This window comes from Sinohyriopsis cumingii, chromosome 7 (genome assembly GCF_028554795.1).
Source record: "Sinohyriopsis cumingii isolate HCF-2022 chromosome 7, ASM2855479v2, whole genome shotgun sequence".
NCBI classification, from domain to species: domain Eukaryota; kingdom Metazoa; phylum Mollusca; class Bivalvia; order Unionida; family Unionidae; genus Sinohyriopsis; species Sinohyriopsis cumingii.
Genome location: NC_142967.1, coordinates 112469730 through 112613908, shown reverse-complemented (window position 1 = coordinate 112613908; position 144179 = coordinate 112469730). Strand labels below are relative to the sequence as shown.

At 37.6% G+C, this 144179-nt stretch overlaps 2 protein-coding genes across 6 annotated transcripts; both read right to left on the bottom strand.

Annotated features, from left to right (window-relative positions):
* Positions 1–59302: 59302 nt before the first annotated feature.
* LOC149795943 (uncharacterized) lies at positions 59303–142252 on the bottom strand. Of its 5 annotated transcripts, none has more exons than XM_089965865.1 (20): positions 141988–142252; positions 139444–139504; positions 135964–136040; positions 133854–134144; positions 131390–131520; positions 128211–128442; positions 123101–123388; positions 119082–119336; positions 87350–87649; positions 84959–85006; positions 74643–74966; positions 69363–69509; positions 68854–68884; positions 67833–67945; positions 67363–67396; positions 66430–66542; positions 65915–65948; positions 65085–65136; positions 64485–64521; positions 59303–60337 (listed from the first exon to the last, which is right to left on the bottom strand). In XM_089965865.1, exons 2-18 carry the CDS (start codon positions 139461–139463, stop codon positions 65094–65096), a joined length of 2481 nt encoding a protein of 826 aa, XP_089821991.1. In that variant the 5' UTR covers positions 139464–139504; positions 141988–142252; the 3' UTR covers positions 59303–60337; positions 64485–64521; positions 65085–65093. The 5 variants fall into 5 exon arrangements, with proteins under 5 accessions (XP_089821991.1, XP_089821993.1, XP_089821989.1 ...); XM_089965863.1 differs by having other exon boundaries at positions 59305–60337; positions 65085–65197; XM_089965867.1 differs by lacking the exon at positions 65085–65136.
* LOC149795944 (uncharacterized) lies at positions 96258–97744 on the bottom strand. The gene is made up of 2 exons (XM_089964157.1): positions 97362–97744; positions 96258–96914 (listed from the first exon to the last, which is right to left on the bottom strand). Exons 1-2 carry the CDS (start codon positions 97630–97632, stop codon positions 96343–96345), a joined length of 843 nt encoding a protein of 280 aa, XP_089820283.1. The 5' UTR covers positions 97633–97744; the 3' UTR covers positions 96258–96342.
* Positions 142253–144179: the final 1927 nt, after the last annotated feature.

Below are 144179 nucleotides of genomic sequence, written 5' to 3'. Positions count from 1 at the left end.
ACCGTTACTGCGTGTCATTCCTTTCAAAGTGGATTCTGCCAAGAACGCTGACGAGGAAGGTGGAAACACTTACCACGTCCACCGCGAATTTGTCCATCCTAACTATTTGCCTGTCAGTAAGTCGTATTTGGACACGGTCAACATTGCTATAAAAGGAGATCTGGGACAAAATATTCCATTCACCAAAGGAAAAGTCACGGTGAAACTCCATTTTCGAAAACGGTTTTCTCACGACTCGTAAGTAAGTCATGTATCCAGTGTACCGAGGGGTTGCTCGACAGCGAGGACACGGTTTAGGAGACATGTTAAAATCGGCCTTTCGTTCGGTGGCCCCGGTGTTGAAACCGATGGTGACACGCGGATTGCACGCCTTGAAAGATGCGGCACTGACGCAAGGCAAAGAATTTCTCCAAAATGTCATCATCGACAAACAAAACCCTAAAGAAGCCTTCATGAGGGCAGGCAAAAATGTCTTGCTGCAAACGGGCAGAGACATTTTAGGCCAACGAGAAACACCTATAAATGCCCTGCACGCTACCGAGTCAGGCATTCAGCAAGGACAAGGCAGAAAGAGACGACGAAGAAAACACCCTTTCACCAGACTTCAAGCGAGAAAGGCCAAGAAAAGAAGAACCGTTCGAGACTTAGACGTTTTCGATTATTGAGAAAAGAGACAAAAAAATGATGCACCGAGAATCTTGCGCTTGTTCCAAGACGGAACTGGATCTGTTTGCCATGCCCCCCACCATGATGACCATGCAAGAATCCCAGTGGGTGGAATTTCACCCCGTCTCCTCACTGACCGATTCCGCTCCCATCGAGTTTGAAATCAAAGGACAGCCCGAAGATTACATCGATCTGAATATCAGTTACTTGTACCTGAAAGTCAAAATTCTAGATAAGACTGGAGGTGCTATAGACGATGAAGCAGTAGCTCCCGTCAACAATTTCATGCATTCCTTGTTCAGTGGAATGAACTTGTACTTGAATAACAAACTGGTCAGTAGCAGCATGGATACTTACCCTTATCGTGCCTACCTGGAAAATCTCTTGACGTAGGGAATAGATGCCAAGAACACTCATCTCAATGCCTGTGTGGTATGGGAAGCTGACGAACCTACCAAGTTTGAAATATTGGAAACTGATGAAAAGAAAGACAACAATGATGGATTTGTAGAACGAAGAAAGAGAATCACGGGAGCCGACACAAGTTTAGAACTGATGGATCGTTTGCATTTGGACATGTGGTTGCAAGAAAAGTATTTGCTGAACGGGGTGGATGTCCGCCTGAGACTGAATCGTAGCAGTGCCGCTTTCCATTTGATGGCTGATAGTGACGGTTACAAAACCAAAATCCTAGAAGCCAGACTCTACGTACGCCGTGTGGAAGTGTTACCTAAAGTGGGAAACGACATCAGTCAGACGTTGAGCAAAACGACAGCCAAGTATCCCATACGACGCGTGGAAGTGAAAACCTTCACCATTCCCAAGGGACAGCGATCCATGATCGAAGATCATCTGTTCCAAGGACAGTTACCCAAACGTTTGATCGTTGGTATCGTCGAGAATACAGCCTTCAACGGAGCTGCCGAAAAAAATCCTTTCTACTTTCAACACTTTGGCGTGTCCAAAATCGAAGTCAGTCGCGATGGCAAGACCTTGTGTACCCGACCTTTCGAACCTGACTTTACCAAGAAGAATTACTTGAGATCGTACTTGTCCCTGTACGAAGCCACCGGACAGTTAGGAACCAATACCAGTCACGGTATTACGTACGAGGATTATGCAGGAGGCTACGCTTTGTGGGCTTTCGATTTCACTCCAGACCAAGGCAGCGACGAGGGACATTTCCACCCTATAAAATCCGGTCAGATTCGTGTGGAAATTCAGTTTAAAGACCGAGACCCTGATGAAACGGTGAACGTCATCCTGTATGCAGAATTCGATAATACCATAGAAATCAACAGTTTGAGAGAAGTCATCCTAGATTACTAGAAACCATGGAAGACTGTTATCCCTCTTTATCTAGTGGAGAAACTTTTAGTATTGGATTATTGTTAAAAAAATGTTAGAGTTCTTGTTGTTTAGTGTTAAGTGATTTTTGAATAAAAAATGTTATGTTTTAAAAAAAATTGTTTGATGTTATATTGTTGGATTATTGTTAAAAATGTTAGAGTTGTTGTTTAGTGTTAAGTGATTTTTGAATAAAAAATGTTGTGTTTTGAAAAAAATTGTTTGATGTTATATTGTTGGATTTTGTTAAAAATGTTAGAGTTGTTGTTTAGTGTTAAGTGATTTTTGAATAAAAAATGTTGTGTTTTGAAAAAAAGTGTCTTTGTCTTTTGCTTAGCTATAAGCATGTTGGATTGATGCTCTTTCATTTCTTACTATCCCTCTCATGACACTCACTAAACGTTGCGACTCAAAAACCGTGTGGGGGATGTTTTCCTTCACGTCCGCGCTTTAACTTTAAGAACCGGGTTGTTTCCAGTCTAACCATCCATTGTCGACTCATCCTCCTAAGAAGATGTGCTCCAAACTAGCTAAACTCAACGAAGCCTACGTGAATTTGCATAGGGTCAGACACAGTCTGATACCGAAGCCAGAAGAAATAGAGAATGTGAGAATGTTAAAAATCACTGAAGACCTGATAGAAGAGCTCTTCAGAGAAGAAATGAACAGGGAAAAAGAAGAATGGACAGAGAAGTACAGACTTCAGAGACAGCAGCAACAACAACAACAAGAGCAGCAGCAGCAGCAGCAACCTGAACCTGACAGAGGCTTTGTCGATTGCCGTATCGACACCAAAGAGTTCTTGTTTTCTTTCCGAAGAAGCAGACCTATCGCCAGAAAGTCTATCCTCAGAGGACATCGCATTCTTAGAAACTAAAAAAAAATGCCATAGCAAACAAAAAAAACAGCCCTTTTCAGGGCTACCCCAATACTCTAGAAAAGAAATAATGATCGATTTGCCAATGTGTGTAGGTAGAGTAGTGTGAAAATAAACACTAACTCTTTTTTAAAAAATGTGAGGGTATGTGTTTGTGTGTTAGTAAGTGCTTAAGTAAGTTGGTATGAATAGTAGATTAAAATCATGTTTTTTTAGTGTTTGAGGTGTATATTTGGAGTTAGATTGGATTGCTTTGCGTATGTGGATAGTCTAATGAAGTGATTTATAAAAAAATTTAAAATAGTGATGGGTAGCATAAAAAAGTGCGTGAGTGTTTCTTTTAGGTCCGCGCGTTGTTGTTTTTGGTCATGATGTAGGTAACATCAATTTTATGTTTTTTAGGCGGATGTTTTCCTTCACGTCCGCGCTTTCACTATAAATTGAAAAACTCGCTGGGCAGTCTAGCTACCCTTGTTGATTGATCAACACCAAAAATGAACACGAGACTGTCTAAACTGTTGGAACTTCATGTGCATCTGGAATATGCCAGGCGCCTGTTGAATGAACTGGCCGCGGAAGCCATTGTGGAGGAGGGAAGGATAAGAGAGGAGGAGGAAAGAAGAAAAAAAGAAGAGGAGGAGAGAAGATATAAAGAAGAAGAAGAGGAGGAAAGAAGATACAAAGAGGAGGAGAGAAGAAACAAAGAAGAGGAGGAGGAGAAGGAAAAAAAGAGAAGAAGAATAAATTTCAGAATCCTAGAGAGCGAAAATTGGGATTCTGAAGCGACATATCCTGCCTCTGCTCTCTCCCCCAAAAAAGTAAAAAGTAACTGGGGGATAAGATGTGTATGTGGCGCCAGGCCTGGAAGGTGCCACCATTAACCAGGTGTCCATGAAGTTCCAAAAAAACAGCCCTTTTCAGGGCTACCCAATACTCTAGAAAAGAAATAACCATCAATTTGCCAATGTGTAGGTAGAGTAGTGTGAATATAAACACTAACTCTTTTCTAAGATAGTGTGAGGGTATGTGTTTGCGTGTTGGTGCTTGTAAGAGCTAAGGTATGTTTGTGTGAATAGTAGATTATGGGTTTCTTTATTGTTTCTTAGCGTATGTGGAGAGTATAGTTAGGGTTTTGTAACCGCTCACGTACGATTGTGTGGATAGTAGATTATGGATTTTGTTTATTGTTTCTTAGCGTATGTGGAGAGTATAGTTTGGGCTTTGTAACCGCTCACGTACGATTGTGTGGATAGTAGATTATGGATTTGTTTATTGTTTCTTAGCGTATGTGTTTGTGTGTTTGTGTTTGTGTGTTTGTGTTTGTACCCGCTCACGTGCGATTGTGTGGATAGTAGATTATGGATTTGTTTATTGTTTCTTAGCGCATGTGGAGAGTATAGTTTGGGTTTTGTAAGCGCTCACGTACGATTGTGAGGATAGTAGATTATGGATTTTGTTTATTGTTTCTTAGCGTATGTGTTTGTGTGTTTGTGTGTTTGTGTTTGTACCCGCTCACGTACGATTGTGTGGATAGTAGATTATGGATTTGTTTATTGTTTCTTAGCGTATGTGGAGAGTATAGTTTGGGTTTTGTAAGCGCTCACGTACGATTGTGAGGATAGTAGATTATGGATTTTGTTTATTGTTTCTTAGCGTATGTGTTTGTGTGTTTGTGTTTGTTTGTTTGTGTTTGTACCCGCTCATGTACGATTGTGTGGATAGTAGATTATGGATTTGTTTATTGTTTCTTAGCGTATGTGGAGAGTATAGTTTGGGTTTTATTATATGAAATGAAAAAGTAGGGGATGTTTTCCTTCACGTCCGCGCGTTGTTTGGTCATGATGTAGGTAAGATCAATTTTACGTTTTAGGGGGATGTTTTCCTTCACGTACGCGCTTTAAGTATAAGAACCCACAGTATTCGTCGTTCAAACCATTCTGCAAAGAATAAAAAAAGAAGATGGCTTCTAACCAAATGGACAAAATACAAACATTACAAGACGTTTTAGACAACTTAGGAATGATGGAGCAGATGTTGATAAGACTGGTTGAAGACCATTATTCCTATAGTCCCCATCGTGTAAAGATGGAAATTAATAACTTAAAAAAGGTAAAGGACAAGATTAGTGGTGTCATGAAAGAGATAAAGGAGGAGAAGGAGGATGAAGAGGAAAGAATAAGAATAAGCAAATGGAACGAAAAGATTGAAAAAGAAGAAGAAAATGAGAAGAGGAAGAAAAAAGAGGAGGAAGAGAAGAAGAAAGAAGAGCAGGAGAAAAAAAAGAAAGAAAAGAAGAGAAAGAGTGTTGGAGATAAAATAAGAACTTGGTGGAGAAAAAGAAGAAACTAGAAGCAGAAGAAAACCCAAAGGCCTTTTTCAGGGCCAGCCATATTTCTCGAAAAGAGATAGCCTTTCCATTGCCTACCCCTTTTTTTTAAATTTAAATTTAAATTGAAAAAAAAACTTTTAAAAAAAAAAAAAAAAAAATCCCAAAAGCCCAAACTCTATTCCCCATGTTAATTTCCCTTGTCCCTAGACAGACCCAAACTCTATGTTAAATTCCCATTGTCCCTAAAGTGGCCCAGCGTTTTTCTCCATGTTAAATTTCCATTGTACGTATATTGTCCCACGATTTTTCTCCATGTTAAATCCCCTTGTACGTATATTGACCCACGATTTTTCGCCATGTTAAATTTCCATTGTACGTATATTGTCCCAGGGGTCTCCGTAATGCTAATTCCCATTGTACGTATAGTATCCCACTTAACTACTGCCCCCGGTGTCAGCCATTTTGAAAATCATGTTATCACAACTTTTCCTAAACGGACGAGCCATATCAATGACTGGTATTCACTACATGGTGTATTACGATGTTTGGATGATGACAAGTTAAAACATATGCTGAACGGATGCTCATAGCAACATTGCCTTTCACCAAAAGGCTCCTGATGACGTCCAGTTGGTTCTAAATGAAACTGGTACCTGTCAGGCATACAACATATCAACAATGACGGCAATCTTAAAAATCATATCACTACCTTCCAGTTGATGGTCATATTAACGTAGTGTTTTCACTAAAAGAACTATTTTGATGTCGACTTTGTGCTAAACAAAAAATGTTGCCGATCTGACAATCCAGTGCACACCCAATCTTGAAAATCATGTTGGCAATATCTTCCTGAAAATATGGTATATTTCACTGAATGGCTTCAAATAATATCTAGTTAGTCCTAAATGAAAATAGGGCTGATCTGAGATTCATTATTGCCTCTGTGATTGCCATTTGGAAAATCTTGGCATTTATCCTGCTGAATGGATATTTATATCTTCATATAATTTTTACTAGATATGTCTGAAAAATACGTAAAGAAAATGGTGCAAAAAAATTATAACTTTTACAGGGCTTCCTAATCTTGTTATTTCTATTCTCGCTGTATGGATTGTCACATAAACATGGAGTTTCCGCTAAATGACTTGAGTCATGTCGATCTTTAAAAATAATGTTACTTTAACATCCAGTATGGCTACCATGGCGGCCATATTGAAAATCTTACTGTAGTTTACTAAATAACTTCCTATGCTGTCAAGCTGATCTTCAATGTAAATGGTACATATTTAATATCCAAGATGGCCTACATCCATCTTGAAAATCTCATTGCTTCTCCTTTTGAATAGCTGGTTGGATTGAAAGAGGGTTTTTGATGGAATACCCTGTATTAAGTCATTTGACCCCGATGAGCATATTGCCATCGGACACCTCGATTGTCCACCATGGTGACCATCTTTAAAATCTTGTCATCACCATTTCTACTTAATAGATGTTCTTATCTGCACAGTGTTTTCACTACATGGCTTCTTGTGATGTTGGTCTGAAATGAAGAAAATGCCAATCTAATATTCAGTATAACCACAATGTTACTCATCCATCCATGACTATGAACAATTATGGATGTGTGAAATGAATGACACAGTATAGCCACCATGCCAGTATCCATATGGAAGTTGTAAACACACGAAAATAAGATAGAATTTAATGACTCTGTTTGGAAAATGCATGCTCTGGAAATTACAAGACAAATACAATACTGTAAAATACAGACGCCTCTCTCTCTAGACCATATCTGAACAATACGCTTACTGAAAAAGAAAAGGCATATTTTCCATTGGAAAAGAAACACACTGGAAAATGAAAGAACAATATAAAATGAAAACTCTGTGCACACACTTGAAAATAACAAACACAGCTGTGGAGAAAGCAACATACATATAAACTACGAACAAATGCATGGAATGTAAAATGACATACAAAGGGAGATAGGAAATATGCATAACTGATTTAAGTTAAGGTAGATATTGTCATGTACGGAACCTTGTCTGATCTCTAGTTAACATCAGTATATTCTGAGAGTACACTTTTATTATTCCTTCTCCTGGCATAATCATATTAGTGGTGCTAGTTATAATTGCTATCTTTTGATGAAAAGGAAATATTTCTATGTATTTATCACGTTTCAGTGTATGCATTTTCCGGTTGTTGAAATATGTTATTTTCCCATGTGCATTTTCAGTGCTGTGTTTGTTTTTCTTTTTCCAGCTTGTGCATTGTCCAGTATAGTACTTGTTTGGAATTTTCCAGTTTGTGTGTTTTCCATTGCTGTTATGCAGAGATGTACATGTTAAACATCATTGTTTGTAATTTTTACTGTTGTATTTATGTCAATTTTCAGTGTACATAGTGTTTACTGAGGTCATTCATTTATGTTATATTCTAGTCCATGTATTTTCCATTGTCAGTGTCTGCCATCTTCCATGTTATCTATGGATGCTATTTTCCATGTTTGTCGTTTCCTATCTACCAAGCAGCAGAGAGGGCGATCAGACCACTATAGTGAATGGTCACCCTTTGCTTTAAGACAAAAAAAAAATAGTGACCCTTCATAGAGGTCAATACCACGTCTACGGTTATTGTTTGTCCCAAACAGAATTGTAGACGAGCCCTCTCTGCTGCTATGTTATTCAGAATAATCCTGGGAATCTTCATCTGAATCCTGGGAATCTTCATCTGAATCCTGGGAATATTTATGCTCATTTGATCTACGTTTCAAGTAATATTCAAGTTCTGATGGTGGTTTTTCTACTTTTGGATTTATGTTCTTTCTTTTTCTGTAATATATCATTAAACTTCTGTATCGATCTCCACCGCAATTTTTGCAAATCTGATATAATCCTCTAACGCCGTTGTTACAACCAACACAACTTCGTGGATCAGCATGAGGGTTTTTCTTTATAAGATAATTATGTTTTTTGCAATATTCTCCACGGCATTTTTTATCACATTTGTTAGTGGTTCCTTGACGCAGCCACGCACAATTTTTCATTATATTAATGATATATTTTTAATTCAATTTAATTTTATCATCACCCTTGTTATCCAAATATTTTATCAAGACCCACACGATATCTTGTTCTAGCATCATGTAAATTTATTGTTATAAATCCATGCGGAGTAGCTTGCGCTCGTGAAAAGAAATTTCTGAATTTAATTATATCCATGTCACCGCTGCACCAAGTTTGATGAATATTTCGCAGCTTGTGTGTGTCTACGCCATTAAACACAACTAAAATATTACAATTGTCCCTGATTACTTTTGTTATTTGTTATATCGTTGAGTAACATAGATCACATCTGTATTTTTATGTCTACCGCGAGAAAATATTCTGGCTGGATTTGATTGTTTATCTAGCATCACATCATCATATACAATTAAATTATTAATAAATCCGTCTAAAACATCAACGGACGGTGCTTCATCAATATCTGTTATAAACTCTATAACATCATTATCTTCGTCCAGTAATCTTGCGTTTTCATTGAAATCTTTAAGTGCATCATAACACCTCTGATCATCAACGGATGGTGCTACCAAATATAATTTATCCCATTTCAACCATCTCATTATCAGATTAAGTAATAATTGCGTCTTACCCGATCCAGATGGTCCTATGATAATCATTCTGTTGGAATTTGGTAACGCGGGGTGGTGTTTAACTGGCTCTCGCTGCCGAGTTGCTGAGAAATCAATTATATCCATATATTTTATAACATGAATTTATATTGCTTACGCTGTAGATCTAAAACTCCAACTACTGATTTAGCTACGGTTACAACAAAAAATAAAAAAAGTAGCGTATGGTGGAAAATGTACTGTGTGCGGTAGAAAGAAATTTTCGTTTTTACCTGATAAGCGCGGTGGTGATATTGCTAATTTGATGTCAATGTTTCCAGGTACTCCATGGGCTAAATACTCAGGAGAAAAACATCTACCAGGATATAATTATTGCGGTCCTGGTACTCGACTCGATATCAGACTTGATAATCAAGATCAACCAAAACCAGGCGAGGAACCAGTAAACGCTATTGATAAAGCTTGTCATGTTCATGATGTTGCGTATAAGAGTAAAAATCTACAAGACAGGCATATTGCAGATGTGAAATTAATTCACGCGCTAGATTCCATAAAAAATAAAAATATCAGAGAATCATTAACTAATTGGTTAGTAAGATCCGCGATGAAAGTAAATTAGCGTTTGGGTCTGGTAGTATATAATGGAATCGATTTATTATTCACCCTCCTGGATACTGGAAAGGTAAAGCAGCAATTAGTAAACTTGCTGATGCAGCAACGGCTAAACATTCTACTGCTGAAGCGTGGTTATCCAAACAAGCAATATGGCAAATTTAACTACCACCACCGAGACGAATTCAGTACGCGTATTTCGATGTTAGTGTTCCTAATGAAGTTCATCAAGCTGATATTCTGTTTTTACCATATAATACTGTACGTAGAAAAACGTACAAATACGCGCTAACCGTTGTTGATGTTGCAAGTAGATATAAAGATGCAGAACCGCTATCAACGAAAACATCATCTGAAGTAGCCGATGCGTTTAAACGAATTTATCAACGAGGACCATTACGATGGCCATAATTATTACAGGTTGATCCTGGTAAGGAATTTCTTGGTCCAGTATCATCGTTGATGAAACAACATAATACCAAAATACGTGATCAGGCAATTGTTGAGCGATTTAATCGAATACTTGCTGAGCGGTTATTTGGATATCAATATGCAAAGGAATTTATTCAAGATAAAAGATCTCGCGAATGGGTGGCAAGATTACCAAGCGTGATAGCTGCATTAAATAATGAGATTACACGAACAACCAACATGAAACCCATTAATGCAATTACAAAAAAAAATATACCATCACAACGAAAAGATATTGAAAAACAAAAAATATTGGGTTATGTTACAGTCAGATATTCATATGAACCGGGTGAACTTGAAGGTGGTAAAAAAAGAGCGACTGATCCTATTTGGAGTGTTACCACACTCAAAATATCCACCGTGACGAGATCCTCAGGTAGACCTGCAATCTATAGATTAGATTCGGCTGCTCCTCAACGTGGATTTGTACGTGAACAGCTACAAATAATTCCCGAGGATACACAACTATCACCGCGATCACTGAACTAGCGCCAAGGGTGCCAGCACCCCGACGTCGATTACACTCGAGACAGGTCAACATCACATTTTCTCGTGTATGACCGCGACTACTATCTTTTCTGTCTACGGTAAATTGTCTTGAATCATTACTCGAATACCTCCACAGCATTATACAATTACAACTTGCGCAATGATTATTCTGCTGCTGTTTTAACTCAATAATAAATTCAACATTTAGATCAAAGTCGCGTTTATTTTTTTTATCAGATTGTTTGTATCCGATTAATTTTTTCTCATTATATCATCTTCGATGATGTTAAATTTATTAACGATTTCAGGAATTATAATTATCCGTAATTGAGATATTTTTCTAACCCTTGATACCGCTAAATAGACTAAATTTGACCACTCGATGCGATCGTCTACAATCCAGACTCGTGTATCAGAAATAGTTAATCCCTGAGACGAGTGGATCGTCATAGCGTATCCCAACACCCATGGAGATTTGTCAGCGTGTATTGCATCTTCGACCACACTGATATCAACGGCGACAATATCATTTAATACGAGATTTTGCTTCTCATTCTGTCCTGGAATATCAACATTAATATTCTGTTTTCGTGTATCTGATGGTCTATAACACAACGGTACGGGTAATTCTGAATATTTCTCTTTATGCAGCTGAAATAACTGCTGTTGTAAAGCGTCTCTGATTATTTTTCTGCTTGCTACTATCAAATCGTTGGGTCTCCATAAATTTAAAAAATCGTTCAATGAGGTCTCTGAGATCACTCCACGTATTATTACACACTGAATTTTGTTTGATTGTAATCTGATTAATTTTTGAAACTCCTTTACATTTGCATCAAGAGCTCTATGATCATCATCTATTTCTTCGTAATAATCAACGAAATTTTTTAACCAATCATGTGAAGATGGTCCAACAAAATGCGGCGGCTGACCATGATCGCCACACATTATTATAGAGCTATTTTTCATCAACAACCAATCAAGAAACGTTTTTAATGTATCCAATAACACCGTGCATATCTCGTCCCAAATAATTATTTTAGGTATATACTTTTCTCCCATTCGTTCAGGAGTCCATGTGTCCCCGCGCCACCGAAAGAAACTATGATACGTGCACGATTGTACTTGCCGTTGTTTCATCTCCCGTGCAAGTCTATGTGTGGGTGTCAGCACGATCATATCTGAATCTCTAAAAACATTAATTGCTCGAGTCGTTTTGCCGCATGCACCAGGTCCATTGAGATATACTGTCTTATATCTGGTTATTGGATCAGGGAATCTATTAATCATCGATAATACATTTATAGAAACATAAGCCAACATAGAAGATCTTGGATGAGTATACTGTGGGGAGATATCATTTATGTAACTAACGATCGTACCCAATTTTGTTCCGTCGGATAAATAAACACTTTCTCGATTTACAAATATATTTCTCGCTGTTGTATCAGCGATTATAAAATCGTACTCGGCATCATCTAGAATTAATCGTGCGTGATGTCTTTTATGATTATATGCACCACCTTGAGTAAATTTATCTATAATTTTTCTACCGAGATCTTTTGCGGTTTTGTGTTTAATCTCGAGAATTTTAGGAGCTTCTTTGATAATATCATCTTCGGAAACACAAGGACATTTTTCCTTAAATTCCTTAATAACTTCATCGAGACTGATGGAATCTGGCATGGGCAACCAAACTTCGGTCTGCGCGTGATATGATATAATCGCCTCACTGACAACCAACGATGTCAGTACAGCACAATCTAGCATATATCGTAATAAACTACAGGTGCCCAACGTTTTTCACAAAAATGTCTGCCAAACCAATCATAACAAATTTGGTGAAGATTTTCGTTAAGCTCGAATGATTCAACACAAGCGAATCCAGTCAGATCAAAATCAGGTAATGGTCCATTAATTGGCACTCGCGTCATCTCGTTTGTAGGGTGACCAAATCTTTTAAAGTACACAGAACAATCTCCGTATCCTAGAAAACTTCCCGGATAACATGCAACCATATCAACCGAAATAACATCATTGTAATTATACTTGGTATTCCACAATCCGCCGTGTCCGTATTCGACTCAACTTGCGCGTACATCCTCAAGTAAATCAAATCGTGTTGGTTTCCATAATTTTTTTTCTCTGGCAATATGAGCCGCAACAGATGGAACGGTAAAGCAAATAGTAATTTGTCAGCATTTTCCGTGAAAAACTTCTCCGCGAGACTTTTCATCTCGTCATGGAGAGATTCTGTTCGATATATTTCACCGTTTGGTCTAACAAACTGATCAAATTAACCTTCCTCATTACTTTTAAATAACCATACCCATACAGGATCGTTTTTACTTATTTCGTTGATAAAATCAAACATGCCTCCCCCTATATCTGAGGGGTAAAATCTAATAGTTCGATCACGTGGAAATATTGTTACTGCGCTGGTCCATGCGTGCGCGTTATGATCAATGATATTTATTGAAGCTCCTTTCGATTTATATTTTGATTCGTACAGTACTTCTAATTTTAATATTTTTTCCTAACTCAGCAACATCTTTTATTGTAGCACCTGTATCCTTAACTGAATCAGCCCACGAGTTTATTTTTTCACGTCTTAAATCAGTTAATCCGTTTCCACGCATCGCGTTTGTAAAGTGTTCTATTACTCGTTCGGCTACACAATTTATTTTTGAAAATTTCATGGGTGTCAGTTTATCAACGTTGGGTTTTTTATTTATCTCATAGATTCCATAAATAACTGCTGTTACAGGATACGCTCGCTCATAATACGGTTTGTCAATACCCCTCAACAGACCCGGTCTGGAATTTTTACTTAATATGGCAATTTTATTATTACCAAGGACAGGATCATATTTGTCACGGATAATCCAACTACCTGTTTCTGTTAGTATAATAAATTTTACTCTGAAGAAATATTTTTGATTGCCCTCGTATTCATTGATATAGATAATGATAGTTGCCGCTCGTTTGTCATTCATTGTAGCGTCCTTGACAGTATTGCGTATAATCTTGAATGTTGACCATACATGAGATGCACCATTTGTGTAAAATTCTTTCTTGGCGTCGTGAATTTTATTGATCAAACTTTTATTTTTCGGATCAACCAAATCTCGTACTGGTAAGTTAGGAGATAGTCTGTCGAGATTAAATTTATATTTAGAAGGCCTAGTTTGGGATAATCTCTCAAATTCGTTCATATAATTAAAACAAATATTTAAATAAAGAATATTATATATACAATGTATCATGCATTTGGCTCATGAACGGTTCAGTAAATCGATGTAATAAATCCTGTAGAGGTGAATTTTGTTGGATGCACTTACAAAATATACGGCGAGGAAGTCTAGGACCAATACCATGTCTCCGATGTGGTGTTGGGGTGCGAGCAAAAACATAATTATGTGGAAAGTGCGGTGGAAAATGGTTCAGAGAACTTAAAAGATATTACGACAAAAAAATAATAATAGTGAAAACGCTATAAAATTCTTGGAGGACTATATATCAAGATTTCAGACAAACAATGATTTAAACAAATAATATTATTGTATAATGGAGCAAAATATATTTGTCCCACATCCTGTCATAATAAACTATGAATCAGATCGTATTGGTGTCATTAGACACTGTAGGTTAAAAAGACCGGTTCGTTATATTACTAATGCTGCTTATCTAATGTTTACTGTTGGGAAGAAACATTATCATTGTCATCGTTTCATCTACGAATGTTTCTTCGGAGTGATCAATGACGGTCTTGCTATTGATCATATTGACGGAGATCCTCAAAATAATAGTTTATCCAACCTTCGAGTTGTCACACAAAGCGTGAACTCTGCATGTGGTAATACTGGAAGATGTAAGACATTTTCTAGAAGGGTGATAAATTCTACAAACACAGAAACTGGCGAAGTAATTATATTTCGTTCGATATGTTCTGCTGCGAAATACTTTGATATTGACTCATATTCAGTACAAAAAGTAGCAGAAAATATATACAAAACCGATTTTTCAAAAATATAAACAGAGAATCACCTTTCAGTATTGTTAACTATCATCACCGCCTCGAATAATATTTATTTGTTTTGGACAGAAATTATCATTATTATACTACTTATTTTTTGGCTCGCGAAAGGGAGGTAATTTTATGATCCTCGGTATATGGTCATAATCATCTACATACCCGTTTATGGTTTCTAACTTACAAAAATATACAGTTCGTGTATTTTTCTGTTCTATTCGTGAAACATGTAGAACAGCGCACTACACATAGACAGCACATAAAATACATGTATATTTCATCTAAACTACAGAAAAACGAGCGCAGTATGACATGTATATTCCAGCTTACTGAGTGCAGAATCCAGCGTCTAGTCTGTGTCGATCACATCGGGTTAATTTTAGATCTACAGTACAGTACAGTACATGGATCATGCATGTATTTACTCGATTACAGAAATACGTGTATAATAATGTTTGGAATTAAAAATTAGTTTCATTTTTCTTTTTCAGTGCAGAAATATAATGCGAGATTGTGTACGTATGTGTGATTATTTTTTTTATTTTTATCGAGTAATATTAACAACTAAACACTCCCTTTGAATATATTCTTCACGGATACAGATTTTCGAATGGAAAATCTCGTAATATATATTTCTCCATTGAAAAGTTATAGAGAACATGGAAAAATCTAGCAGTTAGATGATCTGGACCGGATGTTCTATCATAGATGGCGTGGATCATAAGCGGTATAGTAAATAGGAAATTCCTTAATCCAGATTTATGAATCTAACTTGTTTGGTGAGAATATATTGTATAAACGTATTTCTTGAATTCAGAATTGTATTTGGAGCAAAAATATTTGAAATTAGTTCCTTTTCAATGATTATTAGCTATATATTAACTTCCGAAACATATAAGAAGTTTCGATAGCTCAATCGGTATCGTATTGGACTGTGACGGTCGCGGACCAGGATCGAATCTCCATGGCTGACAACTGGTCGGTGGTGCGCATAATTGCGATTTTTATAATAATTGGAGAGAACCACAAAAAGCCCCTCCGCTCAGCAAAACCTCAACCACATATCAACTGGTGATTGATACATATTTTCGTATCACCCACGGGTTTGATTATTGTGGGTGGAGTCTGCTGAGCGTATATGTTTGTAATGTCCTTTATTTATTATATATATATTCATTTCATTGTATATATCCATTTCATTGTGCTGTCCTTCATTAATTGTATATATTCATTCATTGTATATATTAATTCCATTGTATAGATTCATTCATTGTATATATCCATAATCTGAGCTCGCTAAGACACTCGATAGGGACTCGTCATTCATTGTATATATCCATTTCATTGTATATATTCATTGTATATGTTGTGCCGTCCTTGAAACATCCCGACGAACTCGCTAAACACTCGATAGGGGTTCTATAGGGATAATTTATTTTATTTTAAAGATTTATATATTATATAATGAACCATGAAAATATCAAAGACATTATTTCTGCTATTAAAAAACTAGAAGAAAACGGAATTAATATATCTGATGAACTAAATCCTGAAAAAATAATTTCTGATTTTGAAACGTTAGAAGAACTTAAAAATGAAAATAAGTATGTTCTATCATCTCAATATAAGTTCATAAAGCGGATTCAGGCAGCTATGTTTCAATCACTAGCTATGGTGAACGATGATCAAGTAAATAAATTTATTCCTCTTTCTGTCGCAGTAGAAATGGTCATATCGGGATTATCCAGCGAGTACGAAACGAAAAAAACAGTCAGTACCCGCATAAGATACTTAAGAAAAATTATGTCAGCGGGTAACGACCAAAGCAACCCTGAGTAGTAATATAAAATCTGATTAATTTCTCTCATTTTATATCACATCAGAATTAATAAACTGATTAATTTACATAAAAAATAAAATATTTCAGAATAATAATGAAATATTTTTTGAAAAACTGATTGATTTGTATACTTTTGAGTAGCAACCACCGCGTCAAAATTACAAATCTGATTGATTTGTATACTTTTGAGTAGCAACCATCCCATCAGAATTACAAATCTGATTGATTTGTATACTTTTAAGTAGCAATCACCCCATCAAAGTTAATAAATTAATTGATTTGTATACTTTTAAGTAGCAATCACCCCATCAGAATTAATAAATTAATTGATCTGTATAATTTTTAGCATCAACCACCCCATCAGAATTAATAAATTAATTAATTTACATAAATAATAAAAATATTTCAGAATAATAATAAAATATTTTTTTGTAGTATTTTTTGGAAAACGGATTGATTTACATAATTTTCAGTACCAACCACCCCATTCCCATCAGAATTAATAAACTGATTGATTTGTATACTTTTAAGTACCAACCACCCCATCAGAATTAATAAACTGATTGATTTGTATACTTTTGAGTAGCAACCACCCCATCAGAATTAACAAACTGATTGATTTGTATAATTTTAAGTACCAACCACCCCATCAGATTGATTCATAAAAAACTAAATATTTCAGAATAATAATAAATTATTTCAGATTGTACAAAATTGATTAATTTGTGTAATTTATCCCATCAGTGATTATATTTTTTTATTTATTCTGAAATATTATCTTTTTCAGTTGATCGAGTTTAATACAGGAATGTGTACAATTTAGAATCTGATCTCTGTTACAAATGATCTCGATAATATGTTCTCGCCGGAGCTAATCTAACTGTTCTTGTGTTAATAAGAAATCCTCGCTTCCGTATTCATCAATAACTAAATCAACGTTAAATTGCTCTGTGTTTTGTGAAAACGATGTGCTGATGGCGTTTTCAAGTGCTTCTTTGTCATGTATAAAAACCCCCACGAGCTGGTACATTATATAATATTTACTTGATTAATTAAGATTTCACATACAGATTTATTACAAGCTCTTCTCCACATAGGTCAATTAAGCGATTAAGGTGGTCTGTGAGCTTAAAATGTATTCGTGTTAACATATTATTGTGACACCGCAGATACACAGGATTAGTTGGTTCTTGCACGATTAAACTTCCAGGGACACTTGTGGTGTTAATGTATATAAAATATATCCTTGTTGAGCCTGATTTGATTTTCCGAGATCTATTTGATAGCTGCCATCGACTACGTCACAAACCAGATTGACCACGATTGTGCTGTTATATTAACGATTCCCGGGGATACGTGCCTGCCGCCGCCGTGTGGATCGTTATTGTATCTGAGAACAGTTGCTGGTGGTGCTAGTTTTCTCCACATAGCTAGTATTTCAGGAAAGTTTTTCGCGACAAGATCATTGAGTGATCCTATTAATTCGCCAGCTTCAAATCCTGGTAATGTAACTTTTAATAAATCTCCTTCAGCTATTTTATAATGATCAAGGTACATCCGCTTGATTTTTGTTATTTTATCTTTTTCAATTCCAACATCATAAGTTCTAGTATTTATTACCTCAGCAATAGATTGATTAACGTATTTAATGTCTGAAATAATCTGATTTAACTGTTGTATCGTTGCAATGATCTGATGTTTTAGATCGATATTGGGATACTCCAGGATATAATTTTTAAATAAACGTACGAATGTCGTTAATGTAATTGTGTACTCAGCTTTAATTTCGTTAGCTCTTGATCTGAAATCTCTTTCATAAATAATTCCAGTTGAAGTTTTATTATAAAAATCAATGATAGAAAACGGTACCATAGGATAATATTTTCCATCATGAATAATACGAGTATTATCCTCCCTTCTAACCCATGGATACAAATTTCGGTATTCTGGAGTTATTATAAACTTGGCATCGTCCGTGATAAAATCACTTAACTTCGGTTCAGGTGGTCCTTCATACACTGTGGGAACATCCGGCCAACCTAGTACGGATCTTATCGAGGATTGATAAATATCAACGGCTTAATCAGGAGAATGTATCTCAACCGTCGAGGACAGCGTCGGTTCATGAATGTTAATTGATATTTTTGCTTCTTTTCCGGTTATTGATTTTATTCTACGTTGAAATTCCTCATTGATTTGTTCGATCTCATAACTACCAGTGGGTATTCCAACATCTATCCAGTCAGGTGTTCCATCTGGTTTGTTGTTGTTAGCAAATACAAGCGAATTATTTGCTGGTTACCATTGAATGATTTTGATCGGATATTTGGCCAACTGTAATATACCCGTAATTGAGCTAGTGCTATTTCCTTTACTGGAATTGCAGTAGGAAAGTTAATACTAAATTCAGGATTAGTTGAACTTACCGAGATCATCGTTATCTTTGGCGGAGTTGTATTAGTCACGATCTGCTGGAGTAATTCTGTCATTATTAGTATTTATGTCTTTAATACCGATACCTTCGTCATATATTTTAGTCATCATTGAAAACTCGAAATCAGATATAATTCCATCACTGGGACTCGCTGATAACAACGAGGATAACTTATGCGACCGTCGCTGTATGTAATCTTATCTTGTAATCGGATAATTTTTCATTCGTGCAGGTGCATATTTATTCTGCAATGATATTGAGCACACCTGCAATCGTTGTTGCTGCTGAAATGCAAATAGTTACGGCTACTGGTGCCATCACTGTTACCGCTGACAATATAACACTTGTTCCAGTAACAACAGCGGATACTTTATAAACGACCACGTCCACGATAACTAATCGTCGTCGATATTTCTTTACTTTTGCTGTGTACTGTTCAACTCGATCTTTTAATGCTGCCTGCCATTCACGCGCTTGATTGTACCTGTATTGTGCATCATCCGTATATTTTTATGCAGTAAATAATTGAGGTGTTTCAGCTACATATTCCAAACACCACCAGTAAGATGTTGCGTTTAATATCTTATCAGCTGCTTCCTAATAAATATTTCTTCGGTTCCACTATTTAATATAACAGATACAACCCCGGAAAACTTATCGGTTGAATGACACCATGGATACGTTGTAAATATTTCAAATTTTGCAGCACTGAACACAGACAACCTGTACACGCCAGTAACTGTTGCGGTATATTTGATAGTTTTATTTTGCTGCGACCATGTTGCGAATCGCGATGATACTGTGTATACGATGGTTGTGATATGTCCGGGAGTTTTTCAACCTCATCTGGGCCAACTCCAGAAGATTCATGATATCAGCGAGATCATCTTTAGTCGCGTACTTTGACAGATCAACGTCGCCGGATTTTTTCTCAACGCGTGAAGATCTTCTTCCGTAAATATCAACCATTATAATCTAAAGATCTGTTTAAAACGCTTTACGCGCAATGAATCGCTTGCTTGTATAATCATGCACGACTTTATGTGGCAGTTTGGATGATTTTGATACAGCGTTAAGTACATTAATTACTTCACGGCCGCATATTGGCGGATCTGTCATTGTTTGTGTGGGTAGCGTTGAATATCAAACTTGCGCGTGAAGTGGTGCAACATACTTGATAAATTCAACAGGTGGAGCTAATCCGTATGAATTAAAATAAACGATTCCACGTGGATCAACCGCGTATGATACCCAATGAGTACCGGGTCCTGAATTCGAGTCGAGATTAATAATACCTGTTTCGAGTTTGTTTGGTTGTTTTGGTAATTGATCTCTCATAAAAACACCTCTAAAGTTTTTTTATTTTTAATCGTTTATCAGCATCAAGTAAATCAAAATTTGATGCTGGAACATCTAACGTGGAAGCTCAGACCTCTTCCCCAACGAGATCCCGGTAATCTTAGGCCGCGTCCCTTTTTTGTATCCATTTCCTGTTGCTTTCTTTAGAGCCATTCCGGCAGCTGTTCCAACAGCACCTAACGCGGCTGCTTTTGCTACAGCTGGAGCGGCAGTAGCTATTAATGCTGGAATAGCCGCAAGAAATGGAAATACACCACCCGTTTTAACCATGTCTTTGATGGCGCTCGGAGAAAGATGCAATTGATCTCCGGTTTTTCATTCTAGGGCTTTATTGAAATGTTTAATCTGATTATTTGTCAACGATAATTTGTTTGGACCACCACCCATCTGATATCGTTTTAGTGATATTTTAGTTCCGCATTTGCTGGTGGTTTTTGACTGAAGCTTTTTGACCTGACCGGGAGTCAGAGTAACATTAACATTACTATACGACATTTTTATATAAATACATTTTTCTAAATAACATGATCAAAGATTATCCAATGGTGCATCAACGACTCTCATTCGACCACTACCACCTGCAAGTAACATGGCCTTATCGCTGAATATGACCGCGATTGCACTTTAATTAGCACCACCTGTATCTAATGTTGCTTTAAGATGTATATCAACGACAGATTGTTTTGATAGATCAAGATGTTCCAGTGAAAAATAATAAATCGGATATAAAGTTTTAAAATCATGTTGTGATATTTGCAATCCAGTGTCCACGTTTTGATCACGTCCCATGAATGACATTAAACGATGATATGCACGTCCTATACGATTCTGTTCATAATTTAGTTGTATATTCTCTGCTGGTTCTTGTTGTCCGTTTATCCGTAAAGAAATATCTGTCATACCTAGTTTGTCAAATATCATATGAGAGTGGTTTTGTGAGCCTAATCGTTTGATGTTCTGAAACACAAAAAAAAAATATGCCGCGGTACAGAAACACCCTGTTGTGATGCTATATGCCATGTAAACTGATCGTTAACATTAGTTTGCATACTATCTGTACATGTTGTTAACCATGACATCAAGGATTTACCACCAGTGTCCATGAAAGAAATTAATTTTTGTTCTACTGCGATCGCTGGAGTCATTACCGGCATCCATAGTGAAAGTTTCGATAATACTACTTTACCAGGATCACCAACAGGTCTCCACAGAGCATCGTTATCATCACCCTTTCTTACAAGAACAACCGAGTGTCTAGCTCCAAAAATAACCTTTCTAAAATTTCTGCAAAATCCAAAAATATGCGATAGTGGAATTGCACATGAGAATCTTCTATTGTCTCCTAGCAACATATTTCTACGTGTTGCAAATCCCAAGTTGAAATTTTCATTAACACTTTTAACCACTGACTCCACATCAGCATCAGCGTTATTGGCGTTATTTCTTGGTCGTCCTGTATTATACAGAGTACTTTCAGGGTGATTAGAATTATTTTTCACAAACATCATTGTAGGACCTGCTGATCTTGTATAATCATCAGAATATCTTGCTAATCCTATTATTGCTGTAGCAACGTCGACATCTTTCTGAATCGATTCGATATTTTTTCCATCGATCATATAAATGGCGCTATGAAACAGTGCCATGATCCGTTGTTGACAAAACCAACTTTTACTGCATCTTCGTACTCAGTATTATCCGTCTTCACAATTGTACCTTCTACCTCAAGAAAAGCCTCAGCGGGTAAAAAGTATCTACTTGTGTCATGAACTTGTAGTTCAATTCTTCCACGTTGATCTGGTATTCGTGCTTCATAAGAATAAAACTGATAATCACGTACCGATTCATCTTTAAGGACAGGTGCCTCCATATCAAATGCTTCGTCTGTTTCGCGCTTGAACATTTTATTATAATTATTTCCGTTTAACATATTGATTACCGCGTTCGGGAAATTCCACTCCCTGATATCAAACTTGAAATATTAGTCCCTGGTTCACCGAGTCCTTGTTCTGTTAACGCCGCTAGTTTTTGATTTGCAGCCTGATTTATTATTCTGCTGACATCTGCTGGCATCACTTCAGTACTTGCCAGTTTCACTGATGGTTGTCGTTTTCGTCGCGTTAATCGTGCTAGTCTATCTTTGATCATCGAGAACGCCTTGCCAGCAACATTGACAATTGCTCCAGGAGCTTTATCACGAACAATATCAATAGCTTTCATCGATAATTGTTTTGCAATAGGTGCTGCTTTTTGAGCTATCCTTGTAAATAATCCCTGTACAACATCACCAATCCATCTCCGTAAGTAGCTCTGTAGATTAGTAATCGTGAGTTTACCGCTCTGACCTGCACGGGTTTACGATGATTATTATGTATGATCATCTTATGTTATTTGCTATTTATCTAACAACTAGTCACTGTAATCATCAGCAAGGTCATCGATAAGTTCTCGGTAAACTCCGATATCCATAATACCGCCTTGAAATAATCGCCGGCAAATATCAGATGCTTCATTAATTATTTCTGGTGAATTATTTCCGGCACGTTTTACTCCTATGAGAACTTCTAACCGTGACACATCATTAATGATATTATCAGGACATAAACCAGATCCTGTTTTAGGTTCATCTTGAGGTGTTTTAAATACTGGTGGTTGTATCACCGGATAAAGTACTTCAGTGGTGACCGGGGATATGTCAGGTGAGTCACTTCTTCGAAATCCATGTAGTGAATCTACCGGTGAATATGTCATTGCCGGCGCAGAAATTTCTTTACGTTGTAAAGATGGAGGAAGCTGATACTGGGAGAGTTGTTCTTGTTCTTGTTCTTGTTGTCTTAATCTCTCTCTATAAAGTATTTCTACTTCTTTATAAAGATCTTTGTATTTTGAATCATCACTTCTAACCTGTCTTTTGTTTGCATGTATGCGATATATCCATTTAATAAGATTATCATCATTTATTCTTTTATGAGGGTGGTTTAAAATATGTTTTTCGGGTAAATTTTCTCTTTCAGTATTTCTAAAATCTTCAACAACGCCTTCCTTAAATCTTGCAATTAATTTTATATTTTCTTTTACTGGCTTGGATTTAGGTGTATGTTCTTTTTGCACGTCGGCGACTTCAGCACGAAGTCTTCCAATATTTTCAAGTATTTCCTCACCAAAAGTTGGAGGTTGAACCGCAGCTATATTAGCTGAAAGATCTCGTAAAATCTTCTTTGTCTGTTTAGTTCTTCTTGCTATTTTGTCAGTTTGTTCTGCTGTTTGTTTTGATACCGGAAGATCTTCTTTGATGACAGCTGTAACTTTTTCAGTAGCTGCAGTGACGGGTTTAAACAGTTTTTTAGTGTCTTTTTCGTACTCAACTTGTGCTTCTTGCTGCGCTTGTAGATTTTTTCTAAATGAATCTCGCACGGGAAGAAATTTTTTAATTGCTTCCAATCGTTCTCGTGCTATTCTTGCAGTATGAGATTCTGGATGTACCATTATTTTTTATATAACAATTTTTTAATTAATAGCAGCAGCAGAGATGGCTCGTCTACAATTCTGTTTGGGACAAATAATAATCGTAGACGTGGTATTGACCTCTATGAAGGGTCACTATTTCTTTTGTCTAAAAACAAAGGGTGACCATTCCCTATAGTGGTCTGATCGCCCTCTCTGCTGCTTACCACTTTCCGTGTCATCTTTGGCTGCCATTTTCCGTGTGAGGAATTGTCTTGGTGTGCAATTTCAGATACACTTCAACTCATGGCCATATCGATATGTGGTGTTTATTAAAATACTCCATATGATGTCATTTAGTTGTAATCAAGAAGGTTATGATCTGACTGGCATTCACTGTGGTGTCTATCTTGATAATATAGTTTTGTCCTTCTCTTAAATTGGTAGTCAGAGTAACATGATGGTCTCAGTCAAAGAATTATAATTATACTGAGTAGGTCATAAATAAAAATGGTGATGATCAGACTGCCACCGTGTTGACCATCTTGCCAATATTGTTAAGACTAGTTCTTTTAAAGGGATTGTCACGTTGACATGGTGTTTTATTTGACCTTCGGACATTTATTTTAAGGTCAATAGATATGACTTAGGCTTTTATCTGTACTATCTTGTAAGGTGATAATACAAACGCATGATTGGATTTTTATACCTTAAGCTACTGGTAGTCTGTGGATACTGTTCAACAAATGTGACAGATTTGCCTCAAAGGAGTTCAGAAATGCTCATAAGAAAGTGAGTTCAAAGTTTTTAAATCTAAAACTCTATGTATTCAGTTTTAATGATTAATTGAAATTCCTGAGGATCTAGAAGTCAGTCTTAAATGTTCTGTTATCCCACGTAATACCGCTCCGGTGGTCTAGCGGTTAGAGCGTCCGCCTCGGATGCGGGAGGTCGTGGGTTCGATCCCCTGTAGAGTCATACCAAAGACTTACAAAAGTGGTACTAACAGCTGCCTCGCCTGGCGCTCAGCATTGAGGGGTTAGCGGTAGGACCTTTCAATCTAGTGTCAGGATAATGTGACTGTGTGGGACATCATGATACATGTATGCTGCATGACGCCCTAGTGCTAGATAGACATCATTATAACTGCAACATTGCAGACATCGTAGCGATATGAGTGAAATAATGTTGTAGCTACGTTAAAAATCCAAATCACACACACACATCCTCTTTCATTGAAGTATATCACATTTGTAGGCCTTATATTTACTGTAAATGACCTTTCCTTCTACATATTATATACCTCAGGGAAACGTATGACAAAACATGAGGAATTATCAAGTGTAGTGCAAACAATGATTGGGGAGCAAACAGGAAAGCCTTACTATGGCTATTCACGAAAGCTATACCCGAAAGCCTTATTACAATTATACATGACATGTATACCAGAAAGCCTTAATACGGTTATAAATGAAAGTATAAACCTTAAGCCTACTGGTAGCCAGTGGATACTGTTCAACAAATGAGACAAATTTGCCTCAAAGGAGTTCAGAAATGCTCAAAAGAAAGTGAGTTCACGGTTTCTAAATCTAAAATTGTATGTATTCAGTTTTATTGATTAACTGAATTTCCTGATGATCCAGAAGTCAATCTTAAATGTTTTATTATCCCTCATTATACGGCTCCGTTTACAAATGAAAACTATACAAGAAAGCCTTACTACGGTTATACATGACAGCTATACCAGCAAGCCTTACAACAGTTATACATGAAAGCTATACCAGAAAACCTTACTACAGTTATACGTGAAAACTATATCAGAAAGCCTTACTTCGGTTATAAATGAAAACTATGCCAGAAAACCTAACTACGGTTATACATTAAAGCTATACCCGAAAGCCTTACTACGGTTATACATGAAAGTTATGCCAGAACGCCTTACTACGGTTATACATGAAATTTATACACGAAAGTCTTACTACGGCTATACATGAAAACTATAATGAAAGCCTTACTAACGTTATACATGACAGCTATACCAGAAAGCCTTACTATGCTTATACATGAAAACTATACTAGAAAGCCTAACTACGGTTATACATGAAAGTTATGCCAGAACGCCTTACTACGGTTATACATGAAATTTATACACGAAAGTCTTACTACGGGTATACATGACAGCTATGCCAGGAAGCCTTGCTACGGTTATACAAGATTTTTATTTAGATTGAAATGTGACTTTAGCTCATTAATGTATACATCAACTGTACAATATTTCCTGCACATGTTGTGCCCAATACACACCATCAATGTTGTTGTATCCAATACATAATCAGGGACTTAGATATAGCCACGAGGCATGTATAACTTCAGTTTCAGAAAGCCTCTGTGTTCAAGAAAATGATGTATCATTTTCATGCAGATGAACAAAACTGAATCTTCAGTCCCAAGTTATTTTTAATCCCTCTAATCCTGTATACACAAGTAATCTTTAGATCCAAATGTCAAGCCTTCTATGCTAGGAAACCTAATTTAGCATATTAATCTACCATCATTTAGAAGAGTAAAAAATCAATTTTGTCACAACTGTAAAAGTTTCCATTCCAAGAAGTTCACCTTTGTTAATAAAAACCTGCAATATAATGTTGGATATTTGTAATTTCAAAAGATTTGCCTACCAATCATCTAATCTTCCATACATCCATGTATACAGATTGTTTGAAAGAGGCAGCTGGTGATGCAACATTCAGTGGGACCTAGCGGCACCATCTGTAACTGAATAATGGATGAAATCTCCGATTTTACTGCATAAATAACAGACATGCTCAAATCTTGGAACTAGATCAAAACTAAAAAATAAATAAACCGTAATTTCATAACCTTTGTAGATACATTTTCATGATCGAAATCCTTGCGAAGCCTTGAATGTGATAACTAAGTATCTAAAATCTTTCTGAAGCGCTATTTTTTCGTAAAATCTGAAAATAAATATCTAGCTTTGTTGGTTTCATGGTCACATTGAAATGAAAGGTAATGACAGGAAAGATAGAGCGGGTATAGTTGTCTTCTAGTTATCCATTCTGAATGTTGGATTCTCGATATTTATATCTCGATATTATTTAAATTAGCACATTTGACATGTTTGGCCAAATATTAGCAATGCTAACTCAACAAGCAATCTTTGGAATATGGAGTGACAACGCTTATTGAAAACAAATCAGATAGATGAGGTGGTTGTGTATTTGTCATGTCAGGGATTGACCTTAATGCTAATTAAATGCATTATATTGATATTAAGATAACAGTCAGGGTTTGACCTTAGTGCTAATTAAATGTCTTCTCTTGATATTAAGATATTAGTCAGGGTTTGACCTTAGTGCTAATTAAATGTCTTCTCTTGATATTAAGATAATAGTCAGGGTATGACCTTAGCGTTAATTAGATGCCTTATGATATTAAGATAATTGTATGTGGCTTTTCTTGCATTATCAGTAAAGAAACAAAGTGAATTTTTAAAGTTTACAAAAAAAGTATACCAATTCATAAACATTTAAGTATTGAGAAGTGCCTCATGGTTATATTTGTAATTAATGAAAACAGTTTGCTTTGATTTTAAGAAAAGTGAATAGTTTATAAGCCGTTTAGATTTCACCTTTGAGCTGCAACAATCAGAGTCCAGAAGAGCTTATGGGATTGTTCATCGTCTCTCGTTGTCATCCGTCTGTAGCACAAGGTTCCTATCGCTGCTCCTACTAATTGCCTTGGAGGATTGCCATGAAACATTGCACACACGCATGCATGCCACGGTCTATATGGTCATAGATTAAAAGGAGCTTCTTGCATATTCAATATGGCTACCACGGTCACTGTCTTGAAAATCACTGTATTGCTACTTTGCCAGAATGGGTGGGGTTATCATCATGGGATTTTCACTAAAAGACTTTTTATGATGTCTAGTTGGCCCTAAATGAAAATGGTGCCAGTTTGACATCCATCATGGCAGACATCTTAAAAATCATGATGTTGCTATTAATCCTGAATGACTGGTCACATCAACATGGGGTTCTCACTAAAAGACTTTTTATGATATCATTTGACCGAAATGGAAATGGTTCTGATCTAATGTCCAGTATGTCCTCCTTAGTGTCCATCTTGAAACATCTTGTTATTGCTACTCCTCCTACATGGAAGGTTTATCATGAGGTTTTCCGCCACAGGACTTCTTATGATGTCTATTTCATCCTAAATGTAAATGGTACGGACCTGACTTCCAAGATTATGGCCGTCAAGACAACCTTCCGAAACTACTCCCCCTGAATGAATGATTATTGCGATAGCCTAAAAGACTTCTAGTGATGTATACTTTGTCCTAAACAAACAGTGCCAGTCTGACATCCCTTGTGTTCACAACTTAATATAATAAGAAAATCTTGTTATTGCAGAAACATTTCCAAGATAGTTTTAACACTCATCAGTTAAAAGGAAAAAATGGTCTTCAATTGCTGATTTTTTTTTTCGTCGAGTAGAGCATCAGCCCCTGCAAGGGATTCTTGTTTACAGTTGATTCTCTGTGATTAATCCAGGCATGTCTCATTGCAAGGTGTAAGGGAGGCAGCTCTGCACTTTACTAAACGATGCAGTTTTACTGACATATTATAATGGTTTTTGTTTTCACCGTAGACACGTTTAATAATATGTAAATGAAGTTATGCTAATAATTAAAAGCAGTTCATATTGGTTGATGGTATTACTGCACTAATTGTGGTATGTATTGCAAAACATTAATTGATGTATTGTTGCACAAACGGAAGTATTACTTCACTACTTAAGATACTGCTTCACTACCTGATGTATTATTACACTAATTGATGTATTATTACACTAACTGATGTATTATTACACTAATTGATGTATTATTACACTAATTGATGTATTATTAAATTACTTGCGGTACCACTACACTGAGGTGCTACTACACTAAATGTGGTATTACTAAACAAACTGAGGTACTAGTACAACTGCACCAATCAGATGATATTACACATTGTTTTGATTTCCTTCAACATCCCACGAAATTATATTTTCTTTCTAAGCCATTGTAATCAGACCCATAGAAGAGTTATCTTCCTTAAGAATTTAGCATGCTGTTAATTTCTTCCATTTTTACAAGATTGTGCTTTGTTTGATATACACAGGATTGTGATGATGTACTGTTGAATTATACATGTACACGTTACTTTATATAATGTTTGGCACCTTTGCATCCATAATTCTGCATTTAAAACAAGAAGGCGGTTATATTGGTGTGCATGTCAGACGTTAGTTGTATGTAATTATGTTCCTTTTCCAAGTAAGGGTTCCTCATTCTGTCTATTTGTAATGCTTAAATGGGGAAACATTTACTGGCAACATGGTGAGATGGGGATATCTTGCCAAAGCAATATCAAATATAAATTGTTGTTACCTGTCATCTATATTGGTATTCTGTTTGGTTGGATGATTGTTATTCCCTTTAAATAGGTAATGTATTCCTATAATTGCATGGTCAAGTAAATTATAGAAACATCTTAAAGCAAAGTCTCCTTTATACAATTTTGTTCTAATTCAGTTTACTCAAATAATGGAAATGCTGATCAAAGCCATCTTCCAGTATTTCACGCAGTGATGACAGAAAAGACACTATGAAGGGTAAGAACAGTAACTGAACCGAGGCAGTTATGTGATGAAAGTTCACTCTGAATCCATCCATGAGGCCAACGTTTATCTTAGGTTCCATCAAGTGAAGCATCAAGACTTCAAGATCCCTCCTGCAAGGTATACTTTCGACAATGATAATAGAGACATCAGAATGAATAAATGACTGCTCTTCTATGACATTTTAAAAGTCTAGGTATACATATCAAATTATATTTTGTTCATCAGATATACTAAACAATCTGCTGGCACTCCAAATATGAAATTTCAGTATTTCTGAATGTTTATATGTTATCTAGATATCATTTCCTCCGTCAAATCCTTCACAATTGATTTTTATATTTCTCCATGTTATATCATCAGCAAAGTTTGATTTTGGCCAAACAGGATATGTTAGTGGTGTTATATATATATATATATATATATATATATATATATATATATATATATATATATATATATATATATCTGATTTAATTATATTTATTTTAATTTAATTGTTTGTCAGTTTTAAATTTTGTATTCTATTACATGCTATTATAATGTAAATTTATTCAATGAAGATATTTTTCCAGACAATTAATTCTGAATCATTCTTTCGTAAACAGCAGGTGTTGATCTAGATCTTGATCTTGTTTCAGAAATTGTAACAATGTTCGCAAGCAGGTTCTATTTTATTTTATAATGATGTTTTTGTCGTCAGGGTAATTTTTGGTGTGCGTGACTTAAACACGATCAGTGATCCCCTTTTCGATTTCGCAATTCCGTTTTTTTTCCATTACTACACATTTGCTAGTTTTAATAGAGATGCTTTGAGAGAGCTTTCTCAGTTTTGGGTTTTTTACACTGATGTCATGTTATTTTGTAGTAGCCAGATTTTGAGTTATAATTTTCTTCAGATCAGTTGGATTTCAAAAGGATTAATTCTTTTTTCTCTGGAAATATTTTGAAGAGTGCTCACACCGAAAATTTGGTAGACATTGCTTACAAATTTAATTTGGATTTCCAACACCAGAGTGCCATTATTTGCATTTCTAAGAGGAACTGTTTCTAAGCACAGTACTGACTACAGTTTACGTCATCGTCATTCATCTTGGATTTTCAATCAGGATTCGAGCTTGAAATTATTAGAACATTTATTACTAGAACTTTTGCAATTTAATTCGTTGATTATTTTTAGATTAGTTTTGGATTCTATATTTGAAACCGTAAGTTCTTCTCCTTTTGCTTTCATTTCTACAGAACTTTCCGGGAAAATAAATTATTTGTTAAGTTTTAAAAGCTTGATCTTTTCACCTTTTCTTTGTTACTGTTTTTTTCGAGCTTAAATACCTAACAGTGTATAATCACTTCGATCTGGATTTTTTGTATCATGTGAGTTAAAGTCGCTCCAAATTCCTTATATATCAATTTAATTTTCTCTGTGATACTTTTGGTTGTTAATTTCATCGACTGAATTCTTGTTTCGGGAAATATATTTAACCAATTTGTGATCAGATTCTCATATTTAGCCAACTGATCTTTATCGTCAATCATTACTTCTATACGATTTTTAAGATCCTCTCTGGAGATCGCAAATGAATTCTCGCTGAGATTATCCTAATTTATATCGGGAAGATTTAACATGCTCAGGAAATCTCGTATCATGTCAATATTTTCGAGCGAGCTTATTTTATCTGATCGAAATATTTTATTATCTATCACGTGGCCCTTATTGAATTTATCAACAATCACTTGCTGAACTCTTTTTAATTGGTTAAATGTCTTGTCTTCAATTTCATCTGCAGGAAACTTTCCAACGTTACACTGAACTAAAATATTCATGTATGATTGTTTTGCCATATATGACTTTAATTTCTCCTCTGAATCATATTCATAATATATTTGTCTCGCATTGTCAGCTTTATCAATATCGGGTTGTTCCTTTTTTATTCGATCGCCGATGCTGGTCTTTAAAATCTCATCGACATCGTTTTTGTCGAGACTCACTTTACCATGACTGTTTTTAGCAACCAGATATAATAATCATCTGTTGGTGTTTGCATAATTTTATATCTCGTATCTTTCATCGTCATTGCAAATAATATTGGTTATACAAACATTCTGGAATTAATTGATTCGGTAATATCCATCATATATGTAAATCCACATAGATTTGTTAATTCATCAGAATTAGGGGCTCTATACGCAACTTTTCTTCGTTAGTAATTAATCTTTCACGATCAATTAATAATTTTTCTAATATCTGCACAATTCATGGGAAGTTAACTATGAATGTTTTTTTTTGACATTGCTGAATAGTTCATTTCATTTACGAACCTAAATCTGTGTAATGCTTGTTTTGTTGGCTCTACAGATCCTAATTCTTTCTCTGATAAATTCCCCTGGATAATTGTGTTTTTCGCTTAGATTTCAGTAACAATTTTATATAATCAGATTTTCTTTGATATTCAGGTAATTTCTCAGTGATATTTGATACCTCTGAATTCTTTATTTCTACAAAGATTATTTTCTTAATTTCTTCGTCAAGTGATTCTTTGCCACGATTAATTATTTTGCGTCTATCATTCATGAAACTCGGACAAATTACAATATAACGATCTAAATCTACAATCACAATATAATTATTGCATTTACTAACATCTAAGCCATTAGGAGTAATTCCATGATTTCGTTATCAAATATTATAATAATGACCTGGTGGTAGTCGCACATTGTATGCACTATCGCTCCGAGAAGTTATACCAAGCAGTTGATCATGTATTCCGGTTAATTCACTTGAAATTATTTTCATATCTGGTTTATCGTTGAATAATAATATGAATTTTTCTTTTTCGTTGCATCTTACCTCTTTATGCTGAATGCAAGTTGGACATGCGAGTAATTGAGATGCTAAAACATTTTGATGCGAAATACATTTTTTACAATTTGTTATTTTACCCGGTTTATAAGATCTAGTATTTGTAAGTTTTATGCTATGAAATACAACTTGTAAATCTATGCGCCATTCTGGATTGTCATCTTTAGCTTTTATGGTGAGTGTTTTCTGATGTTTTAATGAAACACGTGTAGATTTGCATATAATATGATACCCACTATATGTCTCGCACAGATAAATATGTGACCATGAACAATCGCAGAGTCTCATAAAATAATCGATATTATCATCTGGCTTTATCTGTTCATCAGTACTTATCCATGTACCAATTTTATCCTCATAATTTATGTTATCATGTATCCATTTGAAATAGGAATCAATATAAAAAATGGATATGTAAGTCTAAACTCTGGTATTTCATTGACCAAATACTCATTATTGAATTTATCAGCAACTTATTCAAAACCATCATCCGACGCAAATATATAAAACCCATCTAAATATCAAAATGCTGGATTATTAATCCTTGAAGTACATATTCGTGTATAGACATACTTCTCAAAAGCATTTATCTTCTGTTTTATTTTTGACATAAGCAGATTTCTCTAGTCAATTTATGTTTATTAACGAATAATTATGAGAGTACAATAATTATTTTTGGCGATATCTGTTAATTCTTCCTCATTATTTTCTTCAAACAAATTTGTAGGATGAGTAAAATCCGGATTATTTTCCGCACAAATACGATATTACTTAACATTGTCAGGGTTGATGATATCGTTATCATCAATAGAAACTATCGTCGTGTGAATAAGACAGTCTGCAGGAATAATTAAGCACATAATATCACATATATGGTTATTCGCTGACATCATATAAATATAAATATATATATATATATATATATATATATATCTATATATATATATATATATATATATATATATATATATATGTAATTAAAATTCGAACATTTGTTTTGCATAATATAAATGTCATTTCCAATTGGAATGAATGAATATAAATGTCTCATATATGGATCAATACAATTCTGTGATAAGAGCTGTCATGGGAAATACTGCCTTATACATAACCAATGAATCAAGAAAGGTTTTACAGGATCTAGACCGTGTCTAGGTTGCATAAAGGGGTTACGAGGTTATTAAGATATTTGCACAAAATGCGTTGGAAATAAATACAGAACAATCTTGTTTTATTATGAAACAAATAAAAAAATTACAGAGCAAATAAAACCCTCTTAAACATGCCGGAAAAGAGCGATAGCAAATAAAATAGCAAAAAAACATACCTCATACTTTCCATGATTTTAAAAAGTATAAAATTGTATGCATATGATATACCATTAGACGTATACATTTTTCATTAAAATAAAACGAAGCTTGCCTGCCCCATTTCAGATTGTAATGTTCAGTCACTCCCCTCAAACCAAAATGCACAGAGTTGTTAACCCACAATGGGTGAACAATTGCTTCGGGTGTTTCCTTCCTCATTAGTCTTTTGCTATACAAAGCATTTATTTCTACGTCTGTGATCGGTTGACTCCGATTGGGTTTATTTCCTTTTCCTTTAGATTTTAAACCGGTTTGCTTAGCCCTAAGAGCTTCCCTTGTTAATCCAAAATGTGTGTCTCTACCTTTCATGATTGTATATGCACATTTCTTGCTGTTTAGGTGGCGATCAATGGAGCTGATGATGCTTCTTTAGATGTTCGGTTCAAACTCAGATCCATCTTTTCTCCTAACACTGAGAATAAAACAGGCCAGGTGCTGATCCAATTCAGATGGGTGTATCTTCTGTAAATTTCTGAATTCATTATTTGACGGCAAGAATTCTGTAACCAGACTTACATCACAAAAGTGTCTTTTTAAAAGTGTTTGCATTCTACTTACTTTGGATAAATTTTAGTATATCATGAGGATCATGGTATACAAATATGTCTTCCCTAACACGATCATCATGTTCATTTACAAATGTATCTGCCATGTCTCTAACAAACTAACCAATTACCTCACAGGTTTGCAAATTTAATGTTGCTTCATAATCTTGCTCCTCCTTATCTGATGTCATTGTTTTCTTTCTACGTCAGAGCTGCAGTGTTAGATTGTTGCCAGAGGGAGATACTGGGAACATCAGTGTTTACAGAGATGACATCAGACGACATAGGGTGGAGCTCAATAGTAATTATATCCTGGATTGAATATGGTTGTGTTGTTGTTTATAAAAATGTTAGTTTCTATAAAAAATATTTTACATGAAAATTATGTTCTCGTTTTTTATCCTTTATTAAATGTAATATTCCAAGAAATTCATATCCATGTTTAGAGAGCATAATAGCTATAGAAACAAGTCCATTATGCGTATTCATACGCAAATCACAAATATATATACCAATAATGGTATATCAAGTTGTTTTATACCAACACTTCCAAGGCCATGCTATTTTGAATGCATGTGGTATAAATATAGAACAGATGTATAGTGTGTACGCTGTATCGATGATATACCAAGAGACGCATAAATATTTCAGTAAAAGGAAACGAGGCTTGCCCAAGTTTGTATTTAATGAAATATTTATACAACGAGTGGTATATCATGTGTACAGCGTACTTACTATGCATGTATTGTATTTATACCACATACAAGTTTTCATTTTATATGGGAGATAAACCTGACGGCCATAAATGTGCCCTTTAGGGGAGTGAACTCTTCACAACTCCTCCTATGCATGTAGCTCAAAGTAGAAGTTCAGTACACTTCATTCATATTAATTCCTATATGTTTCATGTAGCAGTATTATATGAAATGAAAACACAAGACTGATAGTTAACATTCAATTTTATTTTAATAATGTGCATGCAAACATTGAATTTGTAGTGTTTGTTGTCATGAACAGTATAGTAACAGGACAGCCGTTTGCAATTAAATCAAAAGTACGATTCCAGCAAGAAACATTAAAATAATGAAGGATCAAGAGGTAATTAAGCATTTTAACCTTAACCACGTTTCATTGATCTCGTTTATGTCCACATTTCGCTATTTCTACTGACTGTCAAAGTCACTTTCAATAATTTTCCTACGTTTCCGCTGTGTGGGCCCTTGTTTGATAATTCGCCTGTTGAAAGAAGTTGGCGCAGTTAGGGATCTCGTCCATGTTTTGCGGTAGGTTCATAACAAACATATTTTGTACGGTGATGTTTGATCCATAGAATGGGTTGCTGATAACTTGATTCTTTTGAATATTACACTCCTGGGAACTTGACCTACTACAGTATGTTGCTTTGCAGTTGGATATTTCTTGTTGTGGAGATGGGGGTTGACATAATCGTTACTTCGGTTTCCTGTGTTGCTCAGGTAATTGGAATACGTATGTTGTTGCTTGTCACAAATGTTTGAGTAGCTGTTTATATACTGTATATGTTTGTGGCCTGAAATGTGCATGATATCAGATGAGGAATGTTTTAGTCCCTTTAACTTCTTAATTAGGTACTTTCGGCTACTAGTGTTTGTTAATTTCTTTTTTTCTGAAAGATTTGCCTTTCCTTTCATTTTTTCGTGATGCGACCAATTTAGTTTTATCCAACGACTCGTTTCCTAAACCATTTTGGGTTTGTCGCCGAGATTAGCATAGTGTTGGGCCAATATATTAAGGATCTTCATGTTGACAAAAGTCTGCTGGTCTTAGCTCAGCATACCGTTTGTAGATAGCAAGTGGATCTCTCTCTTTGTTGCTTGTGCTTTCATACATCTTGGGATTCATGTCCCTAATGTCTTTGACATCGTCTCCTGTTCTTGTTTTTGTCTCCCTTTCATTGAGCTCAAGATACTCGAGGCCATTCACATCTTTATTTAGTGTAACATCCCGCCATTTCGGATTGTAATATTCAGTCACTCGCCTCAAACCAGAATGCTCAGAGTTTTTAAACTACAAGGTGTTAACAATGACTTCAGGGATTTCCATCCCCATTACGTTTTAGCTATACAAGGCATTTATTTCCTCGTGTGTGATTGGTTGACTCCGATTGGGTTTATTTCCTTTTCCTTTAGATTTTAAATCTTTTGCTTAGCCCAAAGAGCATCCCTTGTTAATCCCAAATTTGTGTCTCTACCTTTCATGATTGTATATGCATATTTCTTGTTGTTTAGGTGGCGATCAATGGAACTGATGATGCTTCTTTAGATGTTCGGTTCAAACTCAGATCCATCTTTTCTCCTAACACTGAGAATAAAACCTGCCAGGTGATGATCTTATTCAAGTGGGTGTATCTTCTGTATATTATTTTTAATATATATATATATATATATATATATATATATATATATATATATATATATATATATATATATATATATATATATGCATACTGCTACAAAAATTTAAAGCATGACATTATTTTAAAATAATATTTTCAACTCATTTTGCGATGATTGGTTCGATTTTCCTTTCAATGTGTATCATTAAAATCTTCTACTTTCTAGTTATTCCCACGACAGAGAATATTTGTTGGTTCCCAACTGTTGATACAATCATCATATCCTTTGTATTGCATCAATGCATAAGTTTTCAACCGTTTTGGGAGTTGGTCTTTATTTTTTTAACCTTTCACAGGTCGTACTTCTTTGTCGCAGTGACAACTCTTTCTGATAAAATGTCGCATTGAACATCTAATACCACCTATGTGACTTCTCTGTAAAATGAAACTGATACTACTTTCCAAATGTGGATTTATATTTTGCAATTCTAACTGGTTCGCCAATATAATTAATTTAAGCGTCAAAACGTATCAGATGTTAGATAACTAAATATATTATTCCAAACTGTAGATCTATTGCTATTTTTTTAAGTTACCTCCTTCGACCTGTATCAGGCCTGTGCATGTCTGATCAGCGGTATGACATCTCTCAATCAGCTGTGGCAATATATATATATATATATATATATATATACATTTCATATTTTCATTTGGAATGAAATACTTCCACATTCTAGTTTCAAAGCTTCGTTAATCGTTTCAATACTCTCAATTATCAGTGTACGTAACAAATCAATATTTTGTGCTCTCCTTTTCCATTAGGTTCTTAACTTTCTTGGGGTAAAATTATTTCCTGTCATCATAGTATGTCTTTATTCATCGTCACTCCTTAAATACATGCTTACAAAATTACTGGTATCATATCCTCTTTAAAATCTCTTTTTTTCAGCCAATGAACATTTGTATTAAAAAAATGCCCATCGCAGCCAAATTGCAATTAGATGCGTTGTTTCCCTTCTCGTATGTTTGCGTTGTTCCCTTTCTCGCATGTTTGCAAGTCGAAAAGTCTATCTGCCACTGACAATGAACATCACTGAAATAAATGCCTCTGTATGGAATTCATTTTTCTTAACCCGCTTGGAAAAAGCGTTGCTGTGTCGGTGAACAACTCTCGCACACTACTTTATTTTTATTTTTGTTTTTTCAAATGTATTCTCTTATTTAATTGATATTTTATATGGAGCTGATCTTTCAGCAACACGATTTAAATATCGGATATGCAAAGACATTCATTTGGCATGATTTGCAGGAAAAAACCCACATAATACATTAATATAAGAGGACAAATCATATATTACATGATTTAATAATACAGGCAAACAAAGAATTTGAACAGGTAAGAATTTAAAAACAAATGTATCAATTTTCATAAATTATTAAAATTTAATTTGACTTCAAAAGAAAAAAATACTAAATACTCATTTGCAAACTTTGGACCTCGTTATCTCGTATATACGTGGGTGGAACGATGCTATGTTCTGTTTTGTTAAAAACTGTATATAATACCGATGAAAATACATACACACTTCCGTCCCCTGATACCATGATTAAAGCACCAAGCAATCATGACACATATCAACACAAAGGAAATAATAATAAAAATAAAATTCAACCGATTTTAAACCAAATACAAATTGTATTTCAGTGAATATCACGTATAAATATTTATCGAACATCTTTATCAAACGAAAGGTTGGTACTTGAGGCATTATTATCTCCCCTTGTTTAATATTCATATACTTTTCTAATGTAATACGTTGTGACAACATTCCTAACGGCATTTTCCAGATCCCGTGTGAACTAAATAGTTCAAACACGTTGCGATGCTCAGTCTACGTTTGTAGTAAAACGCGGTTACAAAGTAGATTGTATACTTGTGATTATCTTGTCAGCTTTTGTTGTACAAGCGTTTTTATATTAGGTTTTTTGAGCTTAACCTTTATATCACAATTTTTGTGTTGATTTAGAAAAAAAATATCAGTTGTGGATTTGTTGCTGGTAGCCAAATATTGTGTTAGCTTTTTGTTTTATGAATATAGAAACAAAATAATACATGTAAAGCTCTTCAAAACTTATAGAGGTCAGCCGGTTCGTGTCCATGAAAGTATAATAGAATAAAAGTATGATAAATATTTTGTATGATGTTTTAATTCAGTTTACAAATTTCGAGGCAAAACGGCATGATTACTGGGGCTCACTAGACTTCGAAATACTTGAAGTTTACCGTGTTTACTAAGCCTCCCTCATTGTATCCATAGAAGAGTAGTGTTGCTCGATGGTTTACCCGGTATCGATGACATACTTGTTTAAAAGATTTTATAAAGCACAAAGCAGATGTGGTTTTTGATATCATTATTAATTAATATTTATATTATTGAATATGTATTCTGCGTTGAATATATATTTTCAAAGTTCCATTTTCGTCGGTAGTTTGCTTTTAATAAAAAAATATATGTTAATAGCGGAATTTTGTAAATGGCAGTATGGTACAATCGATGTGTTTGTGTTGTCAGTTAATCCGTATGTATGTATGTATGTATGTATGTATGTATGTATGTATGCACGTATGTGTGTGTATGTGTGTGTGTGTGTGTATGTATGGTAATTAAAATAATTTCATAGGCTCTAATTATTGCTGCGATGCAGTTATATAAAAGTTTTCTCAAATACTACGATTTTTAAGTAAACCTGATAATATTTGATGCCGTCAACTCAAAATACGAGACGTTAACCTAATTTCACAAATAGTGACCCACTTTTAACCCTAAATATTAGAGACCCATAAATGACAACAACACTCTCCGTGTCCTTGAGACAAAATGAAACAAGTAATCATTGTTGTCTTCTTCTGACCTAATGACCCACTTGTATAGTGAATTTTACATTGTAAGTAATTGTGACCAAAATATAAAAGAGGACGCAGAATTGTGCTTAGTTTTTTTTTTTTAAATTTGCTCACTGCTACTTATATTTACACAGCCCTATCAGGACAGTTGTGGAGATTGATATGTAGTTACGTCATGACGTGAACAATTAAAGTTGACAATAAAATATCACCGTGACTGATAACTAGGGTTGCAGTAATTTCCGGTAAGATCTAAGTATATTTCAGAAAGTCTAGACAATGCTTGCTATCCGACCACGCTGTCATATTTGGTTTTGTCCAGTTATGTCGATGACGATCTTTCTTTGTTAACCACGAGGACACGACAGTGAAATAAGTGATGTGAGAAATGTTTACATTTGGCAAGTTCGTCGACGGTTTGGTCCGGATACAAGATGTATAACGTCTTTACATAGGTATAGTTGAACTGAAGATATGCTCTTGCGGTACTGAATAATTATGAGTTCAAGTATTACATGATAGATAATATAACAATGTACAACAATTTCATTTACTATTAAACAATGAAGTATTTTTATAAAAAATACTGTCTACAATAGAAATTTGAATGTGCATGTCACAAGGTTGTTCTCTATGAACAGATTTGACTGACATAGGCAGCTCTTAAAAGTCCTTGGTTTTGTTTTTATGACACCATACATTAAGATTGATCAGATGTATTAGCATTTTGTACTTGCATGTCTTTTAACTATTTAAGGGACCAAAGTTCAGTGTTAATTGTGTAACAAACTGGTTTACATCTCGTTTTCAAAGAAAGTTTCCAGTTACTCACACTGCATTATTCTAAAGTAATAATTGCATTATTTACAAAACAATTGTATTTCAGCACAATCGTGTGTATTGTATGTAGGAAACAATAATACTAACTTTCTTGTAGGTATCTATACTATATATATAAGCAAAGATAATAAACAGACATTCTACATCCAGCTTCCGCACATGTGTAAAATTAATGAAGCTCAAAATGAACAAATTCATATAATCTACAAGATAATTTCCTATGGCTGATCGACTGATTCATACTTACAAAGCCGATTTGTATATGATGTAACTTCTCTATTAATTAGACGAAAGAAAAGACTTGCATAAACAAGACTTTTAATCATTCACTGATATCACCATTTGTACAATATTAATACGATTTTATCACCAGTTTGAAATACGGGATCATGAGGGAACAAAAACTATGGTCTTCGTGTTGTTTGGTTAGGGATAATCGGGCTCATTTTTTAATAAGAACAAGAATGAAATGAAAATGATATATGGTCAGTGGGTTTTGAATTCATGACTACCAGTCTCTGTCTCTGATCCCCTTATATGCACTTACATTTAAAGGCACACAGTGTATATGTTGTTTAAGTGATCGAAAATACGGAATACGTTTTTGGTTAAACTAAAGACCTATTGAAATCAATTTAATTTGTTAATACAGACATGGGGGGGGGGGGGCAGAACGGCAAAAGTCAAATACATACAATATGTGTCAAAGTCTTGAATTTGAAACTCACGTCTGCAATGTTGAATTTGAAACTCACGTCTGCAATGTTGAATTTAAAACTCACGTCTGCAATGTTGAGTTTGAAACTCACGTCTGCAAAGTTGAATTTGAAACTCACGTCTGCAATGTTGAATTTGAAACTCACGTCTGCAATGTTGAGTTTGAAACTCACGTCTGCAATGTTGAATTTGAAACTCACGTCTGCAATGTTGAGTTTGAAACTCGTGTCTGCAATGTTGAATTTGAAACTCACGTCTGGAATGTTGAATTTGAAACTCACGTCTGCAATGTTGAGTTTGAAACTCGTGTCTGCAATGTTGAATTTGAAACTCACGTCTGCAATATTGAATTTGAAACTCACGTCTGCAATGTTGAATTTGAAACTCACGTCTGCAATGTTGAATTTGAAACTCACGTCTGCAATGTTGAGTTTGAAACTCGTGTCTGCAATGTTGAATTTGAAACTCACGTCTGCAATGTTGAATTTGAAACACACGAGTAGTTAAGTGGGATACTATACGTGCAATGGGAATTAGCATTGCGGAGACCCCTGGGACAATATACGTACAATGGAAATTTAACATGGCGAAAAATCGTGGGTCAATATACGTACAAGGGGATTTAACATGGAGAAAAATCGTGGGACAATATACGTACAATGGAAATTTAACATGGAGAAAAACGCTGGGCCACTTTAGGGACAATGGGAATTTAACATAGAGTTTGGGTCTGTCTAGGGACAAGGGAAATTAACATGGGAATAGAGTTTGGGTTTGTCTAGGGACAAGGGGAATTGAATATGGGATTATTTTTTTTTAAAAGTTTTTTTAAATTTAAATTTAAATTTAAATTTAAATTTAAAAAAGAGGGGTAGGCAATGGAAAGGCTATCTCTTTTCGAGAAATATGGCTGGCCCTGAAAAGGGCCTTTGGGTTTATGTTAATATTAATATTAACATAGATGGCATCTGTCACATCTTCTTCTTCTTCTTCTTCTTAAACTCCTTCTAACTGCCGGTCCATACACAAGTACCCTCTTGAGACATCCTTGTCTTTCTATGTAAACTCTCCTCATCCATTGACTAGTATCTGTCCTATCAACAACAGTCCACTTGGACCTGACATACATGAGCATGTCCGTCCTAAACATCATGGAAGACACAAGGGTGGATGACTCAATGAGCGGGTACAAACACAAACACACAAACACAAAGTACAAACACAAACACACAAACACAAACACACAAACACAAATACACAAACACATACGCTAAGAAACAAGAAACAAATCCATAATCTACTATCCACACAATCGTACGTGAGCGGGTACAAACACAAACACACAAACACAAACACACAAACACAAACACACAAACACAAATACACAAACACATACGCTAAGAAACAATAAACAAATCCATAATCTACTATCCACACAATCGTACGTGAGCGGGTACAAACACAAACACACTAACACAAAACACACAAACACATACGCTAAGAAACAATAAACAAATCCATAATCTACTATCCACACAATCGTACGTGAGTGCGTACAAACACAAACACACAAACACAAATACACAAACACATACGCTAAGAAACAATAAACAAATCCATAATCTACTATCCACACAATCGTACGTGAGCGGGTACAAACACAAACACACAAACACAAACACACAAACACATACGCTAAGAAACAATAAACAAATCCATAATCTACTATCCACACAATCTTACGTGAGCGGGTACAAACACAAACACACAAACACAAACACACAAACACATACGCTAAGAAACGATAAACAAATCCATAATCTACTATCCACACAATCGTACGTGAGCGGGTACAAACACAAACACACAAACACAAACACACAAACACATACCCTCACACTATCTTAAAAAAGAGTTAGACATTGGCAAATTGATGGTTATTTCTTTTCTAGAGTATTGGGTAGCCCTGAAAAGGGCTGTTTTTTTGGAACTTCATGGACACCTAGTTAATGGTGGCACCTTCCAGGCCTGGCGCCACATACACATCTTATCCCCCAGTTACTTTTTACTTTTTTGGGGGAGAGAGCAGAGGCAGGATATGTCGCTTCAGAATCCCAATTTTCGCTCTCTGGGATTCTGAAATTTATTCTACTTCTCTTCTTTTCCTTCTCCTCCTCCTCTTCTTTGTTTCTTCTCTCCTCCTCTTTGTATCTTCTTTCCTCTTCTTCTTCTTCTTTATATCTTCTCTCCTCCTCTTCTTTTTTTCTTCTTTCCTCCTCCTCTCTTATCCTTCCCTCCTCCACAATGGCTTCCGCGGCCAGTTCATTCAACAGGCGCCTGGCATATTCCAGATGCACATGAAGTTCCAACAGTTTAGACAGTCTCGTGTTCATTTTTGGTGTTGATTAATCAACAAGGGTAGCTAGACTGCCCAGCGAGTTTCAATTTATAGCGAAAGCGCGGACGTGAAGGAAACCATCCCCCTAAAAAACATAAAATTGATGCTACCTACATCATGACCAAAAACAACAACGCGCGGACCTAAAAGAAACACTCACTCACTTTTTTATGCTACCCATCACTATTTTAAAATTTTTTATAAATCACTTCATTAGACTATCCACATACGCAAAGCAATCCAATCTAACTCCAAATATACACCTCAAACACCAAAAAAACATGATTTTAATCTACTATTCATACCAACTTACTTAAGCACTTACTAACACACAAACACATACCCTCACATTTTTTAAAAAAGAGTTAGTGTTTATTTTCACACTACTCTACCTACACACATTGGCAAATCGATCGTTATTTCTTTTCTAGAGTATTGGGGTAGCCCTGAAAAGGGCTGTTTTTTTTGTTTGCTATGGCATTCTTTTTTTAGTTTCTAAGAATGCGATGTCCTCTGAGGATAGACTTTCTGGCGATAGGTCTGCTTCTTCGGAAAGAAAAGAAGAACTCTTTGGTGTCGATACGGCAATCGACAAAGCCTCTGTCAGGTTCAGGTTGCTGCTGCTGCTGCTGCTGTTGTTGTTGTTGTTGTTGCTGCTGTTGCTGCTGTCTCTGAAGTCTGTACTTCTCTGTCCATTCTTCTTTCTCCCTGTTCATTTCTTCTCTGAAGAGCTCTTCTATCAGGTCTTCAGTGATTTTTAACATTCTCACATTCTCTATTTCTTCTGGCTTCGGTATCAGACTGTGTCTGACCCTATGCAAATTCACGTAGGCTTCGTTGAGTTTAGCTAGTTTGGAGCACATCTTCTTAGGAGGATGAGTCGACAATGGATGGTTAGACTGGAAACAACCCGGTTCTTAAAGTCAAAGCGCGGACGTGAAGGAAAACATCCCCCACACGGTTTTTGAGTCGCAACGTTTAGTGAGTGTCATGAGAGGGGTAGTAAGAAATGAAAGAGCATCAATCCAACATTCTCATAGCTAAACAAAAGACAAAGGCATTTTTTTTCAAAACACAACATTTTTTATTCAAAAATCACTTAACACTAAACAACAACCCTAACATTTTTAACAATAATCCAACATCATAACATCAAACAATTTTTTTCAAAACACAACATTTTTTTCCACAGTCTCATCACATTCCATCTTTAAAGTTTCTCCACTAGGTAAAGAGGGATAACAGTCTTCCATGGTTTCTAGTAATCTAGGATGACTTCTCTCAAACTGTTGATTTCTATGGTATTATCGAATTCTGCATACAGGATGACGTTCACCGTTTCATCAGGGTCTCGGTCTTTAAACTGAATTTCCACACGAATCTGGCCGGATTTTATAGGGTGGAAATGTCCCTCGTCGCTGCCTTGGTCTGGAGTGAAATCGAAAGCCCACAAAGCGTAGCCTCCTGCATAATCCTCGTACGTAATGCCGTGACTGGTATTGGTTCCTAACTGTCCGGTGGCTTCGTACAGGGACAAGTACGATCTCAAGTAATTCTTCTTGGTAAAGTCAGGTTCGAAAGGTCGGGTACACAAGGTCTTGCCATCGCGACTGACTTCGATTTTGGACACGCCAAAGTGTTGAAAGTAGAAAGGATTTTTGTCGGCAGCTCCGTTGAAGGCTGTATTCTCGACGATACCGACGATCAAACGTTTGGGTAACTGTCCTTGGAACAGATGATCTTCGATAATGGATCGCTGTCCCTTGGGAATGGTGAAGGTTTTCACTTCCACGCGTCGTATGGGATACTTGGCAGTCGTTCTGCTCAACGTCTGACTGATGTCGTTTCCCACTTTAGGTAACACTTCCACACGGCGTACGTAGAGTCTGGCTTCTAGGATTTTGGTTTTGTAACCGTCACTATCAGCCATCAAATGGAAAGCGGCACTGCTACCATTCAGTCTCAGGCGGACATCCACCCCGTTCAGCAAATACTTTTCTTGCAACCACATGTCCAAATGCAAACGATCCATCAGTTCTAAACTTGTGTCGGCTCCCGTGATTCTCTTTCTTCGTTCTAGAAATCCATCATTGTTGTCTTTCTTTTCATCAGTTTCCAATATTTCAAACTTGGTAGGTTCGTCAGCTTCCCATACCACACAGGCATTGAGATGAGTGTTCTTGGCATCTATTCCGTACGTCAAGAGATTTTCCAGGTACGCACTATAAGGGTAAGTATCCATGCTGCTACTGACCAGTTTGTTATTCAAGTACAAGTCCACTCCACTGAACGAGGAATGCATGAAATTGTTGACGGGAGCTACTGCTTCATCGTCTATAGCACCTCCAGTCTTATCTAGAATTTTGACTTTCAGGTACAAGTAACTGCTATTCAGATCGATGTAATCTTCGGGCTGTCCTTTGATTTCAAACTCGATCGGAGCGGAATCGGTCAGTGAGGAGACGGGGTGAAATTCCACCCACTGGGATTCTTGCATGGTCATCATGGTAGGGGCATGGCAAACAGATCCAGTTCCGTCTTGGAACAAGCGCAAGATTCTCGGTGCATCATTTTTTTGTCTCTTTTCTCAATAATCGAAAACGTCTAAGTCTCGAACGGTTCTTCTTTTCTTGGCCTTTCTCGCTTGAAGTCTGGTGAAAGGGTGTTTTCTTCGTCGTCTCTTTCTGCCTTGTCCTTGCTGAATGCCTGACTCGGTAGCGTGCAGGGCATTTATAGGTGTTTCTCGTTGGCCTAAAATGTCTTTGCCCGTTTGCAGCAAGACATTTTTGCCTGCCCTCATGAAGGCTTTTTTAGGGTTTTGTTTGTCAATGATGACATTTTGGAGAAATTCTTTGCCTTGCGTCAGTGCCGCATCTTTCAAGGCGTGCAATCCGCGTGTTACCATCGGTTTCAACACCGGGGCCACCGAACGAAAGGCCGATTTTAACATATCTCCTAAGCCGTGTCCTCGCTGTCGAGCAACCCCTCGGTACACTGGATACATGACTTACTTACGAGTCGTGAGAGAACCGTTTTCGAAAATGGAGTTTCACCGTGACTTTTCCTTTGGTGAATGGAATATTTTGTCCCAGATCTCCTTTTATAGCAATGTTGACCGTGTCCAAATACGACTTACTGACAGGCAAATAGTGAGGATGTACAAATTCGCGGTGGACGTGGTAAGTGTTTCCACCTTCCTCGTCAGCGCCCGTGGCAGAATCTACTTTGAAAGGAATGACACGCAGTAACGGTACGGAGGTGTGTCCCACCACGTTGTACTCCACCACATCGGAATACACAAACATCAAATTCAGTCCTTGGTTCAGTTCTACCGGGGCACGAAATAACTTGCTAAAAGACTCGTTGTCGTAAACGATGGGTAATTCGTTTTTCTTGATCATGGTCTTTCTCATGTCCATGTCTCCGCCCAACATGTCAAACAATTCAGGACAAAATAAAATGGACATGATTTTACTCCGTTCAAATTTCATCAAGAAGCGACGAGCTGTTTTGTGGTACTCCATGGTGACACTTTTGTTGACATGCTCCAAAGCTTTCAGAAACACGACATTAAACCTGGAGGCTATGGTGCTGACCAAATGTTGACCACTAAAATAATAGCCTGGGGGAATGAACAAGTGATAGGTGGTGTACTTTTGATTTTGTGTACGGGTTTTCTTGTCATATTTGACATTGCTATCCATCCACTGTTGCATTTGCTCGTCATGAACTTCCACATCAAAAAAATTTTGATTGGGAAGGACATTGAGGACTTGGGTCGGGTGAATCATTTCTACTAAAGGCACTTCCCAATGGGCTTCGTGATCTAACTGGATGGCTTGAGGTAATTTGGCCGTGTAACAGCACAACGTGTTCTTGGGAAACACCTCCATGGAACTGTCACTGGGTAAGGTTAAGTAAAATTGGTTTTGGTGACTCATAATTCCAGAGTTCTGTGGCTGTCTGAGGGGATATTACTGGACGTCAGAGGCGTGTCTCCGTCTAAAATGGGGTTCTGGTTGTGGTTGAAGTGGTGACTGGCACTGGCACTGGACACAAGGTTCCCGTGGTTCCCGTTCGAGGTGAATTTCAGGGAGGGATTAGGAAGCAGGTAACCGATGCAACTGCTCAATAAAATGGTCCACAATTGTTTGTCTCCTTGTTGCAAACTCAAATTGGCGATGGCTGCCCCGATGACACAATACACCACGAAGATTTGGCAGAAAAAGACGATTTGCGTTTTAGGCACACGTTCTCCACACCACACCCACAAGGGTTGTTTTTGTAAATCTTGCACAGAAGAACTAGGTGAAGGAGGAGTGTGCGACGTAGCTGCGTCTGTGTGTGAAAGGGCATGATGGTCACTTCTTTTTATAGTCGATGACTTGCGAAGCGTCGATCCAAGAATCGAAACTGGGTGGATATCCTTTCCAACGTACTTTGACTTCTTTGACACGTCGTTTGCCCACTTTACGGGTTCTGCGTTCGAGAATGCTTTCGATGTCGTACACGTCGTCTTCTTTTTTGGTGACACGTTGTAACTCGGGCAAATAAAACGTTCCTTTGAGCACTTCTCCGTTCATGTCTTCCAATTTATAGACGGCAGGATGACGGCCATGCACTCGTCCAGTGACGCGAAACAATTCGGTCGTCCAGTTAGGTAAGTAACCTTTGTCGAAAGTGCGTTTGGTTTTGCCAATGCGCACCCAATCTCCTACGGCCAACATTCCACTTTTCTCGGGGACAGCCCTCGTCGGGGACGTACCAAACAGACGCTCAAACACCAACACTTCGTTGTCGGGAGTCACGTCATGCGGGGCATGTCCGATGCTTCGATGGTAAGATTGGTTGTACGCTTGCACCAGGTGCGGTAAGATGTCGATGTACTTCAGAGTGTGGTGATGCGTAAAATATTTCCACATGCGTTCTTTCAAAGTGCGTTGAAAACATTCCACGATGCTGGCTTTGGTTTCGGGATTCTCGGTGGTAAAAAAATGAATGTCACGTTTCTTTAATTCTTTTTGGAAAGCTTGGTTCAGAAATTCGGTGCCTTTGTCCGTTTGCCATCGAAGAGGGTGACGACCGCTTTGTTTCAACACCCGTTGCAGGGCTCGCACTAACTCGCTGCTCGATTTGGAAGTCAAGGGCACGACCCAGGCAAATTTGGAAAAGACGTCGATGACACAAAACAAATATTTGTAGCCACGATTGTAGCTGGCCAAATGAGAGACATCGGCTAAATCGGCTTGCCATTGATGATCGATGCCTTCCACTCGGGTGCGACTTCTGGCAAACTTGCGTCGAATGGGTTTGTGTAAAGTGTAGGTAGCTTGTTCTTGTAACCATCGTTGCACTTGAGGTAAACGGAGACTTTTCAGTCGCGTTTTGGCAGCACGATACAGTTTTTGAACTCCTGCATAACCTGCAGGATGGGAGGGATCGTAGTAAATGCTGGCTAAGACTTTTTCCATTTTTTTGTGTTGTTTGGTGTGTTAATATGACACCCACTCTTGGAGGATGCTACTCTTTTTCTCTTGGGGTATTTTCTTGGATTGCAATGCTTTGCGTGTGCGGCCAGCAATAGGTGTCGAAGAGGAGAAGGATGTCTGAGCGGGGGATATCGGTTCTTGTTTCACTTCTGTCTTCACTTCTGTCTTCACTTTCTTTTTCTCTTGTGAGGAAGAAGGGGTGGCCATCATCTTTTTAATCCATCCAATTCTGGAGGTAGGTGGTGTTGTTAACTTGCGTACTTTTTCTGGTGGAGTTTGAAACCCTTCCTCTTCTTCTCCTTTTTCTGTCTCGGTCACGGGTACTGGTGGTACTGGTACTGGTACTGGTACTGGTGATGGTGCTGGACTTTTCATCAAGGTCTTAAAATCTTTCAGAGTGGGTAGAGCTGTTTCGTCTAAAGCTTTCTGGTGAAAGAGTTGCAGTCGTTGCAAGAGTTGACCGTAGTTTTGCGATTTTTCTGTTTCGGACAAGTCTTGGCGATCCATCAAGGACTGCAATTCGTGTTGTAACTGGGACATCTCGCTCAAATGGGGATTGGGAGGTAAATGCGGGGTGTGTTGTTCTTGCCACCGATGGTATTCCATCCATCGTTTGTATGGTACTAAAGCTAGTTTTCGTCCTTCCATGGGGTTGTCAGGGGTCGATTCTGAGATCTTGGAACTTCCGAGGCCTTTTTATCTTGCCCCCACCAGTCATCCCAACATGGTTCCCAAGACTCCTTTCAGTATGGGGCCTAACAAGAGAGGTAAAATACCTCCACGTTGCACTAACATCTTCTTTTTTTGACGAATGGGAATTTTCTTTTGAACCATTTGGCGAAGAACGTGACGATGTTTGCCTAAGCATTGTTTCTGGTGTTTGGACAAAGGGATCGTGCCTTTCGAAACGTTCAAACAACATTCGCACACGGTATCGATGACCTCTTTGGAGGCTGTTTGAATGAGTTTTTTTCGTAGGGGTGGAGAAGCTTTGGACAGGACAGATAACATGTCCCCATGTTTGGATAAACGTGGTGGCAGTCCTTTCCTTTTCTTTCCTTGGGGTTTTCTGGAGGGTGACATCTTTGAGTCTTCAGGAGCACCAAAAAAACACTGATACCCGACTTGGTCACAGGCCTTTTTTATACTGGAACGCGTCGCCACTGATTGTCTTTACGTCGTATTAGTTTGAGGACAGGCATGACACGTCGTGCAGGGGTACGTAACGGACTAAATCGAGCCAGTTCTTGCTTGGACAAATCCAGCAAACTTTGTAACATGCCCGATCTTTCTTGAACTTTGATTTTGGGAGAAGGTACTTTGTGAGCAGCAGCCACTGCCACTAAATTGGAAGGTCCTGCCACTGGGGAAGTTCTTTTGGGGGTCATCAACGGAGAAGTTCTTGGTGTGATCAACGTCTCCAAGTACTCTTCAGTTCTGGGTGTCATTAACGGAGAAGTGGACAAACGTGAAGCTGCCGGAGACGCAGTCACCGCCGTGGCAGGTCGTGGTTTGCGAGTGTAAGGTTGCGTCCTGGCCGAAGTGCCTCTCTTGCGACTAGTGTTCTGTGGACTTTTCTTTTTCTGGGGGCTTCTTCTCTTTTTCCGGGGTGGTGGTGGTGTCTGGTCAGAGGAGGGTCCTGCCACTGGAGAAGTTCTCCTTGGGGACCTTGTCTTTTTCTTCTTGGGGCTTCGTTGGACTTTTATCTTGGGGATAACTTTGGGGGCATTAGGATCCCATCTTAAGAGTGAGCGAATGATGACCCCTCCTAGAGTACCGCTCCCTCCAGGTTTCAAAATGGTTTGTTTTTTGGTTTGAGTGTCGATGAGGGGATCGGCCAGTTGGACCAAAGCGACTTTGTTTCGATCGAAAAAGCGTTTGGTTTGATGAGGAATCTGAATGATTCCTTGGAGTAATTGACGTGCCGTCACCGTGAACCATCGTAAGACTTCTTTGAGACTAGCTTCTAAGACACGAGCTCGTGTTTGTGGATCTTTTTCTCGACTGATGCCATACAAGGCACGAATCAATTTGACGGGAAGATGCGACTGAAGGGACGTGATGTTTGCACTGAGAGTGAGACAGACGAAAAAGGGTCTGAGGTTTTTATAGATTTTTTTATGGGGAGTGAAATGAAGTCGAGGACGGAGACGTGTACAGGATGGGCCCTCCGTCTTGGCACCAGTGGTGAAACAAGTGGGTACGAAATCGCAAATCCTCAGGAGTCGTAGGTTTCAAATCGACGAGTAAATAGGCGTGTGGCGTTTGAGTGGCATCGTCGTACGCCTGAGTCAGCCAAGGCGTTCCTAACTGTTTGGCTAAGACTTGCACTTGCGATTTATCTCGAGGGCTTTTAAACAAGACCACGTAATGCGCATTGAGACTGATGGTGCGATGGGCTTTACTTTGTTGAAAGAAATTTTGGGTGATGTAAACGACACTGGCATTACGGTGATGCCCTTTGCGCGTGAACCACAGTTTAATTTCTTCTTCGTCTTCTCCTAACATGTCGTCGAAAATGACCAAATGGGTTAGACGGGAGTCAGAGACGATGCCATCGTCTTCTTTAGGAATGCCTTCCACAAACACGATCTAATCGCCTTGACTTTCTCGCAAGAGGCTGTACGCCGATTGCCACTCTTTGTAACACCACACGATTCGTTGAGGGGGTCGATCGATCAAATGATGTTTATGTTTGACGAATTCGGTTTTGCCTGAACCGCTAGGTCCAGCAATGAGCATGTTAAAGGGATGGCCTCTTGTGTCCAATCCTCAAAACCCTGGTCTCGGTGATGTCCAACATTTGACTCCTAACCAATCTGGTTTCTTCTTCGTCAACGACATGGTAAGTTACTTCAATGAACAATGAACTATCGATCTTGCCTAGGGTTCCTTTTCATATACAGACCAATACCGACGTGACCGTACGGTAAGGTGAAGTGATTGGGAAGTCGCACTCGCTTCTGGTATACAATTTGATAGACTTTTTCCAAGGGTCGACTGACGATGTGGTGAGTGGGTAAACGTACAATCTTGTTCGGTTGATAGGTGGTCACTTTAAAGTTTCCATCCTCTCCCGATTGCAAGGCTTCTTTCTATACCCCAAAGTTGACCACTCGACTGGTAGGATGATTCAGAGTCAGTCCTTTCACTTTGCACGTCGTGTGCACTTTTCCTTGTTTGTCCCGGTATTCGTAGCCGTAATTTTTGGGACCACCACTGACGAAACTTAGAATCTTGTCGTCTGGATGCTCGTCTGTCCAGGCTCCTAAACGGTCTCCTTCGATGTCAGGGTGCTGTTGAATCGGGTGATGGATGTAAATGCAACTGTCCGTGTCAAAGTACAGGACGCGTTCTTCTAACAGTTCTAAAGCTTCGTACAATTTTAAGCGAGCATGAGCTGTCACGTAAGCCGCAATGATGACATTTCCAAAAGGGTCGTCTTGTACAAAGTCCAGATCTTCTTCGTAATTGACCAAGATCAAATCCTCTCGAACGACGTCCACGTGTTTCATGTATTTGGTTTTGTCGTGAATCATCTGGAAGTAGCGGGAAGGTTCTGTCAAATATTCCGTCTTGGGTAAACACGGTCGTTGTGCCATTTTACCCCACAAGCAATTTAACATCACTTTGGCAAACGATCGCCTGCCTTCGTTGTTTTCGATGTGGTCTAAAGAGATGCCTTCTTGTGCGTAGTATTTCTCTTTGAATTGTATTTGGTCTTCGGGAGTGTGACACCAGGAAGGATAGCCGCTGGCTTCTTGTTTCAGTTTCAAAAAGGCATCCACGTAGTCGGTGAAAATGCCTTTCTGAGTAGGGTCACCCTTGTGGTACTGTTGTGTCTTGGGAAAGTGGCAAATTTCGTACACTTCTAACAGTTGGTATCCCATGTCCAGAGCTTTGAACAATTCCACGCTGACCCAGGTTCCCCTCAAGGCACGTTCTTCCTGGCTGTGATGGCAAGGTTGGTCTTGGTTGCACGTTTCGGCACAAGTACGGCACAATGGAAACATCAGTTTGCCTTGACAATGGTGAGGTAAGACGGGATGGTATAGGTTCGTGGGAGGCAAAACTTTACACTTGATCAAGCCTTCGTATTGTCGAATGTTTTTCAGGTCGATGTGTTCCGTGAACAATTGCGGGTGCCCTACAGGAAAGCGACAATATTTGCACACGTAGGGATACAGCGAACACACGTCCAAGTATTTGATTTCTTCTCCTTTCTCTTCGTTGGCTTGGTACAGCAAACAGGTGGCATTGGTCCTTCCTCCGTACAAACTATCCCTCGGGTTCAGCAGGTCCATGAACTGGTAACTTTCCACAAGGCGTTTAAACTCGGGATCGGTTTTCATACGGTGATCGTACTCGTGTTCCCACATTTCCACCACTTGGTATCCTTGCTGTTCTAACTTTAGGCGTCGCTGACAAGTGTCCTGGTACAAGTCTTCCATGGTTCGTTGCAAAAACTGATTTTTAGTGTCACGGTCAGGGTAACAGACGGGACATTCGTGAAATAAGCAACCGTTAAACTCGTACACGATCTTGGGGTTTTCTAAGTCCCAGCCATCTACCGAATACGTTCCGATGGTCTTTTCGCCTCCTCCGTTGCGGGCATGCTGAATCCATTTGTCTTCCTTGTCGCACAAGTAATGTAACCAACGTAGGGCTTTGACCGACTATTGACGCTTGACATAGTGGGTCATTTGAGGACTGATGACAGCCACGGTGTTTTCAGGCATGAATCGTTTGCGGTACACTAAGGAACACGCTTTGGCAATGGTGCAAGCTTCTTTCAAAGGATCGACCCCTCCGTGTTCCATGAACAGTTCTCGAAATTTTCCACAGCAACGCCGTAAAATGTCCACGTCAGAACGACAATACTTTAACATTTCTTCCTGAAAGTCGAAAGGGTCCGAGGCGTGAGCTTGGTGCCAAGCGTAGAAAGCTTCTCGTTGTTCGGTACGCATGTTGTCGGGGTCGTAATAGTGAGCCTCAGGCAAATGGGGTAGAACAGCATGTTGATTGGCTTCCGTATTGAAAAAGTGTGGAAAGTACCCTTTAGCCATTTCTGTCATTCCAAACGTTTTAGGCATTCGGCTCAAAGGCATGGCCAAGTAACTCATCGAATCTTTAAACTGTACTTGTCCCACTTGCATGAAAATGATTTTGGCTCCGTTCAAAAATCACTTTAGGACGTTCGGTGCCTTGTTCCGTATAGTACCTCAAAAGAAACTGTCCATCGTATCCGGAGAAATTGTGAGCCATCACCGTGGCATGACGATGACAATCTCCGTAACGTTCGATGTCCTCTTGGCTCCACGTCTTGTCGATGGGGTCTAAGACCCATTGGGCAAAATCGGCTAACTTGTTTGGTCCCCGAAAGATTTTTTCACGTCCTCCAGGAATCTTGCTGCAGTGAGGGCAATGACTGAAGATAGGTTCTTGAATGGACTTCTCGCACGCTCGATTAGCCACGCAGAAATTAGGGATGTGAATGCCAGTCTCTTGCATGCATTCGAAATCGAAAAAGATGAAATTGCCTTTCTTCTTGTGACCGTCCTCTTTCTCTGGTGGGGGTTGGTATTTTTGCACGTAACATTCGTGTTCCAAGTCCACGATGTGGTGACAAATGTGACATTTTTTCTTTCCTCGACATACGTGTGCCTTGGCATTGTTGGTAAGTATGCCTTGTCCACACGTAGAGCACAATCTCAGGAGTTGACAAGCACATTTCTTCTGTGAACCTTGTGTTTTCAGATGTTGCTGGTAACAGGCAGGGCTGACAAACGTGCGCAGACAAGTCGAACAAGGCACTGGTTCTTCGCTCAGACAGGGTGGAGAGGCCAAACATCCTGGGCATTTCAATCCACAATGCTTGTGTTGCTCTCGATTGTTATAACCATAATCACATTTCTCACAATAATAACCGTATCCCAGGAATCCGGTGATACTGGTAATGGTATCGAAATGGTCAACGTGATGATAAACATGAATGTATTTTCCGTCCTTAAAATCCTGGCCTCGAAACAACAGAGACCCGCGCATTTCTTGAGGGTGCACTTTCAAGGTGTAGCGGTGAGCTAGGGCATCTTGCAATTTTTGCATCTCAGGAATGCCACAGGGTGAGTCTTTGGGCAGGCCAGCTTGTTGCAACAGGAGTTCTGCTTCGTTTCGTTGTTTGGCTCGATCGGATCGTTGAATAGTGTTCCAGGTTCTTTTCCATTCTGTCGTGTCGTTCTTGTTGGCATAGGTTCGTCCCACCACGATGGCACGGGCTAAACACATCTGGTCATGAGGATTGTGAATTTGGACAAGACTACGCTTAATGATGCGAAGCTCGTTCACCAATAACATCTTTTTGGGTCCTGTCCCTTGAGGAAGAGAGACGTGGGCCATTTTCAGTGTGGCTTTACCATCGGTGATGTCAAACTGGTCATTAGATTGTTGTACGTGTTGAATCTTGTCCATGATTTTGGAAGGGGTTAGTTCTGCAGGTCTGCTAAACTCGATCCAAACAGGGGATTTCAAACCGTCGTGATCTATGGATAGTGTCAAGCGATCGTCTTCTTTGGGTTGACATTGTCGCTTGAGTGCGGTGAGCAAAGAATCCCACATCTCGGTGATGAACCCTTCTGCTTTCTCCAAGGGTACGTCGGCCTTGAAATCTTTAAACTTCACCGTGTAGGTGTAAGCCGTGGTTCTAAATTTTCTAGAGGAGCGCTTTTCCGTCTCTCGAATGGAATAGTATTTTTCAGGGTTGACTAAGGGTGACGAACTTGGTCTAGAGGTTTCAAATTCTGGTTCACTCATGTCCTCTTCTAAATCACTGGCATGAATCTGTGCCAAGATTTCAGCCCTGGTACGAGGCGATAGATCACGTTTCTGCCTCTTACTTTCTTCTTCTTCTTTCTTCTCGAATGAATGGGATCGTTTCATCTTGAGTGCAAAACGTCAAATGACTCAAGTTTAAACACCATAGACTAATTTATAGTCTTGGCAAACCAGCGTATATAAAAAGGGTGTGTGTCTTGTCCTTTCACTATTCATTTCACTCTCAAGCTGAGCACAGCGATGGAACAGACTACCCAGATGGAACGTTTCGTCAGAGCTTTGCGAGGGGTCATTAGAAAATTCTCTTCAGACCAGCCGACAGACTACTCTCCTTCCTTTCGAGATAAAAGTCAAGATACTTGCTATATCTGTCAGAAGAAAGGGCATTGGTCTTCAGAGTGTCCAGACCGTCAAAAAAAGAACAAAAACAGGGACTAAAAAAGACAAAAGTCAAGATACCTGTTATTATTGTAAAGAAAAAGGACATTGGTCTCCAGATTGCCCAAAAAAGAAACAAGAGGAGTCAGAAGAAAAGAAGGATTCTTCAAAAGAAGAGAGGGATTCTTCGGAAGAAGAGAGGGATTCTTCAGAGGAAGAAGAGGAAGAAAGAAGACAATTCTATTTAAAAGAGGGAAAGAAACAGGAGAAGAAAAGAAGAAGGGAAGAAAATGAGGAAAAAACGGTGAAGAAATTCAAAAAACAGAGAGACTAAATAATGAAAAAGAAGAAGTGTACGAACTTTTTAAAGTGTTCTGTGGTGAATTGTGAATTGGATTGTAAAAAAATGGATAAAAGAATACATGAATGATATAAGGTAAGTGTCTTTGAGTTTTGATTTTAAAATAAGAAGCTACACTCACGCACTCATACACAGACACGTACTATAAGGGTAAAATGGGTGGGTTTATTTTTGAGTTATTGGCAAATTGAAATTGTATTTCTTTTCGAGAAATGTGGGTGGCCCTGAAAAGGGCCTTTTTTCTTTATGGTGTAGGAGTGAGTTTAACCAATCAACTTTAACTGCCTTAAGCCTTTGCCACGGCCAAGGCCTACTTCTGATGATTGGGTTGAAATCACTAAGGGTGGTACGACAGGCTTAGTCACAGGGTTGGCGTGTTTAGCTCGGGAAGGTCGTATTCTCTTCGGTCGTGATAAAGAAGTCTGATACATTTGTTTCAGACTTCTTAACTCCGCTAAAATGTCCAACAGTACCGTAGCCGTTTGATTTTCACCCTCTTGTTTCTTTGCTGCTACTTCTTCTTGCTGTTGTTGCTGTTGTTTTTTTCTTACCTCTTCTTGTTGCTGTTGCTGTTGCTGTAGGAGAAAAGCTTGTTCCTCTTCCTTTTGTCGTTGCATAAATTTCTCCAATTCTTCTTTCTGTCTCTGTCTAAAATTCTCCACTTGCGGTAATGAAGAAGGTAACGAAGGTTCCGGAACAAATTCTTGCGAGGTAAGAAAATCCACAAAATCCCAATGTACCTCTTCTGAAAGTAAGTCCGGGTTCCCTTGGGCAGTCTCCCCTGTTGGTGCACCCCAATGGATCGTTTTCTGAGTTTCCGTCATGTTGAATCACTGTCGCATAGATTGACTGCACACAAGCGCTAGCGAATCTATATAGACCAACTGACGTCACAGACTACTCTCTTCGGATTGGATGCGGGCTGACTGAATTTTGTAACGCGTGTTTGGATTGGTGAATGAACTCAATCCGTTTCAATCCTGCCTCTACCTATAAATAAGCGCAGTTCAGTGCATTGATTCACCTGTTCTCGTCGCTTCAAGATGTGGACCGATGTGCAATTTTCTACGCTTGTGTCTTCCATGATGTTCCGGACGGACATACCCATGTATGTCCGATCCAAGTGGGCCGTTGTCCACAGGACAAACACCAGCCTGTGGATACGTAGGATCTACGTAGAAAGACAAGGATGCCTGAAAAGAGTGCTGATTTACGGACCAACAGTGAGACGTAGCCTAAGGACAAGAAGAAGACCAATGCGGTACCATTTATGTTAATGAATACATTAACATAAACCCAAAGGCCCTTTTCAGGGCCAGCCATATTTCTCGAAAAGAGATAGCCTTTCCATTGCCTACCCCTTTTTTTAAATTTAAATTTAAATTTAAATTTAAATTTAAAAAAACTTTAAAAAAAAAAAAATCCCATATTCAATTCCCCTTGTCCCTAGACAAACCCAAACTCTATTCCCATGTTAATTTCCCTTGTCCCTAGACAGACCCAAACTCTATGTTAAATTCCCATTGTCCCTAAAGTGGCCCAGCGTTTTTCTCCATGTTAAATTTCCATTGTACGTATATTGTCCCACGATTTTTCGCCATGTTAAATTTCCATTGTACGTATATTGTCCCAGGGGTCTCCGTAATGCTAATTCCCATTGTACGCATAGTATCCCACTTAACTACTCGTGAGTTTCAAATTCAACACTGCAGACGTGAGTTTCAAATTCAACATTGCAGACACGAGTTTCAAACTCAACATTGCAGACGTGAGTTTCAAATTCAACATTGCAGACGTGAGTTTCAAATTCAACGTTCCAGACGTGAGTTTCAAATTCAACATTGCAGACACGAGTTTCAAACTCAACATTGCAGACGTGAGTTTCAAATTCAACATTGCAGACGTGAGTTTCAAATTCAACATTGCAGACACGAGTTTCAAATTCAACATTGCAGACGTGAGAGTAGTTAAGTGGGATACTATACGTACAATGGGAATTAGCATTACGGAGACCCCTGCGAATTTGAAACTCACGTCTGCAATGTTGAGTTTGAAACTCGTGTCTGCGATGTTGAATTTGAAACTCACGTCTGCAATGTTGAATTTGAAACTCACGTCTGCAATGTTGAGTTTGAAACTCGTGTCTGCAATGTTGAATTTGAAACTCACGTCTGCTTTGTTGAGTTTGAAACTCACGTCTGCAATGTTGAATTTGAAACTCACGTCTGCAATGTTGAATTTGAAACTCGTGTCTGCAATGTTGAGATTGAGTCAGCATTACCACTGAGTCCGGCGATGAAATATTATCACAGCTGAATATATTTCATATCAATAGTAAGTTTTCTTTTTGAGTATTTGTATGCTAATTGATATGGCAGATACCTATATATATATATATATATATATATATATACATACAGCGATTAAACAATTCTAACACTACCAGCATAGTTATATGAGCTAAAGTTAAAGAAAATGAAGGGACCTTCAGATACCAGGTTTTACATGGGATAAAGTCTGACTACAAGATGCACTGAATAGGTTTTCTGAAAAGGTTTTGCCAAATTATATTTCAACCGCTGATTGAATTATATAGATACTTAACTTAGGAACGTCTACTCCTTTTCACCTAAGTTAGTCAAATATTACATTACCGAAAATTTCAACTCAGTCAAAACCAATTTTTAGGTGGATTTGGCACAAGGTTAAATAATTTAAAAGGCAAGTTCTTATCAGCTTTTCATACGAAATATAACACAAAAATGCATCAAGTGTTTAAAATACAAAAATAAATTTCAATACCACAAATTACCTATTCACAATATATGCATCAACAGATCATCGTGACTGCACATATACAAGTAGTTATGAGGGCGATTGGGGGTCTATAGGACTTGCATTTTAAAATAGGTGGTTTGCACTATAGGGTCAAAAGGAATTTTACATGGGAATATCACCTAGAGGTCAATTAGAATTGAACATACGTGACGTAAGGTTATTTATTTATTGTGAGAACTATTTATAGGGATAAATGTATTTATAGGGCCAAAGGGTTTATAGGGACAAACAAAGACAAACAGAAACAAGCAAATACACATCCAAACAAAGACGATGGAAATACACAGTAAAAAAGACAGAGATGTTCCAAAGAAAGACTCACAGACAGAATAGAGACTCTAAAAAGAAAAGTCTATTGTATGAGAAAAAATATTTTTTTAAAATATATACAAATTTCGACATGGAACAATCCTATTTACAAGTTATCTATTTCTTGGTTCTGGAAAACCACTTTTAAAAATTAACGTTCGTGCCTTCAAAAAACATATATAAAACGTATACACATTACATGAAATAAATGCCATTTAGAATTAATGTCCATTTTTAAGAAAAAACTACAAGTAACAAGCGATCAAATAGGACAAAGTTCGTGCTTCTCTTTTTATCCATCAAACACGTTTAAATCTGGTCAGCTACAACTTGAGTCCCAGCGTAGATGTTTCACATCACGTACTCCGTTTTGTTGGGTTTTTGCTATTGTAATCTCCACCAGGTCAGAGAAAGTTGCGTCTTCATTGGATTTGATGAATCGCTGTCAGTCAGGCTGGAGAGTGATATTATAACTGTTCCCGACCACCAACAGATTCAGTTAAGTATTTGTTTGACATATTACTCTCACATTATAACGCTGATAAAGGTGGAATTGTACCTTGCCAAATGCAACAGTATGAATCGAAAGTTGTAAGATTGATGTAATCATAGATGGTCATGTCAATGGGTCTTACATACTGAAAGCAATTGCACACGCCACAAAGAAATCCGTTTTGATTGTAAGGACTGGGCTACGGCAACATGACACTTTATATTTTAGGGAAATAAATTATATTTTGAATCTTACAAAATGTTTGTTTTGTACCAACGCACACGTTACGGCAATAACTCTTCATCATTTTCTGACGAGCAGTTTTTCTGTTTACGCCAGCATAGTTGTTACACTTTTCACAGGAACACTGTTGTATTATCGTAAAGATGGTACCCAGCTGAAAGTAGGAAATCACCAGCTTGAAATAAGTAAATTAAATGTTATCTCTAACCATCATAATCTTTTAGTTTCATATTCTAAACCACAAAAATAAATATGTACGTATGATACCAACTAGCCTAAGATAGTTAGGAATAACATTTTTTTGTAAAATGGCATGAATTTATACGTAGTGAAATAGTGATCCATATATACACAAACATACGAGAGAGAGAAAGAGAGGGAGGGAGAATACACAAAATTCAGGGAAACGGAGTAATTATTGCCTTTCTGCAGGGTTGGGTTATCAAGTGTTTTGTTATCTGAGTTTGATAAAAATCATGATATAATACAATATTTATTTCAATAATACTTATTGAGTGTCATTATGTATCTATACATACATAAACTAAATTTATCGTGCTTAAAGTCACAGCTGGATTTTAAAATTTTAATAAATACAACAATAATGTTGATTTCCTTTAATCCTTTAAGGCTTTTCAATATATAAAGGATTAAAGACGTAAAAGCTCTAAAACAAACTCGGTTTGGTTCATATTATTATCGGGACTCATATTTTTTTCTGAATCCTAAGGACACATCTTCAGGTGTAAATATTATCTCATCTTACTGACACGTTTTTGACTCATATTATCATCAGCATGGTATGAATAAGAGTTTGGGTGTAAACATTATCCGCATCTTTAGATGGGTGAATAAAGATATAGACGATTGTGCAACTGGATAAGGTTTGAAAACCTTGGCTGTAAAAGAATTCGTTTCTATGGATATCATGTACTTATTTCCATTATTATAGATGGTGCGCCTATACTGAATGATGTGCTTGACAATTCACTAGTGTATTCATCAAAAGAAATACAGGTTTATTTATGGAATAAGACTGAGACACCCTTGTCCATGAACAAGAGCTAATCAGGGTAAAATTGCCTTGACAATTGCTGACATGGGCGATCAAGAGACACGAGATAAAAGTGAAACAGAAAGCAGTATTCCATCAGGTTGCAATACGAAAAATGAGAAGCAAGAAAATATATCTTATTTTGTATCTGTTTTAGCATTAGACACTCCGAGAATATTAAAATAAATTAGATATAAATAAAAAAACAGCAATTTTTTTATTTTAATTTTTATTTAAATAATTTATATTTGGATAATTGAACGCTTGTTGGGTTTACCTTGTCTTTTTACTTCAGTTTAAGTCCCTAGATGCAACAGTTTGATTTCATTTTCATAATCTGGATTATAATTGTGATATGTCAAACCAATTGGCATAACAGCCCAACAGTGTGAACTTAATTATTATTGCCTCATGAACTCGTTTGGATTACTCGATAGTTTCGAACTTGTGATATAACGTTTAGGACTAATCATGATTTCATTTACAAAACTTAAGTTATTTTTAATTTTTCAGTTTATATTTTAGGGAAGCAAATTACATTTTGAATCTTACAAAATGTCTTGGTTTGAGCCTACAATCCTGTTACGGAAATATCTTTCCATCATTTTCTGACGAGTAGCTATTCCGGTATTTGGGTGACCGCGTCACCCTCTCAACGTGGGATAAAATGGGATAAGGCTGTTAATTATTAGGTGATAAAACCATCCATGTAATAAACTCCAGTAAATGTAATAACATCAGCCGAAAATTTATTATGCCACATTAGCTGTAAATATAAAAAATGTTACCAGCAAATGTTCGAAACCCATTAATGGTAAATGTAATAAGCATTGCCCGTAGATATCACAATATAGAGAACGATTACTTGTTTCAAGTGCAACATTAATTTGGGCACTATTTGTAAATATCCATAATTTATCTAGGAACGTGTGTATGTGTATATATCAAGGTGTCTATAAATATATGCATATACAATGAAAGTTTATAGTTTGATCGTCAAAATATCATTTGAAATAAAACATAGAACAACCCACATTATAGATGTTGACTGAAAGAAAACGTTGATAGATGTACTACACAAACACAATCATTTTATTTTTACTTAAGCAATATCGTTAACCTGACCACATTTATAAACACTATTATCACTTATAGCATCAAGACAATCAGACATGCATGCAGTTAAGTGGCTTGTGAATGCGTGTTATTATGTTTAGGAAGTGTGATGGTTTGAGATTGGTCCATATGTACACCACAAAGTTACAAAAGACAATACAGTTCTCTACTTTAAATGGAGATCATGTATAAGGATAAACAACAACTGTATTAGTGGGTTTCTCAGCACTTAACACTTATGATGCAAACTATCAATAAACAGAGCAATAGAAAGTTTTTAAATAAATGCATAATTTGTTTCACGTAGTACGCAATGAACGTAATTGGAATCTAGATATCCAATTCTAACTGGCAAAACTCTTGATGCATCCGATCAGAGGTAGAAAACCATGTTAACATAAACGGTTCAGATTAATAGGCAATCATCTGCAAAAAAAAATATTCTATTTTAAAATTGAATGACCGGAATTGTTACTACGCCGGATATAGGATGCCACACATGGGGTAATAGTGTGACCATTCTATTAATCTGTGCAGCAATCTTGATATAATTTACAATACATGAGTAACGATATGTGTGCTATTTTTCTCACAATCTTTCATATCTTTTCCATCAAAACTTATTTGTTTTAGCATTCAAACAATTACCGCAAAAGGTACTAGAGTTAGAGACACGAGTCAAATATGCATAAACAAACACTGATTCGCTTTAATATCTCGTTTGTAATATATGTCACAATAAAGTGCGAAAACATTGAGGAATGCAATTTCAACTTTTCTTTTTCAATTAGAAATCACGGTCTATGGATTTCAAAGATTATATATTGAATAAATATTTAGATAGTGGCGTCCCGAAAAGAATTAACAGAGTTCATGGGGTTTTCGATTCAGCTTCTGAAACATATTTTTATTTTACCTGTCTATGCAATGCATGTCACTCTTAAAGCCATTAACATTCTAAACGAAGCGACAGACATACGTTTATCCAAATCTATGCTTCTACTTCTTGCGATCTATTATGATCGAGACAAGCGTTAAACATAACCTCACCAATATACACAATAAAGTGTTGCAGGTATTGTTGAATATTTGTCATATAAACAATGACTTTTTACTATTATAACAATATTCCACATAATATGGTTTGCAGTACTATCTTTACTATATTTTACTGAGTGGAATGTCGAGATCCGACAATGTGCACTAATTTAACGTAAACAATTTTTTTTATAAATTGTACGAAATAGATTTTCAAACACAATCACTGCTTTGAGAGAGAGAGAGAGAGAGAGAGAGAGAGAGAGAGAGATAGAGAGCGTGGTGGGGTTGAGGAGACTTATCATGAAGACATTTATTCATAGCCCATGGGCGGTAGTTCTTTTAAATCGTTATTGTCTAATGTTGTTTTCTTCAGCAGAAGCTTTACAATGGCACTTTTGAAAAATTATATATATATATATATATATATATATATATATATATATATATATATATATATATATATCATTCACTAGACCACTCCGGTGTGTGTGTGTGTGTGTGTGTGTGTGTGTGTAAATTTGTCTGTTTTCAGCCCATTTGTCTAATTATCCTTCTTTCGTTCTTTCTCGTATTATCCTTTGCATATTTCCCGTCATTAAAACATGCTGTAGTCAAGGATTTATGTTGGATTTTTTCTTTAGTAGATGTAAATTGTGTCTGTCCCTGATGAAGAGTTTGTTAAGCTCGAAACATAGGGAAACCGTTTAGAGTTGCACCTCATTAATTTTTGGAATGATTCAAATTTTCTTGTCTTTGACACATGAAAACAAGTCAAGCTAATGCACATATTGCAATTGTTAACCTTCAGCGTTTTCTTCAAGGTCATGGTCATTTTCTGATTGAAACTTATCAAGCATATACGTATCAGGTGATGTGAAAGAAATATGGAAAGAAATTAGTTTATTTTTACTGTCTCATTGCGTTATTTTTACAAATACACAAAACAGAGCAATAGTTTTGTATTAATGTATGGCATGCATCATAGTTCAAACAAAGAAAGGAAAGGTAAGAAGAATGAAAAAATGGACTGATTATTATTATTATTATTATTATTAGTGTTTGAACATTTGTTTAGTTTTATTGTACTGACCTATTAGCGGTTTCATCTATGCTCCATGGTGTGGGCTCTGAAAAGGCAATAGTTGATATAAATGACTCAGTGTTTTTGTTTAAAATATAGTTTGAAAAAGTCAGTTTTGAGACATGTCTGGAGGAAGAAGATTTAAATAAAAAAAGCAGATTCGCCAAATCTTTCAACTTTAAACATATTGCTTTAAATGAACAGGTTAACTTTATAATGTTTATTGTAAGCAAACAAAAACAAATATATGTTCTTCTTCCTTGAGACCGAAATAAACCTATGGAATAAAACTGATTGCTTTCGGAAGACTATTGATTTTGTCATTGGCATCACTTATGCTTTTTAAACATGTTCCTGTCGAGAATTATAAAGCAAGCGTATAACCAAAATGGGTAAAATATATTTCGGTGCACACAAGAAATATATCAAATGTATCAAGTGTAGGTATCAATTTATTAAGATCAAGTTGAAAAATAATTTCTTTCGTCTCCAGTATATATATATATATATATATATATATATATATATATATATATATATATATATATATATATATATATATATATATATATATATAAAGTGGGTGGAGAGGAGGCAGATTGGACGCACCTGCAACTTCTAAGTAGGAATGAACCTCAGACTTGCTACTTGTTGGACTTTTCTGCTCATTAGAAGTGGAACTGGTCTTAGAAGTATGAAGACTAAGTCTTTCAACTTCAATCCTATAATTTAAGTACACCACAAAAGTGTTCTTCATGAAAACAGAGTGAAATCATGTCTGTTTAAATACAAATTCCTGTCTTGCTTCATTTTAATTGTCTTAATACCATGCTAATTACATCTAAAAGCCCGATTATTTTTTCTTACAAACTGTGACGTTAGTAACTTTATATATGAGTTACACCCAACATATTTAAAATTGTCGTAATAAAGACAAAATTTACCCTCTCTAATCCCATGTTGTCAAATTAACGAACCAAAGAAAATTAAAAAATAAATATTATGAATAGTTTAGGAATAAAGATTGATAAAGGTGCAAATGCATAGTTAAAGTTCCTTTCATATGCCTCCTAATTTCAATTTGACTTTGTTCAAAACTATAATGTCAATCAAATCAAAACAATCAACCTTTTTTGAAATACTAGTAGGGGTAATGATTTAAGTTGGGGGGGGGGGGGGTCTGCACGCTCACATCCCACCAGAAACTAACTGATTTATCCGTCCTTGAAGTCCCTTAGTCCTTAATTCAAATATTGATCAAAATCAACTTCTGGCGTACATATATTGAAAGTATAGTACACTAGTACAATATGGCGATGTTCATAATAATATCGCTTCTCTCTCTCTCTCTCTCTCTCTCTCTCTCTCTCTCTCATTTAAATCTTTTTTGTTTTCCAGTTACAATTCGTTTAATCAACCTTTATATAAAAGCATCTCACCTTGAATCCATTTCCGTGGTTGCTGCAGAAATCCCTGGAAAGAGGTTAATATGCACTGTTGAATTATATATAATTTACGCACTATATATATATATATATATATATATATATATATATATATATATATATATATATATATATATATATATATATTCGGTCCAAACGAGAGTACGTTAATTGATAGATTTGTATCGTCCCATTCTATATAAACAACTTGATATCAGGATTTACGTAAAGTAAAATTTAAGTCTAAATTCATTTCAACCAATAATCTGTTTTCCTTTAGAGATATTACTCCTTAAGGATAATTTGTAAGTAAAGAGAATAAATGTGTTAGAAATGAGGATTGTACGGTAAATGTGCTGCTTCTTGTTGTTGAACCGATTTTGTTATTAACACTAACAGTACATATAATACAGTATTTCGACACATTGTTTTTCTACTTGCGAATAAATCTAAATGAAAAAAAAAAGATTTTATACAAAATACTGATCCTCGGTGGAAGAATGACGTACTTTGTAATTCTAGATAGAGATTATCGACCTGCCCTTCATTTTGTAGTCTCTCATACACATTAGAAATGTCGGTATTCGTTCCTGTTGGAATCAGACCTGTTCCTACTTCATGTCTAAAATGTAAAAATGGAAAATAATACATATGCTCAAACATTTCGGTACATAATTCCATAGCTATTACTTTCAAAAATAAATGCGTCCATTATTTGCTCCTGACGTATCAGATATAAGCTATACTGTGCAAATTCATTGTACATAATGCCTATGTACATGAGCACTACGGTAAATATGTCAAAGTTATAGTCATTAAAATGTATGTGGACATACATGTCCGAGATAACGTTTTTAGAAACCCTTAGGAATTATGGAATTTCAGAAACATTTGTGTTAAATGTAGATAAACCTTTTTTGCTAGATTTTTTTCATTCTCTCACTACTCAACTCTACATACATATTAGCTATACTTTTGTCATTGTCAGTATCATTTTGTTCTGATGTGTACTTGTATTTCAAATCAGTGGTACAGTGGTATACAGACGCCATCATCAAATTGTTAGAATTACAAGAAAATGTGACATGTCTTTCACCAGTGTATGACTAGAAAGTTTTTCTTAAGCGTACCCATGTACGAGGATAAACTGTCACATCAGGTATTGAGTATACCCTTTATTAAAAACAAATTATGCTTCGTATCTCCAACGGTGCCAATGGTTGAATAGAACATTACGTCCTAGAAAGGTCGGAAGAACACGTTTTCATTGTATTATACGAACAAAAGTATCAAATTAAACAAAATAAATGACTAAATGCGAAAGCAACATATACCTTTGATTCTCTGTCTCTCTGTCTCTCTCTCTCTCTCTCTCTGATTTAAATCTTTTTCGTTTTCCTGTTAAAATTCGTTTAATCAACTTTTGTATCAAATCATCTCACCTTGAACCACTTTCCCTCGTTGCCGCAGAAATTCCTGGAAAGAGTTTAATATACAGCGATGAATTATATAATTTACCTTCTTTATATATATTATTTTTTTCGGTGCAAACTAGAGTACATTTATTGATGGATTTATATCGTGCCCGTATGTCAAACTAGAGTTTTTAAAAACAAATTGCTATCAGGATTTACGTAAAGCAAAAAAGTAAGACTACATTCATTTAAACCGATAATCTGTTTTCCTTTAGAGATTTTACTCCTTAAGGATAATGTGTTAATGAAGAGAATACATTTGCTAGAATGGAGGATTGTACGGTTAGTGCCCTGCTTCTTCTTGTTGAATCGATTTTGTTATTAACACAAGCAATACAGCATTACAGTATTTCGAACACATTGTATTTTACTTGTGAATAAATCTAAATGAAAAGATTTTATACAAAATACCGGTCCTCAGTGGAAGAATGACGTACTTTGTATTTCTAGATAGGGATTATCGACCTGCCCTTCATTATGTAGTCTCTCATACACATTAGAAATGTCGGTATTCGCTCCTGTTGGAATCAGGCCTGTTCCTACTTCATGTCTAAAATGTAAAAAAAGGAAAATAATACATATTGTCAAAAACAAATTTGGCACAAGAGCCCATAGCTATTGCTTTCAAGAAGGAAATGCGTCCATTATTTGCTCCTGACGTATAAGATAGAAGATATACTGTGCCATTTCTATGTACATAATGCTTTTATACATGAGCCCTGCGGTAAATATGTCAAAGAAAGTTATATTCATTATAACTTATGTGGACATATATGTCCGATATAATGTTTATAGAAACCCTTATAAACGATGGAATTTCAGAAACATTTGTTTTAAATGTCTATAAGGGGATTAGTAGATTTTCTCATTCTCTCTCACTAACCAACTGTACATACATATTAGCTGTACTTTTGTCATTGTCAGTATCATTTTGTTATGATGTCTATTTGTATATCAAATCAGTGGTACATTCTCATGCAGACGCCATCATCAAACTGTAAGAATTACATCAAAATGAGACTTGTCTTTTACCAGTGTATGACTAAATTTTTTTTTTTTTAAAGTGTACCCATGTACGAGGATAAACTGTCACATCAGGTATTGAGTAGAACCTTTATTAAAAATAAATTATATTTCATATCTCCAACGGTGCCAATGGTTGAAAAGAAAATTACGTCAAAGAATGTTCTGAAGAACAGGTTTTATAAATGATGTAATTAAGTCATTGTATTATACGAACACAAATTATTATATTAAACAAAAGAAATGACTAAATGCGAAAGCAACATATATTTTGGATTCGCTGTATCCACTAATTGTGATATTCTTCTCAATGTCTATTCATTGTCTTATTCGGGTCTACACCATATGTAAATATCCCGGTATCCTTCTACCTAACTCTAGGTGTAGGAGTGGCTTGAAATGTGTGTGTTTTTACAAATACGAAATTCGTGTTACCTGTGAACGTCGTTTTCGTCAGACGGCTTGTCTGTGAATTAAATAGAAAAGCTCTTGTGAATACACATAAAAAATATATTTCATACTGCATCGTTGTGCGAAGAAAATTAATTTACATTAAGGCATGTTACAAAATTATCCGTTTTGATCCAAGACGAACGATATATTATTTGTACACCTAAACTAGTGCATTCTAATGTAAATGAAGATCCCGAAGATTCGATTTACGTGGTAACCATTCCATGGAGACTAGTTTTCGCATTATTTAATTTAATATCATTTACTGCTCTTGCTGCACAGTAATCTTGTCTAATATTATATAACTAATGTGTATAATTAGGATGCGATAAATTGGAGGAAGAAGAACAAGGAGTCAACATGGTGAGGCAGAGTAGAACAAAATTAATTTTGAAACTTCTTTCGAAGCCTTCAAGACACTAAATAATCTGGTATATATTGCTATTGAATATTTAAAAAGTGCATACGTTATTAAATTTAATACAACGTACCCAGCTGTAATTTCTTTTGTTTTGATCTATTCTTCAGGATGAAGATCACCAGAGCGATAATAGTGACAACTAAAACACTTGTTACAATGCGATTTCCAACAATCACTTCAAGCTGATAACCCGCATTATTCTTGCCTTCTCCAGTTCCTAAGATTTTTAACAAATCGTTATGGCCTAAATAGAGCATACATCAGACCGTGAAACAAACAACGTACAAAAGCTTGAATCTTGCAACAAATAGCAAAAAGATTATATTTGTAAATACTGGCATATATCGTTTCGTACACACTTTTTAAAAAAGTGCGGACAAATTCGTTTAAAAAAACTGAAATGGTAAATTATCATTTGCTTCTAAATCGCCTTTACAAACATTCATGATCCACATAATGCCATAACGATATACGTACATACATATATACATACATACATACATACACACACACACATACACATACATACATACATACATTGTTTATAAAAAACATACATACATACATACATACACACACACATACATACATACATATATACATACATACATACATACATACATACATACATACATACATACATACATACATACATAGATACATACATACATACATACATGCATGCATACATACACACACACAAATACATACATACATACATACATACATACATACATACATACATACATAATAATGGTAGTATCTCGAGTCGAGGAAGACAAGTTGTGCGATCTCATTCAAAGGTGGACAGGCATTTGGCTCCTGAATCCAAATTCCGATGCACACAAGCGGTTGCAGGTGGGGCATGGGAACCGGTGGTTGGTGGTGTTTGTGATACAGTTGTGTGACGTCTCTTTCGAGTTGCAGCAAGACGCTGGCGGCGGTCATCCTCAAAGGTGGAACAGGCTTTTCTGGTCAGCGCTCGCTAATGGCTTCTGTCTAAGGCAGAGAGCTCGACCTGGCGGGGTTGGAGGTCTGTCCATTTGATGTTCATCTTGAGTTTGTCTTTGTACCTCTTATGACGGTGGCCTTAGTTTCGGTTTCCCTGGGCTAGCTCGCCATAGAACAACTGCTTTGAGATTCTGCTTTGATCCATGCGGATGACATGACCAGTCGAACGAAGCAGGGCCTGGATTAGTTTGGCTTCGATGCTTGTTGTGTTGGCTCTGTCAAGGACTTCTTGGTTGGTGATTCGGTCCTGCCAATTGATCCGCATAATGGATCTCAGGGAGCGCTGGTGGAATTGTTCCAACTGACTGATATGTCTTCGGTAGAGTGTCCACGTTTCACAGCCATACAAGAGAGACGTGAGGACAACTGCATTGTACACTTTCATCTTTGTTGACAGGCGTATGTCCTTGTGCTGCAAAACCTTGGATCGAAGTCGTCCGAGTGCTTGACTGGCTTTTTGGATCCTCGCAGTGATTTCTTTGCCCGGGGAGCCGTCACAAGATATTGTGCTACCAAGGTATTTGAAACTGTCCACATTCTTCAGCTGCGTGTCGCCAATGGTGATACAGGGTTGTGAGGGAACAGTGGTTGGGGAGGGCTGGAAGAAGTCTTCTGTCTTTCCTAGGCTGATTGTGAGTCCAAATAAGTTGGATGCTTCAGAGAATCTGTCCATTATTGCCTGTAGGTGAGTCTCTTCATGGGCCATGAGGGCACAGTCATCTGCAAAGAGTGCTTCGATGATGAGTCTTTCTAGCGCCTTTGTTTTTGCACCTAGGCGACGGATATCAAACACTGATCCATCCAGGCGATACCTAATGTAGATGCCAATGTCAAGGTCACGGATGGCATGGAACAGTACCTCTGCGAAGAAGAGGTTGAAGAGTATCGGAGCAAGTACACAGCCCTGTTTGACACCATTAGATATTGGGAATTTCTCAGAGGGTTTCCGTCTGAGAGAATCTCTCCAGTCATGTCAACTTGGAGGAGCCGAATGAGGTTGGTAAACTTCTGAGGACAACCACGTTTCTTGAGTACTACCCATAGTTCGTCTCTGTTGACTATCAAAAGCCTTTGTAAGGTCCACGAAGACAGCATACAGATTCATGTTCTGCTCAAGGCACTTTTCTTGGACTTGTCTCACTGCGAAGATCATGTCAGCGGTGCTGCGGTCTGGGCGAAAACCACACTGAGACTCGGGGAGGTTATCTTCTGACACTGCAGCAATAAGCCTGTTGAGGATGTTGCGAACAAGTATTTTGCCAGCTATGGACAGCAGGGAGATGCCTCTGTAGTTACTGAAGTCCACACGTGTGCCTTTATTGTTATAAACGGTCGTGATTGATGCGTCCCTGAGATCGTTTGGCATCTCTTCTTCCGTCCAGATGCTGATTAGCACATCGTGGAATGCCTCCAGAGTCTGTTCACTGAGAGCCTTGTACACCTCCGCTGGGATACCATCCTTTCCAGGTGCCCTGCCACAGCTAACTTGTTTAATGGCCCTCCTCAACTCCTCCATCGTTGGTGGAATATCCAATTGGTTGTGCGTTGGCTGCTGGGATATGTGGTCAAGAACAGATTGGCTGACCGATGAGGGCATGTTTAGCAGCTGACTAAAGTGTTCTTTCCATCTTTCCTTAATGCCATTTTTGACCTTTATTAGTGTAATGCCATCTGCAGCGAGCAAGGGCGCAGTGCTGGACTGTGCGTGGCTGAAGATTGACCTGATGGCGTTATAGAACTCTTTGGAGTTGTTAGTGTCAGCATAGCTTTGCACTTCATCAGCTTTTTTATCCCACCAATGGTCGTGCATCTTGCGGATTTCCCTCTGAGCCTCCGCTTGATAGAATTTGAAGCGGTCATTTTTGTTGATGGAGTTTGTGTCATTCTGCCACTCCATGAATTCTTTGTTCTTTCTGGCAAGCAGATCTTCAATGACATCGTTGTTCTCATCGAACCACTCTTGATGGATTCGCTTCTTTGGGCCCAGGGTCGCCATAGCTGTTTCTCTTACTGTATCCCTGAACTTGTTCCATTTTTCGGAGGCATTTCCACAGATCGGTCCGTTTGTTGACAGCTTGTCATCTAGTGTGTTCTGGAAATTGAGCTTGTTGGAAGACTGCTGAAGTTTGACAATGTAGAAGCTGTGCGCACAAGTTTAGGACGTCTTAGGTGACGAGGGGCAATGTACAGCTGTAGGGTAGTTCGGACAAGTCTGTGGTCTGTCCAGCATTCTGCGCCTTGGTGATGAGGACATCCTTGGCATCACGCTGACGTAGTCGATTAAGTGCCATTGGCAAGATCTGGGGTGCATCCAGGTGTTCTTGTGTTTGTTCGCCATTCTGAACATTGAGCTTGTGATTAGGAGGTTTGCTGAGTAGGAGCAGGCCGTTGTTGATCATTCTGCCGACACCGTGTTTGCCAAGCACACCTTTCCATCGACCATAATCACAGCCAACACGGGCGTTGAAGTCTCCCAGTAGTATGATCTTGTCGTCAGCTGGAACTGAGCTAAGTACAGAGCTGAGGTCGGTATATAACTGCTCGATGGCTTTTGCTGGACTCGATAGGGTTGGGGCTTAGGCACTGATGATTGTTGCATGCCGTTTGTGGCTGATAGGTATTCGCAATTTCATTAGCCTCTCATTGATACCAACATGCATTTCCGGAAGCTGCTTCAGAAGACATGATTTAATAGCCAGGCCGACTCCATGGATTCTGTCCTCATTTTGGTCTTTTCCTTTCCAGAAGAATGTGTAGCCGCTTGCTAGATCAATAAGAGAACCCTCATCTGCGAACCTGGTTTCACTCAAGGCTGCAATGCCAATATTGTAGCGTGAAAGCTCCTTAGCAGCTAGAGCTGTTCTGATGTGTGGTCTTGCTATGTTCTCTTTGTCCATGAGAGTACGGAAGTTCCATGCTCCAATAATAAGTTTTTTCTTTGATTATTTCGACTGCGGATATGGATGAAGATCCCAGCAGCGGCATGCTGGCCAGATACTTTAGGGCAAGCTTTATTAGGCCACCTTTTCTAGGCCTCTCCCTATTCAGGGTGAGCAGCGCCGTCCTGAAAAGGTCTGGTCAGTCGCCCCTGGATGCTGTCGAACTGTTCTGCTGCCCTTGGTGCAGAGCAAACCGACCACTTGTCCAAGGGCCGCCTACGTGCAGGTCTCTGACTACAACTCTCAGTGGTCATCTCCCCATGTTGCGTCGCCAGTCGCCCATCGCCGTAGGACTTTGGTAGGTGCAGGTAAGGAAACAATGAGTGTGATGATGAGGATGAATGATAGGTGCACAACATAACCTGTGCGTGAAGGAGATTAAAGTGAAACAGCCTTTGCACAGAGACAGTCTCACTCTCTAGGCCTTGGTAGTTAGAACTCAGTGGTACGAAGATTCGTCACGGCTGGGGACTACTTCGGCAGCATTGGATGGCTATGACGTCTTCCGTGCCTTGTCATACCTTGCGCTCTCCACAAAACGTTTCAGATTCGCCTTCGTGGCCGTTGTATCACTTCCACCCAGTCTGCCGAAACTGGCTTTGCATGCAAGGATAGGCAAGCTCCTAAGTCACCGAGTTTTTTTTAGGCCCGTCGGCTACCCTCTACCTGGTTTAGCCGGCCAGTCGAAGCCGTTGTCCGCGGTGTGGCCGCTGCGCATGCTACAGCTACTTGGAGCCACAGGTGAAGGCTGAGTGCCTGGTGAGGACCAAAGACGGACAAGCTACTCCTCAAGGAGCACGACGTGCCCATCCACTAGAGGTACTACCCCTCCCAGGTCACCCCGAACACCTCACATACATACATACATACATACATACATACATACATACATACATACATATATACAATGGTGAAAAGCAAGTGCAAGTTACCTGCATCAGTATTGTTTGTATTAGTGGAAAAGGGATGACATGATATACTTTTAAGGAATATCCACCAGGTATTATATAAATTATATACCACCAGATGCCCATAAAACTAGATAATTTCTTCATGTTTTAATTATTTGAAATTATCTGATACCGTCTTTGAGACACCAAGTATGTTTGGTTGTGTAGAAATTGGACATGGAATATCGTGCTGAAATTCGCTATTTTCTTCTTAAAATGTAAATCTTTTGCAAGCAATCATCAATATTTCGATATAAAATTAATTGAACTATACATATATATAGTGCACAATTTGAATTATCATAGATTATACCACATCCAGCATACATCAAAACGATTAGTAATAGTTTAATAGGTCTTCATCCAGGCATATACGTATTAACACCTTTTGCATACAGTTACGTGCAGAGTATAACACAACAATAACCAACACACAAATTGCAATCTTACCACTATTTATTATGATCGGAATGCAGTCTGAGAAAGCACTTTTGTCCTTGACGTTCCATGAATACATTCTATAAAGGTAGAACCCAGGCGGAGGTTGGCGAACGTTTACAGAAAAGGTACCATTAGGAAGCCTGTACTGATGTTCTCTCTCTTGAAAGTCTTTTATAGCAGTACTTTGCCAGATACTATTAGGACCGACCGCAGCTTTGTACTCAATTTGAAATGTCTGGTCATGACCTCCGTTGAAACCGGGATCAAAGTTTAACACAATTTGGTCCTCCATAAATCTGTTGAAGTAAAATCTAAGAAGAGGAAGGGGAGGGCCTGTTAAAAGATAATATCACCTGTTTATGGGAAGCATAACAAGTTTAAATTATTTTGTTAGCGCATTTAATTAATAGATGTGTCAGAAACTGTAGAACATAACACAGAGAGCATACTTTGACATGAGCAACGTCCAAATATTCAACAACATCGGCATAATAACTAAAATTACAAAAATACTTAATTAAAATGTTTGTCTCTCTCCCTCTCTATCTCTCTTTCTCTCTGGGGGCTAGCCATGGGCTAGAATTTGAATGTACAATACTGATTCCCAATAGGTGCTATGTTGATCCCAGCATTTGAGTGTATTATTTGCTGATGCCAGCTTAAAGTATGCGATGCACTAAGCTGATCTCAGCATAATAGTGTATTCTGGTGAGGTGATTCCATCTTCGAGTAAATCTATGCTAGGGTGATCCCAGCATTATAGTATATTCTGGGCGGATCCCAACTCAAATATAATTGGTGTTAGGCTGATCCCAGCTGAAGTAGACTATGTGGCAGGCTGATTCCAGCATTACAATTTATTCTGCGCTGATCCCACCTTAAGTAGACTATGTGCTAGGCTCATTCCAACATGCTAATGTATTCTTGGCTGATCCCATCTCAACTAGTTCTATGCAGGGCAGATCCTCGCATCATAGTGTATTTTGGGTTGATCCCAGATTAGTGGAATAGTACTAGCATGATCCCAGCATAAATGAAGTATTTCACACTGTGTCTAAATGGCACACACTATCCATAAATATGTGTATTCCATGTGCAGATACAAGCAGATGAAGCATTTGATTCCAGCATGGACGATGGTTGAGAGTCATTAACGTCTTTATTACAGCTGAGATTGCGAAGGACTACATGTCATCTCTGAAATGAGTACGCATCATGCACTAACCCAGATTCAGATGACACCGTAAGTTAAGGTAGCACTTAGCAGATAGCAGATAGTTTGATGAAACCCCAAATGTCACAAGCTGCAGGCCTTCTTTTGGAAGGAGACATATGTTCAAAACTCTTTCTTCTCGAAGGAAAAAGGATGAGACATATGAGTTAGATTCTTTTTAAAAATAAACCACAACGAAAGCATTATCTCTCTTTGAAGAAGTCATGCGATAGATGTCCACACGTTTCTCCACTCTCTGTACTGGAGGAGAAAACTGTTAGACGTGTGCGACACCAAAGTAACTACCTAATGTCTCGCATCCGTCAGAAGACAATTAGAATACCATTACACCGCGGGAAAGTCCTAGTCCCGATATGCAAAGGCAAAAGTATTAACGTATAATGACAAGCAGAAAGAAACGGACTCATCCAAATAAACTATAAAGGGTAACTCCCGTCTATGTATGATAAAGCAATACCGTTGATTGACTTCCCAAATTATTATTATTACTGTATCGAACTAAAGGATACGATAGAAGGATCTTTCCTTGCTGTGAGGCTGAGAAGAATGGCACAGCAAATGATAGATTTTATGCATGGTGGCATGACGCAAAATACCATTACTTATTTGACACACTTGGCAAACAATTCGAGCAGTCAATTATCGAAGGATTACATGAATCTGAATTTCATGGACGCCAAACAATATTAGGAGTATCGATGCAGTCTTGGACAGTTGATAATGCTATTTGTTATCTTAGGCGTATCCATCAGCTGGAAATACGAAGTGTTAGATGCCCATTCTAAAGAATGTTTTCTCGAGGCCTTTACTGATTTCAGAATGTACATATTGATGATATAACAGAACTCATTCATGAATTCTGGCAGAGTATAAAGAAGATTGAAAGCCTGCAAAACAAGGAAAATCTAACAAAATAATGGTATACTTGTCAAAAGCTATAACACACTAGTCTGAGACGAATGAGAGTTCCGTTCAAAACACAAATATAACTGAACAGCTCAGGTAACATAAACCAGAAGGAGATACAGATACGTAGTGGAAGCCTAAAGTGCACAGATTCTGCTGTTAAGTTATCAGTACATGTGCAAATCTTTGTCGTAGAGATGCATCTAGTATTGTCATATCAGGTATATGAAGGAATTTTGATGGAGAATAAACCAGAGTTACATTGAATGGAAGGAATACTCATGTTTCCTGAAGGTAAACTACTTCTAACTAAATGAATTGGTATTTTCGATTTCTCTCTTGGTAATGTGAGAAGCAAAACCAACAAGCATTATCAAGCTTAACATATAGTTTAATTATCAAAGTTATAAATAAAAAATACTAGAGGAATGTAGTAAGGTATTTTGAAGCGAATCCATGTTAGTCCATATAATGGTCTATGAAAGTCCTAAATCAAAGAAACGTTCCTTATAAATTTCAATACCAGAAATGTACTGGTCCTCTAAGAACCGTGACTTCGTCAAAATGGCGTTGTCCAGAATTCCTTCGAATAATTAACAACAGTTCCAGAATACTATTCCATATAATGAGCAATTTCTATTTTCACTGGACAGTCTAAACAAATGTATTTCCTCTCGAATAATATCAAAGTACAATATAAATACGTTGGCAGGCTTACAAGAGGAACACAACATAAAAGCCTGTTATTGTAAATGCTGATACCAACTATATCGTGTTCCAGTATACTTTGTACGTTTTAGTCTCCTTGTGTGTTACGGTTATATGTCTCTCATGGCCTATGCATACCTGATTATGTAGCATATTCCTTTCTGAGTATATCATTATGTACATGTGCTTGTTTGTCTGTCTGTCTGCTCTCTATACTCTTGCCATACACGCTGTTTTTTGTTAAGTTTATTTTGCCCACTATATCCCTAGATGGATAATTAATAAATATATGGGGTAGTAAGCCATTCGTATTGAATGTACTGTAAACAGAATCAATGTATACATGTCAGTATTATTTATAATTGTAGTAAATTTATTTTTATTGTATTTTAGGGTGTGTGAAATCAGGAGAAATGTAGTTATCTCTGGTTACCAACTACATGGAAAATAAAGCCATTTTGTTACAACAAATATGGGCTTGTATTTTCTATTCCGGGAGTAGAAGGCATGTGCTGCAACATTTATATACTGCTTACAGGACTGACAGTAGATGTGGAAGAGAGACAACAATTACTAGGTCTTTATGGTAAAATAAAACCATTACATATGGAGACTTAATTGATGTCGCTGACATTCATCACCAGGTAAGATTAAAATACATTCACAAAAAGAGGTGACGTTTTAATATTTCTTTTCTGCAATCGTTAAATTAACAAAAAGGAAGCCACATTGTTATTGTGCTTCCGATTGTATAGCATTTATCCTTCCCAGAACAATGTTATCGCTTATGTCTGGTGCATCTACACATTTTTAGAATGTAACAGAATCTTAGCATTTATTCCTTGGAAGTGACTATATTCAATTTTGATATATCTCGCAATTCTTACAAGACAAATGTAACTTTTGGGATGATGTCTCTTAAAAGTAACTCAGAGGGTTAGGAACCTTTGATAGCCAATCACTTCACATGTTACCATAGATTTTGCCCACGATTGACTCTCAAAAGATAAATATACAAATCGCATAAGTCCGATGCTCCTTTGTATATCGAAGACTGTCGTCCGATATGAACGGACCAATATCGTCGCGATGTATATGTGCTCAAGTTTATTTTTCTATTTTTATTTTATTTTTTCTATTTTGACAATGGCATAAATGCCGTTTTCGCGTTTTAGTGCATAGTATCAATGTAAACTGCGAATTTACTTGGAAACGTGTGTATCTTGTAAAGAATTGTTTTGGTGCGAGAACCGTTCGATTCCTAGAATCAAGAATATTTTTTTTTTTAAGTTATGATCACTCAGGGTCTTTTCCATTGTGTTCCATTCAAATGTTGCTTACACTCAGTCTTCAGACATTCAATATCTTTCTTTAAGTGGGTGTAACCGTTTCAAATACATAAAGAAACAAATACATAATGACCATGCATATTTGATTGTGAAACTATTCCATTTTGTAATTTTTTTTTATTTTGCCTGACGTACTCGTCGTTTAACAAGCTCAGTAAGTTAATGTCTTGAAAAGCGCACCGTTAACTTTCTTTCGTCCGTTTTCCACCAAGAGCCTACTTTACTTGATCATAGATTTAATTCGTCGATCTGCTCTTTGAAAACATTTTTAGCAGCAAATCAGATTTAAATATTACAAATGTTTTGCTCAACTTTAAAATCAGATTATTTTGAGTATGGAAGTTTTAAATGTCTTTATTTAACATTTACATGAAAATATTAAAACAAATTAAACTATTATAAAAACGTTGGAATTTATCAAGAATAATTACCCTCCATCGTGTTATAAAATTAACATGTATACAAACTTTATCTCTTGTTCTATGCTCAATTTATTTGAATCTAAGGTTGACATTACATGCTAATTGCGAAATTCATATTTACCTGAATTATAGATGTCCTGAACTGTTACATACTATGATAGATTCATTGGAATCATTTTCGCTATACATATATAATTATTTATATGTATTCAAATCACAATGCAGAGGAACGGGAACATAATGAGTTTCGAGTAACACAGAATAGAAAGTAATTATAGTATTGTTGAAAACAGAAACCTAAGCCCTAATTTTGATGTATTCGAGAATAAAACTAAATATAACAAAACTTTATAAGAGAACCTGCATTGAATATGATAATAACTAAATTATGATTTTGTTGACATTACATTATAAAGTCACTTTTTTTATACTAACAGGTAGGAACTATATTAATGAGAAAATGTGCATCCAATGTTTTATTGAAAATATCTAGTACAAGTTATTCTTAAGCCTGATAAGAACAAATATATATATATATATATATATATATATATATATATATATATATATATATATATATATTGCTTTGTTGATTTGTTAGTTTAATTATGTATATGATTATATGTCATGGGTTATGTAAAACTGTATCTTATAAGATGACCTTGTCATAAATCAAGTTCATTTTCTTCCTGAGCAGAGTCATTGATTTGTGTTTCGCCAAGAACGTGCTTATCTCAGTCTGAATCAAGAACATTGGAAATTTCCCGAGGAAGGTCGGGACTACATTTCGTTTACCACACTTCATAAAATAATTTTTGTGACAGATCTTCGAATTATAACTAAGATTTTATCATGTTAACATTTGTAACATCCTATAATGAAAGGTTTTATTAAGTAATTGTATTTCCTGAAAATGCTAGTTGTGATCTAGGTCTAGTAGTGAACCTTAAAGGCTTGTTTACTGCAAAAAAGATAAATATTTTAAACTTGAAATATCATCTTACAAAGAAATCAGTCCTAATGTTGTGTCCAGTAGTTTGAGCTGCAATTTGTTCAAATTATGCATTCACTGGAAATACAAGTTTCTCATCTAAATCAATATTCTTTTAAAGAGATATTAACTGGGAATGACAGTGAAATTCAAAGAAGGATATATTCTTCGAGTGTATTATTGTGATTCAATAAAAGACGGTAGACACATCGCCACAACACTAGGTACCATCGGCGCATCAACACTTCCAGGGTCTAATTTTTTTTGGAAATACTACAAAACTCAAAACTGTGTTAGAAATTATGGGATTGTTTTGGATTAATTCGCAATACCGTATTTTATTTTTACATTTTCACTTTGTATTATAGGGAATAAAATATTTGTTGAATTTGTGTTAGTTTTTTCTGTTACTTTGATTAAGGCCATATAGTCGTAATAGGAAACACAAACTCACTGCTGAATCATATTATTTCATAGAACCGCTCCGGTGGCCTAGTGGTTAGAGTGTCCGCCTCGGATGAGGGAGGTCGTGGGTTCGATCCCCGGTCGAGTCATACCAGAGACTTAAAAAATGGTACTAACAGCTGCCTCGCTTGGCGTTCAGCATTAAGAGGTTAGTGTTAGGACTGGTCGGCCTGGTGTCAGGATAATGTGGCTGGGTGGGACATCATGCTACATGTCTGCGGCATGATGCCCCAGGGCTAGACATCACTATAAACTGCCACATTGCAGACACCGTAGCGATATGACTGAAAAATTGTTAAAGCTACGTTAAAAATCAAAATCACATCACTTCACATCACATTTCATAGCCTTTAAAGTCGACTCTCTTCATCTCTCTGCAATGATCGAGTTTTACACAATATCATTATTATGTGTGCAGATGGTTTTATTAATTGTAACATCAACTATATTTGCATATATGTTTACAGAGTGTTATGAAAATTTCAGTTGTATAGTGTGCTTATTTTTATGTACATTATTGTAACGGTAGAACGAATGTTTACATGGCTAACATTTGTCCACAATTATAATTTGCAAACAAATGGTTTATTGTATTTGAGTTCAAGGCCGGTAATTTTTTATTGTTTCATGTTGAAGTACAAGCAAAAAATAAACACAGAGCTGTTGCAAATAACTATCTTACAAAGAGGTTAAGGTCACATTCCAATATTGAATCCAAATAGTTGTTGGTGGGTCTGCTTCTATGAGGACACTTATGAACCACTTGCATCAAAAGATTTTCTGTTACGTATTGGTGATTCTACCAAGCCTTCCCATTTTAAACGATTAAGCGGCACAAGAGCTTCTCAGTATCGTGTTATCAGGTTCCTTACAATTTTCAGAGAAGTTCCTCTTCTCACTACTCATGAAGTCTATTCGAATCAAGATGGCCAGAGTTTTCAGTTTATTTCAGAGGGATATTAATTAAACTGAAGTTACTCAATTACCAATCTGATACTGTCTGCAACATGGGATGCTTATGAGAAAATGGGGACCACTTGAGGTACCTGCTGGTGATGGTGGTCAGTGAGATGTCAAAATATTGACAGGAATTTCTTAGTCAAACCAACGAATCTCCCTTTGCGGGTCATGTAGGTGTTATTAATATAGTATTTTGATAGAGATGCAAAATGTTAACTATTCCTTCAATTTAAATGTACCTATACCACACAGTGAGGACGTAAACGAATAACTGAAATCTGACTGTAGTCTCTGATTTAACCAAACGTCGTAATTCAAACATATTAAACAATCTGGATTATACCTTCTCATACCTGCAATAAAAATGATAACTTAAAGCATATATTACATGAGCACTTCATTTCTGGTGTTACAGCATAAAACATTCTAGATTTTCCATCTAAAAGGATGCATCCTTACAGGCTATGTTAAACCTGTAGAAGTGAAGGTCAAGGCTGTTGATGAATTCCCAATGCATATCAGTGAAAAGTATCTGATCCGATTTTTGGGCACGACTGGATATTATCGGATATTGTGCTCAAATTTTCCATAAGTGTCGAGTCTCTGACAAATGTGATGAATAGGAAATGTAAGTTTCATTCGTTTGATAAACGTAAAGAATCTAATAAAAATTAAAAGCCATATTTTTAATGAAGGAGTTTATTCAGCACAAAATTCCAGCCCGTTATTTAATATGTATTTGATAAAAGGGATGTAGGAGTTGGTGGATATTTATTCAAAAAGATAAAAATTGAACAATTTTGAAATGTATATCAGTTCCGAATTTTCTCCAGTTGTTGTATTAACTGACCATAGTCCCCTCGCGTTTATGAAAAAAAAATGAAAAATAAATATAAGAGGTTGTATAGATCAGTTTTCTTGACGTCAGAATACACTATTGACATTACATTGATGAGGAGAAACCGTAGTAATAATTCGAGTGGAATTATTTATTTAAATTATTCCTTACATTGCTGAAATGTTCATTAACATTTTGGAATAACACATTAATTAGACTTTTTTGTGAATCCATTCAGAAACATTGTTGATTGCATCACTGTTATATAAAGATATTCAAGACGATTGGTATTTTATATCTTGGACCTATGATATGACACATGTACAATTATTCTGAGCTTAATTCACATTACCGTGTCTTTTGAATTCTAATTTGTATTCTAGGAAAATAAATTGCTTGTTGATTTTAATTGAATTGTTGTCTTCACATCCTTTCTGTTACATTTTGAAACCCCGAGTCATAACAGTAGCATTCCGATTACACCGACCATACAAGCTGCAGACGTAAAATATGTAAAGACTATATGCGTAAATGAGATTACAACAAAACTGTGAAAATAATTAAATTGTTGATACAGATAAATGGTTAGACGAGAAAACAATAGAGGAGTATGTATGTATGTATGTATGCATGTATGTATGTATGTATCTATGTACGTATGTATCTATGTATGTATGTATGGATGGATGGATTGATGGATGGATGTGTGTGTATGTATGTATGTATGTATGTACGTGTGTGTGTATGCATGCATGCATGTATGTATGTATGTATGTATGTATGTATGTATGTATGAATTACTTGCTATTTAGATGTTCCCCTCTTCAAATGATTCATATGTAATTAAGATATCTTTTTAAATATTGTTTTTACCTGAAATAGTATGACATTTACCTTGTAGGCTGTACCTTTATCAACTGCAATTGAAACTGTGTGGCATTTACGGATCTGGCTCGGTTTGCTTTGCTGTCTTTTGGCACGGCATCATAAATAAAATATGTAATGTCAAGGCAATAAGAGTATTGCACTTTTTCCAGGGATACACTACGGTAACCGAGGAAAGGTTGATCCTATGGTAAGAATCAAACCAGAAACCTTTCAGTTGCTACTTAAGAACTGTAACCACCGAGACAATGCGATTACTACCTCCATAAGAGGGTCCGTACTCTATGCTGCACCAACGAACCCACATTGGGTAACTTTAACTGCTAACGATGTAGTACGTAAATGGCACAACAGCGATAAATTTCACAATTATTTATTTGTTTATTTACTAGTCACATGCCTTTCATAGTTGATTTCAATTGTGATATTGTGTAATTTCCCGAAGATAAAAGAGCAATTAAATATCACCAAGACCGATAAAAGTCTTTTTGTGACACTTACAAGAGCTACAATTCCCCTATGAATATGGTGAGTCTTTGATTATTGTATATGTCTATAATTTGATGAACGAAAATCAGAAGGAAAATATATTCATCCGCATTGAACTGTGGTTTGTTGCAAGATATGGTACATGTTTCTCTGTTCACATGAACAATCTTGTACAACAGAACTAAACATAATTTTTTTTCGTATTTGAACTATACAGTTTCTCATCCATCTCATTAAAACTGAATGCACATACGAATCATATGAAAAGTGGACATCTAACTATCAAGCAAAAGTTTAAAAATGGCTGTTAATACTCTTATATTATGTTCGATGTATGAAGTATTACGTAGGGTTGAACTTTACGCAATATCTATTGCACATAATTAGAAGCACTACTGCACAGACCAAGTTGGATATTTAGTATTATTTATGAATTACATTGTGAACTGATATATAATGGCTGGTTCACTTCTAAATTAAATTCATGAAAAATGCTGAACTACAATTGTTGTCTACCACAATATAAACAAGATCTCATTTTCTTGATTTATCAAGAAATTCGATCCTTTATACGATGCACAACTCGAACTACCCGTACTAGTAGGTGAGTAATGTATCTGAATCAAGATAGGTCATATTAGAAGCATGGTGATATCTGACAAAGCCGGACTTTTAAAATTTGCCAGATGCTATATTAGTGTTTCATATCAATGAGTTACAGCTTGACTCCACATCACCACTACTTACATGAAAAAGTTAAACAGCGAATTTATAAGAAATACAATTAACATATTACCATCCAACTTCAGCTGAAGTGTAAACTCTGTCTGGCCAATAGGATTTCTCAGCAGAATTGTATAGTTGGCAAAATTACTCTGTGATAAACACTGAATGATGATGTGAACCGATTCAGCCTCCAGCTTAACCAATTTGCCATACATCTGGAAGTCAATATCTTCAGGGAGTAAATACCTGTTGATATCCCTTGTATTTGCCAGAGGATTCCCATTTATCTGGATGTAACAGATTACAACAGCTGGATTGCTGTAGAATGGTATTGATATGTTAAGATACCCACCTATTTCTCCAGTGAATATAGAGCTTTTAGGAAAAATAGTGGGAACTCCTGGAAAAGAAAATGGCTTTGTAAGTATTTGACTCATCTTTAAAAAAAATAACTTACATATGGCGATATTAGATTGTGATTGACATATGATGTATCAGCAAATATACAAATATGGTGTCAGCAGTAGGAAATGTGTTCTCGCTCTCTAGGTCAGTCATAAATTTATTTTTTGTTTTAAATAAAAATAGGACAAAAACAAGAGAAAATGCAGAATCTCTCTCATAAAAATAAAATAAACAGTATTTTGAGATCAATGGAATAAAATAGAAAATAATATGCGCCGGAGAAAAGCACTGAAATTCACCTTACACAAAGTAACTAAAAAAACCGATGTTTTATAATGACAGATGTACACTTTCCGTGTGATATTATTTACATTATTACACACGATTAGTAATACAAAAATGCAAAAGACTGCGGATACGTGCATACATATTATCATCAATTTCATGCCTTGCTTGTAAGCAAAAGTATTTTTAGAACAGACTATTTAACATCGTCTGCATAACTGAAAATATATCAATTTCTTTCTCGGGGATGTGATACGGATTGTCAGTTTTCATTTTTACGTTTATCTCTCTCTCTCTCTCTCTCTCAACTTTAAATCTAGAGCACAAGTCTTCACCGCTTGTTTATATATATATATATATATATATATATATATATATATACGACACTCTGGAGTTCAACTAAGTAACAGAACGGAGCGAAAATCAACAAGTTAATAAACAAGTTAATAAACTTCAACAAATAATTTTATTTTCCTAGAATACAAAGTAACTCCACTTGTTGCCGAATGAATTAAAACCTTGCAAGAGCTGAAGTATCAATAGTCGGGAATAGTTTTGATGTGCCGCTATACGTGATGGATCACAACGATACAATCCAAAATGTACATCTATGAATTCACAATAATCGCATAATAACGGTTTAGTCAGAAAAGTATTAATGTGCTCTTTGTAATTTCAATGACTAATTTAATTAAAATTAAAATAATCCTCTCAATTAAAACTGACTGATGTTAAGGCATGGAACGAGTAATCCTGGAAAGAAACAACACACACACACACACACACACACACACACACACACACACACATATATATATATATATATATATATATATATATATATATATATATATATATATATATATATATATATATATATATATAGGAAAGGCACAATATCTGAGCCAGGATGAGGGTCATTTCCCAATCAGTATTGTAAGCATCTGGCTTTAATTTCTTTATGTATACTTGAACTTGAACTTAACATCTAAAAAACATGTTTAACATGAAGTTATAATAATATTGTGATGTAATTGACACTCAAAGTGCAATATTAGATGACAATAAGTTGTTTATTAACAAAAAAAAATTAGTCTTCTATGCACAACTCATACCCTCTGTTATGGACAAAACTCAATTACACAATAGAAAGTAAGTATTATAACAATATATATTGCCATTAGGAACTATTGCTTATTGTTAATGCATTAAAGACAACTTGCCAGTAATTATTTATTATTACTGTTTTTTAGCGTCGATCAGTTTTTCTTGATATTGATTGAGCTCCATTGCATAGCATATCAAATTTTTCTGTTATTGAATTATTGCGTATCCAGTAATAAACTACACGGCAGAAATGCGAGGTTTAAGTGTAAGTCAAGGGCGAACACAAACATAATATACAAATGTTAGATATGCAGTAATCGCTTATCTTCATGTTAAACGTTTCCAAATATAGGAATTCAAGATGAGTTTAATCAAATTAAAATGTCCTTTCAACCATCTGGGCTAGATACAACTGTTGCTTGATAACACCATAATATATCATTAGTAATGTTGAGCTTGTTCAAAAGACAATGGAAGATTGTCATCTTCTCTTCACAGCCTGATCAAATGATACTTCTAACAAGAACGTGGAAGGCTTAGCAACGGACAGTTTGAAGTTCTTTCCAAAACACTGTAATAGTTTTATAACATAAACTTGTATCCACATTAAACAATGCATGACGATACTGATCGTAAGTTGAAAACAAATTATTATCATTCAATACCTAAAATATAAAGAAAAGATTTTGGCATTGAAAACAACGAGTAAAGACGGGAAAAATGTAGTGCAAAAGTAGGTATAGACGTAAACCTATGCCATTTCTCCGGCTTAAGAAAGAATATGTGTACTGTAGTTGATACATAGATCGGTATAAAATGCAGTTTTCAAGCGGATCTGTACAGGGTGGCGAATATAAGCAAAGTGTGATTTGTTAATAGAAATTGAGACAACACATGAAACAGTTGAGTTCGATTTAGTATTCACGTGTAAAAATGGCAACTGTACCTGTGACATTTAAAAACTTTGACTCCTTTTGCTCAAATGTTCCCTTATTCCCTCGTATACCATTGGTGGCGGAGCAGATGTACGTCCCACTATTTTCTAGAGACAGCCTGTCAATGAGTAGGATTGTGTGTGTCGAATTAGTTGTACCATCTAGCCCAGTTCTGATCACTTCGTTCATCCACATGTGCATCCAGGGGTAGAAAGTGTTCTTGACAGGGACACCTCGAGCCTCACAAACAAGAACAACCGTCTGGTTCTGCATGGTAGTACCTGATACAGTTACCTTGAGATCTGGTGCATCTACAAATTATTACAATGTAATGGGATGTTAGCATTTATTCCTTGTACGTGAGTATTTTTAATCTTGATCAAGCTCGCAATTCTTACAAGACAATGTAACGTTTGGAAATTACCGACCGAAGATGTTGTCTCTTAAAAGTAACTCAAACGGTTAGGATCCTTTGATAGCCAATCACTTCACATGTTACCATTATTTTTGCCCAAGTTTGATTCTCAGCAGATAAATATACAACTCGTTTAATCCGATGCTCCTATGGATACCTAAGACGGTCATCCTATATGAACGGACGAATTTCGTCGCAATGATTATGTGCTCAAGTTTATTAATGTCCACTGGAATATATTTTGACTATGGCATGAATGCTGTTTTCGCGTAGTAGTGTATAGCATCAATGTAAACTGAGAATTTACTTGGAGACGTGTGCATCTTATAGAGCGTTGTTTTGGTGCGCGTAACATTCAATTCCTAGAATCAAGCATTTTAGAATTTTAGAAAAAGTTATGACCACTCAGGGTCTATAACATTTTGTTCCATTCAAATGTTGCTTACACTCAGTCTTCAGACAATCAATGTCTTTCTTTAAGTGGATATAACCGTTTCAAATACATAAAGAAACAAATACACAATAACCATGCCCATTTGATTGTGAAACTATTACATTTTGTCTTTTTTTTTATTTTTTCATAAGTACTCGTCGTTTAACAAGCTCAGTAAGTTAATGTTTTGAAAAGTGCACCGTTAACTTTCTTTCGGTGGTCTAAGGTTGACATTGCCCGGGGTGGGAGTAGTGAATGGGGACACCCTAGGGACTAGGGGACATCCATGTTAAAAAGGGTATATCCACTCTGGGGACAACGTAAAATTTAACATAGGAGAAAAAAATATCCACTCTGGGGACTATGTAATTTAACATGGGAGAAAAAAATATCCATTCTAGGGACAAGGGGAATTTAACAAGGGAATAGAGTGTGGGTCTATCTAGGGACAAGGGGAAATGGAATAGGGTCGGGACCCTATTTTAATAAGGTCCCGACCTGATGGGTCTATGGAAAGGGAACAGGTGAAAACTGAAACAGGGAGTGGTCTCTATTTCTTTTGAAAATAAAAAAATAAAAAAATGGGGCTAGGCAATTGAAAGTCTATCTCTTTTCGAGAGATTGGAGTGGCCCTGAAAAGGGCCTTTGGGTTTCTTCTTCTTCTAAATCCTCAACTTCTTTATCCATCCCCTTATTTTTTCCATCATTCCTTTCTTCTTCGTCTTCTTTTCATTTTCCGGTATCCAGTCCGGGTGACCCATGGCTCGGAACTTCTGTTGGATTTTCATCCAGTTAGCATTCAGTTTCTCTAGTTCTTCCTTTTTCTTTCTATTTTCTTCTTCTTTTCTATCTTTTGCCCACCTGTCCTTTATTTTCTCCACTTCTTCATTTATTACCTTTCTCATCTTTTCTTCCCCTTTTTTCAATCTTTCAACACTCCTTTTGATAAAGGGCCACTCTGACCTTTTTTCTATCTCTTCCAAAAATCTTCTTACTTCTTCTACCTTCCCCATTGCCTCTTTTAATGTCCCCACTCTGACATAAGGGGGATTTATTAGCCCTCTCAATCTCTTCACTTCTTCAATTAATCTCTCTATCATCTCCCTGGCTAATTTTAGTTCGTTCACGTAGTGCACACTTATTCTTAACCTACAATCTCTTTCAATCCTTTCAACTCCATATTCGCCATCCACCATCCAAAAATAAACATGCCTTAAATCATTAAACAGTTGGGACACTTACATCTTCTTTTTCTATTCCGTAGAATGGTGTGATCGACGAACACTGTGGGTTCTTATAGTTAAAGTGCGGACGTGAAGGAAAACATCCCCCAAAACAAAATTGATATTACCTAGATTATCACTTAAAACGCGCGGACGTGAAGGAAAACATCCTCTACTTTTCTCATTTCATATTATATACTATCCACATAAGTGAAACAACAATGAACAAACCCCAAATCTACTATCCACACACGCAAAGCATTATAATGTAACCCAATAATCTACTATCCGCACAAACGTCCATGAGCGCTTACAAATAAACACACACACACACACACACACACACACACACACACACAAGAAAAAACAGTCAGTGTTTATATTCACACTAATCTACATACACACATTGGCAAATCGATTGCTATTTCTTTTCTAGAGTATTGGGTAGCCCTGAAAAGGGCTGTTTGTTTTTTGAACTCCAGTGACACCTGGTTAATGATGGCACATTCCAGGCCTGGCACCACACACACATCTTCTTCCCCAGTCTCCTTTCACTCTTTTTGGGGGGAGAGCAGAGGCGGGATAAGTGGCTTCAGAATCCCAATCTTCTGTCTCTGGGATTCTGAAATTTCCTCTCTCCTTTTCTTCCTCTTCTCTCTTTCTTCTCTCCTCCTCTTCTTTGTTTCTTCTCTCTTCCTCTTTCATTCTTCCCTCTTCTACTATGGCCTCTGCAGCCAGCTCATTCACTATACGCCTGGCATATTCCAGGTGTACATGAAGTTCAAGCAGTTTTGCTAGTCTAGTGTTCATTCTCTTGATCAATCAACAACGGTAGCTAGACTGCCAAGCGATTTTCAATTTATTCTAAAAGCGCGGACATGAAGGAAAACATCCCCCAAAACAAAATTGATCTTACTTAGATCATGACCAAACAACGTGCGGACCTAAAAGAAACACTCACTCACTTTTTTACTATCCATTACTAATTTAAAAATTTTCATTAATCACTTCAATATACTATTCACATACGCAAAGCAATCCAATCAAACCCCAAATCTACTCTCCACACACCTCAAACAGCAAAAAAAAAACAAAAACACTATCATTATCTACTATCCACACCAACACATACACTCACACCACAAAAGAGTCAGTGTTTATATTCACACTACTCTACATGCATACATTGGCAAATCAATTGTTATTTCTTTTCTAGAGTATTTGGTAGCCCTGAAAAGGGCTGTTTTTGTTTTTGCTATGGCAATCTTTTAGTTTCTAAGAATGCGACGTCCTCGGAGGATAGACTTTCTGACGACAGGTCTGCTTCTTCGGAAAGAGAAGAAGAACTCTTTGGTGTCGATACGGCAATCGACAAAGACTCTGTCAGGTTCAGGTTCCTGCTGCTGTTGTTGCTGCTGTTGCTGCTCTCTCTGCTGTTTCTGAAGTCTGTACTTCTCTGTCCATTCTTCTTTTTCCCTGTTCACTTCTTCTCTGAAGAGCTCTTCTATCAGGTCTTCAGTGACTTTTAACATTCTCACATTCTCTGTCTCTTCTGGCTTCGGTATCAGACTGTGTCTGACCCTGTGCAAATTCACGTAGGCTTCGTTTAGCTTAGCTAGTTTGGAGCACATCTTCGTAGGAGGATGAGTCGACAATGGATGGTTAGACTGATTGATTGATTTATTAGTTGAATTATAGTGGCGTTCAGTACATAATGAGCATGTACCACTGGTTTATGTGCACACGGTGCACTAATTAATTACTCCTGAGGGAGAGGAATGGTGCCACACCCCTCAGGCATTTATGTACTCACAGAGTACTAATTGATTGGGCCGTTAGTTCGTAGACGGTAGTTGCGTGAACAACCAAACTAAATGTAAGGCCTAAGATTTGAGTAGTAGTACAAACCCACAATCATGTATTCAGTTTGCTATTCAGAGCCCAGGTGTCAACCCAAGCAGTATGTAACGGCAGCTGCAATTGGCCAGCTTTTGCCGTCACATTAGGACACCTGGGCTTGTGGCAAGTGGAAATCGTTCCACATCTTGCCACTTTTATACGAAATCCGAGCGTGGTAAAGGAGGAAAGGTGCTCAGCAAGCAAGCCCTGGATGTTGTTGTACTTCCCGAAATGCCAGCCCGTACTTATTTCAAATTAAGTCCAGTTGTACTAATGGACATACCTAATACCAATAATGTGTAAGCCACCTGTGCAATTGAGTCGAATTCATTTAAGTTGTAGAATTTTAGAATAAATATGAACGAACAAGTTGGGATTTCGTGTACAGAGTGTACATAAAAAATGTAAATTAATACCAATCGGTGTAGCGACTTGTATCAGTTTGAATCACGCTAGGTTTTTTTAAGTAGTAGGTGAGTTTGACGGTGGTACCAATTCAGATCATATTAGGTTTACGAAAATAGTTAGCCAAAGAGGGAACCAAGCCAATCTGGTTCCCTATTGCATTTAAAGGCAATTTTTGTAGCCCTATGAAGGGCTTTTTGTTTATGCAAAGGTCCCCCTCTGGTCCTCATGTTTTCTGCATGCTTCCGCTGTTCTCTGCTCCTGTTGGGTTGTCTCAGAGAAGTAGAAGCCGTGTATGATTGCGATGTGTCGAGCAGCTTTCGTTACGAGATCGAGGTTGTAGTAGTCGTAGGCATCTTGGTAGTACTGGCTCAGAATACATACGCCGTAGTGCCATTGGATCGGTTGTGGTCTCTGGATTGCTAGGGAGCGCCAATTTAGATATTGAACAGCATTGATGAGATTTCCGGTTTTCTTTATGTCTGTTACTGCTGCGCTGAACCCCAATTCCTTGATTAAGTTTTTTTATACTAGTTGGTAGATCTTCTTGTTCGCTTTCATCGCTGTTTGTAGACAGCTCCAGATTCTCTTCCAGGATAAACATTTTAGCAGGTAGAGGCTTCGTTTGGGGAGTTTTTGCTGGTGCTGGTGTTGCCTGTTTTTTGCTGAGTTTTGCCTTTTCCTCAGATGGTTTTTGTTGTTGTTGTGGCTGTTTCTTTGACTGTACTGGTGTAGTCAGTAAAGCAGTTTTTCCCTCTATCCTGGCCTCTGGAATGGTAGTAGTGGTGGTAGTGGTAGAGGGTGTAGACTGCTGTTGAATGTTGGTCTGTGTAGCCGCTGGACAGGGATCACGTGGTTGCGAGGGCAACTCTCACACCACGTTTTTACTCTGTCTCCAGTTCCGACTTGAGGCCGTCTTGTAAATTTCTTTATCTCTGTCGTTTTCCCAGATTAGAAGTAGAGTTGTTCGCTTAGACTGCGCTCTAATGCTCCAACCTGTGGCAACTGCAAGCCCTAACCCTTGAAGTGCCTTCAGGACTTGTGCTGGGATTACATCCGTCGCTAGCTCCATTGTTCTTGATACGTGTTGCTGCTTCTACGTTCGCTGCAGACTATGATGGTTAGACTGGAAACTGCCCCGGTTTTTAAATATCCCTACACGGTTTTCGAGTCGCACCGTTCAATGAGTGTCATGAGAGGGATAGTAAGAAGTCAAAGAGCATGAATCAAAATTCCTATAGCCAAACAAAAGACAAAGGCATTTTTTCAAAACACAACAATTTTTTATTCAAAATCACTTAACACTAACAAACAACTCTAACATTTTTAGCAATAATCCAACAATATAACATCAAACATTTTTTTCAAATGACAAACATTTTTTTTGCAACTCACACATTATTTTGGACAGACCTGACAACGTTTTGAATGAAATTGTGATTTCCACTGTTGGAAGTCATTAGGCCATTGATGGACACTACGTTTCCTAGCTTGAGACAAAAGATAAGCATAATGGTCACAAAACCATCGATCTACTTTCACATCGTTTCTAGAAGATGAACGAGGATCAAAATGAGTCACTAAATGTTCTAAGGAATAACCCAGGCTGCGATGATACAGAAAATACACACAATATTGTCCACACACCAAGGAATCTGTGCCTTGTAATTTCACATTATTGAATCGGGTGGTCTGAGCATTTCTTCTCATAAAGTCAATGATATCGTTTTCCAAAGGGGGCAATCCATACGAATCGAAATATTCCACACATCCATCTTGAGGAAAGTAGACGGCTACCCAGTGGGTTCCTGGGAGATGACTGTCGTCCGTGTTGATGACATAAGCTTGATGGTCTTGAGGTTTGCGATGAGGGAGTTCATCTTTAGCACAGACGACAGGATTCCAAGAAGCCGTGTACGAGCTGTGGTTCAAAAGGTAATAAAGTTCCCAGGTATCCATGTTTTGTGGGGTTTTTTTTCTTCCTCTTCTTCACAGATAATGATAAGTGATCAATTCGATCCTGACTTTTTGCTTGAAAATGTCTGACAAGTAAAAGGCGTATAGCTTCCTCTCCCCACTCTGATTCAGAAGAGCTTCGATACGATGGATCTCTTGAGTGGTTAATGGTGGACAAGAATGTTCAAGATGAGACTCCAAGCTTCGTCCAGATACTCGTTCAATTTTTCTTCTTGACTCAGCATCAGGCATTTATCATTTAGAATTTGACTGGGATGATCGTTTTGACATCCATAGCACTCTTTCTTGAACAATTCCGTCATTTTTTCGACCAAGTGTTTGGCAAAACAGTAGACTAAATGGGCTTCTTGTTCTGGCCATCTTGACTTCATCATGATAACTTCTTCGTCTTGGGATTCTTCTTCTTCCCCGGTCTCCTCACATTCCATCTCCAAAGTTTCTCCACTAGGCAAAGAGAGATAACAGTCTTCCATGGCTTCTAATAGTCTAGACTGACTTCTCTCAAACTGTTGATTTCTATGATATTGTCAAATTCTGCATACAGGAGGACGTTCACTGTGTGATCTGGAGGTGGATTTGCAAACTGAAGTTCCACACGAATCTGACCGGATTTTATAGGGTGGAAATGTCCCTCGTCGCTGCCTTGGTCTGAAGTGAAATCAAAAGCCCACAAAGCATAGCCTCCTGCATAATCGTGGTACGAAATACCGTGACTGGTGTTGGTTCCTAACTGTCCCGTGGCTTCGTACAGGGACAAATACAAGTAAGAGTTTAATGTTGTTTTTTCTGAGTTCATCGCGGTATAAACTGTCAGTTGCCGACTCACACGGCAAATAACGCCCGAAGGGCGTTATGTAAGCTGTGTGAGTCGGCAACTGACAGTTTATACCACGATGAACTCAGAAAAAACAACGTTAAACTCTTATAATTTAAATTTTAATTATTTTTATGTTATTTTGTTTGCATCATTAAAAATATAAATCTTAATTGAGCGTAGTAATACATGTTTGGGGTTTTTCTGTTACGTAGCTATTTATAGCAGTTATGATTGTCCTGCTTGATCGTAACAAGGTCATCATAATACCAGTCCTTCAACCAAAGAAAGCCCATGTAAGGAACTATAACAATGCTGCCATGATTTTTATATTTTGCCTTAATGGACACGTTTATTCAAAGTGAGAGCTCAATATTTAAAGTCACGATGTCATGGCTGTAAGAATGTATGCATTCGTAGACTGACTGAATGTGATTTGGCAGATTCATCACTGTTCTGACACGTGAGTGATCTAATTTCGCTATTCAAAACCTATTTTCGTGTTCATAAACAAGATAGACTAATACATTTATGTGTATGAGGTTAGGTTATATAAAGTATGTGACCAGTTTGTTAGTTCAGACATACACATATACACAGATCTAATATAATTGAGTATTTATTTTATCCCTTAAGTTATTCCATGATTTGATTAGTGACAATGGTTTATAACCTGATCCATCTCATCAAATGTGTGACATCATTGTTGAAAATAGACAGACACACAAAAGGACAGATGCAAACAGAGGAAAATGCTGATATAGAATGCTCCTAAGCTATGACTTTTTAACTCGGGGGGGGGGATTCAAAACAGAAAGACAATTTAATTTGTTGAAATTTGTGTTTATTGTTTATACACTTTTCTAAGTATAGTGTAACAATAATTACAATACAGCAATATCACTATAAAAATAAAAAATTGTATGACACATTCATGTATTTACTACTTTAATATTTGTGCTTGTATCTAACTATTTGTTATGCATTTTCTTAATATGTCTGTATTTATTCATTGAAAATTGCCATATAATAAAAACCAGGAGTTGTACATGATGTTTTGTAAATTATTATTCTAGCCTGGATAGTTGAGATGGGGCACTTAACTTGAAAATCATGTATTTCCTTAACTTGTTTGCACTTACTCGTTTTAGTTGGAACTAAACAGGAATGTGCAGTTATTGAAATGACAGGTTGATTGTGTAATGAAACCTGTCATAGAGTTCATTGTACTATGTGACAGTGCTTGTAGGTGATTTTGAGCAGATTCAGTGCTAACATTTACTTGATTTGTACTGCTTGAGTCTGTAGTGGTCATTTGAACATTTTCTTGCTTAGTACCGCTTGAGTTTGTAGGGGTCATTTGAACATTTACAGTTGCATGAGATAGCATTGCTGAAGAGTCTTGAGCAGACAATGCTACATTTGAACATACCTTGGAAAGAATGTTGCTCATTTGTTGTTTATGTTGAGTGCTGGGCCTTGTGTATGGTTTCAATGATAGTTCATTGGAGTGGTCAGACAAAGACATAATGTGCCTAGCTGGAAGGTTGGCATCTGTCATTGCATTCAAAGCTGTGACACAAAGAGAGTGAGCAGTATATCTTGCAGATATATGGACATTTTTGCATATGTCAGGCATAAAACAGCTAAATTGTCTCTTTCCAACACATCTTGTTGTGTACCATATTTGACACAATTTGGGATTTTCAAAAGCATTTTTATCAGTGTGACAAAACAATGATTCAGCTTTTGGATTAATGCGTGTGAGGTATTTTACTGACCTGACTGGGCAGTTTTGACCATCAGTTGCATACATTCTCTTGTCAGAATTTTCCTCCTTAGCATTTAAGTCTCCCTGATGGTTTTTTTTTTTGCATAGTTTCATGGGTCAGAATGACATATTCAGCCCCTGTTTCATCACACCTGATTTCAAGACTGTTGGGTGTCAATTGACTGTGAAATTCTAATCCACAAGTAACATAGTGGATGGACAGATATAACCAAATCCTGTATCTGAGTGTGATGGGGTTATCTTGCATCAGGTACTTATTGATTTCATACATGTCTGATGGAGGAATATTTGGTCTGTGTTGAGTTGATCTTGATAAACCATTCTTTGTGTTAAACTTTAATTTTCCATTTAACATGTTATTTGCTTTTCTAAACTCAGGGTCTGTAACAATATTTATTTGACGACCACATTCAACCTGCATGTAGCGATTAATAGCAGCACGGACATTTTTTAATGTGTTTTTATGGTATTCCTCAGCTTGGGCTTCAGGGAGCATCCTCTTTCTTGTTGCGGTGACCTTGGGGGCTGCTTCAGCATAAAATATAGTTAACATTTGGGCCAAATGTGAAGACTCAGCTGACTTCAGATCAATCTCAATATTCTTCTCTTTGCACCATTCTGAAATTAATGTTTTTCAGCATGGTAGTATCTAATTTTTTTAACATTTAAAATATTTAGATCTTTGGGAAGAATCATTCATGCATATATTCTTTTAATTTTTTTTTATTATTTACTATTATATAAAAGATTGATAACATTTTTAGGCTGTCACAAGTATTACTTTAAAGATAAAGCACACGTTATTCACTGCAGAGCAAGTTAAGTCTCATTTTTATTTTAAAAAATGGCATGAATGATTTATAATTAGTTTTTGTTGTTTCTTTTTGCATAAAAATTAACAAAATAATGCCTTTTCATAACATAATTTAAGAAAACAATAAGAGTAAATTAAGTATCAAGCAATGTTACTTTAAGCTTACGTTGATGAACAGTCCAATATACTACTAATTATTATTATTATTATTGTTAATTTATTATGCTTATTAAATGAATGAATAAATCTACCTGCGAAAGTGTTGTAGCCCCATTGAGTATTTTTCTTCGTAGACTTTGAGTACCGCTGTTCAGATATGTTTAAGAGATCTTCCTCTTTAAGTGATTTGAAGCGTTTTGGTTTGTGGTCATCCTTGTTATCAAACGGGAACGGGACTGGTGTTGCTTCATTCAAACTAAATGGTAAATCAGTTTGTGATTCTTCCACTTCAAAAGGCTCATCAAATATGGATGGGTCAAAATTTTCAATATCTTCCTGCATATAATCTATCTGATAAGGCATGAAAAATCTCCAAATTCTGACATATCAGTTTCAGCGTTGGATAGCTATAAATACCGTATACTGGTGACCTTGACCTAGCGCACTTTAAAACATTTTTATCCATATTTTTAACAAATTTCCCCAAAGAAAAAATGATTTTATTCATAAAAGATGAGAAATATCTGTTGTTTTAGTTTTTAAGTTTTAATTCCTTTTGTTTAAATTGTAAGAATGTTCGTTTCCTTTATTGCTTACTTCGTGTCTGCCTTCACTAGCAGTGTTTATATTATGCTGTACACGTGACTCTATTTATAGAAGTGGGTATTCTTAGAAAAGTAGTTCTCCTTACAGTTCATACAGAAATGAACGCAATTCATTTTGATCACGTGGTAAGATTCTGACCAATGGAAATGTTACTTTCCGGTACCAGCTACTGGCATTGCAATTATTCTCAAATAATTCTTCGCGACACCAAAGTTGGGCTCAAAGGGTCGGGTACACAAGGTCCTGCCGTCGCGACTGACTTCGATCTTGGACACATTGTAATGTTGAAACTCAAAAGGATTTTGATCGTGGGTTCCGTCGAAGGCTGAATTCCTGACGATGCCAACAATCAAACGTTTGGGTAACTGTCCTTGGAACAGATGATCTTCGATCATAGATCGCTGTCCAGCGGGAATGGTGAACGTTTTCACTTCTACGCGTCGTATCGGATACTTGGCAGTCGTTCTGCTCAACGTCTGACTGACGTCGTTTCCCACTTTAGGTAACACTTCCACACGATGCACGTAAAGTTGGGCTTCCTGAATGATAGCTTTGTATTCATTGGCATGGGCCATCAAATGGAAAGCGACACTGCTACGATTCAGTCTCAGACCGGATATCCACCCCGTTCAGCAAATACTTTTCTTGTAACCACATGTCCAAATGTAAACGATCCATCAGTTCTAAACTTCTCCCTTGCAGAAATTTCTTACGACGGTCGTCAAACCCCACATTGTGAGGATTGTCATCTTCTGTCAGGACTGTGTCGCTAAACGTGGCTACACCTGCCGTGTCAGGTTTCCATACCACGCAAGCATCCAGATGAATATTCTTGGCTTCTTTTCCGTACGTCAAGAGATTTTCCAGGTAGGCACGATATGGGTAAGTATCCATGCTGCTGCTGACCAGTTTGTTATTCAAGTACAAGTCCACTTCGCTGAACAAGGAATGCATGAAATTGTTGACAGGAGCTACTCTAGCATCGCCTCCTGGATTGGTGTTGTCCGTTTTGATCACTTTCACTTTCAAATACAGGTAACTGCTATTCAGATCGATGTAATCTTCGGGTTGTCCTTTGATTTCACACTCGATGCGAGCGGAATCCGTCAAAGAGGAAACGGGATGAAATTCCACCCACTCTGATTCTTGCATGGCCATCATGGTGGGGGGCATGGCAAGCAGATCCAGTTCCGACTTGGAACAGGCGCAAGACTCTCGGTGCATCATTTTTTTCTCTTTCTCAATAATCGAAAACGTCTAAGTCTCGAACGGTTCTTCTTTTCTTTGCCTTTCTAGCTTTAGACGTGTGAAGTCTGGTGAAAGGGTATTTTCTTCGTCGTCTCTTTCTGCCTTGTCCTTGCTGAATGCCTGACTCGGCAGCGTGCAGGGCATTTATAGGTGTTTCTCGTCGGCCCAAAAGGTCTTTGCCCGTTTGCAACAAGACATTTTTGCCTGCCCTCATGAAGGCTTCTTTAGGATTTTGTTTGTCGATGATGACATTTTGGAGAAATTCTTTGCCTTGCGTCAGTGCCGCATCTTTCAAGGCGTGCAATCCGCGTGTCACCATCGATTTCAACACCGGGGCCACCGAACGAAAGGCTGATTTTAACATATCTCCTAAACCGTGTCCTCGCTGTCAAGCAACTCCTCGGTACACTGGATACATGACTTACGAGTCGTGAGAGAACCGTTTTCGAAAATGGAGTTTCACCGTGACTTTTCCTTTGGTGAATGGAATATTTTGTCCCAGATCTCCTTTTATAGTAATGTTGACCGTGTCCAAATACGACTTGCTAACAGGCAAATAGTGAGGATCTACAAATTCGCGGTGAACATGGTAAGTGTTTCCACCTTCCTCGTCAGCGTTCGTGGCAGAATCCACTTTGAAAGGAATGACACGCAGTAACGGTACGGAGCTGTCTCCCACCACGTTATACTCCACCACATCGGAGTACACAAACATCAAATTCAGTCCTTGGTTCAGTTCTACCGGGGCACGAAATAACTTGCTAAAAGATTCGTTGTCGTAAATGATTGGTAATTCGTTTTTCTTGAGCATGGCCATTTTCATGTCCATGTCTCCGCCCAACATGTCAAACAATTCAGGACAAAATAAAATGGACACGATTTTACTCCCGTCAAATTTCATCAAGAAGCGACGAGCTGCTTTGTGGTATTCCATGGTGACACATTTTTGACACTTTCCAAAGCTTTCAGAAACACGACATTAAACCTGGAGGTTATGGTGCTCACCAAATGTTGACCACTAAAATAATGGCCTGGGGGAACGAACAACTGATAGGTGGTGTACTTTTGATTTTTTGTGACAGGGCTTTTCTTGTTATATTTGCCATAGGTATCCAAGTACTGTTGCAATTGTTCGTCATGAACTTCCACATCAAATTTGTTTTGACTGGGAAGGACATTGAGGACTTGAGTTGGGTGAATGATTTCTACTAAAGCCACTTCCCAATGGGCTTCGTGATCTAATGGGATGGTCTGAGGTAATTTGGCCGTGTAACAGCACAACGTGTTCTTGGGAAACACCTCCATGGAACTGTCACTGGGTAAGGTTAAGTAAAATTGGTTTTGGTGACTCATAATTCCTGAGTTCTGTGACTGTCCGAGGGGTTACTGGACGTCAGAGGCTTGTCTCTGCACACAATAGGGTTGTTGTTGTTATTGGAGTGGTGACTGACACTGGCACTGGACACAAGGTTCCGTTGTTCCCGTTGGAAGAGAATTTCAGGGAGGGATTGGGAAGCAGGTAACCGATGCAACTGCTCAATAAAATGGTCCACAATTGTTTGTCTCCTTGTTGCAAACTCAAATTGGCAATGGCTGCACCGATGACACAATACACCACGAAGATTTGGCAGAAAAAGACGATTTGCGTTTTAGGCACACGTTCTCCACACCACACCCACAAGGGTTGTTTCTGTAAATCTTGCAGAGAAGAACTGGGTGAAGGAGTGGTCGACTTAGCTGCGTTTGTGTGAAAGGGCATGATGGTCACTTCTTTTTATAGTCGATGACTTGCGAAGCGTCGATCCAAGAATCAAAACTGGGTGGATATCCTTTACAACGTACTTTGACTTCTTTGACACGTCGTTTGCCCACTTTACGGGTTCTGCGTTCGAGAATGCTTTCGATGTCGTACACGTTGTCTTCATTTTTGGTGACACGTTGTAATTCGGGCAAAGAAAACGTTCCTTTGAGCACTTCTCCGTTCATGTCTTCTAATTTATAGACGGCATGATGACGGTCATGCACTCGTCCAGTGACACGAAACAATTCGGTCGTCCAGTTAGGTAAGTAACCTTTGTCGAAAGTGCGTTTGGTTTTGCAATGCGTACCCAATCTCCTACGGCCAACACTCCACTTTTCTTGGGGACAGCCCTCGTCGGGGACGTACCAAACAGGCGCTTAAACACTAGCACTTCGTTCTCGGGAGTCACTTCTTGTGGGGCACGTCCAATGCTTCGATGGTAAGATTGGTTGTACGCTTGCACCAGGTGCGGTAAGATGTCGATGTACTTCAGAGTGTGGTGATGCGTAAAATATATCCACATGCGTTCTTTCAAAGTGCGTAGAAAACGTTCCACGATGCTGGCTTTGGTTTCAGGATTCTCGGTGTCAAAAAGATGAATGTCACGTTTCTTTAATTCTTTTTGGAAAGCTTGGTTCAGAAATTCGGTGCCTTTGTCCGTTTGCCATCGAAGAGTTTGACGACCACTTTGTTTCAACAGTCGTTGCAGGGCTCGCACTAACTCACTGCTCGATTTGGAAGTCAAGGGTACGACCCAGGCAAATTTGGAAAAGACGTCGATGACACAAAACAAATATTTGTAGCCGCGATTGTAGCTGGCCAAATGAGAGACATCGGCTAAATCGGCTTGCCATTGATGATCGATGCCTTCCACTCGGGTGCGACTTCTGGAAAACTTGGGTTTGTGTAAAGTGTAGGTAGCTTGTTATTGTAACCATCGTTGCACTTGAGGTAAACGGAGACTTTTTAGCAGCACGATACAATTTTTGAACTCCTGCGTAACCTGCAGGATGGGAGGGATCGTAGTAAATGCAGGCTAAGACTTTTTCCATATTTTGTTTGTGTGTTAATAAGGCACCCACTCTTGGAAGATGCTACTCTTTTTCTCTTCGGGTACTTTCTTGGATTGCAATGCTTTGCGTGTGCGACCAGCAATATGTGTCGCAGAGGAGGATGTCGGAACAGGGGATATCGGTTGTTGTTTCACTTCTGTCTTCACTTCTGTCTTCACTTTCTTTTTCTCTTGTGATGAAGAAGGGGTGGTCATCATCTTTTTAATCCATCCAATTCTGGAGGTAGGTGGTGTTGTTAACTTGCGTACTTTTTCTGGTGGAGTTTGAAACCCTTCTTCTTCTTCTCCTTTTTCTGTCTTGGTCACTGGTAGTGGTGGTGGTAGTACTGGTGATGGTGCTGGGCTTTTCATCAAGGTCTTAAAATCTTTCAGAGTGGGAAGAGCAGTTTCATCTGAGGCTTTCTGGTGAAAGAGTTGCAGTCTTTGCAAGAGTTGACCGTACTTTTCCGATTTTTCTGTTTCGGATAAATCTTGGCGATCCATCAAGGACTGCAATTCGTGTTGTAACTGGGACATTTCGGTCAAATGGGGATTAGGAGGTAAATGCGGGGTGCGTTGTTCTTGCCAACGATGGTATTCCATCCATCGTTTGTAAGGCACTAAAGCTAGTTTTCGTCCTTCCATGGGGTTGTCAAGGGTCGATTCTGAGATCTTGGGACTTCAGAGGGCCTTTTTATCTTGCTCCCACCAATCCTCCCAACATGGTTCCCAAGACTCCTTTCAGCAATGGGCCTAGCAAGAGGGGTAAAATGCCTCCACGTTGGACCAACATATTCTTCTTTAGACGAATGGGAATTTTTTTTTTGGAACCATTTGGAGAAGAACGTGACGATGTTTTCCTAAGCATTGTTTCTGGTGTTTGGACAAAGGGATCGTGCCTTTCAAGACGTTCAAACAACATTCGTACACGGTATCGATTACCTCTTTGGAAGCTGATTGAATGAGTTTTTTTCGTAGGGGTGGAGAAGCTTTGGACAGGACAGATAACATGTCCCCATATTTGACTAAACGTGGAGGTAGTCCTTTCCTTTTCTTTCCTTGGGGTTGTTTAGAAGACAGATGTTTTCTGGAGGGTGACATCTTCAGGAGCACCAAAACACTGATACCCTTACTCGGTCACACACCTTTTTTATACTGGAACGCGTCGCCACTGATTGTCTTTACGTCGTATTAACTTCAGGACAGGCATGACACGTCGTGCAGGGGTACGTAACGGACTAAATCGAGTCAGTTCTTGCTTGGACAAATCCAGTAAACTTTGCAACATGCCCGATCTTTCGTGGACTTTGATTTTGGGAGAAGGTACTTTGTGAGCAGCGGCCACTGCCACTAAATTGGAGGGTCCTGCCACAGGAGAAGTTCTTGGGGTCATCAACGGAGAAGTTCTTGGTGTGATCAAGGTCTACAAGTACTCCTCAGTTCTTGATGACATCAACGGAGAAGTGAATGAACCTGAGGCTACCGGAGACGCGGTCAGCGCCGTGGCAGGTCGTAGTTTGCGAGTGTAAGGTTGCGTCCTTGTCGAAGTGCCTCTCTTGCGACTAGTTTTCTTCTGTGGACTTTTCTTTTTCTGGGGTATTTTTCTCTGTTTCTTTTTCTGGGGGCTTCTTTTCTTTTTCCGGGGTGGTGTCTGTTAAGAGGAGGGTCCCGCCACTGGAGAAGTTCTTGCAGACACGGGTCTCCTTGGGGACCTGGTCTTTGTCTTCTTCTTGGAGCTTCGTTTGACTTTTTTCTTGGGGAGAACTTTGGGGGCATTAGGATCCCATCTTAAGAGAGAGCGAATGATGACTCCTCCTAGAGTACCGCTCCCTCCAGGTTTCAAAATGATTTGTTTTTTGGTTTGAGTGTCGATGCGGGGATCGGCCAGTTGGGTCAAAGCGGCTTCGTTTCGATCAAAAAAGCGTTTGGTTTGATGAGGAATCTGAATGACTCCTTGGAGTAATTGACGTGCCGTCACCGTGAACCATCGTAAGACTTCTTTGAGACTAGCTTCTAAGACACGAGCTCGTATTTGTGGATTTTTTTTCTCGACTGATGCCATACAAGGCACGAATCAATTTGACGGGAAGATGTGACTTAAGGGACGTCATGTTTAAAATGTGTGTGAGACAGACGAAAAGGGTCTGAGGTTTTTATAGATTTTTTCTGCGGAGTGAAATTAAGTCGAGGACGGAGAAGTGTACAGGACAGGCCCTCTGTCTTGGCCCCAGTGGTGAAACAAGTGGGTACGAAATCGCAAATCCTCGGGGGTCGTAGTTTCAAATCGACGAGTAAATAGGCGTGTGGAGTTTGAGTTGCATCGTCGTACGCCTGAGTCAGCCAAGGCGTCCCTAACTGTTTCGCTAAGACTTGCACTTGCGATTTATCTCGAGGGTTTTTAAACAAGACCAAGTAATGTGCATTGAGGCTGATGGTGCGATGGTCTTTACTTTGTTGAAACAAATTTTGAGTGATGTAAACGACACTGGCATTACGATGATGCCCTTTGCGCGTGAGCCACAGTTTAATTTCTTCTTCATCTTCTCCTAACATGTCGTCGAAAATGACCAAATGGGTTTGACGGGAGTCAGAGACGATGCCGTCGTCTTCTTTAGGAATGCCTTCCACAAACACGATGGAATCGCCTTGACTTTCTCGCAAGAGACTGTACGCCGATTGCCACTCTTTGTAACACCACACTATCCGCTGAGGTGGTCGATCGATCAAATGTTGTTTATGTTCGATCAAACGTTTGACGAGGTCGGTTTTGCCTGAACCGCTAGGTCCAGCAATGAGCATGTTAAAGGGATGGCGAAGATACAAAGCCTCCCAACTGGCACGATCTAAGTGTTCGTCGATGACTTTGACAGTAGAGGAAGAGGGAGCAGAGACAGCAGAAGTAGCCATAGTGTCAGGAATGTCACTTGTGACACGAAAACAAACAAGACAAGTGTTTATATACCTTTTTCAGGACACGTTTATTGAATGTTTTAAACATGAACACGAAAGACAAAAATATATAAAAGCCAAAGGCTTAAGTACAACGATAAATGGCACATGATAACCATCAACGTGGAATAAACACAAGTGTCTGTACAACATGTTTTGGGTAATGTTCTGACCAGTTCTATAGGGGGTAAGGTCACACAAGTGTCCTCCCGAAAGGATCTTTCAGGCATGTCCACGACAGTCCTGTCCTGGGTGATGGGTTCTTCTGGCACTGTCACTAACACAGGTTGAAAAGTAACTTTTTTTCCTTGAACAACTCTCGTGCATACTGGGCCACTTCCTGGGTCCAAGCCTCAAAATCCCCCTTTTTCCAGCCACGGACATCTGTCCAATGGGGGTGTAAGTTACAAGCTACACACACATCGTCATACATATCTTCGGTAGCTAAAAGTTGACGAATCTTTTTTTCCTGTTGTGGTCGAGAAGTATCCAGATGAAAACGCAAGGCTTTGAGCAAAAGGAGTCTTTCGTGACCATTTAAGGCCATTGGGGTGATAAGTACTGTTCGTAAAGAGTCCACAAGGAATCGGCTGGTAAACGAAATCCCAGAAAACAAGTCACTAAGACACAAACCATTTGTCGACCCAAATTGAGTGGATACAGTTCTTGTAATAATTGATGGTAATGATCCATGGTTTGAATATGGTCATTGAGTTCCTTCCACGGAATCTGTTCAATCACTTGTGACATAAGCCGTGGCATGGATTCCTGATTTTATAGTCTCTTTATTTCGGAAGCAATAAAGGTACTTTCTAACTAGACATCTTCGTTCTCCAGTAGGGAATCTAAATCTTGCATACTGTAACCTATACTTCAGAGTTTGTCTTGATGTTTCGTCTTCCGCTAAGCAGATTCCACGTAAAATATGTTGGCAATCCTTTAACTCGTCTTCCTCAATACGTTGCTCTAGGTGAATCTCGAAGTAACCAAAATTACGAACATTTAGTTCATTCACTAACTGAAAGTGATGAACAAGGTCTGACCACTGATACAATTTCTGACGAATCAGTCCTCTTATACCATTCATGTACCAGTGGTTAAAGATCTGGTGACGTAACGGATGCAATTGTTCTTTACGTTTGACTTGTATTTTGACCAGCTCTCGGTAAATGCGTTCTCTCAACTCCACAGGCAGAGCACGAATGTTCTCTTGTAAAGTATCCATGAATAGGTCAGTCCGTACAATTCACAATCTTCTCCTAGAGCAAAAGTAATCAACATAGTGAGCAATTTCTGGCCACTGCCATTCAGGGTAACTTCCAAGAATCTCATTGAATTCCTTTGATGTAAACGGTCTAGAGTAATATAATAGGACGAATGCACACTTGACCCAGAGAAATCTAACACACTGGTTGACTTTTTTCACTTTCCTCTTGTGAATTTCTCGGCACAAAAGTTCTACAGTCACCCATTGAGATTTCACTCTGGCAAACCCCTGCCAAACTTCCTTGTAAATCTTCTCTTGCAGTTCTTTAGATAATGATTCAATATCGTTTTTGAAATGAAGTTTAAATACTGGTCTCGGTGATGTCCAACATTTGACTCCTAAGCAATCTGGTTTCTTCTTCTTCGTCAACGACATGGTAAGTTACTCCAATGTCTCGGTCCCACTAAGGATAAGTAATGACATTTCGGTGACCTTCGAGCATGTTCTAGGTAGGCCGAATCTTGCGGTTCCCAGTGGTGAAGTGACACACCGCAACTGAAGCACTTGACTTTATCCCCTTCGCCCAAGTAGAAAAATCCGGCTCTGGCTAATTCTTCGAGGGTCGGTCCTCCCAGATACTTAGGCCATTTTCCTTTGAACGATTGAAGACAATTTTCAAAGTCGCAGTATTCCGACAAACGCACAGGGAACGAATATTCGTCTTTCACAGGTTCGTTTCGATGAGGGTTTGGTGACACGGACAGGAGTTAGCTCAGGGCTGGATGACATCCGTAGGGAGGTAAACGTGAAGGTCGACATTCACCTTTAAAACGAAACCCAGTAAAGTGTCCAAGAGGACGAGCGGCATCGCTTTCGCATCCCTCAGGTTTGACACGCGCAGCATCACTTTCCATGATAGGGGCAGTGAGAACAAAGTTCCCATGATGCTTTACGGCATCGCTAAGGTCACAGCATACAGCATTGTTCCCATCGCAAGGCTCACAATGGCATTCCACTTCAGAAGCCCCAAACTTGAATTGTGCCTGTCTGAACTTGTTTTGTGTTTCTCTCAAAGTATTCATCTTGTTCGCTTGGACTTAGTAATCACAATGAACTATCGATCTTGCCTAGGGTTCCTTTTTATATACAGACCAATACCGACGTTTCCATACGGTAAGGTAAAATGATTGGGAAGTCGCACTAGCTTCTGGTACACGATTTGATAGACTTTTTTCTATGGGTCGACTGACGATGTGGTGAGTGGGTAAACGTACAATCTTGTTGGGTTGATAGGTGGTCACTTTAAAGTATTCATCTTCTCTAGACTGAAAAGCTTCTTTCAATACGCCAAAGTTGACCACTCGACTGGTACGATAATTCAGAGTCAATCCTTTCACTTTACACGTCGTGTGCACTTCTCCTTGTTTGTCCCGGTATTCGTAACCGTAATTGTTAGGACCACCACTGGCGAAACTTAGAATCTTGTCGTCGGGGTGCTCGTCTGTCCAGGCTCCTAAACGGTCTCCTTCGATGTCAGGGTGCTGTTGACTCGGGTGATGGATGTAAATGCAACTGTCCGTGTCAAAGTACAGGACACGTTCCCCTAACAGTTCTAAAGCTTCGTACAATTTTAAGCGAACATGAGCTGTCACGTAAGCCGCAATGATGACATTTCCAAAGGGGTCGTCTTGTACAAAGTCCAGATCTTCTTCGTAATTCACTAAGATCAAATCCTCGCGAACGACGTCCACGTGTTTCATGAATTTGGTTTTGCGTGCATCATCTGGAAGTAGAGGGAAGGTTCTGTCAAATATTCCGTCTTGGGTAAACACGGTCGTTGTGCCATTTTACCCCACAAGCAATTTAACATCACTTTGGCAAACGATCGCCTGCCTTCGTTTTTCTCGATGTGATCTAAAGTGATGCCTTCTTGTGCCCAGTATTTCTCTTTGAATGTCTTTTGGTCTTCGGGAGTGTGACACAAGGAAGGATATCCACTGCCTTCTTGCTTCAGTTTCAAAAAGGCATCCACGTAGTCTGCGAAAATGCCATTCTGAGGGGGTCACCCTTGTGGTATTGTTGTGTCTTGGGAAAGTGACAAATTTCGTACACTTCTAACAGTTGGTATCCCATATCCAAAGCTTTGAACAATTCTACGCTGACCGAGGTCCCCGTCAAGGCCCGTTCTTCCTGGGTGTGCTGACAAGGTTGATCTTGGTTGCACGTTTCCGCACAAGTACGACACAAAGGAAACATCAGTTTGCCTTGGCAATGGTGAGGTAAAACAGGATGGTATAGGTTCGTGGGAGGCAAAACTTTGTACTTGATCAAGCCTTCGTATTGTCGAATGTTTTTCATTTCGATATGTTCGGTGAACAATTGCTGGTGTCCTGCAGGAAAGCGACAATATTTGTACACGTAGGGATACAGCGAACACACGTCCAAGTATTTGATTTCTTCTCCTTTCTCTTCGTCGGCTTGGTACAGCAAACAGGTGGCATTGGTCTTTCCTCCGTACAAACTATCCCTCGGGTTCAGGGGGTCCATGAACTGGTAGCTTTCCACGAGGCGTTTAAACTCGGGATCGATTTCCAAACTGTGATCGTATTCGTGTTCCCACATTTCCACCACTTGGTACCCTTCCTGTTCTAACTTTAGGCGTCGCTGACAAGTGTCCTGGTACAAGTCTTCCATGGTTCGTTGTAAAAACTGATTTTTAGTGCTACGATCAGGGTAACAGACGAGGCATCCGTGAAATAAGCAACCGTTAAACTCGTACACGATCTTGGGGTTTTCTAAGTCCCAGCCATCGACCGAATGCGTTACGATGGTCTTTTCGCCCTCTCCGTTGCGGACATGCTGGATCCACTTGTCTTCCTTGTCGCACAAGTAATGTAACCAGCGTAGGGCTTTGACCGAGTATTGTCGTTTGACATAGTTGGTCGTTTGAGGACTGATGAGAGCCACGGTGTTTTCAGGCATGAATCGTTGTCGATACACTAAGGAACACGCTTTGGCAATGGTGCAAGCTTCTTTCAAAGGATCGACCCCTCCGTGTTCCATGAACAGTTCTCGAAATTTTCCACAGCAACGCCGTAAAATGTCCACGTCGGAACGACAATACTTTAGCATTTCTTCCTGAAAGGGTCCGAGGCGTGAGCCTGGTACCAAGCGTAGAAAGCGTCTCGTTGTTCGGTACGCATGTTGTCAGCGTCGTAATAGTGAGCCTCAGGTAAATGGGGTAGAACGGCGTGTTGATTGGCTTCCGTATTTAAAAAGTGAGGAAAATACCCTTTAGCCATTTCTGTCATTCCAAATGTTTTAGGCATTCGGCTCAATGGCATGGCCAAATAGCTCATCGAATCTTTAAACTGTACTTGTCCCACTTGATTTTGGCTCCGTTCAAAGTGACTTTAGAACGCTCGGTGCCTTGTTCCGTATAGTATCTGAGAAGAAACTGTCCATCGTATCCGGAGAAATTGTGAGTCATCACCGTGGCATGACGATGACAATTTCGGTAACGTTCGATCTCCTCTTTGCTCCACGCCTTGTCGATGGGGTCTAAGACCCATTTGGCAAAATCATTTAGCGTCTTTGGTCCTCGAAAGATTTTTTCACGCCCTCCAGGAATTTTGCTGCAGTGAGGGCAATGACTGAAGATAGGTTCTTGAATGCACTTCTCGCACGCTCGATGAGCCTCGCAGAAATTAGAAATGTGAATGCCAGTCTCTTGCATGCATTCGAAATCGAAAAAGATGAAATTGTCTTTCTTCTTGTGACCGTCCACATTCTCTGGTTGGGGTTGGTATTTTTGCACGTAACATTGGTGTTCCAAGTCCACGATGTGATGACAAATGTGACATTGTTTCTTTCCTGAACATACGTGTGCCTTGGCACTGTTGGTACGTATGCCTTGTCCACACGTAGGGCACAATCTCAGGAGTTGACAAGTACATTTCTTCTGTGAACCTTGCGTCTTCAGATGTTGTTGGTAACAGGTAGGGCTGACAAACGTGTGCAGACAAGCAGGACAATGCATTGGTTCTTGCCCTTCGTTCAGACAATGTTGAAAGGCCAAACATCCTGAGCATTTCGATCCACAATGTTTGTATTGTTCTCGATTATTATAACCACGGTCACATTTCTCACAGTAATATTTGTATCCCAGGAATCCAGTGATACTGGTAATGGTATCGAAATGTTCATCGTGATGATAAAGGTGAATGTATTTTCCGTCCTTAAAATCTTGGCCTCGAAACAACAGAGGCCCACGCACTTCTTGAGGGTGCACTTTCAAGGTGTAGCGTGGAGCTAGGGTATCTTGCAATTTTTGCATCTCGGGAATGCCACAGGGTGAGTCTTTGGGCAGGCCTGTTTGTTGTAACAGAAGTTCTTCTTCGTTTCGTTGTTTGGCTCGATTTGATTTTCGGATGTTCTCCCATTCTCTTTTCCATTCTGCCGTGTCGTTCTTGTTGGCATAGGTTCGTCCCACCACGATAGCCCTGGCTAAACACATCTGGTCTTGAGGGTTATTAATTCGGACGAGGCTTGTTTTGGTGTTACGAAGGCCGTCCACCAAAAAGACCTTTTTGCGTCCAGTCCCTTGAGTAGGAGAGACGTGGGTCATGTCCAGTGTGGCTTTTCCATCGGTGATGTCAAACTGGTCATTGGATTGTTGTACGTGTTGAATCTTGTCTATGATTTTGGAAGCGGTCAATTCTGCAGGGCTGCTAAACCAGGTCCAAATAGGGGATTTCAAACCGTCGTGTTGTATGGACAGTCTCAAGCGATCGTCTTCTTTGGGTTGACATTGTCGCTTGAGTGTGGTAAGCAAAGAATCCCACACCCCGGTGATGAACCCTTCTGATTTCTCTAACGGTACTTCAGCCTTGAAATCTTTAAACTTCCCCGTGTATTGTAAGCCGTGGTTCTAAATTTTCTAGAGGAGCGCTTTTCCGTCTCTCGAATGGAATAGTACTTTTCAGGGTTGACTACGGGTGGTGAACTTTGTTTAGAGGGTTTGGATTCTGGTTCACTCATGTCCTCTTCAAAATCACTGGCATGAATTTGTGCCAAGACTTCAGCCCTGGTACGAGGCGATAGATCACGTTTCTGCCTCTTACTTTCTTCTTCTTTCTTCTCAAATGAATTGGATCGTTTCATCTTGAGTACAAAACGTCAAATGACTAAAGTTTAAACACCATAGACTAATTTATAGTCATGGCAGACCAGCGTATATAAAAGGGTGTATGTCCTGTCCTTTCACTAATCATTTCACTCTCAAACCGAGCACAACGATGGAAGAGACTACACAAATCGAACATTTTATCAGAGCTTTGCGAGGGGTCATTAGAAAATTCTCTTCAGACCAGCCGACGGACTACTCTCCTTCCTTGCGAAATAAAAGTCAAGATACTTGCTATATCTGTCAGAAGAAAGGGCATTGGTCTTCAGAGTGTCCAGACCGTCAGAAAAGACAAAAAGGGGCTAGAAAAGACAAAAGTCAAGATACCTGTTATTATTGTCAAGAAAAAGGACATTGGTCTCCAGATTGCCCAAAAAGAAACAAGAGGAGTCAGAAGAAAAGAGGGATTCTTCAGAAGAAGAAAGGGATTCTTCAGAGGAAGAAAGCAGCCAGGTAAAGAAAAAGAAACAGGAGAAGAAAATAAGAAGGGAAGAAAGTGAGGAGGAAGAGGAGGAAAAGAATGTGACGGTGAAGGAATTAAAAAAACAGAGAGACTAAACAATGAGGCAAAAGAAGTCTATGAACTTTTTAAAGTGCTATGTTGTGAATTGTGAATTGGATTGTAAATATTTATAAAAGAATAAATTAGGTATAAAAAGGTAAGTGTCTTTGGGTTTTGATTTTAAAATAAGAACGTACACTCACACACTCATAAACACGTACTATAGGGGTAAAATGTTTTTTTTTTTCTTGAGTTATTGGCAATTGAAAGTCTATCTCTTTTCGAGAAATGTGGGTGGCCCTGAAAAGGGTCTTTTTGGTGTAGGGGTGAGTTTAAGCAATCAACTTTAACTGCCTTAAGCCTTTGCCACGGCCAAGGCCTACTTCTGGACTGCGTACTGTTGATGATGATGACGATTTGGTTGAAATCACTAAGGGTGGCACGGTAGGCTTAGTCACAGGGTTGGAGTGTTTAGCTCCGGAAGGTCGTATTCTCTTCGGTCGTAATAAAGAAGTCTGATACATTTGTTTCAGACTTCTTAACTCCGCTAAAATGTCTAACAATACCGTGACCGTTTGATTTTCACACCCTTGTTTCTTTGCTGCTGCTTCTTGTTGTTGTTTTTTTCTTACCTCTTCTTCTTGCTGTTGTTGCTGTAGGAGAAAAGCTTGTTCCGCTTCCTTTTGCTGTTGTATAAATTTCTCCAATTCTTCTTTCTGTCTCTATCTAAAATTCTCCACGTGCGGTAATGAAGGAGACGAAGGTTCCGGAACAAATTCTTGCGAGGTAAGAAAATCCAACAAATCCCAATTCACCTCTTCTGAAAGTAAGTCCGGGTTTCCTTTAGTGGTCTCCACTGCTGGTGCACCCCAACTGATCGTTTTCTGAGTTTCCGTCATGTTGAATAACTGTCGCATAGATTGACTGCACACAAGCGCTAACGAATCTATATGGACCACGTGACGTCACAGACTGCTCTCTTCGGATTGGATGCGGGCTGACTGAATTTTCTAACGCGTGTTAGAATTGGTCAACAAACTCAATCCGTTTCAAATCCTACCTCTACCTATAAATAAGCGCAGTTCACTGCATTGATTCACCTGTTCTCGGCGCCTCAGCATGTGGACCGACGTACACTCATCCACCCTTGTGTCAACGATGATGTTCCGGACGGACATACCCATGTATGTCCGATCCAACTGGACAGTTGTCCATAGGACAGACACCAGTCTGTGGATACGTAGGATCTGCGTAGAAAGACAAGGATGCCTCAAAAGAGTCCTGATTTACGGTCCTACAGTGAGACGCAGCCTAAGGACAAGAAGAAGACTATTGTGGTGCCCCTTATGTTAATGGATACATTGACATAAACCCAAAGGCCCTTTTTAGGGCCACTCGAATCTCTCGAAAAGAGATAGACTTTCAATTGCCTACCCCATTTTTTTATTTTTTATTTTTTTTATTTTTATTTTTGTTTAATTTTTTTATTTTAAAAAAAATAGAGACCCCTCCCTGTTTCAGTTTTCACCTGTTCCCTTTCGATAGACCCATCAGGTCGGGACCCTATTCCATTTCCCCTTGTCCCTAGATAGACCCACACTCTATTCCCATGTTAAATTCTCCTTGTCCCTAGAATGGATATTTTTTTCTCCCATGTTAAATTTTACATATTCCCCAGAGTGGATATACCCTTTTTAACATGGAAGTTCCCTAGTCCCTAGGGTGTCCCCATTCACTACTAGTGGGAGAGAAGCGCCCCAATCCTCCAAAAATGCTCCATACGGCTTGCGTGTCTGACTGCCTCTGTCAACTAAAATCCAGCTCCTGGCCTTCGCGAGTGGCTTAGATTTGAAGCCCGGCAGACCATGTTTTCCACTAACAGGAGAAGGGGTCAAGGCGGCCCACTGGCGCCTTAAAACCAGTTGCTTCGGGTAGATGGGACTCATAAACCTTGGATGGTAGCTCATCTAGTAGAAGGAAAACTCCGATTCCAAACCTCTGCTGCCTTGTGTCTATACCCACTCATGGGAAAGGCAAAGGGAGTAAACCCCTACAGAAATCCGGAGATGGATTCCTAAGGTGGTCTGACATTGACTTCAACGTCATTCCGGCAACTCCTGCGACGCCGTTGGTGCCAAGCTGTATCGGTATTCGTCGTTCCCTTGGGCACACCAGCTGCGTGGACAGGGGGGATCTGCTGCATGGACAACAGCTGATTCTCCATACCACCCGGCCCAGGCTTCATAGCTCCACTGGAGAGGACACTCCAGCGTCGTCGTACGGCGTCGGCACAACACAAGAAGTAGCAGTTTACCGGTTCTAAGTCAAAGCTCGATTGGCGTAGAGCTTGGCCCCAGGGGTTACTTCTGACGGCGGGAGAGATCACCAGGTCTCACTGGACAACTACCGCCCGCTTCAAGCTGGGCAGCCCCCAGTCAGTAAGTTGCTGCCCGCCATGGCCTGCCTGCTTCACTGGGTGCGTGGAGCTTAGAGAACCATCTCGACAAGTGAGCCACAAAACTCTGCACCAGGAAAGACTAAAAGAAATAAGAAGATTCCAACTCTTCGTTTTGCAACCTGGAACATCAGGACCATGTGTCCTGGATTGACTGACCTACAGCAATCGACGATTCACGGAAGACTGCCGTCATTGACAGAGAACTCTCCTGACTGAACATCGACATTGCCTGCCTCCAGGAGACCCGACTGGCTGACAGCGGCACTATCAGTGAAGCCAATTACAGGTTCTTATGGCAGGGGAAGCCCTCGGATGAATCTAGGCAGCATGGTGTAGGCTTTGCCGTCAAGAACACGCTAATCGCCTTCATTGAACCTCCATCATCAGGTACTGAGAGAATCCTTGCCCTCCGGCTGTCAACATCCTTAGGCCCGGTCAACATCTTCAGCGTGCACGCCCCAACCCTCTGCTCCACCTACGAGGAGAAAGACATGTTCTATGGGGCTCTGGATCAGGTAATATCCAGTATCCCCAACAATGAAAGCCTTTACTTACTAGGAGACTTCAATGCTAGAGTGGGAGCTGACCATGAGGACTGGTCCACCTGTCTCGGCTTTTACGGAAGGGGCAAGATCAACGAGAATGATTAGCGACTGCTGAAGATGTGCTGCTCCCACAGCCTATGTGTGACCAACACTTTCTTCAAATGCAAGGAGATCCACCAGGTGTCGTGGAGACACCCACGTTCACGCCACTGGCACCAGCTAGACCTCGTCATCACCAGGCGTGCAGAACTGGCCAGTGTTCTCCTCACCCGCAGCTACCACAGTGCCGATTGCGACACGGACCATTCCCTCGTGGCCAGCAAGGTACGAATATTACCCAAAAAGCTGCAACACGCCAAGAAGAAGGGTCACCCACGCATCAACACCGGCTGTGCAAGCAACCCAGAGAAAACAGCAGTTCATCAGCAAACTGAAGGAAGCACTCACCAAAGTGACCCCTGATGACACCATTGACTCCAAGTGGTCCCATATCCGTGACTCTGTGTACAATTCAGCCATCGCAACTTACGGGAAGAGGGAGCGAAAGAATGTCGACTGGTATGAGGCAAACTGGGAGGAGATGGAGCCCGTGACTGAGGCAAAGAGGAAAGCCCTCCTGGCATACAAGGCTGCACCTAGCCCCAGAACATTTCAAGCCCTCAGGATTGCATGGAACATCACCCAGAAGACCGCCCGCCGATGTGACAACACCTACTGGCTGAACCTTTGCAAAAGTACACAGACAGCTGCCGACACCTGGGATACAAGAGGAATGTATGAGGGTATCAAAAAGGCAACAGGCCCCCCCCCTCCCAGCTACAAGACCACCCCCTCACGTCCAAGACGGGCGAGGTCATCACAGACCAGGGGAAACAACTGCGGAGATGGGTTGAGCACTATCTCGAGTTATATGCAACCCTAAACAATGTCACTGGAACTGCCCTGGACGCCATTCCAGACCTGCCTGTCATGGAGGAGCTAAACACACAGCCCACCCTGGAAGAGCTCGGCGAAGCCGTCGATTGCCTTACCTGTGGGAAGGCTCCTGGAAGCGACGGCATTCCGCCTGAAGTCCTCAAGAGCGGAAAATCAGCACTACTCCAGCCCCTACACATACCCCTCTGCCTTTGCTGGGAACACCGATACATCCGACAGGACATGCGTGACGCCAACATCGTCACTTTGTACAAAAACAAAGGAGACTGTAGCGACTGCAACAACTATCGGGGCATTTTCCTCCTCAGCATCGTCGGAAAGGCTTTCGCCCGTGTTGCCTTGGCGCGCTTGCAGATCCTAGTCCAAGTGTGGATTTCGAGCCGGCAGGTCAACTGTAGACATGATCTTCTCACTACGTCAGCTGCAGGAGAAGTGTTGCGAGCAGCAGACGCCACTGGTTAGTCGGAGTGGACTCTTCAGACTCTTGCAGAAGATTGGTTGCCCCCTATGTCTGCTTGCTGTCATTTTGTCGTTCCACGAGAACATGCACAGCACAGTGTGCTTCAATGGCGCAAGATCTGAAGCATTCCCAGTCATCAGCGGAGTCAAACAGTGATGTGTCCTTGCGCCGACGCTCTTTGCCATCTTCTTCTCCATGCTTCTCCATTACGCATTCAAGGACTGCATCGAGGGAGTGTACATCCATCCCAGGGCTGACGGCAAGCTGTTCAACATCGCCCGTCTCCGTGCTAAGACTAAACTCACAGAGGTACTCATCTGTGAATTGCTCTTCGCCGACGATGCAGCCTTGACATCACAGATGGACTGCAGCAGCTGGTATGCCGCCTCTCCCATGCTTGTAAGGAATTTGGACTGACCATCAGTTTGAAGAAAACGAACGTCATGGCGCAGGACGCAGACTCCCTTCCCTCTGTCACCCTCGATGGGTACAACTTGGAAGTTGTCGAGAACGTCACATACCTCGCGTCTAACATCTCCAGCTCACTGTCCATTGATTCTGAGGTGAACGGCAGGATTGCCAAGGCAGCAGCAGTGATGGCCAGACTTAACCAGAAAGTCTAGAACAACCCCAACCTCACAGAGAAGACCAAACTGCGTGTCTACCAAGCCTGCGTACTCAGCTCACTTCTCTACAGCAGCGAAACATGTACCACCTATGCAAGACACGAGAGGAAACTCAACAGCTTCCACCTGAGATGTCTGCGGCGCATTCTTCACATCCAGTGGCAGGCCAAAGTACCCAACACAGAGGTTCTAGAACGCGCCAACATGAACAGCATGTTCTCCATTCTCAGCGAGAGGCGCCTTCGCTGGCTTGGCCATGTCAAGAGAATGGACCCAGGCCGCATTCCCAAGGACCTATTATATGGGGAGTTAGCAGAAGGTGCACGACGAACTGGACGGCCACATCTGCGCCACGAATATGTTTGCAAGAAGGATATGAAGGCGGCAAACATCAATGTCAACGACTGGGAGAGCTGTGCAAACAACCGTTGCAGCTGGCGTCTAGCTGTCAGACAGGGAGTTCAAAACGCAGAGGAAGAGAGAAGAATAAAACAAGCTGAAAAGTGAGCTAGAAAGAAGGATAAACAAAAGCTTACTTTGGAGCTACGCCATCGTCTCCCGTAGACGGACAGATGCCAAGAATAACTTTGTTTCGTTAGTATTCCGCCAATAGCTTACTTGATCACATATATAATTCGTCGATCCACTCTTTTAAAACATTTTTTGCAGAAAATCAGATTTAAATATTAAAAATGTTTTGCTCAACTTCAAAATCATTTTGAATACGGAAGTTTTCAATTTTTTATTAAGCATTTACATGAAAATATAAAAAATTACACTATTATATTAACGTTGGAATTTATCAAGAATTATTGCCCGCCATCGTGTCCTAAAATTAACATGTACCAAAACCTTTATCTCTTTTTATGCTGAATGTATTTGAATATAAGATTAACATTACATGCTAATTGCGAAATTCATATTTAGTTTCCTACCTGAATTATAGATATCCTGAAATATTACATACTATGAAAGATTAATTGGAGTCATTTTCGCTATACATATATAATCGTTTATATGTATTCAAACCACAAAGCAGAGGAACGGGAACGTAATGAGTTTCGAGTAACACAGAACAGAAAGTAATCCTACGATTGTTGAAAACTGAGACCTATGCCCTAATTTTGATGTATTCGAGAAATAAACTAAATATAATAAAACTTTATAAGAGAACCTTCATTGAATATGATAAAAATCAAGATATGCATTTGTAGACATTACATTTTAATGTAAGTTTTATGTTACTAACAGGTTGGAATTATTTTAATGAGAAAAAAGTGCATCCAAGGTTTTATTGACAACATCTACTACAAATTATTCTTAAGTCTGATAGGAACGAGTATATACATTTCTTTGTTTATTTGTTAGTTTTTTATTTTACTTTTTGTATTTCATTATATGCCATTTCTTATGTAAAACTGTATTTTATAAAATGACCTTGTCATATAAATCAATTTCATTTTCTTCCTGACCTGAATAATTTATTTTTGTTTCGTAAACAACGTGCTTATCTCAATCTGAGTCCCGAACATTGGAAATTCCCCATGAAATGTCTGGTCTACATGTTGTTTACCACACTTCACAATATAATTTTAGTGACAGATCTTATAATTATAACAAAGATTTTATCTTGTTAACATTTTGAACATTCTATAATGAAAGGTTCCATGAAGTAATATTATTTCATGAAAATGCTAGTTGTGACCTAGGTCTAGTAGTGAACTTTTAGTCTTGTTTACTGCAAAGATACATCTTTTAAACTTGAAATAGCATCTTACAAAGAAATAAGTGCTATTTTTGTGTTCAGAAGTTTGTGCTGTAATTTGTTGAATTTATGTATTCATCGGAAATAACACGTGCTCATCTAAATCAATATTCTTGGAAAGAGAAATTAACTGTGAATGATAGTGAAATTCAAAAAAGGAAATTTTCTTCGAGTGCATTATTGTGATTCAATAAAAGACTATAGACACATCGCCACACCACAGGCTACCATAGGCACATCAACACCTTCAGGGTTGAATTTATTTTGGAATACCACAAAATTCTATTCAAAGCTGTTAAAAATGCTGGGATTGTTTGGGATTAATTCGCAATACCGTATGTTATTTTTACATTTTCATTTTGTATTGTAGGGAATACATTATTAGTTGAATTTTAGAAAACGTGTTGGTTTTCGGTCTTTTCTGTTACTTTGGTTAAGTGCAAAGAGTTGGAATAGGAAATATATATACTCACATTGTACAATTATATCAAGCTGCTTCTGACTTATTAGTGTACCATAGTTCCTTGACTGCGCTGTAGCTTCGCACGTGTAGGTCCCTGTATCCTGCCTGTTGAGGTTGTCAAACCGCAGCACATTGCCCTGTTGCCTATCCTTCCATCGAATGACGTTGGGTGTTGGATTTCCTTTGGCTTCACATATGACTGATACTGACTGGGTCTCATTGACAGTTAGGGGACTACTGACATTATATATGATGACTGGATAGTCTGCAATTAAATATGACATGAAATAATTTATTTTCTGGAGAGCTACTTACACACTTATGCCACTACAGTTTCATGTAAACTACACTGGAATTCTTAAGTTTGGGAGAAACGAGGCATCATTAAGTGTCTAAGTTAATCCTTGTTCCTCTGATATCATATTATGAATGTGTATCAGTGAGAACAGGCCAGTATATGTGCTTTTTCAAAATATTTCTTCTTCTGTCTCAAATGACATTCCTCTTACATTGCAAAGGCAAATATAAATTCACTCAGCGCACTGAATATTCATCCACTAGGTCGCCAATACATAAGACGAAATAAAATTAGTCAATTTCTATATGAAGCACCATTTCGAAAAATCTAATAGATAACTCAGCCTGGCACTTTTAAATATTGACCGAAATGCAGAGAAACAATTATAAACACAACACGGACAGAAACGAAAATGATTCGAAGTGTCTCTTTCCGCCATAATCTGGAAGGTATAACAGGGTTATAAGAGGTCTTTTGTAAAATTAAGGCCGCAAATTTACCATTAGATATTTCCAAGAATCATTGTAGTCACCGGTGGCTATCCATGAATATAGCAAATAGGTTCATAAATGTTTGTAGAAAGGATAATTATTTCAATCATGTTGTCACTCCTATGTGTTGTGTTATATAATATAAATCTAAACTATTAATCATTTTAATGTGCTTTTATGATACACATATACGTATTTCACGCACTTAATTGCTGGTATAGGTAACAAGAAGACAATGTTGATAAATATGAAAATGTTTCAGACAAATAAGTATAACTAAATTCATTTATAGTTCATTACCCATTTTATCCTAAATTAAATTTTACTGTGATTCTCCTTATCTCCTAGGAAGTTGTATACCCCTATTTCGGCCATTTTACCCATTATTTTCAATATGCTAAAGCAAAAGTCAAATTTGAAGCAACACAAATGTAATGAAATTTGAAACAGGTTATTAACATTTGTTGTATCATTTAAGATATTTGCAGATCTTTTATTTCAGCGAGGCATTTAAGAAACTTTAAGGCAATTAATGCAACATCGAAATGTATATTAAGTATTAAGGTATAACCATACCTTAAATCTAACATCTTCCTTGTCAATAAAATCTGGTAAAATCTTTACATCCCAGATGACAATTACTATGACAACCGTTTTGATGAACCAGGTTTATCATGTTGATTCAGAGGTTTCTCTTTGCCTTCACGTCTATGAAGAGTTTACAGATATTTTGTTTACAGATGTGTATTTATTGGTTATTAGTTACCATTTTGATCTTCCTTTTTTCGGATAAGAAGTAAATCATAGGAATGCTGATATTATCTGGCGTCGATGTCGTTTCCTCATTGTTCCAGTTTTTCATGTAACTATTAAACTCTAACAATACATGCAGGGATTTCATGCAAATAAACATTTACAAACGTTTAGTGGATGGGAAATGCTTCTAAATGTTGCCCTACCACTACAATGGTAGAGCATATAGTTAGTCTTGTGTGTGTACGTCCATTATTCCGCCTCATCTAGTTTTACGTTTAGGTTCTATTCAAGAACTGTATTGCAGTATTCGTGTTCTGTGAACGCATTTCTCGTCAGCTTAAATTCATACAAGAATGGGCGGCGTTTGGCGGGATGGATTGAAGGGCTAAGGTACCCGTGATTGCCGCACACGTTAATAGAACTCAAGGAACCTTATTTTGACAGGTGCTTTTATATTCGAATATTGCATGCATATAACGTTTATTGTCCTTCTTTAAAGAGATATCGCCCATGTTTTCTTATATTCTGAGACCCAGCCCCTGTGTCATGTCTTGAAAGCGTTTGATATATACACCATATAACCACATGTACACATGTTTTGATAACGGATATGCCATATAATATGTTTAACAAATATTGGTTCCTCTTTTTTGCCTTACCTCCGTTTTGCTTTCCCAATGCATTAGAAACTGATCAGATCCCTGTACTAATTTTATATCTTTGCAAAAGTATTAATTTTCACAAACAGCCATGGGTATTTCAACTGCTTTACAATAAGGACAACATAGAGATCTGCATGTTCTGAATTACAAATACACGTTCTCAATATAACCGACAGGAAATAATAAAAACAAATGGAAGGCAAAACTGTCATGTCTGTTTAATTCAGGTGTCTGTTAAGACGGTTATTTGTGTATGTGGAAATAGAATAAAGTAAAATCTATGTACACTACAATACTTTACCTGATCACATAACGGACAAGTATCGTTCAATGTTTTAAGCATTAGCGAACTTTTCAACTCATCGAAATCAACGACAAAACTCTGGAGCACCTGTAGCATTCTATAACATATTTCTGATCAATTTAAAATGAAAAAAAAAAACGAATTATTTGTTTCTCCGTATGATTCAAATGGTTAATCTGATCATCTAGTAAATTTCAGTAAATATAACAAGTAATGTAAGTTGTATCAGTAGATTTCATGGTACCACATACACGTTTTTACAGCCAGTATGTATATATAAAGTAACTCTTCAAATGTTTGTGGGTCATAATTGTTTTTCAATGAACGTATACGTATACTGCATTGGTTGTATTAATTCATACTAGTTTTAATTACTTTAAGCATTTGTAACAAATACAAGAGATTTTAATGTTATATAATGCTTCTGTTTCATTGTAACATGAAGGTTTAGAGACAACTTGTGTCTTATTTGTAAATTTTGATGTGAACTTTTAGGTACATTTAGCATAGAAATCTTCGTAGAAATTGATGGATGCAATAAATGATCCATATCTAGCAATACGTGTTACTATCACAAAATTTCAATAGATGCAATAAATGATCCATATCTAGCAATACGTGTTACTATCACAAAATTTTAATAAAGTCTTATATCAGCTACTTAGTTTCGAGATATTCTTGTCGCGTTTTATGCGACATGTAAATCAATAACATTGATGATACACACAAATTATTGAGAAATTCTAGACAATTTGGATGATGGATGCTTGTTGTGATTAATCGTATACTAAACTGGAAAATTCGACTATCAGGTTTTTGTATCTAAACAATATTTTGTGTATATCTTTCATCCCTAACATAAGGATCTATAACTAGTGTGTTCGGTTGGATGGGATATAATGCCAATCGCAAAACGGCAATATTTCGCAGTGTGTTCTCGTCACTTCTGACCGTATAATATAACACATTAAAAATATTTGCCTGAAAACAATATTAATACATTCAATAAATCCTTTAAGATTAATTACAATCTGCAGAAATATACATCTGGATGCTAATGGCAAGAGTTAGTCAATAATTGCGCAAAGCTATTAAGAATAATGTTTAACCTCAATAAAACATAGCATAGTGATCATATATTACACAAGTCTAAATATGGACTATATTAAAAGGCTGTAGGAAAAGAGATATTCTGACTTCATTTTATTATTCATTTTTAATTAAAATTTTCTCATATCTATATAATCGGTTTTTCTTGTCCACGCTAACATACAATAAGTTATGTTTATTGAAGACATTCAGATCACCATCTATGAAGCAAACACTGAAAATTCAACGTTATTTAAAGCGATGAGCTTTGTTTTAATGCTCTATAAATTTATAAGCATTCATAATTTCATTGTAAACTTTTTGAGTTGTTGCTCTCATGCCTTCAATAGCAATTCATGATCCATAAGTTATATGTATTTAATTTCTGCTCTAACATAAACAGTAATATTTTGTATAATTTAAATTCACCTTCGACACTGAGCTTTGGTTTATACGACTCGACTGCTCTAGAAGGATGAAGGTTGTAAGCCCGACAGTAGATCGATTTATCATGATCCTCGTTGCTAGGGGTGAAAAACAACTGCCAGGTAGTAGAATTCTTCATTTCTGATCCAACGTACCATTCTATATCTGTGTCTGGTCGACTGTCTCCAGGAACACAGCTGATGGACACCATTTTGTTCGATTGCACGTGCAAGATAGATTCGTCTAGAACAGGTTGCCCGTTGAGGTATAGTTTTACCTCAGTTACCTGTACTGTATAAAATAGATCATCATAAGTAATCCATCTGTTTAGAATGTATTATGTGGGGAACTGTAAAGGTCCCAATTTAGTTTGTCTGGCATAGTGGGAAAATAATGACGCGAACATCAAACTAGTCAAAGCGTTAAAAGGCCAATAATTATTGCCTAATAATTATGCATAAAACACTTTCGTTTTCAAAAAGATCCCCACTCAGTCTGTTATATAAACAATTCATATAGTTACTGAACAGCATCAAACATGGCAAAAGAGAAATAACGCTAAATAGGTAAATATAATCTCTAAAACATTTGCAGAGTATATCACAAAGAAGTCTGAAACATGAACAATACCAGAAGTGTCGGCCAAAAACAATCTGCGTATGTGACCTAGATAGTTGATGTCGACCCTGGTAATTTGATGAAAAGTATTTATTCTAGAATCAACAATGGATGGCTAGATGGGTGAATTTGCTGGGTTCTCCAGAGTCTAATATGGTATCCTTTTCTAATAGTGACATGAATAAAACGTCTTCATCCGAATATTATGTTGGACCCTACGCAAACGTATTCGATTAGTAAAAGCAGTATTTTAATTAAAATGTTTATTTTGTGGATATGCATCCTGTAAAACAATATACATAGTATAGAACTTTGTTATTCGAATTCGAAGTCCTTAACTATTTTAAAAAACTCTTTGGCATAGGAACAATGTATTCGTTATTAAAAAGTATAACTGCAGGAATATAGAGAAGTAGCTTAGACTTACTCTAAAATATAAAAACGAAAGCCTACTGTTATTTCAAAAGTCTTCTTGATAAAACAGTTACATTCATCACAACATGAAGATCTACCTTCCTTCTTTAATCAAGAGCTAGCATCCATGATAGTTCTAATTGATCGAATTATCTATACAAATATTTGTTGTTTTTTTTCTAAAAGCGGATAAATGCCAAAAATTTTAAATGTTTAAAGATAATCAAACATATCAATATATCAATCACAATTTGTTCGTTTCAAAACATTACCTCTTCAGATAATGAGGGCATTTAATTTCGTTTGAAGGATCTTTTGAAACGTTTTTCATATTACGAATGTATCCAAGCGTATAAGCAATTGTTGATATAATGATGAACTACGTTTTCTCAATAAGTAATCAAATAAATTGCTGAAGATAGATAGGTCTCCCATCCAGCATAATAATATTCATAAAATATCAAGGTTTTAATGCTCCCTGAGATGTCCTTAATGTAGGTATTTAGGTATGTGTTTGTGTGCGTGTGCGTGTGTGTGTGTACGAGCATTCACGCGTGCGTGTGTGCATGTATGCATGTGAGTAAGTGTGATGCATGCATGTGTATAGATGCATGTAGGAATGTATCCATAACTATATCTACACGCGTTTGAATGCATGTACCTATATATCCATATATGTCAGCATGTATGTACGCATGTAAGCATGTATGTATACATATATATCTATATGCGTATGCATGCATGTGCATATGTAGATAAGTATGCATGTAGGTGTGCATGCATCTATGTACTAATTCGATGATAAACTCGTACATCAATGAAGTTATAAAAACAATTTTAAAACAAGAGGCATTTTTCTTTTGTTGGCTTTAATGAAAATATTTCCTTCTGCATGTTTAAGAAAAAAATGTTCAACGTTGGAAGTTTTGAGTATTTCGTGTTTTTATTATTGAGCAGTTTTTCAATTAATCAGAAGCAGAGAAATAAATTTAAAAAAAAAAAACAAACAAAACAGCCCCAATCATCTCCAGATACGTTTTCGTAAAAACAATTATATTTGCTCGAATTACTGCCTAGTTGTAAAATATGTACGAATTAGTCCAAATCCTCGATATTACTGGTATTGTTAGTGCATAAACTTAATATATTCACTTAAGACAAACAACACAACGGTTAAGAAAATGTTTATTTTATATCTTGACACAAAACACTAGTACAATACCTCGAACATACAGCCTACATCCCCCCGAATCCACTGTTCTTTTAGGGTCAACTTTGTACGCTCGACAAAATATCACCTTATCATCATCCATACTTCTAGGGATGAAAGTAATATTGTCACTGATTCCTGAGCCCTTATTATCTTCGCCAATGAACCAGTCTATTGTAGGGACAGGTCGACTGATTCCGGAAACACATCTCAAGGTCACTGTCTCCCCACTTGTAACTTTCAGGCTAGATGCGTTTCGCAAAGACTGACTACTATATTTTAACTCAACCTCTGAAACTCGAACTAGTTGTTGTTGTTGTTGTTGTAGGGATTTCAGCACACGATAGGCTATACATGGCGGCCAATATTAATGGTGGAGGAAGAACCTGGGAAAACCTCGGAAAGAACCACCGACCCACGAGAAGCTACTGGCAAGCTTTCTCACATACCCACATTGGCTGAATCCGAGACTCGAACCCACGCAGACAGAGGTGAGATGGCAGTGATCCGTAACGGAGAGCGTTTTAGACCACTTGGGGCCCCATCTCGAACTAGTAAGTAATTAAAGACAAAGGGAGTTAAGCTCACACACACACACACACACACACACACACAGATATATATATATATATATATATATATATATATATATATATATATATATATAGTACGATATTTATAGTAAGATAATGAAATATGTCAGCGGGAGAAAATTATATCACCACAGGAGCGATATCAATTTTTGAAATTCTGTTTTCCCGTTTCTGTATTATATTCTTCCTACTGTATGTCATTCAAACCTGCATTTCCTTATGTATGCTTCTTTCTTTTTCTTCGTCTTCAGCTCCTTCTCTCTCTCTCTCTCTCTCTCTCTCTCTCTCTCTCTCTCTCTCTCTCTCCTTCCTCCATTCATTGTTCTCTCCCTCCAATAATGATGTACCGATCGTAAAATATGGCAACTATAGACCCACTCGTGTACATTTATGCAATCAATGAGGTGCCATCAATAATAGATTACAATCTAACTCCAATCAGTAAAATGACTTCAAGCATTACCTTTATATATCTAGTTATTTTACATGAATCACTAAATCTATTAGTATGTGAACTTACATGACCCGTCTCTATTTGTCATCCATATTTTATTGTATTCCTGTAATACTTTACGTCAAACGGTACACATAGTTTAGACGAAACAAAATTTGTAGTTAAAAGCAGTATATCAGTTTTGAAGCAGCAATGTTACCTTACATCTCAATAGTGTTTTAGAATTCAATGGATAAATTGGACGATCAATGATAATTAGCACTAGTTGCAAACCGAAATTAAGTGACAATCGAATATTTGATTCAGAAATATTTCAATATCACACTATACATATATAATATGATATAATTTCTATTTTGGTGTGAACATTATAAACAAATATAACTCCTACGTACTACATGTAATGAATACATTGTAACATACCTTTCTTTTAAAAGAGAAATGTAAAAATACATGAACATGCTTGAGACGAATCAATTGTTTAATGCAATAAATATTGTCCTTTAGTTTTCATAAATTATTCATTTTTGGAAAGCATACCCGTGCTCTAATAATTATAATCCTACTGTCATGTTGCAAGATTTCTGTGGGACATTGTCGACCATGCTATAACAACCGTACTAAGCGAATGGCATGGAATATAGGAAAATATTACATTAGTATTTATAAAATATTTCTTTATTTATGATAAGCGATTTGAAATCAAATGTATGACAATATAAAGTTCGATTAATTTTTTAGGAAAATGTTTACCGAGCTGACTGTGGCTATCGATCGTTATTAGAGGTTAATTCTATTTAATAGCCAAATTATGATTTGTAGCATTGCAAAAATTTCTGGTCTGCTGTAAACAGTCGTTAACTGTCATCTATTTGTATAACAAATATGGTGATTTTCATAGATACGGACAAATTACCAAGGCGTTTTAGGGAGTCACTTTGACAATTTAGAATAGATACCTGATGGTAATAAGCATGCGTAGTATGATCAAATATAGCAGAGTTGCACAATGTGTTCTCTCTGGCCTTTAGGGCAAATTAAGACAACAAAGAAATCAGGCCAGAGAAGAGTAATTATATTAAAGAAATTAGTGTTTGCGGCCGTCGAGTGGTCTTAGAAAATGAAATCTGGCCCTTGGCCGACAAAGGTTTTGCACCCCTGATACAAAGTCATGAAACTCTACTATTTTCCTTTCATTTGGTATTTAATGATAAACATATCAAGGAACTGATCTCTAAGATAAGAATAAAACGATTCATTTCATAATGTGAAGAGACTTATTTGTACAAAATGTGTTTTCTTTTGTTCTACATTTTTCTTCTAAATACGAATAAAGAAAACTTGTGATGACACATGTTTGATAATTTCATTCATTGGATTGATAAATAACTTAGAGAATGGAAATATATATTAACAACTGCAAGAGTATTTGAAATATTAAAGTGACATAATTCCGTGACATCCTGTTAATCACATATTACCCCTTTGGCAGCTGTGTTTGGGCATGTTTAACCGTTGTCTTTGGATAATGAAAAATGTTTCCCAAGAAATTATTATAAATAATTACGTTTTTGGGTTCAAATAATACATGAGTTTGAAGTGTGCGAAAGTTGAGAAAGAACTTAATCAGTATAATGAAATGTACAGATTTACAGATTACGTATGGTGTATTCGTATAACCACTACCATAGAGGTTGTAATGGTCAAACCTTCATATATAAGAGTGCAACAAAAGCTTTTGCAGCGGAAAGAATACGTTGGTCTCTTGACGTTAGATTCGTGAGCTCATGCTGCGACCGCATTATGCGAAAGAAAATACATAACCTGCAAATGTTATTCCCTTCGATGTCGAAGAATTTATGTTTCTCGAAGAATCCAAATATTCTATCCCACAAAAGAAATTGACAGTCTTGTTGCTATTGTCACGCCACGTGGTGTAAATGGGGAGAATGAGACTGCTTGCAAAGATATTTTCAGGGTATGAACAATTTCCTCCCACTCCTTTCATTGTTGCACTTGCTGCGTTGTACAATCCAGTTTCCTTACCCTGCAAATGCTAGAATATAAAATATAAAATGCAATATGTTCAACCTGACTGAGTTTTTGAATAGGAATATATTTACCTTGGAATGAAGAAATACATTAAAATGTTGGATACTGTATTATCTCTTAATAACGAGAAACAGTTCTATGGATACATTGCATGGCATGATATAACATTATGTAACCGTCAACTAGTCAGACAATATGACGCAACGTCACATCATCCTTCTTGTCATAGACAATCTACTTGAATCCAAAAATACAATTTTAGCATTGCACGACTATTTCAGTATAATACGTCTGAGCAAAGATTATGCAATATGTATTTATAGAAACCGGAATGCGCAACGACCGACACTTAAATTATAGTATGTACAGTAATTAAGTAATATAACTTAAATTTGATATATTTATAAACATTGGTTCTGATTATTAGATTTATATATCTGATTCATTGTATAGGTCTCAACAGTGTTTTGTATATATACTTTCTTAATTGAGAAGTCTAAAGTTCTTATATTGGAAGGAGACTAGGAATGGTTTTCATTGATTTCAGAACTAATTTTATTAATTGTCCCTTCATTCAACTGTCACCAAGTAAACCTTCAAACATTTCGAAACTTGTAACTTATTGTTTGTGTTCAAAGGGTATCATCTACATTCACCAAGACTAACATAATTATTCGCAGTATTTGGCACATTAAGATATCATTTACAAAATCTTTGATGAATTGCTTTTATTGTTATGCACATTTAATTGTATTTGTTAGTTTCTTCTCCATGATTATATGTTATGTGTAATTTATTTTGGACTTGACCTTGTCTAAAATCAATTTCAGTGTGTATCTGACCAGTAACATATATTTTGTAAACAAATGATGCATAGTAAATATTTACCTGTGTGTTAGTTAAATATTTTGATAATTAATAATGAAGGTAAATAAGATTAATTGTTTTTGGGTTTAGGGCATTGAAATTCCCCCATGATACATATGTTGTTTCTCATGTTCTTTATAATAAGTTTAGTAATAGATCCTATCTTGTTTACAACTTAAAAATTCTAGAAAAGCACTTTTGACCCTTATCCTGGTCCTACGTTTGTGTCTTGGTTTTCTATATGATATTACTCATTCTTACATTTAACATCTTTTTCGCCTTAGTCTGTATCAACCTCAATGTGAAAAGCAACCCAACCCGTCCGAGAAAAATGGTACCGTTTGAATGGGCTTGCCCTTATAATAGCAACATTTATAATGTCTTAGAAGACTACCATTTTGAAAGACAATTATTTGACTACATTATTTTTCATTCCAGTTTCAATACAGAATTCATATGTGGCATTAATTTTGCCGTTCCAATAACCGAACAGTTTCAGAACAATTGGTCACATCATCTGTATACAACTAAGCAAATATCTCTGGTTTAATCCATGTGATGAAAATACCCTCATCACACTGACTTCGTAATTTTGAAGTAAACCAAGAGAAAGACCAAAATAATGGAATCGGGGTTAGAAAAATCCTTGTATTGTTCCCATATTGCAGTTCAAATATCTGGTAGGTCCTTTGTGGTGTTCGTAAACAGATTTTCAAAAGAATACATATTTTTCAAAACTGTAAAACATATCCATCAATACCTTTCTGTCCAGGAGAAAAACAATAAATAACAGCAAAACCTATCAACACATTTTTATATATACTTCTGAATAATTGCATGCAAACTGAATATATTATCACATGTCCTGTAGTGCTGTCGAAAGCCTACCAGATACTCGTCTGTTAGATTATTGCTTTCTGCCAGTCTATATATATATATATATATATATATATATATATATATATATATATATATATATATATATATATATATATATGTTCCAAATAGATGTGAATAAGGTTGCAGAGTGTATTTATTATAGATATTGTCCTGTAGTTGCTTGGGTCATTCATACTCCAATTCTCAAATATCAAATATATCATACATTTTACAACTGCTTTGGAAATTACCCCCGTTTCATATATGCTATTAAAGAGTCCTTTCGAAATTAAATAATGCAAACGACCGGAATCTTGTCGGGATCCGGATTTATATTTTTCAAACAACGAACTCTATCTATTATATCTTCATCTGTAATTGGTTAATTCAGTTCGAGATTGTCATTTTCGTTTCTTGCAGTACCATCTTTGTCATCCATATTTTCATATCTGCAAGAATCTGTAAAACTAAAAGGGGACGAACATATTCAAACCAGTCATTCTTTGTTACTTTAGATTCACTTACATTTACCATTTTATAGTATATTCGCTTTAATGCTGGTCAAAAATTGCTGGGGGTGGGTGGGTAATTTGTTGATTTATATGCTTATCTCATCGACGTTTCATTTATTGACGTTTTCATATGATACCGTAGTTTAAACGAGTTTCTATTGTGAACGTCTAAATGAATAATGTTGTTTGAAAATCTGTATTTTCTTAAAAGGTAAAATGCCTCCTGCTTCGCATTATCACAGTCTTGATCCCACCGTTAAATTTGCAGGAAAACGAGGAACTTCGGTCTCTGCATATGAACACAAATTTTCAAATATAAAAACCCAAACATTTTTTGCACAGCTATGGATATATAAATGTAATACATTTGGACTTGTTCAATAAATTGCTGCTCAAAAAGTCGAGTGATGAAAATTTTGTCAACAATGTGTTTTGAGTTTCTGTATTTGACCTTTGGACATATGAATACTATATTTTTAATGAGGTGTTTGTCAATAGCAATACAAAGAATAATTGGTGTTATGCATGACAAACCTTTAAGATGAGAAATATTATAAAAACATTAGAAAAGATACAAACATTTGTCATTTGGACTCTTCAGTATTTCGTGTAGCAACTTTTTGTACCCATACTTATTCATGAAGCTATTTAGGTCCCAGTGCCCTCATATACATTATTGGGCAATGTACTTACAGAGTAATACCATTTCACACTTGGAGCAGGATATGTGCATGTATCCGTTTGACATTGCAGGGTAACACTGGATCTGGCAAGGTCAAAATCTGTGTTCCCTCCGTAAGTGAGAGACAGGTTGCTTGGAAAAGCTTTAAATAAAAGAGACAATGTTTTCAGTCGACACTTCTAAAATAATTATCACGGATAAGAAATGGTTATGTTCAAGGAGAACATGCAAACCGTTTGATTGGCAATAACTGTTATGTAATGTAGTTTAACACAATTACAGTGTTTGGACTCTCAGTCTAATAAAGCCTAACATTTCTTAAAATGTTGTATGGAGTGATGAAACAGTGTCTTTGTGTAATAGGATCTATATTTCTTTTTGAACATTGAGACAAATAAAGTTAATGCACACTGATTATAACTATTTTGTACGTAGTATCTTTGCAGATACGTGACGGACAAATTTGTCACTACAAGAAACTGGGCTTTCCAGATTTCCTTTCAGTTAAAAATTTATACAACGAATGGTATATCAAATATACAGTGTACATACTAAACATGTATTTTATTTATATCACATACAAATACATATAATTGCGTTCAAACGCAAGATCTACTGCAAGCAGCAGTGCTTTGATCGAATGCATATAATCAATGAACTCTGCACAACCCTTTCCAGTGTGTCCACTGTTACATGTAGTTCTTTACCTCTTGCGAATAATCATAATCTACTTTGCAAATGATAAGTCGCTTCTTTTATTTTTTGAATTTCTACTTTCATTCATATTGATTTTAAAAATATAAGACACACTTAAAGATGGTTTAAATGAAGAAAGCAGAGAACCACAAACACAGCATGGTTAAGTACATGTACAGTGAAAGAGCAGCATGTTGAAACGTGTTTTCACGGATTTTCGCTGGTATCCTTCTACCATGGTCGATCGAGAGAGAGAGAGATAGACAGACAGACAGACAGACATAGATGTGGTGCTGGACTGAGGGAGTTTTACCATGAAGGCATTTCCGCAAAGCCCATCATAATGTAATTCGATTAGTCTGCTGCATCGCCGGCTAAATCAGGGGGAGAAGAAGGCGGGGGTGGGGGGTAGGGGTGGAGCAGCCTTTTGATATTTGAACACTAAATGATCCGTGTTCAGACCTTTATTATTGAAGTTTATTTTTTAAAAGAGTCAATGGCTTTACCAGATGTCTTTAGAATCTTTGCCGAAAAGATTACAGTACACTGGATACAATGCTACATCACTGATACAAAGAAGATAAGGAAGACGATATAATATAGAGCCCTAAGGAATAACACTTAAAATATGTCTTGAATATGCGTTGTAGTTACCTGTACAAAATATAGGGTCTCTTAGTAAGCTACGACGCATGCCAAGCAACTGAGTTTGAAAAAACGTAAAGGTTGTTAGCATGTTAATAAGCAAATAATGGTTAACCAAATATATAGCCCTTTCTTAAATCAGTGAAGATTGTGCTGGTGATTTTAGCAATTAACGGTTAAATTTAGTAAACATTTTATTAACAATAACTTTTAACCTAATTGTACATTGTTTTATTTGACTAACCTTACCCAGAAGAGACAAGTCAAGTCTGATGTTTCAGTTTCACTTGATTAACTAAGAACTTCATGAAATAATATGTACAATGTATTGATGTTGGTGAAGCCTGATAAAAATGAACTAATTACTCAAAAGTCATAAAAACTAAACTAAAAGGTCATTAAGCATAAATCCTCGCTTTAACTGTCTGGAATAATGAGTTTTTGATGTTTAAGTGATGAAAGCATATGACATTAATTCTGTTTTGATTGCATCGGTTCATGTTCGAGATTTACAACTTTCCATTCCTAGAAAATTTAGATGTGCATTTCACAACATTAAACGTCCTCCATTTTCTATAAGTTTCAAGTGTGAGAACTCAGACAATGAAGATTCGATTAAAGTGAAGTACAATCAGCTCGGGTGTGAATATAGATGTAAACTGATCACGCCAAGTGCAATCAAAAGTACAGCGTAGGCCTATTTAGTTGTATTTTAACCTAGTATGAAAAAGAGTAGGTGACTCAAATTTTACACTACAAGTGGACACACATGAGGCTCTTGTCAATTACTTATCGGTGTGTTTGTAGCACTGACAAAAAATAACATTTATCAGTAAGATGATAGAGGTTAAATATGGCATATGCAGGCTTTGGATTCAGTTTTTTAATTATTGCAATACTGATGCCCCATAGTTGAATGGGAACTGGTATATTGGTAGAATTTTGTTTCATCATTTTGCTTCAATAGTTCATGCCAGTCACATTACATATTATTAATAATGAATGTCGATTATAGATAGTGTAAAACCGTTTCTGGAGGAACCAGTACATCATTGATAATTGATTACCAATCATATTTGCGCTTTCAAACATTATTAAAGTTTGAAATTGTCATTACAGAATGTGTGTACTTACTATAAATCAATATGTCAATGCTATCTGCTTCCAGTGACGAACATTTCCATTTTCCTTGATCTCTGTCTCTATCAAGGGATGCAATGGTTACTTTAGCTTCACGATTGGTGACACTGTATACATAGCTACCGTCTTGGTTTTGTTGAGGTAAACAACTAGCATTGTTACAAACTGTCAAGCTGCTTTCATTCAGGGATATAGAAATTGGTCCAGGCAATGTCCAAGAACACGAAATTGTAGCCATGTACTTCTTCTCGGGTAAAGTTGGACTTTTGGTTAGTGTTACTGTACCTGTAATTCAAACGAAAATGCATTTGAATGAATAAATATTACAATAGTTGTGAGGAAATATTAATGTAGAAATTTAAAAACATTCGACACACTGACACAGCTTGCCTTCTTTTAAGGCACGTAACACATAAAAAGCATGGCATAGCCTCTGGGTGATACGATGTAGTTGTAGTTGTTGTTGGGTTTAATGCCATTTTTCAGCACACAATAGTCTAAAAATGGCGGCCAAAAGTAATGGTGGATGAAGAACCCGGGAAAACCCCGGAAAGAACCACCGACCCACGAGAAGCTACTGGCAAGCTTCCACACTTACCCACATTAGCCGAATCCGAGACTCGAACCCATGCAGACAGAGGTGAGATGGCAGTGATCTGTAAAGGAAAGCGTTTTAAATCACTCGGCCACTCGGGGCCCCCTTGATACGATGTATTTGATTTGATTCAGTTTTAATCGTTGCGGACTCATGAGCTAAATGAACTATTTTATTTTGCTCGATGTAGTGTAATGCTTATATGTAGAGTTGGATTGTTGCTGAGCAGGCCATAGCGTCCAAAGAAAGAAATGGAAACTTAATGTAATCATATATAGCAAAAATGTTATTAGTAGCAATGACCTGCGTTCCTCGACTTAGCTCATTACGTAAAGTTTTAGGATTACGAATAACGAAAGGATATGAAAGGAAGAACTCGTGTATAACAATAAAGCATACGCTAATGATCTTAGATGTTGGGCCCTTAACCCCCCTTGGAATAAATACTAATATGACCGTTTTATCTAGTGCTGATGAAAAAAGATATATATAACCAACGAAATATTCTCTCTTGAATTATATTCTGTATCAATGTTTGATATCAAAATTTTGGAATCCAAACTTTCTTGTCATTCTTATAAATTTGGATATTAGAGTCATAAACTATATAAAGTGCTCATCTTGATGCAATGCCTATACAGTGTTCAATTCCAAACGTTCGGACCATACAGTATTTTATACCAATACCTGAATTCGAAGCTAAAGTCTCGTGCTAGGTCATTCTTGCATAATACGCGATTTGACATATGCTAATGTGCAACCGCTTACTTTGCAATGTGTAAAAGTCGACTTCTTATTGTATGTTAATATATTTAAAACTATTATGTCTTTAAGTGGAAAATTTAATTCGCAATACCGTAAGTTCCTTCTTTACATGTTGGCTTTGTATTCTGTTACTTATCTTAAGAGCAATGCCTCGTAGCAAGTTTGATTGCTTTTTTCCATATTATAAAATGAGTATAGAATTTTTTAAATATTACGATGAAAGTGACTTCCCATGTAAAACTATTCTGAAACAAAGACAGCTTAATAGTATAATGAGGCACCAAGTGATATAAAGGAACGGCCCGCTTCACAAGGACAGCCAGTTAATATTGGCATGTTCTGTTTCCTTTGGCTTTATAATTCAATTCCATGCTTGGCGAAGAATAGATATTTGATTATATTTGATTCTAGATATTTTGGTTTTCAGGTCTTTGTAATAAAATTAAGGTGACATCATGGACATAAATTTAATCAATGCGTGCTTTACAAATTCTGCAAGAAATAAGTAAATATGAAATATAGGTCACATAATATAAGAAGAGTGCCACAGCACATACACGCACTCACGACATAATAGGCAAATACTCCTCAACCTGTGAGCAAACATTAGCTTCGCACGTAAGTACGTGCTACAAATTAGAATATATACACAAAAGTGAATAATATTTAAATTATTTTTGCAAACAAAAATGACAAAGAGACAACTGTTTATAACCACTAGGTTATAGAATATTTAATGTTTACCGGATGAAACTTGAATTGCTGCGAGAAGTAAGACAGCGTCCAAACATGACCAAACTATCAAATTTCTTCTTGGTCTCCTGAAAGAAAACAAAAAATAATATAGTCGATGGTTTTAATAACTAAGTATACTAAGGAAACAGAAAAGGATATTAGCTGCAGCTAAAATGGCCAAGGTTTTCTGTGAGCATTACGTTCAACAAAGGGATCAGTTGGGTATGTTCACAAAAACATATCACAATAATTTCGAAAGTGAATGAAATGATTTTATGGATGAAACGGTAGGATAAAATGAGAAAACACGTGAACATCATAAAGCTTTAAAGTTTTAAGAAGTCGAAAAAATTAAGAGTTCGAATAATTAGTGTGTGTGTGTGTTTTGGATTTTTAACGTAGCTTTAACAAATTGTCAGTCATATTGCTACGATGTCTGCAGCGTGGCAGTTTATAGTGATGTCTAGCACTAGGGCATCATGCTGCATACATGTAGCATAATGTTCCACTCAGTCACATTATCTTGACACCAGGCCTACCAGTCCTAACACTAACCTCTTAATGCTGAACACCAAGCGAGGCAGCTGTTAGTACCATTTGTATAAGTCTTTGTATGACTCGGCCTGGCAGAAAACCCACGACCTCCAGCATCCGAGGCGGACGCTCTAAACACTAGGCCACCGGAGCGGTGTTGCAATTAGCGAATAATGTAGATACATTTCAGCATTAACACGATTGTGAAAGAGAGAGAGAGAGTAAACTCTTAGTGACTTAACAAATGAAATGAAACAGCTTGAAAACTTGGCACGATATATATATAACAGCAATTAACAAAAAGAGCACATTAAAAGTAAATATTTCTTTTTATTCTTCTTTGCAAATAGAAAGAATAGACAATAGACTTTCGATTTAATACTGATTACTGGAATTTTGTTACCTTCGGTGCATAGAAATGTCGCGTGATCATGGTTAAATGGAGATTTTCCAATATTAAACTTCCCGCAATGGTTAATCAGTTTAAGTAGCTGTCTTTAGAGTTATTAAATCCTTTAATTCCATATTTGGTTACATCACTGGAGGGTAAATTGAACAATGTGTACAAATGTTATATGCATTATAGCAAAACGTTAATTTTAAATTTATTGAAAGTACGTAAAGAATGGCATTGATCTGTGTAATTATATCTCTATCGTTTATACTTCCAACATTTGTCGTACTTAATTTGAATCGAAAACGTTTGAAGATGGTTGAAACGCTTCAAAACAGGTATGTCCTTTTGATTTCGTAACAATTTCTGACATCTTAAATAAGGTTGAAATGTGGTCGATGAGATAAAAGAAAGCGAAAAACAGAACACCACCCACACATATGCATCCGTCCAACAGGGATCAAAGATACGATTGCCAAAGAGCAAATCCAGCTTGTTTGACGGTTAGGTGTCCTGCAGATGTTGATAATCATTTTAACTCATCATCAGTCAAACAGAAATTATATGATCTGAACAGCGTTTCTTTGTAAAAAAAAACTAAATCAGAAGATTTATGATTTATAATGATTCAACGTGTGTGAATCTTTATGTCTGCTTCCTGTGACATGTGTACGACAGACACGTAGTAAGAAAGGAGTTCAAGAGGGATTGATATATATATATATATATATATATATATATATATATATATATATATATATATATATATATATATATATATATATAAATCAACCAAAATCATTAATTTCTGCTTAATTAGTCAGTTCGAATTCATGTATAAAAATATATACAGAATTTATACCGAACATTACTAAGCAAAATGATGTTAAAAATTATTTTTGAATGTTTTTCATATTTATTTTAGCAAAACTAAAACTGTAAATGGTTGTCTAAATAAATGATTATCGAAAAGGTTTATGAATTATCGTGGTACATGGTAGGACATCATTTATTTGAATAAACCCTGTATTTTTGTACCACATTGAAACTTGATTTAAAAAATGTGAAAGATATTAGCTCAGTGAAATAAGAGTCCACGGAAGGCTGCGTGTCAGTGATCTTTAAACTTAAAACAGTATGAACCGAAGCATAAAAATTCAAACCTCTTTATCAGTTCAAGCCTTAGCAGATCAGGGTACAGTCCCAACCCTGGTGCACGAGTCTCATTCGTAACAGCGCAATTTGATATAAACCTTACATTGATGGGGATTTGGTTTGCAGATAAATTGGTGTCAAATATCATCTAAGTCTCTTGACATCCCCAAATTCCTAGGACGTAGGATTGACTTGTCAGACAAAACATTTCTGAACCGTATTGCGTAGGATGTAATGAACACAATGGTATGAGTCTTCGTCTTCGTGCCTTGACTCTGGAGTCTGCCTGGTATCAAGTCCCTTACAAGCTTTTATCTGGCCTCATTCACCTTTATATGGCATGAGTGTGATTTAGATTTTTGACGTAGCTTTATCAATTTTCCAGTCATATCGTTACGATGTTTGTTGTTGTTGTGGGGTTTAACGTCATTTTTCAGCACACGATAGGCTATATATGGCGGCCAGTATTAATGGTGGAGGAAGAACCCGGGAAAACCCCAGAAAGAACCACCGACCCACGAGAAGCTACTGGCATGCACGATGTTTGTAGTGTGGCAGATTATAGTGATGTAGCATGATGTCACACCTAGTCATATTATCCTGGCACCAGGCCGATCAGTCCAAACACTAACCTCTTAATGCTGAGAGCCTGGCGAGGTAGCTGTTTGTACCATTTTTAGAAGTCTTTGGTATGACTTGGCCGGGGTTCGAACCCATGACCTCCCGCTTCCGGGGCAGACGCTCTAACAACTAGACCACCAGAGTGTCATCATTTCTAGTAATTATACAGGACGGCCTTTGCTGTGTTTAAGAAGGGTTACGTTAGAAGCCATTTAAAGACTTGGCCAACATCAATTCAATTGTGATTTAATTCCGTCATCGACAGTATGATGTCGTATTATAAAAAGTGCACAGGGGAGGGAGAGGAGTTACTTGTAGATACTGGAATCATTAGACGTCAGCCCAATTGGCGGCATTATTTATGTAATCCATCAAAGGTTCAACGTCACCATTCAAATCAATAGTAACTATATTCTAGGTGCCCGACTGGGTACATTTTCTCGACTTGGAGAACACGATTAGGTCAATAATTAAAAATCCAGAGTTTCTCACAAAGAAATGGGTATCTAACTCCAATTAAAACACGAAGGCACATATGGAGACCTTACACATCCGTTTCGACATGGATATGTTTATACATAACAATTAATATTATAAAGTCGTAGTAAGTTCCACATCAGTATCTACCTTCTAAAAAGTATATAAGTCTATACATGAAATTTAAATTCACTAGGATACATGATTTTGTAAATCTGTCCGTACATCCTTGTTCAACACGTTGTAGAGTCCAAGCGTAAGGTATCTTCAGAATGGAATAAAGGAGGAAATATAAGTGAATAACATACCTGAAATCCTCTTTAAGCATTTTCAACTTTCTACTACAGCAGGACTCTTAGAAGGTAATTCCTTTAAAAAATAAATGAATGTTATTCTATCAGATTCATAACATCACTGATGATTAAATTTGTTTTATTTAAACATTGTATTTGCTAATTTTTTTAAAAAGGTCATGAAAAAATTTCTCTCAGCATAAGTTAACCCATTCCCCATACATTCATACTGGTACAGATTAATTAAACAAACGGCAGGAACAATAAAAAGAAGAAAAATACCATATACGATATGCTGATATCTAATGGATAAACGTTCAGAAAAGAATATATATATATATATATATATATATATATATATATATATATATATATATATATATATATATATGCAAGTAAACTATTAAATAATAGCATTTAGTATGTAATGACAGACATCACCTACCTACTGGTCATTGCACTTTCTGGGGAAAAAAATCATTTTATATTTGGAATCTAAAGAGGAAACGTTACTTAAACCGCCTCGTATCATCAATGTACCTTTGAACAACAAATAAAGCTTTTCAGAAAACTTAAATTCAGATTCAGGCGAGACAACAATATATACGTGTTTGTAGGAATGGGGACCAACATTCGTTAAGGCTAAATATTAGATTTTGCGTTTCAATTGTGTCTTGAGGGCAAATGAAAATAGTATGCCATGTACAGTCTGCTTCCACTGTAGGTTTGCATCAAGGATTATCAATCAGGTGATCATGTCAGAATATTAGACAAAATGTGTATATCCAAAAGATAATACGAAGGAACGCCGTTCCTTCGTAAGGAAATATGGGGTTTTCATTTTAAGAGATCACTTTCCGTTTTGACATTTTCTTGTAGGGTATTTTATATAAAAATAGTAAAGTTAAGAAAACATTTATTTTGTTACTTAAAGTCTTGCATTTAGTCTAGTTGCTGTTGTTGTGGACTTAACGCCGGTTTCAACATCTGATACGCTATACATGGTCGCCAGCATAACTGGTGGAGAGAGGATTCGGAAATCCCTCGAATGGAACCACCGACCTACGCGAAGCTACTTGCAAGCTTTCCCGAGCCCGAGTCTGACGCACTAGCGCCATAGATCACTTGACCACCAGGTAACTCCGCATTCACTCAAGATAATTTTTGGAATTTTGGATTACATAATGTTATCTTGACGGTTTTCCTACCAAAGGAGAAAGAAAAAGATTATGGGGGATTCTTGAAAATAATCATGTTCGAAAAACGTCACACATGTCCTTTTAGCTTAGTTATCCTAAATTTCCTTAGCAACCCATTGTCAATAGGGATCATAATGAGGTCTATACTAGTCCGTGTCAATTTAAACAGCATGACAGCTTGCACTGCTACCGTCTAACAAAATGACAGTTTCTGCTTTCTTTCTTCCAGTGACATAATGTCAATTATTTTGTGTACATGTATGCAGTATGTTCTCGAGTTCACTAAGTTAAACCTACCGTAGGTTCCGTGGTAAGGTATATATTTTATATCATTGCTTTCATTTAAATGTACTGTCATAGCATGAGTATGTTTTAGAAGAATTATTAATAATACACCAATTCAAGTCAATTGTTTATTCTCATTAGCCTATATATGTTTATATAGTACATACTGCAAATACTGGGTCATTATCAAATGATATTCATACAACTTTAAACACAAACTAAAACAAGCTAATCTAATTTAAGCGCAATAAAATTATTTCAATATTTTTTTTTTTTTTTTTTTTTTTTTTTTTTTACGGCATTCGTACGTAATTGATCTGTCAAAAGACATGAATCCAAGTTTATTCTCGGAATAGTAATCGAATCCATTTTGTTTATTAAAGAAAAAAGTGTTTTCTTGACCAGGTGTAAAACCCATCATGACATTCACTTGTGTCAGACGCCAAAGCAATATAAAGGCGTTCACACTGGGAACCTCCCAACTTGAAAATGTGCATCGCAATGAAAAGTTTACAAACGTTACAACCTTTAAACTGTCTGGTATGAAGGCTTTGCAAAACAAAAATGTAAGTCAACGAAAAAAACACAGACATTTTCTTAAGAGAAATCGATATGTCACGAATATTCTTGCTTGAAAAATGATTGCCGAAATGGCCAATATTAATTAAGATTTATTTAGTACTAGAACTGTTTTGGTAGAAAAGCCTGTTACGTTATTTTGCATTGGATGTCAGCAATAACGAGTGCTTCCAAAACAAAAACAAAAAACCTTCACAGCTATTGTTTGCAATGATGCTAGTGTCACAGCAGAATAACAAATTATCATGTATGTGTGTGTGTCAATATTTAAGAGTAGACATTGTTAAATTAATTGCTCTCTGTTGATAATCCTCTCATTGATTGCAAATTAATGTTCACCTTAAGGAGAAACCAGGTGTGTCTACTATTGCTAAGTTTAAGTCTGTAAAAGGTAATAACGTTGAAAAAAGTATCTATATGTTGGATGAAAAGACGACTTCCATGAGAACATTTACATAAAATGTACGCATATTTAACATCTACGTGCTAATAATACCTCATGAAATACCATGTGCTTTGTTACAATGCCACAGGGTCATAGACGTATTCATATTGCTTCGGCTAACATTTGTATCCATCGAATTCCTTTGTGCATGGAAACTTTTGTACTCATCGACTTGGGAACGAATTCCAACATGAATTATTTCAAACAACTTCCAATGTACATAAGCACACTTTCAATGTCTTCTGAAAACCAAAAAAGAGTACACTCGTTTGATTAGCCAACTGCAAGTGTATGACGCAGGTGAAGGAAACGCGATATTAGGTCTTGATTGAATGACTAATCTACACTGTCTACTTAACGAGTTTAAATATAGTATCAACTCATGTCACTCAAGAATATTTCGAAACGATAATTAACCAAACCATGTGTAATATTGACAATGTCATCTCCGGTCACGCCTGATTTTCAATGCACCCAGTGATAATCCAGTAGGTGGAAAAATATCCGTCACAAATGATTTTTCATTTTAATTTACTAATAATAATACCTATAGTGGTAATGCTTTGATCTTTATTTTCCACTCAACTAAATTGCAATAAATGGTAGAAATAGAATAACCCAAAAATGTATGAATTTGTTCGCAAACATTAAGACTACTTTTCACGATTGAATCAGTACATACATTAAAAAATATTATGACCACAGTAAACAATCTAAATATGAATTGATTTGTTATGTGACACCTAAACATTATTACAATAAAATAAACAGACACACAATTAATCCACGAATAAGCACTACAATAACTAAAAAAATAATTAACTTAACATCAGCTTTAGTCTATTTGTACGAAAATAAGCTACTGTATGCTGTGAAAGATTTGTCTTTGTATCACGCTCATTCAATCCGTTACAACTAACGGTCTATCCCATAGGATATTAAGCTCTGATGGTTTAGATGACACCTGAAATGTATCTGTTCTAAACTGAAATGTATGGAGGAGATTATAGTCTGTAGTTGTATCTAACCACTATTACGGACCTGATATCAATTATAGGCAAGAGCACCCGTTTGTAAATCACACCTGGCTGCTCCGTTGATGGATGCAGGATCAAATCAGTACTTTTCCGACCACGGAAGGTGAGAGTACTAATGTTAGTACTAATAACAGCAACCGCTCCAGTGGCCTAGTGCTTAGAGCGTCCGCCTTGGATGCGAGAGGTCGTGAGTTCGAAACCCAGTCGAGTCATACCAAAGACTTACAAAATGGTACTAACAGCTGCCTCGCTTGGCGCTCAGTATTAACAGGTTAGTGTTAGGACTGGTCGGCCTGGTGTTAGGATAATGTGACTGGGTGGGACATCATGCTACATGTCTGCGGCATGATGCCCCAATGCTAGACATCACTATAAACTGCCACACTGAAGACATCGTAGCGATATGACTGAAAAAGAGTTAAAGCTACGTTTAAAATCCAAATCACACAAACACACACACACACTAATAGCCGCCTCGTGCAACCTGTATCATGTACGTGAATACGAAAACTTTCCTGTCTGTAAAAACAACCCTCTTTTAGAGATCGGAACAGGTTAAAAAATGTTTAATTTATATCTTCCTGAGAATCGAATTCGAGTCCACCTATTACGGATTTCATCGGTTTGCTTCCATGCTCAAACTCACATGTTTTAGACACTAGGAGACGAATTTAAAAGTTCTAACATTTGTTACAACAAACGTTTTTTTCTGTAGAAAATGGTAGTTTCCTATTTAACCTGTACAATTCTATAAACAGCATTATCCACCAAACCACCACCACCACACCACCCTCTTTCTCTCTCTCTCTCTCTGTCTGTCTGTCTCTCTCTCTCTCTCTCTCTCTCTCTCTCAGGCGCAAGTTCTAAAACAAAACAATTTATCTGATATCTAATATACGAGAACAATAAAGAACATGCGCATAAACACACTCAGATAAAGAATAACGCTCGTAGATATCACTGGACAACAAATTTTTACAAAAGTCATGTTACTGAAATAAAATTAGTCAATTCTTATCAATTTTTATGTGCTGAACACGAATATGACAGTCAAATTGCAAAATTGGCTCTAGTTTTTTTGTAATCTGCAAGAAATTAATGTTTACATAACGAAATGCATTCCAATAGTAAAAGGTCAACTGTAATAGCCTACCTATAAAAAATCAAGTCATTGACTACATCTTAGATTTCTTCGCCTGTCTCTTG

Coding starts and splice junctions, on each gene's coding strand:
- LOC149795943 (XM_089965863.1), bottom strand. CDS start 139,463: ATGCTTAAAGAGGATTTCAG. Junction 134,145..135,963: donor AGCAATTCAAGTTTCATCCG/GTAAACATTAAA, acceptor TTTGAATTACAG/GTACAGTAACACTAACCAAA. Junction 68,885..69,362: donor ACAAAAGAAATTACAGCTGG/GTACGTTGTATT, acceptor TTTAATTCACAG/ACAAGCCGTCTGACGAAAAC.
- LOC149795944 (XM_089964157.1), bottom strand. CDS start 97,632: ATGCCTTATCAGATAGATTATATGCAGGAAGATATTGAAAATTTTGAC. Junction 96,915..97,361: donor GGGCTACAACACTTTCGCAG/GTAGATTTATTC, acceptor CATTAATTTCAG/AATGGTGCAAAGAGAAGAAT.